General features: G+C 35.8%; 1 protein-coding gene across 1 annotated transcript; it reads right to left on the bottom strand.

The window, feature by feature from the left end:
• Positions 1-27,585: 27,585 nt before the first annotated feature.
• Positions 27,586-142,168, bottom strand: NDUFS4 (NADH:ubiquinone oxidoreductase subunit S4). Its single transcript, XM_061187780.1, has 5 exons — positions 142,066-142,168; positions 98,779-98,857; positions 64,824-64,996; positions 54,045-54,118; positions 27,586-27,800 (listed from the first exon to the last, which is right to left on the bottom strand). The coding sequence occupies exons 1-5, from the start codon at positions 142,161-142,163 to the stop codon at positions 27,697-27,699; spliced, it is 528 nt and encodes a 175-aa protein (XP_061043763.1). The 5' UTR covers positions 142,164-142,168; the 3' UTR covers positions 27,586-27,696.
• Positions 142,169-144,179: the final 2,011 nt, after the last annotated feature.

Below are 144,179 nucleotides of genomic sequence, written 5' to 3'. Positions count from 1 at the left end.
TTTCTTTTTTCATTTCTTTGGTTTCAAACTGCATGTATTTTTAAAGCTGAAGTGTGTCTTTTATAACATCATATAGTTGGAACCTGTTTTTTTATTCAGCCTGATAATCTCTGCCTTTTCTTTAGAGTGTTTAACTCATTCACATTTTTTTTAATTGGGATATAGTTGTTTTACTAACTTATTCACATTTAATGCTATTATTGACATAGTTGGATTTATGTATGCCATTTTGCTATTTGTTTTCTGTAGTTCTCATGTCTTTTTGTTTCTCTATCCCTCCTTTATTGCTTTCTTTTATATTATGTGGTTATTTTCTAGTGTACCATTTTAATTCATTTATTCATTTAAAAAACATATTCTGACTCGTTTTGTTAATGGTTGCTCTATGGCTCTGCCATATGTTTTACTTACAAAATACTTTACTTATTTATCATTCTGGTACTCCTCACTTCTTTCCATAGATTCAAGTTATTGACCAGTGTCAATTCCTTGCTCCAGTGTAACTTCATTCTCTGCCCCCTCCTTTGTTCTATTTTGTCATATATATTACATCTTTATACAATGCCAAAAATACAATTTTATAATTTTTGTCTTCATATTAAAAATCAGTTAAGATAAAAAGGGAGAAAAAAAATTATACTGCTTTTTGTAATTACTTTCAAAATTACCTTTACTGGTGCTCTTTGTTACTTTGTGTAGATTTGAACTACTATCTGGCGTCACTTCCTTTCAGCCTGGGGAACTGTCTTTAATATTTGTTTCTTTTTTTTGAGGCAAAAAATGTTTATTAACTTCAGAATTGAGTTTAGTTTTGTTTTCTGGTGTTTTTCCAGTTTTATGGAGATTTAATTGACATATGGCACTATATAACTGTAAGGCATATAGCATGATGATTTGACTTACACATATTGTGAAATGATCACCACAATAAGTTTAGTTAACATTCGTCATCTCATATAGATACCAAAAAAGGAGGAAAAAAGTATTTTTTCCTTGTGATGAGGACTCAGGATTAACTCTCTTACCAACTTACATGTGTATCACATAGGAGTGTTAACTATAGTCATAATGTTATATATTACATCCATAGTACTTATTTATCTTATAACTGGAAGTTTGTACCTTTTGACCACCTTCAGCAATTCCCTCTACACCGTGCCTCTGGTAACCAGAAAATCTGATCTTTCTTTCTATGAGTTTGGTTTGTCTGTCTGTCTTTCTTTTTTTAAGATTCCACATTTAAGTGAGATCATAAAGTATATGTCTTTCTCTGTCTGACTCATTTCACTTAGCATAATACCCTCAAGGTTAATCCTTGGCACAAATGGCAGGATTTCCCCCCTTTTTATGGCTGAATAATATTCCATTGTGTATATATCCCACCAGTTCTTTATCCATTCATCCATCTATGGACACTTAGGTTGCTTCCATGTCTTGGCTATTATACATAGTGCTGCTATGAACATTGGGGTGCATGTATCTTTTCAAATTAGAGTTTTCTCTGGATATATGCCCAGGAGTGGGATTGGAGGATCATATGGAAACTCTATTTTTAGTGTTTTGAGGAGCCTCCATACTATTCTCCATAGTGGATGCACCAATTACAATCCCACCAACAGTGCACAAGGGTTTGCTTTTCTCCACATCCTTGCCAGAATTTATCTCATGCATTTTTGATGCTAAGTATTCCAACAAGCATGAGTTGTTACCTCATTGTGGTTTTGATTTGCATTTCCCTCATGTCCAGTGATGTTGGGCATCCTTTTATGTACTCATTGTCCATTCATATATCTTTGGGAAAATGTCTATTCAGGGCCTTTGCCCATTTTTTAATTGGATTATTGAGGGGGGGTTGTTTGTTTTGTTGCTATTGAGTTGTATGAGTTCTTTATATATTTTGGATATTAACCCTTCAGACATATAGTTTACAAATATATTTTTTCCCCATTCCTTAGGTCGTCTTTTCATTTTTCTGATCATTTCTTCTGCTGTGCAGAAGCTTTTCAGTTTGATATAGTCCCACTTGTTTATTTTAGATTTTGTCACTTGTGCTTTAGGTATCATATCCAAAAATTTGTTGACAAGACCTATGTCAAGGAGCTTTTCCCCTATGTTTTCTTCTGGGAGTTTTATGGTTTATGGTTTTGTGAGTGGTGTAAGACAAGTGTATAGTTTTATTCTTTTATACGTGACTATCCAATTTTCCCAGCACCATTTATTGAATAGACTGTCTTTTCTCCACTGAATATTCTTGGATCCCTTGTCAAATATTGGTTGACCATATAGGCCTGGGTTTATTTCTGGTCTCTAAATTCTGTTCCATTGGTTTGTCTGTTTTTATGCCAGTATCATAGTGTTTTGATTACTCTAGCTTTATAATACAGCTAGAATGAAACCAGGAACTGTGATGCCGCCCTCTTTGTTTTCTTTCTCAGGATTGCTTTGACTATTAAGGGTCTTTTGTGATTCCATATACATTTTAGGATTGTTTTTCTACTTTTGTAAAAAATGCCATTGGAATCTTGATAGGGATTGTATTGAATCTATAGATGACTTTTGGTAGTATTAACATTTTAATAATATTAATTCTTCCAGTCCATGAACACAGGATACCTTTCCATTTATTTTCATCTACTTTAATTTATTTCATCAACATCTTGTAGTTTTCAGTGTACAGATCTTTCACCTCCTTGGTTAAATTTATTTCTAAGTATTTAATTTTTTTGATGCTATTGTAAAAGAGTTAATTTTACTTCTTTTTCAGATAATTTGTTGTTAGCATATAGAAATGCTACAATTTTTGCATGTTAATTTTGTATCCTGTAACTTTACTGAATTCATTTGTTAGACCTAAGAGTTTTCTGGTGGTGTCTTTGGGGTTTTATATATATATAATCATGTCCTCTGGAAATAGAGACAATATTACTATTTCCTTTACAATTCTGATATCTTTTATGTCTTTTTCTTGCTGATTGCTCTAGCTAAGACTTCCAGTACTATGTTAAATGTGATGAGAGAGGGCACCCTTTTCTTGTTCCTGATCTTAGAGGAAAATGCCTTCAACCTTTCACCATTGAGTATGATGTTAGCTGTGGGTTTGTCACATGTGGCCCTTATTTATGTTGAGTTATATTCCTTCCATTCCTAATTTGGTAAGAGGTTTTTGTTTTATCATGAACGAATGTTGAATTTTGTCAAATGCTTTTTCTGTGTCTATTGGTGTGACCATATAATTTTTTTCTTTCATTGTATTAATGTGATGTATCACATTGATTGATTTGTGTATGTTGAACCATCCTTGCATCCCAGGGATAAATTCCATTTGATCATGGTGAATGACCCTTTTAATCTGCTGCTGAATTTGGTTTGTTAGAATTTTATAGAGAATTTTTTCACCTATATTCATCAGGGATATTGGCCTGTAATTTTCTTTTCTGGTAGTATCCTTATCTGGCTTTTGGTATCAGGGTAATGCTGCCCTCATAAAATGAGTTTGGGAGTGTTCCCTCCTCTTTGATTTTTTGGAAGAGTTTGAGAAGGATTGGCATTAATTCTTCTCTAAACCTTTTGTAAAATTCACCAATGGAATGTTCTGATCCTGGGCTTTTTTCCCTTGGGAGATTTTTGATTACTGATTCAACCTCCTTACTAATAATTGGCCTGTCCAGATTTTCTATTTCTTCCTGATTTAGTTTTGGTAGCTTGTATGTTTCTAAGAATTTTTCCATTTCTTCCAGGTTGTCTAGTTTGTTGGTAAATATTTGTTCATAGTTGCCTCTTTTGTATAACTGTGGTATCAGTTGTAATGCCTCCTTCTTTATTTATAATTTTGTTGATTTGGGTCCTCTCTCTTTTTCCCTTGGTTAGCCTAGCTGAAAGTTTGTCAATTTTATCTTTTCAAAGAACCAACTCTTAGTCTTGTTAGTATTTTCTATTGTTTTCCTGTTCTCTATTTCATTTATTTCTGCCCTAAAATTTATTATTTCCTTTCTTCTATTAACCTTGGGTTCAGTTTGTTCTTATTCTTCTAGTTCCCAAGCCAGAGTTAGGTTGTTTATTTGAGATCTTTCTTGTTCCTTAATGGAGGCATTTATTGCTATGGACTTCCCTTTTAGAACTGCTTTTGCTGCATCCCCAAAGTTTTGGTATGTTGTGTTTCCATTTCCATTAGTCTCAAGATAGTTTTTTATTCCCCTTTAATTTTTAAAAAAAATTTGTTGTTTGTTCAGGAGAGTCTTGTTTATTTCCATGTATTCTTAAATGTTCCCATTTTCCTTTTATTATTGATTTCTTGTTTCATACCATTATGGTCTGAGAACATACTTGGTATGATTTCAATCTTCCTGAATTTACTAAGACTTGTTTTGTGGCTTGACATATGGTCTATCCTAGAAAATGTTCCTTGTGCAGTTGAGAAGAATGTGTATTCTGCTGTTGTTGGATGGAATATTCTGTATATATCCTTTAGGTGTGTATATATCCTTTAGGTCCATGTAATCTATAGTGTTCATATTTGTTTTTTCCTAATTGATTGCATATCTCTTTGGATGATCTATTCATTGTTGAGAGTGGGTTATTAAAGTCCCCAACTATTATTGTATTGCTGTTTATTTCTCCTTTTAGCTATGTTAGTTTTTGCTTTATACAGCTGACCCTTGAACAACATGGGTTTGAACTGCGAGGGTCTATTTACACGCAGATTTTTTTCAATAGTAAATACTACAGTACTACAGTATCTGCAGTTGGTTGAATACATGGATGTGGAACTGTCGATATGGAGGAATCATGGATACAGAGGAACTACTTATATGGAGGGCCATCTATAAATTGTACATGGATTTTCAACTGCATGGCGGGTCTAACCCCTATGTAGTTCAAGGACCAAATGTATATTTAAATGCTCCAAGTTGGACACATAAATATTTAAAACTGTCATATATTTTTGATAGATGACCCCTTTATCATTCTATAGTGACCTTCTTTGTTCCTTTTTGCCATTTTTAAAGTCTATTTTGTCTAAGTATAGCTACTCTTGCTTTTTTTAGGTTACTATTTCTTGAAATATTTTTCTATCCCTTCACTCCCAGTCTCAAAATACTGTATCTTTAAAGCTAAAGTAAGTCTCTTGTAGGCAGCATATCATAAGATCTTTCTGTTTAATCCATTCAGCCATTTTATGTCCTTTGATTGGAGAATTTAATCCATTTATATTTAATGTAATTATTGATAGGTAGGGACTTACTTTTGCCATTTCATAATTGTTTTCTGGCCATTTTATAGATTCATTATTCCTTGTTTCTTATCTTCCTATCTCTTTTTTGTGTTTTGATATATTTTGCTATCACTATGCTTGAATTCTTTATCATGTTCTTTTCTGTAATTACCACAGATTTTTCCTGTATGATTATCATGAGGTTTACATAAAATATTTTAAAATTATAGCACCCTATTTTAAACTGATAAGAATCTTTGACTTCAGTAAGATTCCTAAACTATACTAACTTCTCCCCCTCACATTTTAGGTTATTGATGTTAGAGTTTACATATTTTTTATATTGTGTAACTAATATCAGATTTTTGTATTTATGGTTATGTTTCTTTTTAACTTCTAAACTTTAGTTGTAAGTGAATTATGCACCACCATTACTATATTATAGAATCTAACTTTGACTATATATTTACCATTACCAGTGAGTTTTATGCTACCTTTTTATGTTTTTATGATGTTAATTAGTGTCCTTTTACTTCCACACAACACCCTTTAGCATTTTTTGTAAGGCAGGTCTAGTGGTGATGAACTCCCTCAGTTTTAGTTTTTTTGGAAAGTCTTTCTCTCCTTTATTTCCAAAGGACATCTTTGCTGAGAACAGAATTCTTGGTTGACATTTTTCCCCCCAATATTTTGAATATGTCATCCTGTTCTCTCATGGCCTGAAACATTTCTCTTGAGAAAGCTACCCATAGTCTTATGGGTGTCCTATTATACTAATTTTCTCTCTTTTGCTGCTTTCAAAATTCTTTCTTTGTCTTTTTACTTTTGATAATTTAATTATAATGTATCTCAATGTAGTCCTATTTGGGTTGAACTTATTTGGAATTCTTTGGTCCTCATGGATCTTGGTGTCCATTTCTCTTCCCAGGTTTGAGATATTTTCATCCATTTTTGCTTTAAGTATACTTTCTGTCCTGTTCTGTTTCTCTTCTCCTTCTGGAATTCCCATAATATGGATATTATTTCTTTTGATTGTGTCCTGTAAGTCCTACAGGCTTTCTTCACTCTTTTTCATTCTTTTTTCTGTGTTGTCCTCTGACTGGATAATTTCCAATGTCCTTTCTCTAGATCATTAATTCTTTCTTCTGCATGGCTGAGTCTGATTTTGAAGCACTTTATTGAATTCTTTGGTTCAGTCATCATCTTTTCCAGCTCTAAGATTTGTTTGTTTTTGCTTTAATGGTTTCTATTTCTTTTTGAACTCATTTTGTTCATGCATTGTTTTCCTAATTTTATTTTGTTGTCTGTGTGTTGTTGTAGTTCACTAAACTTCTTCAAGAGGATTATTCTCAGTTCCTTGTCTGACAGTTCATAGATTTCCATTTCTTTAGGGTCAGTTATTGAAGCTTTATTTGATTTCTTTGGTGGTGTGATGTTTACCAGATTTTTTCGTGATCCTTGATTCCTTACATTGTATTTCACATTTCAGTGAGGGGGGTCTCCTCTTCCAGACTTTATAGGTTTCCTTTGGCAGAGACAGTTCTTCACCAGTCAGTTCAGTTCGGGTTTCTGGATGTGTCTGCTGGTAAAGTCCTTGGCAGGAGGGGGCTTGCTATCAGGGTCTATTTTGGGGTGAGATCACTGCCCAAGCTCTGAGGTTAGGAAGGAGGTGCCACTGGCTGAGAACAGTTGGATAGGACTGCTGGTTTATTTCCTTGGCTAAGCAAGGCTGTAGGATGGTCTCTGCAGTTGCCTGGGTTCTTTGGTCAGGCTTGCTAGATGGTCAGGATTGGGTACTACTTTCAGCAGTAAAGTACTATGAATTAGCTCCTCTGTCCTGATGGGGTAGCAGGACAGGCCCCAGGGCCTATCCAGCCCATTGTTCGGAGACCCAAATTAGGCAAAACTGTGCACTGAGTTCTCTGGCTAAAGAGGACCACCAGTTTTGCTGTGCAGACAGGGAAATCCATGGGCTATGTTCTCTTGTTAAAGTTTCACTATAAGCAGGGCTATTAGATGGGCTACATAGCTTCCCAAGTACCCTGGTTAGGTTCCCTGCTTGAGCAAGCTGAAAACTATATTCAGAAATGTTTCCTAGCCAGGCACAGCAGGGGAAACAGCTCCAAGTCAGAAAGGTTTTTTGTTTGTGGCCTTGACTCAAGCTGACCAATGCCCCAGGTAATCTGGCCAAACGAGGGCACTGGTTTGGCTCTGCAGACTATCAGTTCTGCCTGCTGAACTCCCTGCTTGACCATTGCTGGGCTATACAGTTTTCCAGCTGTTCTGGACAGGCTTTCCGGTTGGCCAGGTCTAGGAGCTTCACTCAGCAGTGTGTAGGCCTATGAATTAGCTTCCCTGCCTGGGTGGATTAAGGGAACCCTCTAAGCCCAGCACTGGCTTTGCTCTGCGGGTAATCAGCTCTGCCTGCCAGACTCTCTGCTTGAGTGTTACTGGGCTATGTAGCTTCCAGGTGTTCTTGCCAGCCTTTCTAGTCAGATGGAGCCAGGAGCTACACTCAGCAGTTAGCGGGGTTATGACTTAGCTCCACTGGCTGGGTGGGAGCAGACCAAGCTCCAGGGCTAACAAATCTCTTCATTTGGGGACCCAAATCAGGCAGACCAGAACCCTGCTGAGTTCCCTGGTCAGACTGTGTCACTGACTTGGTTCTACAGATGAACAAAGCCACTAGCTGGGACCACTACCTGGGTGCTATAGGTAGAAACTTGATCTGCCAAGATCCAAGTGCTGCTTGTTACAAGCCCTTCCCCACTTCTCCATCACCATCAGATTCCCAGTGGTCAAGACCCACAGATTCCCCTGTAATCTTTATGAGACAGTACTGGAGTGAGGTCTCCCAAGAAGTGATTCACAGTGCTAGGGTAGCTGGATGTCAACCCTACACTCTCTTTTCCCACTGGAGGAACCATAGGTTGAGGGGAGACCTCTCAGCATGGTCCTGCACCAGCCTGGGAAAGGAGCAGTGTGGTCAGCATGTAACCCTCCTATTACCTTTCTAATGCTGTCCATCTTTTTCTCTGTGATGCAGGGGGTGCTTCAGCCTCACCACTGTGTTCTAGGATTTCTCAGTGGTGTCTTGTCCATGAATATTTGTTAGTTGTTTTTCCTGTGAAGCAGAGCAAAGTCAAGAATAACCTATGCTCCCATCATTTTGACATTACTTCCTCTAATATTTCTTTTAAAGCACATTTGATAGCAATGGATTCTGTGTCTTTGTTTATCTGGGAATATCTTTGTTTTCATATTTGAAAGATGGTTTTGCTGTATGTAGGATTTTTTTTTTCTCTCAGCACATTAAATATGTCATTCCACTGTATTATGGCCTCCATAAGTTGTTTTATTTTTTTTTAATAGGAAATCAGCTGTTAATCTTATTATGGTCTCTTTGTATCTGATGTATTGTCTCTTGCTCTTATGGTTTCTCTTTTTGTCTTTCAACAATGGCCTATGATGTGTCTAAGTTTGATTTTGTTTTGTTTTTTTCCTTTTCTATCCTACTTGGATTTTGTTGAGCTTCTTGTTGTTTAGATTGGTTTTTTTAATCAAATTTGAGAAATGATCAGCCATTATTATTTTGAATATTTTTCTCTGCTATTGTGGTAGGTAAAATAATGCACCCTCCAACCACTACCACCCCACAGACATCCATGTCATAATCTATGGAACCTATGAATATATTACCTCACATGGAAAAGGAGACTTTGCCGATGTGATCAAAATTAAAGACCTTGAGATGAGGAGATTATTTTAGATTATTCAGATGGGCCCAACCTAATAACAAGTGCTAAAAAGAACCCTTCCTGGCTGAGGTCAATGTTGGAATGAGATGTGACTACAAAAGATGATCAGAGAGATAAAATATTGCTGGCTTTCAAGAGGATGGGGGCCATCAGTTGAGAAATGTGGGCATCCGTAGAGGCTGGGAAAGGAAAGGAAACAGATTTTCCCCTAGAGTCTCCAGAAAGGAATGCAGCCCTGCCAACACCTTGATTAGCCCATTGAGACCCATGTTAGACTCTAACCTACAGAATTATAAAATAGTGAGTCAGTGAATGAGTGAGTGAATGAATGAATGAATAAAAGTCTGTGTTGTTTTAAGCCACTAAGTTTGTGGTAATTTGTTGTGGCACCAATAGTAAACCAATATTGCTCCTTTCTCTTCTTCTGGTACTTCCATTTTGTATATATTGATATGCTTACTGGTGTCTCACAGATCTCTGATTTTTTTTTCATTCTTTTTAATTTCTGCTCTTCAAATTGGATAATCTCTATTAATCTATCTTCAAGTTCCCTGATCTCTTCTGCCAGCTAAAATCTAGTTTTGAGCCCCTCTAGTGAGTTTTTCATTTTAGTTATTGTACTTTTTAATTCTAGTATTTCTGCTTGATTTTTTAAAAATAATTCTATCTCTATTAATATTCTCTATTTGGTGAGTCATTGTTATCATACTTTCATTTAATGGATTAAATATGGATTCCTTTTATTTTTGGAGCATATTTGTAGTAGTTGCTTTGAGGTGCACCCAAAAGTAATGTTTATTGACTGATTTTTTCCCCTGTGTGTGGGGCACACTTCCATGTTTCTTTTCATGTCTCATAATTTTTGTTGTTGTTTAACTGGATATTTCAGATAATATAGCAACTCTCAGTTCTTAATCTGTGTCCGCACTCCAGGCTTGTTGCCATTTTTTGTTTCTTTCTTTAGTGATTTGATTGAACAAACTTTGTGAAGTCTGTTTCCTCTGCAGTGTGCAGTCTCTGATGTATGTCACTACTCGTTTGTTTTCCTTCTTTATTTTTAGGCTTCCTAGGCATCACCCCTGAGTCAGCATAGCTCAGTGTTCAATGATTGATCAGAGGTTGTTTTAAGCCCCCTGAGCCTTTAATGCCTCCACTTTTTGTTGGTGGATCTGTGTATAGTGTTGGGAATGCTTTCAAAGTTCAGGAGTCAAAGTTACAAGTCTGCCCCATGTTCAGTCAGGAACTAGCAATCTCTCTTGTTATTTAGATGCAGTCTTGCTCATATATACAACTTTTCAAATGACCAGGGATGCCTGTGGTCTCAGCAAGGCCTTTTTTTTTGGCTATCTCTTTCCCTGGATCTCCCTCTTAGATTTCTGATACAGTAAGTCCCCTACATATGAACAAGTTCTGTTCCAATAGCACATTCATTTGTCCAATTTGTTCATAAGTCCAACAAAGTTAGCCTAGGTACCCAGCTAACACAATCAGCTATATAGTACTGTACTGTAATAGGTTTATAACACTTTTCACACAAATAATACATAGAAAACGAACACACACAAAAAAACATTGTTAATCTTACAGTACAGTACCATGAAAAGTACAGTAGTACAGTACGACAGCTGGCATACAGGGGCTGGCATCAAGTGAACAGGCAAGAAGAGTTATTGACGGGAGGAGGGAGAGGAGGTGGGAGATGGTAGGGCTGAAGGATTGTCAGCAATAGGAGATGGAGGGCAAGCTGCAATTTCACTCATGCCTGACGTTGATGGCATAGGTTCTGGTTCCTTGCTGGATTCAATTCTATCTACCCTCTTGAAAAAATGATCCAATGATGTCTGGGTAGTAGCTGTTTTTTTCTTGTCATAGATGACACGGTAGCACTGGATTGCATTCTGAATGGCTGCTGCAGTCCTTCGTGTACCGTTCTATGTTTGGGTCCTGTGCCTTGAAAACTAACAGTGCCTCCTCAAATGAAGAAAATTCCCTTGCCATTTCCTGTCTCGTGAATCTCTTCGGTTCGTCAGTTACTTCTTCTTCCTCTTGTCGCTCACTTTCCAATTATTTTCACTTTTGTTTCCATCATTATCGTTTGGCGCTTCTTAGCAGTACCAGCTACATCACCGCTACTTTTACACTTGCTTCCAGACATCCTGGGCTTGAAATAAAGATACTGTACTACTGTGCGGTAAAGTACACAAAAGCACAACCACTATGTAGAGGATGCACGCACGTGACAATGTACGCCAGACACGTGAACTAACTTATGTGATTAGACATGCAAACGCATGTTCGCATCTTTGAACGTTTGCAATTTGGAGGTTCGTATGTAGGGGACTTATGTAATGCCATTTTGTTTACCATTACCAGTAGTATAGAGACAGTAACCTTCCTTGATTGTTTGGCACTGATATCTACTGTTTTTGACAATGTTCCTGGATATGGCTTTTTCCATGTTCATCTCCAAGTAAAGTAAGCCTCTTCAGGCAGGGCCAAGCAGCTACCAGTCCTCATGACGTGCTATGCCCACTCTGAGCACAACCTCCACAACACAAGGCCAGAGCCCTGGGGGTGCGGATAGGAGCTACTGGTCCTCCCTAGCTACCGCATCCTTTCCTGAAGTGGAATCTATGTCCCAAATTGGGAGCTGGTGAGGGAGGATGGGAGCTATCAGTTCTCATGGGCTGCCCTACCTTCACAGTATAGAATTTCTAAAACATAGAGATGAAGAGAATGGGAGCATCCCCTGGCTGAAATGACATAGACTCCCACATTTCTTACAGAGATGCATAGATTTTCTTAAGCAAATTCTTCTCAATTGATTATATGCCCTTTGGTCAAATCCCAGAGACATTTAGAAAATATTAATTAATTTATGTATTTATCCAGTTTTATCACTGTTTCTCTGAGGAGAGAATCTATCAAGCTTTTCATGTAGACATTTCAGCAGTCCCACTGCCTAATCAAATCTTGACTATGATGGTTGCAAACTGCTGATCTTCCAACTCCAGCAGCATTCTCTTCAAATTTACCACTCAGCACTTGGCATTCTACTATAAGCAAGAGCCCTTCCTTCTCCTCCATTATTTATCTATATTTATTATCAGTATGGATTCATGAGTTACTATTCTTTTTCCTAATGGTTTATACTTTATTACTGTACTTAGTAATTTTTCTGCTCAGTTTGTCCAGTTTTGATCAGTGGGAGGTCCCTTCAAGCTGGATTCTGTATTTTGGGCATCATTTGGTTGTAATGTTTTCTCACTTTCTGGGATAGCAAGATGTTCTAGATTCATCTTGTACTTACCCTGTCCCAGTGCTGGACTCAGTCATTTTTCTGAGAAACCCTAGTATATTTCATTAAGAAATGTTATTACAGACCAAAATCTTGATGCTAAGTGTAAATATACACACATATATGTATACATACATATACATGCACAAACATACATATTTTAGAAATCATGTTTGCATCAGTATCTCCTATTCATCCCACAAAGTTATTTCTTGCCTTTCCTCATTCTATATTTGTATGTCCTTTCTTCTTCAATGAAAACAACATAAGTATATTTATTCATTTGCTCACTATTCTAATACATCCAAATTTGTTTCAAAATTTAATTGCCCATACCACTATGTAAAACAACCATATCAAAAAAAGATCTATTTGTTTGCAATTTGTTCCTACCATTCCACCCCACCCAAGAATGTGGGTATATCGTCAAATACTATGTTCAAAGTAACTTAGATAAGTTCTTTCTTTTTTTCCCTTTTAGTGTAGTTACGGTATTCATTTACCCCTTGTAGGTAAAGTACTTCATTGTTTTCCAGTTTTCTCTCCTTTTTATACAAAAGGATGTGTGTGTATGTGTATACATGTATATGGAAATATATATATACACATACATATATAGGTTATTAATCACAGCCTTAATTATAAAAGATATTATTTTGTACTTACTGTTTCAGTAAACAATATCTCCTAGAAATCACTCCATATCAGTTCATACAAATACTCCTCACTCTTCTTAACAGCTGTATTATACCCAATTGTGTGAATGTTCCATATGTCATTCATTCAATTTCCTATACCTAGATATTTATATAGTTTCTAATATTTTAAAATTACAAATAAGGCTGGGATTAATAACCTTGGGCGTATGTATTTTTATGTTTCTTGCAGCATATCTTCAAGATAAATTTTCAGAAATGTGATTACTGGGTCCATGAATACTTATATAGTTTGTTAGATATTGCTGAATTCCTCCCCATAGGGGTTGTACCATTTAACATTCCCTTCAGCAGTATAAGAGTGCCTGTTTCTCCACAGCCTCAACAAAGTAAATTAGCAAGCTTTGGCTTTTGCCTATCAGATGGGTGAAACAGACTATCACAGGGTGCTTTTAATTAGCATTTCCCCTTATTATGCTTGAACTTACATTTCTACATATGTTTCAGGGCCATTTTTGTCTCTGTGAATTGTCTGTTCATGACTTTTGCACATTTTTCTACAGGATTTTTAGTCCTTTCCCCCTTCAATTCTTAAAAGTCCTTAGTATAGTTGGGAGTAGCTGTTAACTGTGATATGTTTGCAAATATCTTCTCCCAATTTATTTGTCTTAAACACTGCTTATGGTTTCTTATCATCCCAAAGATTTGTATTTTTTACATAGTCAAACTTATCAAACATTTCTTGTACTGCATCTGGATTTTGAGTTATAATTAATAAGAATTGAATCATAGCTAAAAAACTTTTTTCTACTGAAGAGAGAAAAAAGAGAAATTCACCCATGTTTTCTTCTAGAACTATTTCCTCCCTCCCTCCCTCCCTCCCTCCCTTCCAGATCTCTGATCCATTTGGAGTTTATTCTTATGTATGGCATGAGGAATGGATAGTTTTCTTTTCAGTTGTCCCAATACCATTTATTAAAAACATCATCTTTGTCCCAACTGATGTGAGATATCACCTTTATCATATACTAAACTTCTATATGTAGTTGATCTATTTCTGGACTTTTTACTCTATCCCATTGTCATGTTGATTCATGTTCAGTACCAAATTGTTTTCATACAGACTTTCTCATATGTTTAAATATCTAGAAGGGGTAGACCCCACTCAGAGTTTTGTTGTATTTTATTTTCAGTGTTCCCCTAGCTATTCTTTTGTGTTTGTATTTACATACAAACATTAGGATGAAATTACCTAGATCCATATACAAATTTACTGGAATTTATACTGGGATTACATTAAATGCATAAATTAAGTAAAACGGACATCTTCATGATATTGAGATGTCCTATCATAGAACAAAGGATATCTTCTCATTTGTTTAAGTGTATTTTTCTGTCTTTCAGGAATGTTTTATAAATTGTAGAAAACAAACTTATGGTTACCAAAGGGGAATGGGGGGAGGGATAAATTGGGAGATTGGGACTGACATATACACACTACTATATGTAAAATAGATAACTAATAAGAACCTACTGTACATCACAGGAAACTCTACTCAATACTCTGTAATGACCTATATGGGAAAAAAATCTAAAAGAGTGGATATATGTATATGTATAACTGATTCACCTTGCTGCACAGCAGAAACTAACACAACATTGTAAATCAACTATACTCCAATAAAAATTAACTTTAAAAAATTGTTCATAGTAGTCTCTTATGACCCTTTGCATTTCTGTGGCATCAGTTGTAACATCTCCTTTTATTTCTAATTTTATTATTTGAGTCCCCTCTTTTTGTTGGTGAGTCTAGCTAAAGGTTTGTCAATTTTCTTTATCTTTTCAAAGACCAGCTGTTAGTTTTGTTGTTCTTTTCTATTGTGCTTTTGGTCTCTATTTCATTCATTTCCACTCTGATCTTTGTTATTTCTTTTCATTCTACTAACTATGGGATTCATTTTTTTTCTTCTTCTAGTTCCTTGAGGTATAAAGTTAGGTTGGCATTTTTGAGATTCCTTCTTGTTTCTTGATGTAGACATTTATCACTATGAACTTCCTTCTTAGAGCTGCTTTTGCTGCATCCCATAAGTTTTGGTATATTATATTTCCATTTTCACTTGTCTTAAGGTATTTTTTAATTTCTCACTTGATTTCATTTTGACCCATTTGTTTTTAGTAGAATGTTGTTTAATCTCCACGTATTTGTGAATTTTCTAGTTTTCTTCTTGTAATTAATTTCTCTTTTCATACCATTGTGTTCAGAAAAGGTATCTGATATCTTCTTAAATTTATTAAAACTTGTTTTATGGCCTAACATATGACCTATCCCAAAGAGCATTCCATGTGCACTTGAGATGAATATATATTCTGTTGCCTTTTCATGAAATGTTAAGTCCATCTGGTCTAATGTGTTGTTTAAGGCCAACGTGTTTTTTCATGGATTTTCTGTCTGGATGATCTATCCATTGATGTCAGTGGGGTATTAAAGTCCCCTACTATTATTGTGTTGCTGTCTATTTTTTCCTTTACATCTGTTAATATTTGCTTTATGTATTTAGGTGCTCCTATGTTGGGTGTGCAAATATTTACAAATGTTATATCCTGTTGTTGAATTGACCCCTTTATCATTATGAAATGCCCTTCTTTGTCTCTTATTACAGTGTTCATTTTAAAGTCTATTTTGTCTAATGTAAGTATAGCAATTTCAGCTTTCTTTTGGTTTCCGTTTGCATGGAGTATCTTTTTCTATCCCTTCATATTCAGTCCGTGTGTGTCCTTACATCTGAAGTGAGTCTCCAATAGGAAACATATATATGGGTCTTGTTCTTTTACTTTATTTTTTTTTTCCAAATACAAGCCCATTTATTTAAAGCTAGGTTAACTCTTGTTTGTTTTGGTTTTGGTTGTTTTTTTTTTTTTACATTCAACCACTGTCTTTTGATTGGAGAGTTTAGTCCATTCACATTGAAAGTAATTATTGATAGGTATGAACTTAATTGCCATTTTATTTATTTTCTTGATGTTTTGTATTTACTTTGTTCTTTTCTGTTGCCTCTTCCTTTATGGTTTAATTACTTTCTTAAGTGGCATGCTTAGATTCCTTTCTCTTTTTGTGCATCTCCTATGGGTTTTTGCTTTGTGGTTACCATAGGATCTATATATAATAACTTATAACAGTCTATTTTAAGTTGATAACAACTTTAAGTTTGATCACATTCTAAATCTGTACATTTTTACTCTTCCTCCCTCATTTTATATATTTTTGATGTCACATTTTACATCTTTTTATCTTTTGTAGTCCTTAACTAATTATTGTAGTTATAGTTATTTTTACTACTTTTGTCTTTTAACTTTCATACTAGCTTCATAAGTGATTAATCCACCTCCTTTTCTATACATTTACCTTTACCAGTGGGATTTAAACTTTTATATCTTTTCCTATTACTAATTAGCACCCTTTATTTCAGCTTAGAGAAGTCCTTTTATCATTTCTTTTAAGGCTGATTTAGTAGTGATAAACTCCCTTAGCTTTTTCTTGTCTGGAAAACTCTTTAACCATCTTTCAATTCTGAATGACAACTTTGTTGAGTAGAGTATTCTTGGTTTGAAATTTTTGTTTGTTTTCCTCTCAGCACTATGAACATATCATGCCACTCCCTTCTCACTTGCAAAGTTTCTGCTGAAAAACCTGCTTCTAATCTTATCGGGGTTCCCTTGTATGTAATGCATTGTTATTCTCTTGCTGCTTTCTCTCTTTGTCTTTAACTTTTTTTTTTTAATATCCTCTAATTTTTAAAATGCTTTTTATTGGTAATAACTTTTTTCATTTCCAATTTATTTGCATTCAAGTAGGAAATGTCTTTAACTTTTGACATTTTAATTTTAATGTGTCTTGGTGTGAGTCTCTCTGGGTTCATCTTATTTGTAACTCTCCAGGCTTCCTGGATCTGGATATCTGTTTTCTTCCCCACATTAGGGAAATTTTTAGCTATTATTTTTTCAAATAAGCTTTCTGCCTTTTTCTCTCAATTTTCTCCTTCTAGGACCCGTATAATGTGAATACTGTTTTGCTTGATGTTGTCCTATAAGTCCCTTAAGCTGTCTTCACTTTTTAAAATTCTTTTTCTCTTTTTGCTGCACTGACTGGGTGAATTCCTCTACCCTGGCTTGGAGGTCATTGATCCTTTCTTTCGTTTCATGTAGTCTGCTGTTGAACCCCTCTACTGTAATTTTCAGTTCAGTTATTGTATTTTCATATTGGTGACTTCTATGGGCACTTCTTAATATTATCTATTTCTTTGTAGAAGTTCTCACTGTGTTCATGTGTTCTTCTCCCAAGTTTGCTCTTTATCTTTATGGCCATTATTTTGAACTCTTTATCTGGTAAATCACTTATCTCTGTTTCATTAAGGACTTTTTCAAAGGTTTAATTTTGTTCTTTTGCTTGCAACATATCCTCTGTTTCTTCATTTTCTATGTTGGTTTCTTTGCATTAAATAAAATAGCCACCTCTCCTAGTCTTGAAGGAAGTGGCCTTGTGTAGGAGATTAATCTCATTGTTTAACCTTGCCTTAGCTCTTTGTTGTCTGTCAAACCTTTGTGGTTGTCCAAGTAGCCTATTTTATTTTGAATGGCTCCCAGTAGTTGACATGTGCCAAGACTTATTTTTTTATATGATTTACATTTTGGCATTTGGATATTGTTGTTTTCTTCTTTGGAATTCTCTCCATATATTTCTTTGAGTGGTATAACCTAAAGCAAAATGCAATGTGTATCTGATCCTTTGGAAATTTAACTGAAGCAATTCTTCACTTACCTCAATTTATCCTTTGTTTAATACACAGTGAAATTGCATTAGGTACTCCCCAGGGTCCTTCCACACTGTTACATACTTACTTAATTCCTATTCATCTTATGGTTCTCTATATCCTTCATCTCCTTCTCATTGTTAGCAATTTTCTTCTTTCTTATGTAAAGATCAATCATCCCCTGTCTTGCAAATTTATATTTCCCAAGTGTACTGCACTGTGTCCTCTTAGGTGAATTGCCATCTTTAAAAGACTTAAAGCATGCTTTAATTGTGGTATATATTACTTTAGACTCACATGGAAATCCCTTTGTAAAAATCATATGATTGTTACATGTCCAAAATATTTCCTCCATTTTAAGAATTGTAAATCTATATTGATCCCAAAAACTTGGCCTCTGTACACCGATGCCAAATTGAATCTCGGAGACAGAGTTTTGGGTGAAGTAGAAAAGAATAGCTTTATTGCTTTGCAAGGCAAAGGGGGACACCATGGGCTTGTGCATCAAAAACTGTGTGTTCCAACCCAAGAGGATTTGGTGAGGAGTTTTACAGCAGTGGTTCAAGGGCAGGGTTGCTGTTAAGGATCAAGGTGTGTGTATTCATAATGAAAAATGTCAGCAGATATTACATTGTAATCTACTATTGTTGGTGATTTTCTCTAGATATGGATATTCATTAAAGAGTAAATTTGAGTTAGATATTAACAACAAAATTAACTATGCTTTATCACTCTGTACTCACATACATTGTTTCCATTTCTTACCCATAAAACCATTAGTTCAAGTATTCACAAGTCTGCTAAGTCCTGTTTATTCTCCATTATAAGTACAACTTTAAAAGAAACTGTTCATTATTTTTTTTTAATTTATTAATTATTTTTGGCTGCATTGTGTCTTTGTTGCTGTGCACGGGCTTTCTCTAGCTGTGGCGAGTGGGGGCTACTCTTCGTTGTGGTGTGAGGGCTTCTCATTGCAGTGGCTTCTCTTGTTGCAGAGCACAGGCTCTAGGCATGTGGGCTTCAGTAGTTGTGGCATGCAGGCTCAGTAGTTGTGGCTCACGGGCTCCAGAGCGCAGGCTCAGTAGTTGTAGTACATGGGCTTAGTTGCTCTGCGGCCTGTGGGATCTTCCCGGACCAGGGATTGAACCCATGTCCCCTGCAATGGCAGGCAGATTCTTAACCACTGCGCCACCAGGAAAGTCCGTCTGTTCATTATTTTATCTAAGTTCTATTTATATCTGTAGGCATCCTGCTTTATCTTTCTCACATTATGATTAAAGTTTAAAAAATTACTTAAATAGAGATCCTAGCAGGCACACATAAATTTAGCCATATGCCTGGCCACAAATAATATTTAATGAATGATGTGAATTTTCATGAAGGAGAACAACATTTATCAAGTATATACTAAGTGCTTATTTATTCAATCACACTTGATAAGTACACTAAGGTATTAGAGAGGTCAAGTACAAGTGGCACATCTGACACTTGATCTAAGGGTTGTCGTACTAAAGAATACTGCGCTTTAGTTTCTCTTCCAAAGGGGATATTAAATCCAATAAGTTTAATTATTTATTTACTTTATTTACTTATTTTAAACTTTTCTTGGCTCAAGCAGGCCTAACTTCATCATAGGTCATAATGGGCATGTGATTGTTCTAGGGAACCATTCAAAAGGAGAGGAAGTTATGAAACCTCATTGTGATTAAAAGACTGATTTTTGTCAACTTGTATAAGTTACTCCCTCTTCCACAACTTTAAATTAAATCTACTATTATCTCTGAAGGCCCTTCTAAACTAATCTTTCTTGTAAATACCAATAACTATGTACTGCTAAACAAACTCGACAGATTGACAGTTTAAAGAGTGAGGTGGTTCTGGGATATTTTTCATGGCTTTATTATCCCATGTTTTGGATTATCTGGGTGAGTCCTAAATGTAATCACTAGTGTCCTTATAAGAGAAAGGCAGAGGGAAATTTGACCTGAGGGGAAGAAGGTAATACCTAATGCAAGATGTTACTGGCAGGACTTCCCTGGTGGTCCAGTGGTTAAGATGACGCACTTCCAATGCTGGGGGTGTGGGTTTGATTCCTGGTCGGGGAACCAAGATCTCACATGCTGCACGGAGCGACCAAAAAGAAAAAAAAATGTTACTGGTTTTGGAAATGAAGAAGGGGCTGCAAGTCAAGCAAGGCAAGGAATGTAGCTCTGGAATCTGGAAAAGGCAAGGAAATGGATTCTCTCCTAGATCCTCTGGAAGGAGTGCCCTGACCACACCTTAATTATGGCCCAGGGAAACTGATTTTGATCTTCTGATCTCAAAAATTGTAGAAATAATGTGTGTTGTTTTAAGCCACCAAATTTGTGATAATTTGTCACAGAAACTGTAAGAAACTAATACAAAGACTAAACAACCTTTTATTTACTACTAGAACCACACTTTCTTAATGAAATTGCATCTGATTTTATTCAATTTCCATTTCTGATATTCTAGTAATTTTAGTGCTAAGCACATAGCAACATCTAAGGAGGTATGTAGCTGTTGAGCTTAGAGACAATTCTTTTCATTTAAAAAATCCTTTATTGGCCTCCTCAATTCCTTATTTATCACCTCTTCCTTTTTGTTTACTGAAAATACTTTCCCTAGGGAATTGTCCTTGACCCTTCTCTCTGTTCTTCATAATCTTATACTCACTACTCTATTCATTGCCAGAGCTATCATTATTACAGTCCAGCCAATGCTCTTGGCCCATCTGCTAAGCTCCAGACCCGCATTTCCAATGGGCTGTGAATCTTTGATAGCTATCTTTGATAGCTCATTGGCATCCTGCATTCACTATAACTAAAACTGAATTCATCTTCCCACACATAGATTTATAAACAGAAAACCAAATAACACTAGAAATGAATGTTTCATCAAATAAGGCATGTTAAGAATTTTGTTTTGTTTTGTTTTACACAATAATGGAAAACTAGAGAAGTATCTAATTTTTTGGTTTTTGCAGATGTCAATTTTGAGTAATATTTCATCCAATATTTCTTCACTTTGCCTTGTTCCACATGGGCCATCCTAGTGATGGTGCAAATGCTGCAGGAATGGTAAATCTGACTTTTAGATTATTCTGTATATGAATTTTAACACATTGATCTTCTCAGTCATCAAAAACTTTATAGTTGTTTTCCTGTTTAACCATTATAAGCCATATCAAATGCTCATGGACCATGCACGTTGTAAATGCTGCTGACATCACACTGAGGTTTGTCTTTATGTTTAAGTCAATTTTTATTGAGGTATAATTTACATTCACTAAGATGTACCAAATTTAAGTATAGAACTGATATGTAGTACGTCCTAAGGTATACTAAGAAAAAAACACAGCAAGGTACAAGAGTAAATATAGTATGCTTCCTTTTGTGTAAGAAAGGAGAAATATGAATATGTACATTTGCTTAATTTCCAAAATGAAACATAGCTAAGATAAATCAGAAAGTAATAAAATTGGTTACCACAGAGGGTGGGTAAGAATGGGACTCCTTCAACTTTTTAGTACAATTTTGACTTTTGAACCAGGTTAAAATTTTACATGTTTAAAAAATAATAAGAAAGAAAAAATGCTATACATGAATACAAAGGAACAAATGAACCGAACTGTATATGAAAATAGATAATATAAAGAGCTAATTCAAGGAACTTGGGAAACAGTGCCCTGACTCTATCTCTTCTTTTTTCTGAAGACAAGAAGAATTGTGAAGAAATCTTGAACTTTACCTTGTAGTTTGTTACTGGTGGTATTAGTTATTTCAAAACCATTTTGTGTGTATTGTAGGATAGAGTAAAAGAGTAATACACTGATGTTAGGAACCAGGATTCTCATTGTGAGAGAAGGGTGATAAAATATTAAATGGGGGTGAGGGGGAGTAGAGGAGGGAGATGCAGAGAAAGAGCTCTGAGCTAGTGGACTGGAATTGGAGGTTATCAAGATATAAAATATGAGCATGTGTGTAAACTCTGCCCACTTACATGGATCTATATAGTACCCTAAATTTTTTTTTATTGAAGTATAATTTATAAATTTGTGTTAATTTTTGCTGTGCAGCAAAGTGACTCAGTTACAGGATATTGAATATAGTTCCCTGTGCTATTCAGTAGGACCTTGTTGTTTATCCATTCTATATATACTAGTTTTCATCTACTAATCCCAAACTCCCAATCCTTCCCTCCCCCACGGCAACCAAAAGTCGGTTCTCTAGTTCTGTGAGTCTCTTTGTTTCATAGATATGTTCATTTGTGTCATATTTTAGATTCCACATATAAGTGATATATGGTATTTGTCTTTCTTTCTGACTTAATTTGCTTAGTATGATAATCTCTAGGTCCATCCATGTTGCTACAAATGGCATTATTTCATTCTTTTGTTATGGCTGAGTAATATTCCATTGTATTTATATACCACATCTTCTTTATCCATTCATCTGTTGATGGACATTTAGGTTGTTTCATGTCTTGTCTATTGTAAATAGGGCTGCTATGAACATAGGGGTGATATCTTAACCTTGATTTCTAAATATTACTTTCTGCTAAAAGGAAACAGGGCTCCTTGGAGAAATGACTGATTCCAGGTCTGAGGGGGGAATGTACAAGGTAAACCTAAAATATATTGTTCCAGAAGTCAAGGAAGTGTTAAAAAGGGGGTAAAGATATGCCAAAAGGGACAGAGGAGCCAGCTTGAGGGAGCTCCCAAAGGTGAAATCTGGGACATTAAATATAATGAGAATAATGAATACTAAATTAAAAAGAATCCATAAATCAACAACAGTAATTAATAACAACAGCAAACCAGTGGGGCCAGCTAGTAAATGGAGAATTGACAGAACTAGAAAATTACCATTTGCAGTCTCTGGTGTAATACCTGATTCAGGTAAGGACAGTCCAAAAATGCTTACACAGTTTGGTAAAGTTTTCTTGGGAAACAGGATTTATGCAACCTCAAAGTATCAACCCATAGATTATGTACTAATTAAGAGATAAAAGTACTTTGTGATGGAGACTCTGGCATGTACCACCTTAACCAAGTGATTACACTAACATCACCAATAATTGGACAGTGATTTTATGTACCTCCAGGACTAATTTTTTGAGAAAAACAAAAAATTACTAATTATTGGTGATATTAAGTTTGATCACTTGGTTGAGGTGGTACATGCCAGATTTCTCCATCATAAAGTACTTTTATCTCTTTTAGTTAGTACATAATGTATGGGTTGACACTTTGAGATTGCATAAATCTGTTTCCCAACAAAATTTCACCATTGTTTTAACATTCTTTGGATTATTACCAGGAATGTTTAACTTTAATCTCATCATGAGGAAACAATGAGAGAAAGCTAAATTATGGAACATTTTTTGAGGACTAGCCTGAATTCTTTGAAAACACCCAATGTCATGGAAAAACAAAAAAGCAGGTGAACTGTTCAAGATCAAGGAGACTAAATTTAATATATAATTATTGATTGGATCCTGGACTGAAATAAATCAGTGTAAAGAACAATATTGGGGCAACCTGGCAAAGCGTGAATATGGACAATTGTTAAACTATCAACAGTCAAATTTTTTTAAATTGTGACAATATTGTGGTAATATAGAATAATGTCTTTTTTCTAAAGAGATATTTCCCTAAGTATTTAGAGATGATATGATGCCTGCACCTTACTTTTAAATGAAGATTGTGGGGAGGAAGGGAGGGAGAATACATGTGACAAAATATTAACTAGTAAATTTAAGTGAAGGGTATATGAGTGTTCATTTTTAACCTTTTTTTTCTTATAATAAAAATTTATGGAAAATCCCACTGAAAAGGAAAAAAAATTAAAAATATAATCAGTAATCTTTAGATTAGGAGAAAATCTATTACAGTATAACTTATTATTGTCACATACCATTGTTGGCAGGCTTTGGTCACAAAATCATCATCACGAGCTTCCTACAATAAATGACATCTCCTGGACTTATTCTTGTTAAATTGACAACTGGAGAGACACTGGAGCTTCTCATTAGGTTCCCAGAGTTGCCATATATTCCAGCATTCAGTTTCCTCAACCTAGATCTACCCCTAACCAGGATCCAAAGCACAGGTGTAATCATGTCTACATCTATGGGTAATCAATTAAATCACAATTCGAAAAATCTATTTTTTTCTAATTTTGTGATTTAATCTTCATTACCCATGTAGGTTTAATATTTATCTTCCAAAAAACCCACTTTAATTAACTTTTCCTCAGTTTTCGAGAATATATGGGAGATTATTTTAACAATATTTAAGATAAAACAAGATTGTTTTATAAAATTCTAAAAAAGTCTGAGTTCTAAAATTTAAAAAATCCATTTAAAATTAACTCGAGTGGTCAGTATAATTCTTAGATGAGTGTAAATAACATCAGCTTTTGAACAGCTATTGAATAGAGTCCCAGTAAATATCCACTAACAGTTTCAAAGACATATCAACTGAAAACTAGAAGAGAATGAGACAGACCAGGTTTGGTTTGTATTCAGAATCACTGAAACAGTCAAACTAACCATTGTCTATTGTGCTTTCCCACGAGTGAGACTTTGTAGAAGACATTGAGAAAGAAATTTCAATAGTTACAGTTTTAGTCATTTGCAGTCTGGCTCGGGAGGTAAGAGTTATATGTTTTTAAATATAAAAGCAAAAAACTGGGAAAATCAAAACATTGAAAAACAGAGGTTTAAATTGTGTATTACATGCCACAATATAAAAAATGTCTTGGGAAAACACGATATAGTCAGTGAAAAAAGGGTTTGATACCAATGCAATTTTGTTTTTCTAAAAAACGTATAATGTTATTGCAATTTTGTTTTATAAAAGCAACATATGTGTATGAAGAAAACAAATACCAGAAACACACACACCAATTGTATAACAATGGTTATCTTGGAGTGGTGGAATTTGTGATTATATTCTTTATGATTTCTATATCAAATATTTTTGCAACACTTTTATAACCAAAGCACAAATATTTTAAAGAAATAATTTAAAGACATCATTAAAAATACAAAGCAGTATAAACTTTAAGCACCAACCCTGAAAGTTAGTTCTACAACACCTTCATATGGCTGGAGTGCTCCAGGGTATCCTCCTAGCCCACACGATGTGTAACACAGTGCCCTGTGCATGACAGAGTAAGGGCTTAATAAAGTCACTCTGGTTATATTAATTTTCACCTACCCCATTAGGTGTAGCTACCCCCATTTTGGAGATGAGGAAACTGAGAAATTTAATTAACTTTATAAAGATCACCAAGCTAGTAAATGGCTGAACCAGAATTCAAGTCCAAGTAGTCTAACTCAATCTTTACTCATACTAAATAATTAGCAATTGCTGGCAGAATATAAACTTCCTCTGTAGGTCTATAACACAAGAGCAGGGCGACCTTGTCAGTCTTGTCACTATGGTTTAGAACCAATAACTGGATAACTTAAACCTGTGGTTCAGATTCAGTCAATAAAGGTAAAAACTTTATACCCACAATCAAAATGATGGTACTAAAATTTTTAAATTAAAATAGTGTAAAAGAGTAAGATAAATGATGTTAAAAGTCATTAAAACATGTTTGTTATTGACACTCTATTTCAGGACTATTGGCGAAGTACTTGGTTTTTGACTTAGAAAATCTACGTCACAGGATCCTTTAGCATCCTTTAGCATAAGACAGATACTATAAAAATGAGAGCTGTCTAGGTTATTTTCTTTCTTTTTGGATCTGTCATACTTACCCCAAAAGGCAAAACACTATTAAAAATAAAGGGGGTCTCCTTTATGCCAGTCTTATAGAAATAAATTAAGTTATAAATTATATGAAATATGAACATAAAAGTCACTGTATCAGCAGCTCCTATAGAATGATGAGAGATGGAAACAACCCAGAAACAGTTGGGCATTGACTTATTATATAAATAAGGACCAGATATTACAGAAGAAAAGAATACTGAATTTTCAACAGATGCATGAGGTGGCCCATGAAGTTAGTTCTACCAGAGTAACAACAGAAATAAAAAGTGTTATATTTTATGTTAAAAACCAAAGTAAGGTGGAATGCTAAATCATTTTTTGAAGCAAACTTGCTTGTATTGCCTTACTGTATGGGATGTAAGTAGGTTTTATTTTGTTTTAACTGAAACTTAAACTCATACTCACTGAAATATCTGTGGAACTTCTTAACAGCTATATTTTATCATTTTGTAGAGTTTACCATTTACTTAAAATTCTAAAATAGCAGTAATTAAAATATAATTTTTCAAGTAAAGCTGAAGACGGCAAGATATGAATTGTAGTGTAAAAAGATGTATTTATAATTATGTATATTTACTTATACAAATAATATATCTTTACAGTAATATATCCAAAAAGCATATTGAAAGTTAAATAAATGTGAAAGACCCAAGACTCCCTTCTCCCACAACCAGTGGTAACCAGTAAAATCATGTTAGTAGTTTCTCATATATTTTTCCCAAAATATTCTAGATGCATATATGTTAGCACCTGCTGCCCCACCTCACCCCAGATATTATCTACTACTGTTTTTTCACTTAGCACTATATCTTGAATATCATTTCAAACAGCTCATACAGATTATTTCTTGTTCTTTATAATAGCTGTATAACACTCCATTTAACTTCATTCCCCTTTTAATAGACATTTAGATTGTTTCTACTTATTAGCTATTAGAAACAATTCTGTAGTATCCTTGTACATTCACTTCTGTGTACATCCATAGGCTATTTGCCTAGAAGAGGATTTTTAAAATTAAGTGGAATGTGCAGTTAACATTTTGAAAAGAGACTACTAATATGCTCTCCAAAAACAATATCATACAGATTTTTACTCTGACGTGTTTTCTTTGTTGGGCTAGGTCAATGTGCTATTAGTGTTTTTATGAAATGTGATTGTGAGAGACTGTATATTTAGTATATAATTTTTGAAACACCGAAGAATGTATTAGCAATCCAAAGAAATCATCTGCCATTAATCAATCCTATTTCTCTGTAACTAAAGTAATTAACAGTATGGGCTTTGAAGACAGACAGACTTGTGTTCAAGTGCCAGCTTTCACTTGTGTGATTTTTGAGCATGTTATTTAGTCACTTTAAGCCTTGATTTATGTCTTTGCAAAATGGGGAAAATAGTGAATTATTATGAAGATTAGTATACAGTGTTTATTGAGGTACCCGACAAGAGTGTGTGCTTGGTAACTCATACTGTATGACCTAAATGATTGGCACATAACAAAAGCATATATCTATATTTTCTAAAAACAGTGAATACTAATCATCTCTAACAAACAAAGAACTGGTTTTTATTTTCTGAGTCTTTTAATTCACAAGAATATAAAATCTTTACCTGAACCTCACAATCATGAAGTGTTGATTTGTGGGCAGCATTTAGTATGGAACACAGTTCATTCAGGCTCAAAGAAACTTAGAGAATATTTCTAATTAAAGAAGAGAATTTCAATAATAAGGAGATTTGGGTTTAGGTTTATCAGATTGCAGTGTAATCATGAATTTCTTTACCTATGACAAAAGGAAAATTTCTAAGACAGCATTTTGATAATGATGGCTGGTAGTTTATAAACACTATTAACTTGAGAATGGTCATAAAAAGCAAGTATAAAACTTCAATACTGCAGATTTCAAGTATTCCTTTTAATAGATTTTTAAGTGCCGAAATTTCCTAGAGGTGTGATCACCTGAAAACGTCTCTCTATAAAGGAAATTACAACAAGTTTAATTTGAGACATCAAAAAACATTTAAAATGACACCACAAAATGTATCTGTAGTTTAAAGGTCAAATTTATTAGCAGAGTTAGGTGTAATATACATGGACTATAAATACTGAACAGCTGACTTTATTCACAGTCAAGCAGAGATATAATCCGTGCCAACCTATTTTGTGGATACTCTTGTTCTTTTGTTCCAAGAAAAGTTTGCGCCGTAAGACTTGGACTTTGGTTTCGGAACCCTTCTCTCTTCAACATCATAGCTCCATCCTAGAAAACAAAAACAAAAATAAACACACAAGAACAGAATTAAAGAGGATACCTGAAGAACACAGCGAGCAGAGGCTAACTTTCATAAATTTAATGTTCATTTATCAGGAGTATGTGTCAACACATTTGAAATATAAATACTTAGTAATGCGTTCCCTTGTAATCCTGTGTGACGAGAGGGTCTAAAGTATTGCCTGAAGATGATTTACCATATCTTAAAGGTGTAAGCCATGATTTAATTTCTCCTTGCTGAATATTACTTGTTCAAATATCCATTAGTTATGTATTATGTAAAAATTTCCATTCCTCTTTGTGGTTTAATATGTGATTTCTTTAGCTGTAATGAGCAACACTGAACAATATAACCCATCCCACTGCTTTCTAAGAGCTGGTGCCTTTACAACAGTTTGGAGCTCACTTGAAGTGATACAGAGAAACATGTACAGAACTATCTATATAAATCAGAGTTAGAGGAGACCATAAGACATTACTTGGTTGAGTTCCCTGGAGTTTGACAGGCTGATTAAACTCAAAAAGTTTTTCAACAATTGTTTCAAGGGCTGTCTACGTTAGAATCCCACTGAAGTATCTGATAACAGTGCAAATTCTTAGGCCTGACCAGAGATCCATTGGATCAGAATCTCTTGTGGGGACCTGGGAATCTGTACTTAATTATGCATAGAAATTTGAGTGCCACTGGTCTAAGCTGTCTGTTCCCTTCTGAGAGTTTATACCTTCTCTCCAAAGCCCTTCTCAGTGTTTTACAGTTTTCTTTCTTTTTTTTTTTTTTAATTTTATTTATTTATTTTTGGCTGCCTTGGGTCTTCGTTGCTGTGCACGGGCTTTCTCTAGTTGCAGCGAGCGGGGGCTATTCTTCATTGAGGCGCACGGGCTTCTCATTGCGGTGGCTTCTCTTGTTGTGGAGTACAGGCTCTAGGCACGCGGGCTTCAGTAGTTGTGGCACGTGGGCTCAGTAGTTGTGGTGCACAGGCTTAGTTGCTCCGTGGCATGTGGCATCTTCCCGGACCAGGGCTCGAACCCATGTCCCCTGCATTGGCAGGCGGATTCTTAACCACTGTGCCACCAGGGAAGTCCCCTGTTTTACAGTTTTGAAAGCTGGACTTATCTCTGTCGGCACCTTCTGCTTTAAGTACAGCTCTCCAGCTCTTCTAAGACGTGGAGACACACCGAATGAACGCACTCCTCCTTGGAAGAATAATTAAGTCAGTCATACTTTTATTCCCTAGTCCAAGCAACCTGTCTGTATAACTCACTTTTCCTCATTAGATCCATTTTCCATCTCTGTAATTTGTCATTCTTCTCTTCTGGAACTTTCTTCAAATAACTCATCTTGAAACATTTGATTCATGGCTGAATCATGCAGTCATATATAAAATGTCCAAACTGAATACTGTAGTCTAATTAAGTAAGCTTCTTGATCTTGTGAGTTGTTATGAATTCTAGTGCCTCTAGGTGAGTATAGTATTTGCTACCACAAAGCTTACGTTTCAACAAGCCTTTTAGAATTCTATTTTGCCATAAGAGTGAAGCCTATGAAACTCAAATCATCAAAGTATACTGCTAGTATGCCTATTTCAGTGCCCAAAAAGGGGAAATAATTAATAACTCCACTGCTAGAACACTATCTTCAAAGAAAGCCCATTTGCTATAAGGAAATGGAGGAGGAATGCAAATGAAACAAATGGTTTAAAATACATCTTACTTTCACAGAACCCAAAATACTGGCATATTAACAAGTGGTTATTTGAATTTCAAAAAATTTCCTAAAGAGCATAAGAATAGTACCTACTTTATAGGTTGTCATGAGGATTAAGCAAGCTAATTCATGTAAAGTCCTGGCATTTATTAAGTTCTATGAGAAAGGTATTTTTCTAAAACCTTTATATGAATTAATATTAGTTCTTTTATATAACTGAGGAAACTGAGGCACAGAATGGTTAGGTAACTAGCACAAGGTCACTCAGCTAGGAAAGGGCAGAAGCAGGATTTGAATACAGTCTGATTCTGGAGCCTGTGCCTTGACTATACTCTATTGTTTCTTGTGGTTTATAGTAAGCACTTGATAAACGTTAAGCTATTATTTCTCCCTCAAGTTTGATTTGCAACTTCCTAGCAACTTATCTTCTATATGAAGTATTAATGTGAATAAAATTTGTCATATTGGAACCCATTAATTTTGAATTTATGATGCTTTGAATCTAGTTAGGCATAATTTGGCCTAGTTATTAACTATAGAAAGGGGTTTTGGTAAGCAAATTAATACTGTGAAGTAAGCATAATTTTAACATTATAAACTTCTCAAGCATTTCCTACATTAATCAGCAAGTGGTGCTGATAATTATAAAATACTCAATTCAGTAAAGCAGGTATAACAATAATATTTACTGAGCATTTGTTATACATTTAACAAATATTATCAATTGCCTTCTCTGTGTCAGGAACTGTTTAGACACCAAAGGTAAAGCAGTAAACAAAAAATTCCCAAACTTCTTCAAGTCAGTAGGGGAGGAGAAGTTAATAAGTAAATGCATAGTATATTACGTGCTAATATAGTAAAACGTACAATTAAAAATATATATTATATACTAATGAGTACTAAAGAGAAAACATTTTAGAGAGGGCAGATAGGGGCACCTTCCGTCCCTGAGAAGATCACATTTGAGCAAAGACATAAAGGACATCAGAGAGTTTAGTCATGTGGATGTCTGGAAAGAGAGCTTGAAGGCAAAAGGAACACAAGTACAAAGACCTCCATTCAGGAATGCGCCTGGTATTCTGTGTTCTAGGTCCTGCACTGAGTTTTAAAATTGAGTTCATAGGTTGCCTGGCTTATGAGGTAGGCATTATAAATACCCTGATTTTATATCTAATTATGAGGAAAAATAGAGAATAGAGACAAGCAGCCTAAAGCCACATGGCTAATAAGTGGCAAAGCCTGGATTTTAATTCAGGTTAAGTCTATGTACCTAACCACCTCATAATAAAATGGCATTTCCCTGTAACTGCAATTTTTATCTATTTCACCCATCTCCTTTCAATCTGTGTGATTTCCTAACTTTTTTTTCTGTTTATTTTTGTAAATGAGTTGAAAAGACCGTTTTAAGAATCCCTGGAAAGTAAGGCTACGTCCTCCATATGTCCCCCCATAGTTGTGAAGAAAGGAAATCATTTCTAGTGTGGATTCTATGTCTGGTTATTGTAATGATTACTGGTAAGTTACCCAAGACTCTGTGATCTTTTCTTGCCAAATGATGGGTGAGAGGACTTACGTTCCCTCCCCCTCTGCCTCCCTACACACACTCTCCAGCCCAATAAAGACACTAAGAGGAACTGAAGAAGAAATGAGAAAGCACTTAGAAATATTTAGGAATTGGTATTATACACACACACACACATACTTGATAATCACTCTCATTTACACAGTTAATCCTTCAACCACGAGGGAGAAAAAGAATTTTTTTTTACTGCATCAGAATGCAGACATAGCTCTATTATCTGTTCTGTCCATGGAGTCTGAAAACGCTGTCAGGGTCACTGCAATGTGAGAAGACTGGGGTTTTGTACACATAAAAGAACAACTGGTTTGGGTTTTCTCCTGGTAACTAAGGAGTGAGCTGACTCTTGGGAATTGTGAGCCAGATTATAGTTGCTGTTGATAGTGATAACAACAATAAATAGAAGTATCATTATAGGGATTGGAATGTGGATGGGCAAAGCACCCTGTGAAACAAACAGAAACACCCATGGAAGAAACCTGCGTTTGCTAACGGCATCCGTCTCTATGCTATTACTTTCTACTTTATCACGGCCACCAGTGATTTTTCTGCGGAAAACTCTGTTCCCAAAGCGACACAAGCGACTGTGTTTCTCTGATTAAGTAAAAGCAAAGAAGGGTATGAGGAAGTCTAATGACAATTCACAATAGAGACTGAAACTCAAGTCAGAGTCTATGTAAATCTCCCTTTGGATTTTTCAGCAGTTTTCTACTATGTAGGACTGACGTTACAATGAAAATTTGCCCTTTTCTGGAACCCTGTTAAGAACCTGACCACATTTCCAAGCATCCCTCTACAAAGTGTTTACCTTACAGTGCCTGGATGAACAAATTTACTGGTCCCACTAAACACTTCATACCACAATCTTTCCCAAATTATTTTTTGTAATATTGTAGCAATATAAAGGCTACTGGGACAAGCTGTAGCTTTAACTAAAAAGACAAGATACCTACAAGGGTAAAAGCACTTGAAAGGACATTGAACATTTGTACTTAACGAGTATGTTACATGAATTGTACTCATCTTTTCTACTTCCTATTTGAAACTTGTTCTTAGAAGGATAGAAGATAATATAACCTGCGGGAAATAAAACATAGACCTTTAAGAATGGAATCTTATTTGTGAAATGTTTAAATTTCCACAGGAATTTCTTTTTCAACCTGAAAATTTTTTTTTTAAAGAAATAACTCAAACTTGAGTTTTTGAATGAGATTATGAAAGTGAGAACGCTTGCACTCTCTGAAGAATGCTTGTATAAAATCAAGGTGTAGTCTATGACAATGGTTTCATGTGTTGTTGTTCTGTTGTTCTGGTTGTTCTGAAAACCAGCCCTTGCTCCTCCCAGCTGTGCAACAGAAGAAGATCAAAGCAACTGAGTCTAAGGCAGCTGCCCAGGGATGGGGTAAAGCTCCTAGGGCTGCCGTCACTTCCCACTGAGGAGAGCAGCCATATGGCATGGATTAACCACAAATCCAACCAACGGCACCCAAATGATGAGAAGCTGACTCCCTTTGCTGTTTCACACACTGGAATGCTTTCACAAAGATATTTTGAACTTTAAGTCCTAGTATCAGAGAAATACCTCTGGCAAATGCTCCAATAAACTTAAAATGTGATCTGTGATATCCCATGCTCAATTTCTTTTTCAGAAATATGCCCATTTATTTTGTTGACCTCCAGATTGTGGCTGGGATATTCTACTTCCTATGATATGAATGTTTGGTGTAACCTTTTAAAATACTACCAAAAAACAAAAAACAGAAAAGCCTCTGAACAAAACGAGACCCCAATAATTTATGAATTCCATGTATGAGACAAAAGAAAATCCCATTCATTTAAATTTACAGAACCATTTTATTTATGGTTCAGTAATGCAGAAATACAGAGAAACATTCATCAGTGTTTTTACTGCTTGTGAAATGTTACCTCTAGTAACCTTGGTTCAAGTCCTGTTAAAGGTCTTTCTCCTCCAATAACCTACTCGCAAACTCTGATAATATTTGGAAGTGAAGGGTTTAATGATTTTTCCTACTGTCCATTTGTGTACAAAGTAAGAACGATCACATAATTTGGCACAAACTGACATACCTGGCAGTCACTGCTAACAGAGGCATGGGATCAGAATAGCAAAGACTTTGAGAGGTATGCTGATACTTAGAAAGTTTCAAGATTCCCCACCAGGCCATGGACCCATACTATGCGCCTAGGTAAAAGCAAAGCATAAACTTAAAATATAATTTAAGGAAGGAAGGGGAGGAGGAAGAAAAGTAGCTTTACAGGCACTCATTTTAAAAGTACCTCGGGACTTCCCTGGTGGTCCAGTGGTTAAGCCTCTGCGCTTCCACTGCAGGTAAGCGCCGGTTTGATCCCTGGTCGGGGAAATAAATAAGATCCTGCATGCCGCGTGATGTGGCCAAAAAAAAAAAAGTAACTCTATTTGAAATTCTCACGTATCTAATATTTTGGGGGAGAGGAAGAGGTTCAGAATAATTTAAAAATATCTTAGATCTTCTTTTAGAAAATATTATAGAGGAGAAATGTATTTTGGATACACTGGCAAAGCAATTCTTTCCATGAAAATTATATAAGATGGATTAGCAACACCCTACACCTGCAACAGCTGCAAGACCAAAAAAAAAAAAAAAAAACCTTTGATATGATAGTTAATGCCCCCTTATATTTTATCTGTTCAAATAATATAGTTGCTATACAGTATTATTATTTTGGAGCCACATTATTCAGAATTTGCCACAAAACAAACTCGTTTGTGTTCCAAAAGTACATTTGAAAATCAGTCATTAGAAATTTACAACACATTTTTCTAGAGAACGAAACTATACAACAAAGGTAGATGTTCAAAAATCACTCAGATTTTGACATAATTGATCTGGGTGTGGTCTGTGTGTAGGGATCTCCAGAATCCTGTAGATTTCCAGAATCCTGTATAACCCAAAATATACTAGAACCTCACTAAGCGAACATGTATAACACTATCTCTATGAGAAAAATTATTTCAGACTTCCAACAGGGAATCTAAGAAATTCACGTCTGTCTGTCTTTCTGTCTTTCTCCTTAGCAGCCAAACTGAACATTTCCCTAGCCACAAGACAGTCAGTACTGGGACTGGGGATTGGGAAGAAAGAATTCTGTAGAAAAAAAATTTGGTGCTTCAGTAGAGACTATGCAGTGTTTATAGAACAACAGATCATAGCTCTGTTTATCTTCTTTGAGTTACTTTGCAATTCCAAACGTTGTATGTACAAATAATCTTCATTATTCGCAGATTCTGTATTTTCAAATTCGCCTACTCACTAAAATTCATTTGTAAACCCAAAATGAATACTTGGGATGCTTCCATGGTCATTCATGACATGCACAGAGCAATGAAAATTTTGAGTCACCCAACACACATGCTCCAGCTGAGATCAAACAAGGTAATGCTCTGCCTTCTTGTTTCGGCTCTCACACTGTAAACAAGTATCCTTTTTGTAGTCTATTCACAGCCACGTTTTTTGCATTTTTGTGCTTCTTGTTGGTAATTTCACTGTTTAAAATGACCCCAAGGGTAGTGGTTTAGTGCTGTTTAGTGTTTCTAAGTGCAAGAAGGCTGTGATGTGCCAACTTGTGTTAGATAAGCGTCATTCAGGTGTAAGGTATAATGCTGTTGGCCATGAGTTCAATGTTCATGAATCAACAAAATACATTAAACAAGGTACTTTTAAACAGAAACACACATAAAAACAAGATGGTGTATTAACTGGCTGACAAAATTTTGTGATCAGAGTCTCACAGGAATCATTTTCCCTAGGAGCAATATTTCAGTATTCACTAATTTAGTGTTTGTGGTGATTTTATAAAACATAACTACCATGAATAATGAGAATCAACTGTACTTGATGGATATATAAATTCTGTCCTGCCTGGTGACTCCCTAGGCCTTGGAAAAACCAGTTTTGTCTCTATTTGCAATTCATCTCATTCTTTCACTCTACATAAATTTGTGTTGTACTGACTTTTCCTTTGAACTGGTTATAATGCCTGCCTGGCTCCCTTATTTCGTGAGTAAAATAAATTCTTCAACACATGTTCACTTATATCTATATTAAATCATAATCTCATCTTTTTCAGGATATTCTTTTAACAATTTTGGAGGTCCTACTGAGATGCGCAATAGGTTCACCAACCAAAACCAAGTAAACTTCTTCACCAGAAGTTGTGTACCTTATTTTAAGCTCAGGCATATCTTTTCTTGGCTTCTGAAAGTAAGAGAGAGAACTTTGCTGATTCTCATTTTTCAAGTTTCAATGTTGTTCTCTACTAATTTGGGGAACTGATTTTAAGGTCTGATCATTTAATGATTCCTTTAAAATGGATTAGTGGGGACTTCCCTGGTGGCTCAGTGGTTAAGAATCTGCCTGCCAATGTAGGGGACACGGGTTTGATCCCTGGTCTGGGAAGATCCCACATGCCATGGAGCAACTAAGCCCGTGCACCGCAACTACTGAGCCCTTGTGCTGCAACTACTGAAGCCCACGTGCCTAGAGCCCACGCTCTGCAACAAGAGAAGCCACCACAATGAGAAGCCCACGCACCACAATGAAGAGTAGCCCCCGCTCACCGCAACTAGAGAAAGCCCGCACACAGCAACAAAGACCCAACGCAGCCAAAAATAAATAAAAAATAATAATAATAAAAAAATTTTTTAATTAATTAAAAAAAAATAAAATGGATTAATAGCTTTAGAAATCCATTCTCAGATGAGAAAAGACAGAAAATCTGGTTTGTTAGTCCTTTCTATTTGAGGTCAAATAAATGAAGAAGTTGTAATCACTGAGTAGAGAACAGCTCTTTAGTGTGGACCAGTGAATATTAAAATTCTATGTGTACTATTAACCCATGGCTGAAATTTCAGAATTGAAATTATAAGTTCTTTGTGTGACTATGTGTCTGTCTACATAACCTATTAATTCAGAAATGCCTTTACTTCTCATTATGTGTGTGGCTAATGTTTTTCTACCTCCAGATGGAATTAATGAATTAGATTATAAAATATCTTTAAGGGGCTCTGTTCTGACTGGGTATAGAGAAAATACGTGCTTGTATAAGTGGAATATTCCTAAAATGAGGAAACTGAATTTCTAATACCTTTTTTTTAAATTAATTAATTTATTTATTTTTGGGTGTGTTGGGTCTTCATTTCTGTGCGAGGGCTTTCTCTAGTTGTGGCAAGCGGGGTCCACTCTTCATCGCGGTGCGCGGGCCTCTCACTATCGCGGCCTCTCTTGTTGCGGAGCACAGGCTCCAGACGCGCAGGCTCAGTAGTTGTGGCTCACGGGCTTAGTTGCTCCGCGGCATGTGGGATCTTCCCAGACCAAGGCTCGAACCCGTGTCCCCTGCATTGGCAGGCAGATTCTCAACCACTGCGCCACAAGGGAAGCCCTCTAATACCATGAATGTGCTAGGTTTAAAAAGTATTCTTATAGGACCTAACAAACATTTAAGAATTCAAATTCAGGTAATATAGGTAAATTTTGGCAAATGGCAAATTTAATTTTTGTTTAATAAAAACAGCTATGTTTTCTCTAATATATCAGTGTTAAATATAACACAAGCATAGATTTTTATTCTACCTGAATACGTTCTTTCTAAACTTATACAAGTTTTCTGATCAAATAAGCTACCATTACTTCTGTTCAATGTTTTACAATCCTGCAAAATGTAAATTTGTGTTTATCTACAATGATTAGTTATTCTAACAATTTTATTTCAACACTAATTACATTTTGCAATATGTCACCTTTAAAATTAATTTCCAGGATCTTTAGGTAACCTAAAACCTTAAATGATATTAATGAATATTTATTAGATACCTAGATAATTTCTACAATAAAATACTGAACAGTTGATTACTAAGCAAAAACTTAAATTTATGTACTTTTGCTTCTTTTATACACTACAGGGAGGCTGTATCTTTGGTTTGTTAATGGACACGTTCATTTTTGCCACTTGGATAAGTTGGACTATAAGGAATGCACACGGAAGATGGCTTACTAGGAGGACGCGGAATTTGCGTCTCCTCACAACTAGGGCACCTACCAGGCACCGGTGGGGAACCAGGGTCACCTAAGGGGACGGGAGGAACCCCCAGCGACCAGGTACGACGTGGGGAGTGAAGGGGGAGGAGAAGTGGAGGGGGGATGGGACTGGCACCCCTGAGGGGTGGCTGGGGGAGGGGAAGGGATCCCATGCCTGAAGGGGGAAATTGGTGAACCATTAGGAGGGCAGAGGATCAAAAGGGAGCGTGGCCAGGTTTCCCCTGCCCACCTGGATCCCCAGGAACCTGTTGAGATCCTGGGCCAAATTCTCTGCCCACCTAGGCCCCCTCCAGCTGCCTGGGTCCTGAGGGAATGGGAGGGAGGGAAGGGGGTGCAAAAGTAAAGGCCGGACCGATGGGACCGGCACCCCTGAGGGGTGGCTGGGGGAGAGGAGTTCCTACACCCAGTGGGACCCACCCACAATTAGAGGTCCAGTGGTGACAGGGGAGACCCTGGGGGAGATGGTGGGGGAGGAGTGTGAAGGAATGGAAGGGAACACAGCCAGGGCTTTCCCTGGCCACTTAGGCACCAGGAAGCCTGTTGGGCTCCTGGGCCTAATCCTCTGCCCTCAGAGCCTCCCTCCTGCTGCACAGAGCCCAAGCCCACCCCTACACCCCCACCCAGGGCCCTACCTCTACACTCGGAGAACCCCTCCAATGCGCTGGGCCTAAACCCCACCCACACACCCTCACCCAGGGCCTTTCCTCCAAACCCCGGAACGTCACACTCAAGAGGCCCTTCCTTTCCACTTGCTGCCTCTCCCCTTCCCAGCAGGTCCTAAGCAGAGGCCCTGCCCCATGCTTAAACATCGCCCCACCTAGGCCACACCCCCAGGGCCTTTCCCAGCTATGTGGGTACTGAGCCTAGGACCTGCCCCACCCTAAACCCTGCCCCTGCCTAAGTTCCACCCCCTGCCTAAGCTCCGCCCTCATAGCCAAGGATTTTTTCTTTTCTTTATTCCTCTTTTAGATTGGAGGTCTGTTTTACGTTGTTGATTCATTGTTGTTCATTCTTTCATATCTTTATTTTTCCTAATCTTTTATTTTTCTAATTTTATTTTATTCTTTATACTTTGTTAATGATCTCTCCTTTTGGCTTGTTCCCCATGCCCCCCCTTTTTTGTTGTTTTTTTTCTGCTGTGGTTTTATTTTACCTTGTTGCAGTTGTTTCAATTATAGTTTTATTTTTCCTAATATATTTTTTATCTTTCTAATTTTATTTTCTTTTTTATTCTTTGACATTGTACTTCTCCTTGTTTCCTTCCCTCCCTCCCTCCTTCCTTCCTTTCTTTTTTTTTTATTGTGCCATAAAGCTTGCGGGATCTTGGTTCCCAGGCCGGAGGTCAGGCTTGAGCTCCTTTGGTGGGAGCTCCGAGTCAAAACCACTGGACTAACAGAGAACCTCAGACCCCAGGGAATATCAGTCGGAGTGAGGCCTCCTGGAGGTCCTCATCTCAGCACTAAGAACCAGCTCTATCTAACTAACTACCTGCAAACTCCAGTGCTGGATGTCTCAGGCCAAACAACCAGTAAGAGAAGAATACAGCACCACCAATCAAAACAAACAAAAAAAACGAAACGACAAAAAAATATGTTACAGACAAATGAGCAAGGTAAAAACCTCCAAGACCAAATAAATGAAGAAGAAATAGGCAACCTACTTGAAAAAGAATTCAGAGTAATGACAGTAAAGATGATCCAAAATCTCAGAAACAGAATGGAGAAAATACAAGAAACATTTAACAAGGGCCTAGAAGAACTAAAGAGCAAACAAACAGTGATGAACAACACAATTACTGAAATTAAGAATACTCTAGAAGGAATCAATAACAGAATAACTGAGGCAGGCAGAAGAATGAATAAGTGAGCAGGAAGATAAAATGGTGGAAATAACTGCCAGGGAGCAGAATAAAGAAAAAAGAATGAAAAGAATTGAACACAATCTCAGAGACCTCTGGGACAGCAGTAAATGCACCAACATTTGAATTATAGGGTTCCCAGAAGAAGAAGAGAAAAAGAAAGGGACTGAGAAAATATTTGAAGAGATTACAGTTGAAAACTTCCCTAATATGGGAAAGGAAATAGCCAATCAAGTCCAGGAAGCGCAGAGAGTCCCATACAGGATAAATCCAAGGAGAAACACTCCAAGACACATATTAATCAAACTATCAAAAATTAAATACAAAGAAAAAATATTAAAAACAGCAAGGGAAGAACAACAAATGACATACAGGGAATCCCCATAAGGTTAACAACTGATTTTTCAGCAGAGACTCTGCAAGCCAGAAGGGAGTGGCAGGACGTATTTAAAGTGATGAAAGGGAAAAACCTACGACCAAGATTACTCTACCCAGAAAAGGTCTCATTCAGATTCGATGGAGAAATTAAAACCTTTACAGATAAGCAAAAGTTAAGAGAATTCAGCACCACCAAACCAGCTTTACAACAAATGCTAAAGGAACTTCTCTAGGCAGGAAACACAAGAGAAAGAAAAGACCTACAATAAAAAACCCAAAACATTTAAGAAAATGGTAATAGGAACATACATATGGATAAGTACCTTAAATGTAAATGGTTAAATGCTCCAACCAAAAGACACAGACTGGCTGAATGGATACAAACACAAGACCCGTATATATGCTGTCTACAAGAGACCCACTTCAGACCTAGGAAAACATACAGACTGAAAGTGAGGGGATGGAAAAAGATATTCCATGCAAATGGAAATCAAAAGAAAGCTGGAGTAGCAATTCTCATATCAGACAAAATAGACTTTAAAATAAAGACTATTACAAGAGGCTAAGAAGGACACTACATAATGATCAAGGGATCAATCCCAAAAGAAGATATAACAAATGTAAATATTTATGCACCCAACATAGGAGCACCTCAATACATAAGGCAAATGCTAACAGTCATAAAAGGGGAAATAGACAGTAACACAATAGTAGGGGACTTTAACACCCCGCTTTCACCAATGGACAGATAATCCAAAATGAAAATAAATAAGGAAACACAAGCTTTAAATGACACATTAAACAAGATGGACTTAACTGATATTAATAGGACATTCCATCCCAAAACAACAGAATACACTTTCTTCTCAAGTGCTCATGGAACATTCTCCAGGATAGATCATAGCTTGGGTCACAAATCAAGCCTTGGTAAATTTAAGAAACTTGAAATCAAGTATCTTTTCTGACTACAACACTATGAGACTTGATATCAATTACAGGAAAAAAACTGTAAAAAATACAAACACATGGAGGCTAAACAACACACTACTAAATAACCAAGAGATCACTGAAGAAATCAAAGAGGAAATCAAAAAAATACCTAGAAACAAATGACAATGAAAACACGATAACCCAAAACCTATGGGATGCAGCAAAAGCAGTTCTAAGAGGGAAGTTAATAGCAATACAATCCTACCTCAAGAAACAAGAAACATCTCAAATAAACAACCTAACCTTACACCTAAAGCAATTAGAGAAAGAAGAACAAAAAAACCCCAAAGTTAGCAGAAGGAAAGAAATCATAAAGATCAGATCAGAAATAAATGAAAAAGAAATGAAGGAAACAATAGCAAAGATCAGTAAAACTAAAAGCTGGTCCTTTGAGAAGATAAACAAAATTGATAAACCATTAGCCAGACTCATCAAGGAAAAAAGGAAGAAGACTCAAATCAACAGAATTAGAAATGAAAAAGAAGTAACAACTGACACTGCAGAAATACAAAGGATCATTAGAGATTACAATAAGCAACTATATGCCAAGAAAATGGACAATCTGGAAGAAATGGACAAATTCTTAGAAAAGCACAACCTTCCGAGACTGATTCAGGAAGAAATAGAAAATATAAACAGACCAATCACAAGCACTGAAATTGAAACTGTGATTAAAAATCTTCCAACAGGGCTTCCCAGATGGTGCAGTGGTTGAGAATCTGCCTGCCAATGCAGGGGACACGGGTTCGAGCCCTGGTCTGGGAAGATCCCACATGCTGCAGAGCAACTAGGCCCGTGAGCCACAACTACTGAGCCTGCACGTCTGGAGCCTGTGCTCCGCAACAAGAGAGGCCGCGACAGTGACAGGCCAGCGCACCACGATGAAGAGTGGCCCCCGCTTGCCGCAACTAGAGAAAGCCCTCGCACAGAAACAAAGACCCAACACAGCCAAAAATTAAAAAAAAAAAAAAAAGCAATATTAAAAAAAAGAAATCTTCCAACAAACAAAAGCCCAGGACCAGATGGCTTCACAGGTGAATTCTATCAAACATTTAGAGAAGAGCTAACACCTATCCTTCTCAAACTCTTCCAAAATATAGCAGAGGGAGGAACACTTCCAAACTCATTCTATGAGGCCACCATCACCCTGATACCAAAACCAGACAAAGATGTCACAAAGAGAGAAAACTACAGGCCAATATCACTGATGAACATAGATGCAAAAATCCTCAACAAAATACTAGCAGACAGAATCCAACAGCACATTAAAAGGATCATACACCATGATCAAGTGGGGTGTATCCCAGCAATGCAAGGATTCTTCAATACATGCAAATCAATGTGCTATACCATATTAACAAATTGAGTATAAAAACCATATGATCATCTCAACAGATGGAGAAAAAGCTTTTGACAAAATACAACACCCATTTATGATAAAAAACTCTCTAGAAAGTAGGCATACAGGGAACCTACCTTGACATAATAAAGGCCATATATGATAAACCTACAGCCAACATCATTCTCAATGGTGAAAAACTGAAACCATTTCCACTAAGATCAGGAAAAAGACAAGGTTGCCCACTCTCACCGCTATTATTCAACATAGTTTTGGAAGTTTTAGCCACAGCAGTCAGAGAAGAAAAAGAATCCAAGTCAGAAAAGAAGAAGTAAAACTGTCACTGTTTGCAGATGACATGATACTATACATAAAGAATCCTAAAGGTGCTACCAGAAAACTACTAGAGCTAATCAGTGAATGTGGTAAAGTAGCAGGATACAAAATTAATGCACAGAAATCTCTTGCATTCCTATACACTAATGATGAAAAATCTGAAAGAGAAATTAAGGAAACACTGCCATTTACCATTACAACAAAAAGAATAAAATACCTAGGAATAAACCTACCTAAGGAGACAAAAGACCTGTATGCAGAAAACTATACAGTACTGATGAAAGCAATTAAAGGTGATACAAACAGATGGAGAGGTATACTATATTCTTGGATTGGAAGAATCAATATTGTGAAAATGACTATACTACCTAAAGCAATCTACAGATTCAATGCAATCCCTATCAAACTACCAATGGCATTTTTCACAGAACTAGAACTAAAAATTTCACAATTTGTATGGAAACACAAAAGACCCCGAATAGCCAAAGCAATCTTGGGAAAGAAAAATGGAGCTGGAAGAATCAGGCTCCCGGACTTCAGACTAAACTACAAAGCTACAGTAATCAAGACAGTATGGTACTGGCACAAAAACAGAAATACAGATCAATGGAACAGGATAGAAAGCCCAGAGACAAACCCACGCACATATGGTCACCTTATCTTTGATCAAGGAGTCAAGAATATACAATGGAGAAAAGACAGCCTCTTCAATAAGTGGTGCTGGGAAAACTGGACAGCTACATGTAAAAGAATGAAATTAGAACACTTCTATCACCATACACAAAAATAAACTCAAAATGGATTAAAGACCTAAATGTAAGGCCAGACACTCTAAAACTCTTAGAGGAAAAAACAGGCAGAACACTCCATGACATAAATCACAGCAAGATCCTTTTTCACCCACCTTCTAGAGAAATGGAAATAAAAACAAAAATAAACAACTGGGACCTAATGAAACTTAAAAGCTTTTGCACAGCAAAGGAAACCATAAAGAAGATGAAAGGACCACCCTCAGATTGGGAGAAAACATTTCAAATGAAGCACCTGACAAAGGATTGATCTCCAAAATATACAAGCAGCTCATGCAGCTCAGTATCAACAAAACAAACAACCCAATCCAAAAATGGGCAGAAGACCTAAATAGACATTTTCCCACAGATATACAGCTTGCAACAAACACATGAAAAGATGCTCAACATCACTAATCATTAGAGAAATGCAAATCAAAACTACAATGAGGTATCACCCCACACCAGTCAGAATGGCCATGAAAAAATTTACAAACAATAAATGCTGGAGAGGGTGTGGAGAAAAGGGAACCCTCTTGCACTGTTGGAGGAATGTAAATTGATACAGCCACTATGGAGAACAGTATGGAAGTTCCTTAAAAAACTAAAAATAGAACTACCATATGACCCAGCAGTCCCACTACTGGGCATATACCCTGAGAAAACCATAATTCAAAAAGAGTCATGTACCACAGTTTTCACTGCAGCACTATTTACAATAGCCAGGATATGGAAGCAACCTAAGTGTCCATCGACAGATGCCTGGATAAAGAAGATGTGGCACATATATACAATGGAATATTACTCAGCCATAAAAAGAAATGAAATTGAGTTATTTGTAGTGAGGTGGATGGACCTAGAGTCTGTCATACAGAGTGAAGTAAGTCAGAAAGAGAAAAACAAATACTGTATGCTAACACATATATGTGGAGTCTTAAAAAAAAAAAAGGTTCTGATGAACCTAGGGGCAGGACAGGAATAAAGACTCAGACGTAGAGAATGGACTTGAGGACACGGGGAGGGGGAAGGGTAAGCTGGGATGAAGTGAGAGAGTGGCATGGACATATATACACTACCAAACGTAAAATAGCTAGCTAGTGGGAAGCAGCCACGTAGCACAGGGAGATCAGCTTGGTTCTTTGTGACCACCTAGAGGGGTGGGATAGGGAGGGTGGGAGAGAGATGCAAGAGGGAGGGGATATGGGGATATATGTATGCATATAGCTGATTCACTTTGTTATACAGCAGAAACTAACACAACACTGTAAAGCAATTATACTCCAATAAAGATGTTAAAAAGAAAAAAGAATGCACACAGTTGTAGAAAGTTGTGTTATGTGTATTAATGACCGTTGCTTGTCTACTAAAATGCTGGTGTGCAAGAGTTTTCAACTTATGTCTGTTTTCTCTATGAAATCAAAGTAACTTTCGTCAAAAGATAGAATTAATATACACAAATGAAACTCCACTGGGAGTGATGGTGGCAAAGGGTATAACTTTGTATGCAAGGTTATGAGATGTGTTTTTGTTTACCAAGGGGAAAAGAGAATAGTTAGGTCCTAAAGTAAAATGGCTGTTCCAGAATAAGAAAGAGAATCATGAAGGACAAAACCTGAATGGGTACAGAAAGTTATGTAAGATTTGGAAAAAGTAAATTTTATTTGCCTTAGATTACAGTATGTTTGGAAAATAAGTCTGAAAAGCTATGATATGTGTTAAAATCCTTGCAAAGTCTGCTCCATTTTGATGGGCTTGCTTCATTAGTTTACTGTTTATTGCCTTCACCTACAAAATGAAGGGTTATTCTTTTTGTCTAATCTGCCAGATTGCAAAGATTCTGTGGCTTAAGAGAATAACTTTATATGCTTTATGTTGACTTTAAGTACTTGATGACTTATGTAAGAGCTCAGGTTCTTCACAGTTATGCTAATTTCTATGTTTATAAGTTTGTCACTTTGACATAAGCAGTCAAATACTGTTTCTCAGGCACCTATGATTCTATTTCCTAAATGTTCAAATCTATTGAAAATGTTTTATTTTTGCCTCCCACAAATCAAATCCTAAATGTAAAATAAAATATTCAGCGTATCTTTGCACCTAAAACTATCTTTGTGATTTTCCACAGGCCCTCTGGGGAATCTCAGATATGTGTGCTTTCAACTTTGTAAAAAGAGAAGTGCTAGAAACAATTAGATTTATTTGATATGTTACTATTGATGAGCTACATTGGAAGAGCTGTCAAGTCAGAAGAGACGCCTAACCATCCTGAGGTTAAATCTGTATGGCTAAAATGTTATTAATATAAGTATTTCACAAATTGTATGCTATATGCTAAGTATAGAGATTTGTCAATACCCTCACTGTCTATGATAGGTTTTATTTATCTGATCTCTGGTGCTGCTTTGCCTGATACCAGAAAACGGCATAGGTTATCAGTCACAATTTCAGTTAATTTTAAAAACATTAACTTGGTTGCATCCTTACTTCTTTAGTTCAGATCTTTTATCTTTAGGCCACTATATGTCAACTAGGAATCCATACCGCATATCTATGGAGTTTTATTAATATATAGATGTTTAGGACCTACCCTAGACTTATTGGATTTTTTTACTTGATATATTTTTTGACATATTCTTACTATATGTTTGGTATAGTCATGGTATATTATGTCTCAGGATTACTTTGTCTTAAGATTTTTTTCTCTGTAAAGAGTATGTTCATCTATTTTCATAACTTAGATGAACAGTCACTGTCTTCTTTGAAAATAGGCTTACCTAATTGTGTACAGATATTTTGTCTGTAACATTTTTTGGAATGCCTTTAAATTGCATTATTCTTGTTATTAACTCCTATCATATATTTCACTTTTGAAATTTATCTGTAATGTTAACTACATCCATTTTAAGTCTTTAATCATTTATGAAAAGATTGTTAAATTTTACTCTACTGCTTCCCTAAGAGTTCTTACAAACAGCTGCAGGCAGAGAGCTTTATCTTCAACAATGAAAGACTGTCTCAAAGCCCTGTGAAGAATATGTATAGGCTTCTGATGGCATCACTTAAACAATTATAAGACCGTATCAGTGGACTCAGTCAAAATTTCCAGAACTCTAGTTAAGAAGCAGATACATTTATGATCCAGTGAAACAAGAATTAGTTATACAGGACTGAAAAAATTGATGAGAGATAATTCTATGGTTTGGGGGAGAATATTTTTGATATTGTTTTAACGTTCTATTTTCTAGACATATCAGGAAGTTCTTTCCCTCTCCTCTTGAGGTATCTATAACTCATTACAATTTAACAGAAACAATGGTTATGCAACCAAGGCCTTACCTGGAATGACATATTATTTGAGAATGATGCTCATTTACTCAGGTATGACCAGACATTTGTAAGGAACTAAAGTTGACTTTATGGAGCCAATGCTTCCAAAGTCCTTCCATGGCACTAGGGCTTACGAAGTTCCCTAAGGTATTAAGGAACCTTAGGATATTTTTGGGACCTTGAGAAGGGAGGAATTTGCCCAATTTAATAGGTACTGCAGGAGAAATCTGGTGGCAAGTTATTGGCTTGGCTTCCTAGTCTTAAAAGGGTTTGAAAAATCCAATTTGAGATTCCTTATGAAATTTTCAGCAAAGCAAATGTAAGAAAGCTTATGTGGTAAAGAGGAGTAGAATATGCCATTCCAAAATATGCCTCTTTGGCAATAAGGATTATCTTGAGCTGGTTATTTTTAAGAAACAGTAAACACAGGAAATCTCTGAAAACAGAGAAGTTGCCCTTTTCTGAGGGACATTTACATTTATAAGGGAAATTTCCATTTGTAAGGTGTCTCCTTCTCTGTAGCAGGAGGAGAAAGGATGACTAAAACTCTAGAAACTTATTAATGGAGAAGGCTTGAACTTAAATCTGCATAACAACCATACCCTTGTTTATGATACTTTGCCTGATAACCTCCCATAACTCACTCCCCACCCACAATATCTCTTGTCTTTAACTGAAGACAGTATTTAAGGACTAAGAATTAAATTGACATGAGATAGATGAACAGGGGAAAATCAAACATAAGTTTCATAACATATATACATAGGAGAGACCCAGCAGAAGTAATTAAAAACTGCCAAGGCCCTCACCTTAAATACCATCCTCAGCTAAAGACAAAAGAGAACACTGAGGATAAGGAAAGTCAATTCTGTGAGATCACCAGGAAAAAAACAGTAAACCAGGGTGAGATTGTTATGCAGATTTAAGTCATTGCCTTCTCCACTGATAAAGAGTTTCCAGGAGATAAGGTCATCCCCCTCTTTCAGGTACATCCAGGGAGATACACTTACAAATCGAGATTTCCCTTATAAATGTAAATGCTTATTACAAAAGGGTAACTCCTACTTTCCTCCAAGTATGCAGTTTCTTAGAAAATAATCAGCTTAAAATAATTAATATGCCAAAGAAACATATTTTGGGGTGGCAAATTCTGCTCCCCTACAGAGTAAAATAAATCCTTTAACAAGCATTTATATGAGAGTCATAATTCTTACTTTTGTTTTGAAAGTTGTCTTTTCTTGTTCGTTTTATTTTTTTGAAAGTTGTTTTTTTAATAATAGATATATGGATGTGAGGTTGAGACCCTCATTACAAGGTTTAAATTAGGCGGAAATCCAGACCTTGCTGATGGTGTCCACTTCTGGGGTAATTCTACATTCTGGGCTGCAACTCCAATTATCTCTTTATTTTCCTGAATCCAGGGCCTAACCTGTCTGCTTCCTTAGTTGCTTCCACCTTCTATTACTTCAGAGGTGGGTTTTCCTCCCCAAGAGACCACTACAGCAGTTTCAGTGCTTATTCTCTGTTGTCCTATTCCTGAAGGAAACCCTCCTCTATTTTGAGAATTTCAAAGAGTTTTTACAGCTAACAGCAATGAGAAAAACACAGGGGGTAAAATGACATACCAGAGGAAACTCACAAAGTTTCAAATCAGATCAAATGGGGGTGGGGGTGAGGGAAGCCATTCTGGTTCCATTAGCATGTAAATGGTAGTAGATCCTAGCTTGCTATGGAAATTTTCCACAGCTTCTACCTCCTCTCTCAAGGATGCAGCTTCCTTCTCCTCCCCCACCCTTTGACTCCAACATGAAACAAGAAAAGACAAAAGCCACACGGGTGAGAAAGGTGGGTCTTTTCTGTACACAAAGAACTAAAATAAGGTTCATCTACATTTCAGAGGAAACCTCAGATAACCTTTCTTTGTAAAAAGAAAAAGCATCTTTGAAGAGTTCCTCTGGAATATATGCTGCATTCAAAGGGGGACCTTTAGGATGAGGAAGATGAGGCTCTGGAGTTAAAACCCAAAGACAGGGGTATTTGTAATTTACTTTGTGTATGTTGGGGGAGGGAGAAGTAAGAGGTGGGAAGCAGGGGGAAAAAGAAGCCATGGGAAAGTATTCAGCCTTTTCTTCTATCCCACTCCCCAGTTCACAGAACCAGCCTTCCACAGGAAGTGAGGTATGGTGAGAAGGGAGACCTAGGCAAAAAAGAGGAGCAGAGAGGTAGTTGCACGGAATTATCAATAGCAGGAAGAAGAAAACTTTTAGTCTTAGAGATGAGGGCATTCTAAGGTAAAAAGATGGACTTACACAATGCCTTATTTGATTAAGAAATTGAAAATAGGTGATTAACATGGGTTTTATGATGTAATATAGGTCTCTTTTAGCTATTTTATTTCACTATTATATGTAATGTAAGAGTTTACACTTATCCTTGATTGATATTGGGTAAGAGTGTCTGAAGAACAGAACTGTATTTCTTTTTTTTTAATTTTTAAAAAAATTTTACTTTATTTTTTGGTCAAGCAGTGCAACTTGTGGGATCTTAGTTCCCCAACCAGGGATTGAACCCAGGCCCTCGGCAGTGAAAGTGCTGAGTCCTAACCACTGGACTACCAGGGAATTCCCTCCATTTCTTAAGTAATAAAATGTGAACTTTTCAAAATTGGGTAAGTTTTCCTGTTTTTTTTTTATATTCACCATAGAATATATATTAATGAAATACTTAGAATATGTGTATAATGAATGTCTTGTATAGCTTGAAGTATTCTAGATTAGTGCTGTCCAATAGAAACATAATGTGAACCATACATATGATTTTAAATTATCTAGGAGCAACATTTTAAAAAATGACTAAAAAGAAACAGGTAAGCCTTTAATCATTTTTTTCCCTAGCCCAATACATATCTGAAATATTATCATTTTAATATGTAATCAATATAAAAATTAGATATTTAATGTCTTTTTATACTAAGTTGCTGAAATCCAATGTATATTTTACACTTAACAGCACACCTCAATTCCAACTAAACACATTTCAAGTGCTACACAGCCACGTGTGCCTACCATACTGGACAGTGCACATCTAGATGACTGACTTTTTAAGATCTACCAGCAGCATAGAATCATAGAAGAAACACTGGACTTGGAACCTAGAAACTTGGGCCCTATCAGCTGGGAGCTTTGTGATGGATACTGATCTTGTTTTATTAACTTCTCTAGGTCTCAGTATCCTTTAAAAAGAAAAGTTTAGAACAAATAGCATACAGCTTGGAAATAACTCTAAAGTTATGAAATAATCATCTTAAGTACACTGGAATATATACTTTAGGGTACTAACTCTTAAACTAAGGATAAGCTTCAAATTAACTTCACAGAAAAACGTTTATTGGTTGCATTTTACAAACACACTAAAATATAAGAAATTGCTAATCATTCTACTATAATTTTGTTTCTTCAGGTTTCTACTTAGAGGGAATTAACAGTTCTTCTAAAAGATAGAACAAGTAGCCAAATTAATTTAAAGTGATTTAAGGAAAAGTTTAAAACATGATCTGGAGAATAATTTATAACATCACTAAATATACTGTTGAATTTACCAATTTTTATCGAGTACATCAAAAGATGAAGATGAATGAGACTGGGTGTTTTCCCTGGTAGGTGCTTATAATTCAGTAAGCAGGGTAAAGTATTACAGTTTGAGTAAGAGGACTATGCCTTATTAACTAATGATCCCCAGAACCTAGCCACCACTGCTGGCATATGACAGGGTACTTAACATATGTATGACTGAATGCAATACAAAAGAAGTAAAATACAATACCATACTAGAAGAGCTGTAAGAAAGGAACAAATCATTGTGGAAGTTAAAAGGAAGAGAGAGCACATCTATTTGGAGGTGGGAGATGGAGGTGGGAAAGGGAAATAAGAAAAGGGATCAGGAAGGAGATAACATTTAAAATGTATTTTGAAGACTAGGTTGGAGCTCACAGGCAGGAAAAAAGAAGAGAAAGAGAACAGAATGAGGAAGAGGTTATAGAAGGAAGAAACTAAAGCAGGCTTGGGGATAAGGGCAGGAAGAAGAGCTGAGGCATAGTAAGATAAAGTTAGGTTAGTACTTGAGTGATAATTCAAGTTCTTCACAATATAAGCACTAACTTATCAGTTGAGAAGTGTATCTATTAAGCACAGGCCTTTTGAAGTGTCTGAATAAAGAGTATTTTGGATTTATAAAAATGTCAGGGAAGAAAGGGTCTCAGTATTGAGGGAATACATATAATTGTTTAGACGAGGGGTCAGGAAATATTTTCTGTAAGTGGCCAAGTAGAAAATATTTTTAGACTTTGGGGGCCATAAGGTCTCTATTACAACTCTTTAATTCTACTATTATAGCTGAAAAGAGGTCATAGACACTACATGAATGAACATACCTGTGTTCAAATAAAACTTACTCACCCCCTTATAAGTATGTGGCCTTGTTAATGTTATAATATCTCAAACCTCAGCTTCCTTGAACTGTAAAATGGGAATAACAACTGTTCTTGCTTCATAGAGTTGTAGTGAGAATTTAAATTAGAATGAAAAGCACTTAGCATAGTGACTAGCTCATGACTTGGTGTTTATGTTAGCTTTTGTTATGATGATACCCATTAACTGAGTCTGATATATAGGCATTAAAAATGTTTTCTAGAAAGCAACTGAATCTGTAAATCTTGTTCTTCATTGTACTGATTCTCTACAGTACAATCTTTTGTGTCAAGGGAAATGATGGTCATGACTTTTTTAGAAAACCATTTAAAAGTAAGGGAAATTAGAAAACTAAGGAGGAGATGAAAGGTAGATTGTTTATTTTCAAAACAGTTCCCTTAGTGTACAAATTATCTTTTTTGTGTGTGGTAGTTTTACCTTAACCTCCTATTTCTAGACACTATTGAAAGGCAAACTAATGCTCACAACTGGATTGCCAGATTTTACTATCAACACAGAATTATCTATATCAACAAAAACAAATGTTTCCTTCTAGAGCATATGATGAATAAGGCACTGGGTTAGACAGTAAAGAAATAAAGATATATATGAGCTGGTTCATGGGCTTATCCTTAAGTCTATAGTTTTTGATCATTAATCAGTCCAACTTATTTTAAAGATGAAGAAACATGTTTATCAATGGCTATAGTGAAACATGACTTGCTCAAGCTCTCCTGTGGGGCAGACAATTACAATTACAGAATGAGAATCCTAGTTTCTAGCCTCTTAATCCAATAGTCTTTCATGTTAGTGCTTCTGAACCATTTCTTTTTATTGCCTTACCCTACCAGAACACTGGTTCACATAACCTTCAATAGCACTAGCTTACAACAAAATGATGTTTGGTGTGGAGGGAGAGTGGGCATCCGTTTGTATGCCCCCCACTGCTATGCACCTACCCAAGAGAGCAAAATCAAGATAGAGGGCATGCTGGGCAATTTGGAAAAGATCCTCCACCCCATGATTCTGTACCATTTCAATGGTGTTTGTTTAGACTTGCTGCCACAATAGCTGTAGAAACAGGACTTATCTATTTAAAGACATATAATGCTAAATGTTAAATAAATGAGGAATGAGGAATAATCACTGAGGACTTCCCCAGGAGATGAAAGTGGCTTCAAATTCTTGAGTAGAGGAAAATATTTTAGAAAGTCAATAATTTCACCACATAGCAAGTGTCCATTATATAGGTTTTGTGTTATGTTGCTTTGTTTCCAGTATGTACCTAACTCTTGCTACATTGTAGGTTAGAATTTCTGATCCACTGTTTTTCTGTTTTTGTTTTTTTTATTTTATCTTGGCCGTGCCACATGGCTTGCAGGATCTCAGTTCCCCAACCAGAGACTGAACCCGAGCCACAGCAGTGGAAGTGCCAAATCCTAACCACTCAACCTCCAGGGAACTCACCTGATCCACTGGTAGCTTACAGTTTTATAAGGTAATATCCTCTAAACTTTTTGAAGTTTTACTGTCTATTGACTTTGATAATGTTCCTCAATTTTCATTCTGGTGTTGGGGGTAGAAATCAGAATGGAAAGGCACTTGATTTTAACAACAGCAGTGGTTAGTTCACACCTGCAAATTACATGGCAACTATAGTCAGGCAGTCCTTGTGCCCACTCAGAGACTAGTCAGCAATAAGAGTTTAATTAGATTTCCTGTCATTAAACTCACAGTACAGACATTTTTGAAGTGTCAGACATGAAATACGGTAGGCTGCAAAGATGAAAACCATTAATAGAACTGTTGCTGATAAGCTATATTACAGTTTAATTTAAAAAAGAGCAATGTAAATGTTAAATCATAATAATATTTTAAAGACTATAACCACTTTGGGAACAAATATGTAATTCAGAAATTTGGAACTTGCCAAGAAAGTACTAATAAGGAATTATGCTTAAGAAATCTTTTTTTTTAATTTCAAAAGTCTACTACTAATAAAATAAACTGATATACTATTACATACTTACTTAACTATGTTCTAAGCACTTTAATTAACCCATTCAATCCTCACAACAATTTCCATTGTACTTCCATTTCCTCCTGTACAGAGTCAAACAGTGATCCGACATGGATTCAAACCCAGGCAGTTTGGCTTTAGACTCTTAATCATAAGGTATATAATATGAACGTAGGATGAAAAGCAGATATTTCAGATAATAATAATCTTTACAGTGCTTTCACGTTTATATCAAATGTTAGATAATGTTAATAATCTTTTACACTTATGTATTGCCTTATAGTAATAACATACTTAAATGGACAGTACGTCATTCAAATAGATAGCTAAATTAGATTCAAATTCAATTTGACCAACTAGAACAATAGAATGCATTAGATACAAATGCACAGTACTGCATTAAAATCCGAGAGAAACAGCAGAAATAACAGATGGAGAGGGAGGTAAGGAACAGGACTAATAGTTACCAAACGTCTATTATGTATCAAGTACTGGACTAAGTACACCTTAAGATAAGTACCATTATTTCAACAACGAAGAATCATTAAGTCCATGATGAAATTAATCCAAAATCATGTAGCTTCAAGTGGCATAATAAGGATTAGAATTCAGAATGGTCTGCCTCCAAAGCCTCCTTTCACTACTGTGTTGCATGGCTTAACAGCAGAAAATGAGAAAAAAAGATATTCTGTATTTTTGTTGAAAGCAAGACCAACATAGGCCAATAGTTTTAGGTGGCTAGAGTAGTTTTGAGGTATAATATACTCTGAGGCTGTATTAATATAATTGTAGACATGAGATTATGCTTGGTACTAGGCCCAACATATCAATAAAAGTGGCAAATGTAGACATTTAGGCTTACATGAAATTTTACAGGACATATGATAATGATAACTATTTTCAAATAATTGAAAAGCTATTAGGTAAAGTAACAGACATGAGATTTTTGGCTCAAAGTAAGAAAATAATAATCAGATGTCAAAACTGGAATAGGTTGCCTTATGAGATGTTTAATTGGAGTTTAAAAACCTAATGTTAATGATTTTGCAGAGGAATTCATAAGCAAGATAGGAATTAGACAAGTAGTTTTATTCCCTGTCTCTACTTCAAATTTAGAGCAGTTTGACTTATATGTTACATGTGCATTTACTTTTAGATTTTTTTTTTGGAGGGGTATGGTCTCAGGTTGTAAAAAAAAAAAAAAAAATCTAAAAACCACTGGATTAGATACATTGAGAGATTTCATTCAACTTAATGCCAGTTAGGGATATAGAATCTGATTAAGGTTAGGAACATAAAATAATATCTTGATTTTATTTGTCAAAGCAAAACAAAAACAAACCAAACTTACCATTTTTTTCTGCAAAGGCAATTGCGTCGTCTTTAGTACTGAAAGTTAGAACCATGTTGGACAACGGATCAGCCCTGTAAGAACAATTTTTTTCCAGGATTTAACATTAACCTCTGGCTGAAAATTACTTATTTTGAATCATTTCTTTAAAACTGTTAAATGTTTGAATATGTTTTTCTGTGTTAAATTTGATTTTTCTAACATGTATTGTCAAATTAAAAAATTTAAAATTGCAGAGATATTCAGCAATCTTTAATCTCAAATAAAATCATGAGAATGAGAATCTTCTTAGGTTTTTCTTTAAACCTTACAATTTCATCAAAATGAGAAGGAACATTCTTCTATAACTAAAGATATAAAGAAGGAACCACAATGAGACAGGTGGGAGAGGGAGACCCCTAACCATGGTGGGCTACCCACAAACAGAAGGATAATTACAATTGTAGCAGTTCTGCCCAAGGAGCAATGGGTCTAAGCCCCACATCGGGCTCCCAAGCCCAGGGATCCTGCACTGGGAAGACGAGCCCCCAGAACGTTTGGCTTTAGCCAATGGGCCTTACTTTCAGGAGACCCAGAGGGCTGTGGGAAATAGAGACTAACTCTTAAAAGGTTCACACAAAATCTCACATACTTTGGGACCCAGGGCAGGAAGAGTAATTTGAAGGCAGCTTGGGTCAGACTCACCTGCTTATCTTTGAGAGTCTCCAGAAAAGGCAGGAGGCAACTGTAGCCTGGGGATGTAGAAAACTGGCAACAGCCATTTTGGGGAGCTCATTCTACCACGAGGACAGTGGCAAGTGCCATTTTGGAACCCTCCCAATAGCTTATTACCACTGGAACCCACAAGGCTGTAGGCACCAATCGTGAGGTACCTCAGGCCAAGCAATTAACAGGGTGGGAACACAGCTCTACCCACCAGCAGGCAGGCTGCCTTAAGAACTTCTGAGCCCATAGTCGCCCCGGGACACAGCCCTCTCCACCAGAGGGCCCTGCAGCCAGAGACCCCAGGACCACAGCAGACCCTCAACCTGCCATAGAGGACCCAGCCTACCCACCAACAGGCAGTACTAGCCCTGGGACCCCATAGGCCCTGGCTCTGTGGGCCATCAGGACAACACCAGCTCTGAGACACCGTGGATCGTGGATCCCTCACCTCCCTCAGCTGTCCTGGTACCACCCAGCAGTGGACAACAGCAGTTCAGCAGGAACCCCCAGGATTCTGTAGCCAGAGATCCCAGGACCCAGCTCTGCCTACCAGTGAGCCAGGACTAGCCCCAGAACCCCTTGGCCTTGGCCCCACTCACTCACCATTCGTTCGACACCAGCTCTAGGACCCCTGGGCCCTGCAGCAAGAGACCACAGGACTTAGCTTCATGCAACAGTGGGAGGACATTAGCCCCAGAACCAGACCCTGCCCACCAGCAGGTGGTCCCAATCCCAGGACCACTGCAGCCCCACAGCCTGCTTTATCCAGGATCCAGCCAACACACCAGGAGGTTGACACCAGAACTGAGACATCTTGGACTACTAAACCAGCTGACCTGGAGTCCAGCCCCACTCACCATGAGGCCAGCACTAGTGTTGGGACACCACAGAACCCACAGCCAGCCATGTCAGGAAATGACCCCACTGACCAGTAGGCTGACACTAGATCCAGGAACCCAGCTTTGCCAACTAGTGAGCCAGCACTAGCCCTGTGACACCCTGGGTTTCCGCAGCCAGCCTCCTCCACACGAGGGAAGGCCTAGCAAACAACTGGACCAGGGGCCAGCCACATCTATCTGACTGCCCACAGTAGTCAACCTGCCACAACAGAAGGACCCATGCAGCCCACACAAGCGGCACCCCTAGCGCATATAGCTTTGGTGACAAGAGGGGAGTGTGCTGCTAGGCCACATAGGACATCTACAAAAGGCCACTTCTTGAATGTTGGGAAACAAAACTAACCTGCCAGATACATAGAAATAAAAAGAGCAAATCAGGCAAAATGAGGCAAGAGAATCAGTTCCAAATGAGGGAACAAAATAAAACACCAGAAGAACTAAGTGAAGTGTAGATACCTGATAAAGTATTAAAAGTAATGATTGTAAAAATCAAAAAAATCAGGATAAAAATGGATGACACAGTGAAAAGTTTAACAAAAAGAAGATATAAAGAAGAACCAAACAGAGTTGAAGAATACAGTAACTGAAATAAAAAGTATACTAGAAGGAATCAACAGATGATGTAGAGGAATGAATCAGTTAGCTGGAAGTCGTAGTAGTGGAAGTCACTGAAGCTAAAAAACAAAGAAAAAAAAAAAGAAAAGAAGAAGAAGAAATGAGGACAGATTAAGAGACCTCTGGGACAACATCAAGCATACTAACATTTGCATTATAGGAATCCCAGAAGAAGAAAGGAGAAAAAAAGGGGTAGAGAACATATTTGAAAATATAATAGTTGAAATCTCTAACCTGGGAAAAAGAAACAGACATCCAGGTCCAGGAAGCACAGCGAGTCCCAAATAAGATCACCCCAAAGAGGACCAGAGCAAGACACATTGTAATTAAAATGGCAAAAATTAAAGATAGAGAATATTAAAAATTAAGAGGGAAAGCAACAGGTTACTTACAAGGTAACTCCCCATAAGGCTATCAGCTGACTTTTCAGTGGTAACTCTGCAGGCCAGAAGGGAATGGCATAATGTATTTTAAATAATACAAGTAAAAAAACCTACAAACAAAAATACTCTACCCAGCAAGGCTTTCATTCAGATTTGGTGGAGAAATCAAAAGTTTTACAGACAAGCAAAAGCTAAGAGATTAGCACCACCAAATCAGCTTTACAGGAAATGTTAAAGGTAGTAAATCAACCATGTAGAAAGCTACTAGGAAGATTAAAAGACAAAAGTAGTAAAATCATATATGTCCTCATAAGCAGTTAAAAGATACACATAACAAAGATGTAAAATATGATGTCAAAAACTGTATTCTTAAGGGGAGGGAAGTAAAAATGCAGGGTTGTTAAAATGAGTTTGAAATTAAGAAAGCAACTTAAAATAATCACACACACACATATAAATTGCTATATATAAACCTCATGGGGCTTCCCTGGTGGCGCAGTGGTTGAGAATCTGCCTGCCAATGCAGGGGACACGGGTTCGAGCCCTGGTCTGGGAAGATCCCACATGCCGTGGAACAACTAGGCCCGTGAGCCACAACTACTGAGCCTGCGTGTCTGGAGCCTGTGCTCCGCAACAAGAGAGGCCACGATACTGAGAGGCCCGCACACCGCGATGAAGAGTGGCCCCCGCTCGCCACAACTAGAGAAAGCCCTCGCACAGAAATGAAGACCCAACACAGCAAAAATAAATAAATAAATAAATTTATAAACCTCATGGTAACCACAAACCAAAAATCTATAATAATACACAAAAAAGAGAAAGTAATCCAAATATAAGATAGTCATCAAATCCCAAGGGAAGAGAACAAAATAAAAAGAAAGGAACAAAAACTGTAAAACAATCCAAAACAATTAACAAAATGGCAATAAGTATATACCTATCAATAATTACTTTAAATGTAAATGCTCCAATCAAAAGACACAGAGCAGCTGAATGGATATAAAAACAAGACTCATATATATGCTGCCTACAGGAGACTCACTTTGGACCTAAAGACACACTGAAAGTAAGGTGATGGAAAAAGGTATTCTTTGAAAATGGAAATGAAAAGAAAGCTGGGGTAGCAATACTTATATTAAAACAACAACAACAAACCAGACTTTAAAACTGCAACAGACTTTAAAAGACTGCAACAAGAGACAGAGAAGGACATTACATAATGATCAAGGCATCAATCCAAGAAGGAAGTATAACAATTGTAAATATATATGCACCCAACATAAGAGCACCTAAATACATAAGCAAAATTAACAGACATAAAAAAAGAAATTGACAGTAACACAATAATAGAAGGGGATTTTAACACTCCTTCTATCAATGAACAGATCATCCAGACAGAAAATCAGTAAGGAAACACTGGCCTTAAATGACAAAACAAATGGCCTTAAAAGTTATACATTTGTATAAAACTATATATATATATATATCCAACAACATTCCAAACACAAGCAACAGAATACAAATTCTCAAGTGCACATGGAACATTCTCCAGAATAGATCACATGCTAGACCACAAAACAAGTCTCAGTAAACTTCAGAAAATTGAAATCATATCAGTCATCTTTTCCAACCAAAACACTATGAGACTAGAAATTAACTACAAGAAAAAAGCTGCAAAAAAAACAAACACATGGAGGTTCAACAATATGCTACTAAACAACAATGATCCAAAATCTATAGGATGCAGCAAAAGCCACTCCAGGAGATAAGTTTAAGGTGATACAAGCCAAACTCAGGAAACAAGAAAAATCTCAACAACCTCACCTTATACCTAAAGGAACTAGAAAAAGAACAAATAAAACCCAACATTAGTAGAAGGAAAGAAATCATAAAGATGATAGCAGAAATAAATGACAGAAACTAAAAAAACAATACAGAAGATCAACGAAACTAAGAGCTGGTTCTTTGAAAAGATAAACAGAACTGATAAACCTTTAGCCAGACTCAGCAAGAAACAAAGAGGGCCCAAATCAACAAAATTAGAAATGAAAAAGGAGAAGTTACAGGCTGCACCAGAGAAACACAAGGAATCATAAGAGGTCACTATGAACAACTATATGCCAATAAAATGGACAATCTAGAAGAAACGGACAAATTCTTAGAAATGTACACTCCCCTAAGACTGAACCAGAAAGATATAGAAAATATAAACAGACCAATTACCAGTGATGAAATTGAATCAGTAATTTAAAAACTCCCAACAAAAGGAAGCCCAGGACCAGATGGCTTCACAGTTTAATTCTACCAAACATTTAGAGAAGTTAACACTTACCCTTGTCAAACTATTTCAAAAAATTGCAGAGGGAAGAGCACTTCTGAACTCATTCTACAAGGTCAGCATCTTCCTGATACCAAAACTAGACAAAGATATCACACAAAAAAGGAAACTACAGGCCAATATCACTGATGAACATAGATGTAAAAATCTTCAACAAAATACTGGCAAACCAAATTCAACAACACATTAAAAGGTTCATCTACCATGATCAAATGGGATTTTTCCCAGTGATGCAAGGATGATTTTATATCTGCAAATCAATCAATGTGATACACCACATTAACAAACTGAAGAATAAGAACCATATGATCATCTCAATAGATGCAGAAAAAGCTTCTGATAAAATCCAACATCCATTTATGTTAAAAACTCTCCACAAAGTGGGTTCAGAGGGAACATACCTCAACACAGTAAAGGCCACATATGATAAACCCAGAGCTAACATTACAGTCAATGGTGAAAAGCTGAAAGTATTCCCTCTAAGATCAGCAACAAGTCAAGGATGCCCCCTCTCACCACCTGTATTCAACATAGTACTGAAACTCCTAGCTAGAGCAATCAGACAAGAAGGAATAAAAGGAATTCAACTTGAAAAAAGAAGAAGTAAAACTTTCACTGTTTTGCGGATGACATGATACCATATACAGAAAATCCTAAAGACACCACCAAAAAACTACAAGAGCTCATCAATGAATTTGGTAAAGTTGCAGGATACAAAATTAATATACAGAAATCTGTTGCATTTCTATACACTAATTATCACAAAGGGAAATTAAGAAAAAATCCCATTTACCATTGCATCAAAAAGAATAAAATACCTAGGAATAAATCTAACAAAAGAGGTAAAAAACCTGGACTTGAAAAACTGTAAGACTCCGATGAAAGAAACTGAAGACAACACAAACAGATGGAAAGATATACCATGTTTATGGATTGGAAGAATTAATATTGTTAAAATGATCATATTACTCAAGGCAATCTACAGACTCAATGTAATCGCTATTAAAATACCAATGGCATTTTCACAAAACTAGAACAGATAATTCTAAAATCTGTATGGAAATACAAAAGATCCTAAATAGCCAAAGCAATCTTGAGAAAGAACAGAGCTGGAAGTATCATGCTCTCTGACTTCAGATTTTTCTACAAAGCTACAGTAATCAAAACAGTATGGTACTGACATAAAAACAGACATATAGATCAATGGAACAGACTACAGAACCCTGAAATAAACCCCATGCACTAATGGCCAATCAATCTATGACAAATGAGGTAAGAGTATACAATGGAGAAAAAACAGTCTTTTCAACAAATGGCGCCAGAAAAACTGGACAGCTACATGTAAAAGAATGGGATTAGAACATTTCCTCACACCATATACAAAAATAAACTCAAAATAGATTAAAGACCTGAATGTAAGACGAGGAACCATAAAACTCCTAGAAGAAAACATAGGCAGAACACTCTTTGACATAATTCATAGCAATATTCTTTTAGATCTGTCTCCTAGGGCAAAGGAAACGAAAGCAAAAGTAAACCAATGGTACCTAATCAGATTAAAAGCTTTTGCATAGCAAAAAAAAAAAAAAAACACTGACAAAATGAAAAGATAACCTACTGAATAGAAGAAAATATTTGCAAATGATATGACTGATATATCTAAAATATATAAACAGCTCATACAACTCAATATCAAAAAAAAAACAACCTATCAAAAATATACAGAACACCTGAATAGATATTTTTCCAAAGACATACATACAGATGGCCAATAGCCACATGAAAAGATGTTAAATATCCCTAATTATTATAGAAATGTAAATCAACACCACAGTGCAATATCACCTCATACCTGTCAGAATGGCTGTCATCAAAAGGCCACAATAACAAACGTTAGCAGGGATGTGGAGAAAAGGGAACCCTTGTGCACTGATGGTGGGATTGTAAATTGGTGCAGTCACTATTGAAAACAGTATGGAGGTTCCTCAAAAAAACTAAAAACAGAACTACCATATGACCCAGCAATTCCACTCCTGGGCATATATCCAGAAAAAAATGAAAACACTAATTTGAAAAGATACATGCACCCCAAAGTCCACAGCAGCATTATTTACAGATGCCAAGATATGGAAGCAACCCAAATGTCCATCAACAGACGAATTGATAAAGATGATGTGGTATTCATATACAATGGAATACTACTCAGCCACAAAAAAAGAATGAAATTTTGCCATTTACAACAACATGGATAGACCCAGAGGGTATTATGCTTAGTGAAATAAATCAGACAGAGAAAGACAAATACATATATATGTTATCCCTTATATGTGGAATCTAAAAAAATAAAACAAATGAATAAATATAACAAAACAGAAACAGACTCATAGACAACAAACTAGTGGTTCCCAGTGCAGAGAGGGAAGAGGGGGTAAGATAGAGGCAGAGGATTAAGAGGTACAAGCTACTATGTACTAAATATATAAGCTGCAAGGATATATTGTAGGGACTTCCCTGGTGGTCCAGTGGTTAAGAATCCACCTGCCAATGCAGGGGACACGGGTTGGATCCCTGGTCCAGGAAGATCCCACAGGCCACGGAGCAACTAAGCCTGTGCGCCACAACTACTGAGCCTGTGCTCTAGAGCCCACGAGCTGCAACTACTGAGCCCATGTGCCACAACTACTGAAGCCCACAAGCTCTAGAGCCCAAGTGCTGCAACTACTGAGCCTGCATGCTGCAACTACTGAAGCCCACGTGCCTAGAGTCCATGCTCTGCAGCAAGAGAAGCCACTGCAAGGAAGAATAGCCCCCACTCACCACAACTAGAGAAAGCACCCGCACAGGTACGAAGACCTAGCGCAGCCATAAATAAATACATACATACATACATACATACATAAATAAATAAATAATTTTTAAAAAGGATATATTGTAGAGCAGAGGAAATATAGCCAATATTTTATAATAACTTTAAATGGAGTATAAGCTGTAAAATTTTGAATCACTATGCTGTACACCTGAAACTAATATAATATTGTACATCAACTATACCTCAATTTAAAAAATTTAGTATCAAGAAAATTGCTGAGTACAACAGTTACTACTACTACCATTACTGCCTCCCTGCCCCAAATAGATGGCAACAACACCTACTCTTCTTAATGAACCTTCATCATTATGGAGAATACTCTTTAGAATACATCATACTGACAATACTCTTTTCAGCTTCCGGCCACTTTAAAAAAATAATGCTCTAAGATCTGACATCTAATTGAGTTCTTCAAACTAGGATAGTGGTAATGTTTACAAATCTACATAGACTCTTTACAAAATAACCATATAATTTCAGAAATGTCACTTTTATTAGCATGTTTATTAAAAGGCTGTTTTGCTACAAATATTTATTTTGAATCTCTAAGCGAAGTATAGCATTCTGTGAAACATCGTTTAGATACATGGAATAAAAAATACAGAAAAGAAGGTTCAGGAAGTAATTTGGATAGTGTAAAGATATGAGATATACACAGAAGAGAATACATGGGAAATAGCACTCACTGAAGTGAAGATTCACAAGTTGTACAAAATGGTTACTATTCTGGGACTCCCGTAAGATCCCTGTATGCCAGATCAGTCTTCCTAAGTTCAACTCCCAAATTCACTGTCCAACTCAAAAACTTTGAAAAAATGGAACCACAGTGGATTTGATCCAAGTTTATACAATTTTTCCCCTGAAGGTGCTCTCTAGTTCAGACAGCGAGGAGCATCAAGCACTCAAGCAGAAAGCCATAGTCTTGTAAGCACAAGAAGTCTGGAGATGGAATTTAGTATTCCCAGAGAAGCTGGAAATTTAGGAGCAAAAACAGTAAAAAGGAGGAATCCCCAGAACAGAGAACTTTTGAATTGCACATGAATGGACAAGGCTTTAAAACAATAGCTGAGAAGGCTGAGAGAACCCAACAGAGATTTCAGCAACTGTCCACTTGCTACAGTGGAGACTGAGTTTGGAGTTCCACAGAGTTAGGAGTTAGTAAACACCTTGTGCTTTCCATCAAAACCTCAGAAAGGCCATGCCTTTTTATTTTTCCAGATTATGTTCCAGGATTAAGAAGAGGGGTAAAACTGCAACAGACCTACCCTAATAAAGCATAAAATATATCTTCCACAAGTTCAAGGTTTTCTATCAGTAATTTAACTGTCATTAACTATATAAGCATAAGGGATAGAGAATTAATAGATTGTTGATATTTCTTAATATAAATTGGTTTATTAACTGATAATGTTTCAGGGGTTAATTAGCATATTATTAGTATGAAGTCATACATTCACCAAAAGATATGTACAAGAATTTTCATTTTAGTATTATGCATAATAACCCCAAATGAAAAATACCCGATGCCATCAATAGACAGTGCAATGGATGAACCTTGTGTATAGATGAACCATTAAAAGATCATGTGACTTAAAAAATGAGTAATCTTAACATTTCAACCACTGGGTATAGACAAAGTTATTCCTTATAAATTTCTTTAGTCTCTATGAGTGTGTGATTTACAACAACACTCCATATATTACATGAAACATAAAATCTAAAGATACCAAAACACCTGAAAAACCGTGCCTATGTATCATTCTGCCAAATAAAATATAATTCTATTTAAACTGCAACATGGCAGATTATTTTAAACAAAAATTCTCCCAGGTACATCACCAGGAAAAGATGTTAAGTGTCATACTTTTCTAAAATGAGACATAATTTAAACTGATAACTACCTTCAACTGGAGACTGAACACATATAATGTTCCAGTAGTCTCAGTAAGAAAGATAATATTCTTGAATATCTAGCTATTTTCTCTAGTAGCAGCTTCTTTCATTCAACTAGAGGCAGTCCTGCTCTTTAACATTTGGGCCTTATCCACCATCGAGATTCAGGTCACTGATTTCATTAGTGCCACAGAATTTATGACTACTTTATTCCAATGCCTGTAAATTTATTAATCACAAGATCTCAGGAACTTACAAGTTTCCCTCAAAATAGCCAATTTCTAAACTTATCTAATCTCTTCTTATAAATAACAAAAAAATACTTTATAAGTAAGTTTTATTTTATAAACAAGTAAAAGTGTCACTAAATTATTAACACTATTCATACAGTGTATCTTAAACTAATATATATAGCTTGGGGACCTTGCTAAGAGTGCTCACAATGTCAGCCATTTTTATCCAATAAATAGTACTCTGAAAAAGACTGTTTTTATGGTTTATTTTGCTGGGCCACACTTATATGAACATTATATATATGTTATATATATGTAATATATACATCTATATCATCAAACATAGTGGTATCTACACAAATTATCTCAAAAGGTATTGTCATAAAGCATTCTGGGGACTTCCCTGGTGGCACAGTGGTTAAGAATCTGCCTGCCAATGCAGGGGACACGGGTTCAAGCCCTAGTCCGGGAAGATTCCACATGCCGCGGAGCAACTAAGCCCGTGCACCACAACTACTGAGCCTGTGCTCTAAAGCCCATGAGCCACAACTACTGAGCCCACGTGCTGCAACTACTGAAGCCCATGCACCTAGAGCCCGTGCTCCACAGCAAGAGAAGCCACCCCAATAAGAAGCATGCGCACCGCAACGAAGCGTAGCCCCCGCTCGCCGCAACTAGAGAAAACCTGCGTGCAGCAACAAGGACCCAACACAGCCAAAAATAAATAAATTTTAAAAAAAAACTTTCTGTACACAGAAGAGTCTGAAAATCAGTGTACTTAAAAGGAAAATCTACACAGAAAAAGAGAGCTGAAAATAATATTTAAATAAACCAAAGTACTCACGTTGATGCCCAACCCATCAAAGGATTTTCCCATCTCTCTCTGGTATCAAACTCCATCTTCCATTTCTTCGTGTTGTTTACTCCAGACTGCATGTTATTGCGAGCAGGAACAAAGATCCTGACTTTTCTAGTTTTGATATGCTCTTCTGGAACACCAGTTAAAGTAGTAATATCCTACAGAAAAACAAGCAAACATGTTTCTAACAGCCCACATACACCCTAATGCGTTTTTGTTGCTTTTTGTATCTTGCAATTCTATTCATACTTATTTATAAATTTTTTTAAGTTTCTGACTTAATTCACTACTTTGTTATTTTACCATGTAAACTGCTATTTTGATATTTGGAAAAGATATATTGGGGGAGTGTTAGGGTACAGTGGGGAAGGGTTCATAAAAAAAAATTAGGTCCCTTCTATACAACAAAGCACTGGTAATTTCTGAAGATTTTGCTGGTAGAAAAAGCCTGTATACAATAGACTGTTATTTCATAAGCAAGTAACTAATTACCTGCTAATTAGTTAGCAGAGAAAGAATGTAAAGGGATATTAAAAATAATAATATAAAAAGTGACTAAATTTTAAATAGAAAAAAAATCTATTACCAATGGTTTCTATGTCAAACTGCTTACAACAAGGCATTTCCTTCAGAGGAAGGCCTGACCCTGTTTGTAAACAATTAAAATCAATTAACAACTGTAACTAGCATTTTGATTTATCTCCCTTTGGTGAAACCTATTGAAGAGAAAATGCTATCAGACAGATGTCAAATCTATTCTGCAAAGCAGAGCCAAAAAATTTGCACAATTTTTGCAGAAACGTGAGATGAAAACAATGGTAACTTTCTTGACTCTTTTTCTATATTTCTATCCAGTAACAAATGCTCAACTGATGAATGCATACAATTTTGATGCCCTAGATTAGATATATTTATCAATTTATAATAGCAATCAGGACGCAAAATAACAAAGTAATTCAGAATTTAAGTCTCCATTTAGTAATGGTAAAATACTTCATCAACGTAAGAACATAGTAGGGTCAACTATATTATTCTTATAAATGAAGCATTTTAAAATCATGGTTCACTTACTAAGGTAAATTTTAACTGGTTAAGAACAACAGGTTTAACCTGGAAATGAGTATACCAAACTTGTGAAAACTAGAAAATATAGCCCATTTTGTCAATTTTAATTTCACTGTAATATGTCTTCTAATGAAGGCTAACGTTTATTTGTGGTTCCACTCTAATCAATGCTTTGGACCAAAGAATTAGTATAAGTACTTAGTTGCAATAAGTACTGGGAAAAAACTAAATGTATTTCTGACTCGACTAGCCTTTCTACCCACAGGTTAAAAAACCAATTCTTTAAAGTTATTTTAGCTGGCAACTATACCTTTCCACCTGTACCAATAATTAGGTGTGGTTACTTTGTCACAGCTTGTCTGTTTGGAGAAACTACTGAAATGATCCATACAAATATTTACACAAAAATGTACTTCTAGTATATGCCTACATTTTTAAAAAGTTTCTTTGCTTATAGGATAAAATAAAAACAAAAGTACAATTGGTACATAATTTTTAAAGACATGAATATAAGTTTTAATTAGTAACTTCTAATTGTCAAGTTAAACCTCAAAGAAAAGTAATTTCAGGTATTATTATATTTAATGACTTTCTAAAGCATATTCTTCTACTCAAGAGCTTGAAAGAGACTCAGCTCCTGGGAAATCCTTAATATTTATTTCCCCCTTTGAATTCACTACAGTATTTGTAATCTTTCATATTAACTTATTATTTAATACTATATATCTTCATATTAATATGTCCTATTTCTTCAGTTACAGTCGAAGCAAAGTATAAACAAACAATATAAGTGTATTACAAAATTATGGGGTGAGGCATCCTTGTCAAACTCCATAGCAACCCCTCCATTCTAAGCTGAGATCATAAAAACCGGAGCTGTAAGTTAGCTATTCTTTTAATTAAGACTTATAGAAAAGGAAATATATTAATCTCCTAATACCAGTTACCTCAGAAAGATGACATCATAGGAAACAGACTTACTTTTTCTTAATAAATGTCTATATTGTGTGCATATGCCACAGTAATTTGAAAACCAATAAAGCTTTAATAAAATGGAAAGAGTATCTCTTGATTTGTACTATCAAAGCAGAAAGGGATAGAATGATTTTTTAACGATGGAAAACCTCTTTAAAATCAGTGGCTACAAAATATTGCTAAGCTCCTAGCTGCCAGTGCTTCCATGCCCCCTCAAATTACGGCAATTATTTACTGATATCTTCCCCCAATAAAGCTGGCATTCGAACAAATAAGTTTCCAAATTTTGAAGCCCAAGTTGTTCTGACATAGAATCCCTGTCTTTGCCTGCAGAAGACATGTAAGGTACTGCAGCCGAATTGAACTGCTGCCAAAGACAGAATAAAAAGGCTTGGCATCTCTCACATACTTGACACCTAAAGGGCACCGAAGCTCTAAAATTCCTAGTCCCTCTAGGCACACTCTCAGTCTAGACAAACTGATTTCTCACACTTTTTAAATGCATCACAACACTCTATTGTTATCATTTCATCCACACAGCTTCAGCTAGTGACAGAAGAACATGTCCTTTAAGCGACATTTCAATGGGCTAAAGCTCCCATTCCAAGATTCCATTAAAACAATGTAATACTTGAAAAGAACTATGAGGCACTATGTTGAACTTTTTACTTGTGTCTTCAATGCTTTGCTTTCCTCGAAGTTGTCACTCACCTACCTGTGACTCAACTTTTGAAAATAAATAAATAAATAATCTGCAAACTACTTAAACTATATTGAACTAATGATAGTCTCTCTAGATTTCTACTTCTCTATTGCAATATGGATCATCTGTGATTATTTAAAAAACCCATTTACAAAAGATAGAAATGCTCTGAAGATGCCAATGTTGCCTTTTACAGATTTCTCATTTGATTGGTAAAATAGGCAATTTATAAATAATAATTCATAAATTTTCTATGACTACAAGAAAGTTAAATCACATAAGATACGAGAAGCCTTCAAGTTGGCACCTGAAGAACCTCAAGACTCACCAGTTAATAATTATCTATAAATTCTAATAAAACAAGTAACCCTATAGATAATATATAGACTTACTGAATTTTAAAACTTAAACAGTTGGGTCAAGCCTGAAACCTATATTTATATTATTAAAAAATGTCGCTATCTTAATAAAGTTTTGGAAACACAATCTTATGTACAATATGCTATTTTAAGAAACAGTAACTATTTAGCTCATCATGATTCATAGATTAAAGGGCATTCAAATTTAAAAATTTGCTACTGAAAAGAAGCATATCATAGTTCCAAAGTTCTACTCTTTCAGTACCATCTCTTCCACAATTTAAATTCTAGAAGAGCTGATAGCTGACCTTCCATTTCACAAGTCTAGTATAGTTAAATGGAAGAGGAATTTAAAAAATCATTAAGAAAGTATATGCCAGTATATGTAAATGAACTTTATTTTTTCAAACACCAATTTCCATTATAAAATATTAGTTTTCCATACAAAAACTGTATGACTCGGTTATCAACTGTCCCCATTTATCTTGTGTGAATTCAACTTTTTTTTTTTTTTAAACAAAGGAAGCAGGGAACAAGCAATGGGAAGTTGGTGTCAAAATGCAGAAAAACCTCCCAGCAAGCTTCTTGCAACCACCCAGGATTTAGAGTCTTGCTGGCCGCTCTCTTTTCAATACCAGAATTTCACACATTTCAATGACTATTATGACTTCAAAGAATCAAATTTTCATCATTGTCCGTCATCTGCCAGTTGATTTGTATAAAGGAGTTCTTCTGCATGCACTCCAAACAAAAGCCTCCTTACTTTTGTGGCTATATATCAAGTTTAAAAGTTTTGTTTGTGACAGTTGTGTCTTTGGTAAATTAGGGTAACACTGAAGGAGTGCAGCTGCTCTGCAGGAACCTCCTTTTTGGCACCATTTCACTTAAATAAAAACTGAATAATTAGCTTCTGCCTTTATTAAACCACAAAAATGCCACTGGCCTTAGTAATTACTTCCGGTTGCCCCACCCACTTAACCTTAATACTTTACACTTGTCATAAAGAGAAATTAATGAAAAAGGTTTTCACCACTTTGGATGAATTTTTGATAGATCTCTCAGTACACCCAGAACAGCCAAAATTTTTACCAGGCTTTTTGGTAATAAGTTGACTAAACTGCATGTTATTATGGATCAATGTTGAAAAGTTTTAATAGAGTACATATTGGAACATTAAGTACAAATATTGCTCATAGAAACTTGTTCTATTGCAGGCTATTAGTTACCAATTATGTGTTTAAATTTATTTTAGGGCTAAAGCTGATCTAAATTTGATGATTGTGTTTATATTCTACTTCAACCATGAAAGATGTTAAAAGGAAAACAATCCTGGATCTGTAATAAAAACTTCCTTTCAAGTGCCCTACAGAAACTTAACACAAGAAACTCATTAAGTGGTCTCATAAGTAATGAAGGACATTTTACAAAATAAATTTTACAGTTTGAAAATTAACAAAGAGTTGGCAGATAGCATAACCATATGTATTTACTTACCATGGAAGAACTTTAAACATTTCTAAAAAGTTAGTGGCCACAGCGATTCAAGATACAATCAAAACTGTAAAAATACATTAGAAGTGTGCCAGCAGAACCAATTTTTGTTTGTTTGTTAAAGCAACATATTGATGTAGGAGTCTAACCAGGTAATGAAACAAGTGTTGAAATATGATATCCATTATATCTTGCATATTGGGCAAAGTTACCATGAAACCAAAAGTTAAGTTTTAAATGGAATGTTGTTAAGATATTAACAACGGATCAAGCAAATGATGCAGCTAATCATATAAAGAGCAAAAAAAACTAAGAATTAGAGACATGTGTCTCAATCTCAAACTATTTTCATTACTCCTAGATCCTTCTGAGCAGGATAGGGTAGAGCAATGGCTAAAAGCAAAGGGCTGTTGGATTGGAAGAATAAACATTGTGAAAATGACTCTGCTACCCAAAGCATCTACAGATTCAATGCAATCCCTATCAAACTACCACTGGCATTTTTCACAGAACTAGAACAAAAAATTTCACAATTTGTATGGAAACACAAAAGACCCCGAATAGCCAAAGCAATCTTGAGAACGAAAAATGGAGCTGGAGGAATCAGGCTCCCTGACTTCAGACTATATTACAAAGCTACAGTAATCAAGACAGTTTGGTACTGGCACAAAAACAGAAATATAGATCAATGGAACAGGATAGAAAGCCCAGAGATAAGCCCACGCACATATGGTCACCTTATCTTTGATAAAGGAGGCAAGCATATACAGTGGAGAAAAGACAGCCTCTTCAATAAGTGGTGCTGGGAAAATTGGACAGGTACATGTAAAAGTATGAAATTAGAACACTCCCTAACACCATACACAAAAATAAACTCAAAATGGATTAAAGACCTAAGTGTAAGGCCAGACACTATCAAACTCTTAGAGGAAAACATAGGCAGAACACTGTATGACATAAGTCACAGCAAGATCCTTTTTGACCCACCTCCTAGAGAAATGGAAATAAAAACACAAATAAACAAATGGGACCTAATGAAACTTAAAAGCTTTTGCACAGCAAAGGAAACCATAAACAAGACCAAAAGACAACCCTCAGAATGGGAGAAAATATTTGCAAATGAAGCAACGGACAAAGGATTAATCTCCAAGATTTACAAGCAGCTCATGCAGCTCAATAACAAAAAAACAAACAACCCAATCCAAAAATGGGCAGAAGACCTAAATAGACATTTCTCCAAAGAAGAGATACAGACTGCCAACAGACACATGAAAGAATGCTCAACATCATTAATCATTAGAGAAATGCAAATCAAAACTACAATGAGGTATCATCTCACACCGGTCAGAATGGCCATCATCAAAAAATCTAGAAACAATAAATGCTGGAGAGGGTGTGGAGAAAAGGGAACACTCTTGCACTGTTGGTGGGAATGTAAATTGATACAGCCACTATGGAGAACAGTATGGAGGTTCCTTAAAAAACTAAAAATAGAACTACCATATGACCCAGCAATCCCACTACTGGGCATATACCCTGAGAAAACCATAATTCAGAAAGAGTCATGTACCAAAATATTCATTGCAGCTCTGTTTACAATAGCCAGGACATGGAAGCAACCTAGGTGTCCATCATCGGATGAATGGATAAAGAAGATGTGGCACATATATACAATGGAATATTACTCAGCCATAAAAAGAAATGAAATGGAGGTGTTTGTAATGAGGTGGATGGAGTTAGAGTCTGTCATACAGAGTGAAGTAAGTCAGAAAGAGAAAAACAAATACAGTATGCTAACACATATATATGGAATCTAAGGGAAAAAAAAAAAAAGAGGTCATGAAGAACCTAGTGGCAAGATGGGAATAAAGACACAGACCTACTAGAGAATGGACTTGAGGATATGGGGAGGGGGAGGGGTGAGATGTGACAGGGTGAGAGAGTGTCATGGACATATATACACTACCAAATGTAAAATAGATAACTAGTGGGAAGCAGCCGCATAGCACAGGGAGATCAGCTCGGTGCTTTGTGACCACCTAGAGGGGTGGGATAGGGAGGGTGGGAGGGAGGGAGATGCAAGAGGGAAGAGATATGGCAACATATGTATATGTGTAACTGATTCACTTTGTTGTAAAGCAGAAGCTAGCACACCATTGTAAAGCAATTATACTTCAATAAAGATGTTTAAAAAAAAAAAAAAAGCAAAGGGCTGAGTCAAAACTGGGTTAGAATCGCAACTTATGTTGGGTAAATTAATAGACTTCTCCTAAATCATCATCTATAAGGATCAATTAAACAAAGTAAAATGAGGACTAAATAATGTATGTAAAGTGCTTGGGCAATAAAGAGATGTCCCATGTATATTTAATGTCCACTACGTATTAGACAATGGACACAATGCTCAATAGTATAGACATGATCTCCATTCTCATGAAAAGTACTATTTGACTTTTCAAAAAGGACAGAGTGAACAAGTAACGGGAGGCTGTTGTTAAGATGAAAAAAACTCCCATCTTCTTTGAAGAATATGAGTTAGTAAATAAAATACAACAAAAGGAACAAGGTACAATTTACCTTTGTTTGTTTCAATTCAAATTGACAGATCCTACTATGCCAAGTTATCTATGCCAGGGACTGAAGAGAATATAAAAATAAGACTTTAGTCCTGAATTTTAAAAGTTTATAATCTGTGTACCCATAAGGAGGGGGGGATAACTAAATAATCATTACTGTAAAATACAGTATTAGTTAAGATTCAGATAAATCTTGAAGAACCCAAGCTCCACCATTTGCAACCTATGTGGTATTGACAAGTTGCTTAAACTCTGTCAGTTTCCTCCTTTAAAAAAATGCACTACACGGAATTCCCTGGCAGTCCAGTGTTTAGGACTCCCGCTTTCACTGCCGAGGGCGCAGGTTCAATCCCTGGTGGAGAAACTAAGACCCCGCAAGCCCTGCAGCTCGGCCAAAAAAAAAAAAAAAAGCACTACAAAACCTACCTCATAGCAATGTTTGGAAGGATTAAGTCAGGATATGAAGTAAAATGTGATAAATGCCATGGGGGTCAAATAAAAGAAAGATTGCATTTGGTTTTAAAGGTGCAAAAGTATCAGAAAATACTTTTTCTGACTAAAGAGGGAGACAGAAGATGATTCTTTCAGGATACTTATGATTTTAAGAAGATACAATTAAAACATTATAAAAAAATTAAAGAAAAATTTAAAAAATATATCCGTATGTTTAAAACCCTAGCAACTGCTTTTCTTATGTATATTACCTACCAGTAATTATCCATATACATATCCACTGTATATAGTTATAATAATAATAAAGTTATTTTGCATTATTGTTAAGTATCACATCACTTACTTTTTTCTCCATGTAGTTACCCAGTTTTCATATTTCTTGTTTTAATGGCCTCATTGATTATCTATGAAGTTGATATGCCACAATTTCTTAGCCAATTCCTTATTATTGAAAAATCAAATTGTTTTGTTATTATTTCTTTTAAAGTACAGTTTACTGCAATGAAAATCTCAGTAGCCTAATTCTTTAAGGTTAGTCACTGAGGGTAATGCTAACTGGATCAAAGGTTATAATAATTTCCATGGTTCCTGATGTTATCAAATTGCTTTCCAAAGGGGTGGTAAATTTTTTATACTGTCAACCACATGTGGGCCAATTTCCATTTATGCTCTAAAGGCACAGAGAAACAGGTATATATTAATTGGATTGAATTTATTTATTGTGTATTCTTCCATACAAAACTATAAAGGAGATGAGTTTGATTTTTGACTTGTAGAAACATTATCCTCAAAATTGACCCTAATGATATTACTTTATAGGAGCTGATACCAGTAGAAACAGGTGGGAAAAGGTAACACCTAAAATCTAATTAACTGTTCAAAATATAACTCTGGAACATCATAGAGATGTATAATCTTTTTGTAATGGTGTAAGGATGGTGAATATTTTCATATTCTGAAATACTGTACATAGTTATAGTACATGATTTGACATATGGCGTAGCCAAATCAAGTCTACTAAACAACTATTTTAAGACAGAATGCTACAATTTTTTTTTTTTTTTTTTTTTGGCTGTGCCACGTGGCTTGCAGGATCTCAGTCCCCAACTAGGGATTGAACCCGGCCACGGCAGTGAAAGCCTGGAATCCTAACCGCTAGGCAACCAGGGAACTCCCCTGGAATTCTATAATTTAAAAAAGATTATACAGAAATAAACTTTTCCCCCCAAATCAGGAAAAGTCTTCCATTGGAAGACTTCCTTCATTTTTATAAGGAAACACTTGAAACAATCTTCATTTTCTACTAACTTTGAAACAACTGAAAGTTACTTAAAAAAAAAAATGCTTAATAAATAAATGAACAGTCAATACTGCCTCATTGAAAACCAGTATGCTTCACCGAAGCATTCTGAAAGTTATTAAGCTAATAATTTTTTAAACTTAAGAGAAAGATATAACATATTAATAATGATCAACTTTTTAATACATAAACCCCTCTCCCCTTTCGCTTTTTAATCCAATGTTCCAGAATTTTTTTGATTTTTAAATCACTAACTCATGTAGCTATATTAGGTCACATAATAGCTTTTTCAGAAGCTGAAATAAAGGGAAAAAAATTTTGGACACAAAACACTTGGAACTTATATAGCATATTACATTTTTAAAAGATCCAATCTGTTATTTCTTAATCAAATAGTCTTCCTCATACCCTGGTAATAAATTAAAAAGTTGACATACACACAACATAAATTAAGAATTATGAGAACAAAAGCCACAACACCAGAGAACTAAATACGAAATAACTGTCAAATAAACATCAGGGCAAAGGAAAAGAAGGTAAATAAACATCCGGAAATCAAGTGATGGTTTAAACAATAAATGAAATTAGTTAAATCTGGAAAGGAAGCTGAAAATAATGAATCTAAAGCTGAATGTTTCTAGCTTAATAAAGCAATACTCGAGGCAATGCTGTGAAAGTCAAACTAGATTTCAAGGAGACACAAAATGTATAAGACAATCCCTCGTTAATTTAGCATAAGAATAGAAGTTAAGCTATGCAATAGAAGTCTCCTTTCTGACTTAGGAACTGATAGTTGTTCAGTTAACTGAAAATATTAGTGAAAATAGAGGATCATTAATACACACATGCACGCATACACAGCCACACTTTAAACACTGTATTATAACTTAAAAAGCACACATGTACATTCTTTCAATAATCTTCTGATATAGGGCCAGTACCTTTCCTTTGAGTGTAAGTCCAGTGGTAAGAATTCCAAGTGTCATTTCTTCCATAAACTACCAAGAAACTGCATATCTACAATTTATAGTTTTGGTTTTTTAAATGGGAAGTGAGAATACAAAGACACTTGTGAAACGTGAGTCCAAAATCTGTCTAGATTTGCTTTTACATCACAACCTTTTATATAATTGTTTCACCTCCACCTAATTTGACAAAGATCGTGTTAGAAATTCACCTTTGTCTTTTCAAAGTATTCAAAAGAACTGTCATATAAAGAACTCTTTGTCCCCCATATAGCAACATTCAGACTGTAGTATCCAATTAAATTATGTAATTACAATGGCAAGTAAAACTGGCATAGAAAGGTGTGGAAACAAGCACAGCTGAGTCTTGGTAAACATGACTCATTACTGAGAGCTGAAGTCTGGTAGTATACTAAAATGAAACCTAAATTAAGCCATAGTATGTAGTGTGTTGGTAAGGATGTTTTATAGAAAGAACTGAGAGCATCAATAACAGAGCAAATTGTTAAAGGTTGGTTTAAACAATTAAAGATTCATTAAAGCCATTATTGTAAAAGATTGTCACAATGTAGTATATGGATTTTCATTGGGATCCATGATGGAGTAACACATATCAGACTACCACTGTTGCCATGTAAAACTATAAAACTGGGAAAGTTAAGCAACTTTTTTCAGATATTAGACAACTGGATAAGAGGCAGCATCATACTGTCATCCCTGAAAGAAGGAAAATTCATGTTGTAGTCCTACAAATGTCCCAGCTTTATGCCTGGAGGCACATTCCAGACCATGATGGAGCCCAAGCAGAACACTGGAGTCTCACTGAGCTGAGAAGGTAGGGATTAGAGTTCAGGGCTACTAACATTTGTGAGGCAGAGTTCTGAAGAGGAACAATTAGGCAAGAAAAATAAATTTAAGGCATCCAAATTGGAAAGAAAGAAGTAAAATTATCTTTGTTCACAGATTTGTAGGATTCTACACACAATCACAAAACCTGCTAGAGCTAATGAACAAGTCAGCAAAGTGACAGGATAAAAAAAAAAATCAACACACAACAAATATCAGTTGTGTTTCTATACACTAATAATGAACAATATGAAAATGAAATAAAGAAAATAATTCCAATTTAGAAGATATATACACCCCTATGTTCATTGCAGCATTATTTACAATAGCCAAGATATAAAAACAACCTAAGCATCTACTGATAGATGAATGGATAAAGAAGATGTATGTATAAATACAATGGGATATTACTCGGCCCTAAAAAAGAATGAAATCTTGCCATTTGCAACAACATGGATGGACCTAGAGGGTATTATGCTAAGTGAAATAAGTCAGACAGAGACAGACAAATATTATATGATTTCATTTATATGTAGAATCTAAAAAACAAAACAGAAACAGATTCATAGATACAGGAAATAAACTGGTGGTTACCAGAGGGAGGAGTAGTTGGAAGGTGGACAAAATAGGTGAAGGGGATTAAGAGGTACAAACTTCCAGATATAAAATAAATAAGTCAGGGAGATGTAATGTTCACCATACGGAATATAGTCAATAATACTACTATAACTGTACGGTAACAGATAGTAACTGGATTTATCATAGTAAAAAAAAAGGGGGGGGGGGAATGTGCCAAGACCATTTCAATGGGGAAAGCACCAACAAATGGTGCTGGAAAAACTGCATACCCAAATGCCAAAGAATAAAATTGGATCCTTTACTTTATACCATATACAAAAGTTAGCTCAAAATGGACCAAAGACCTAAATGTAAAAGCTTAAAACTATAGAACTCTTAAGTTTTGTGCACCAAAGGACATATATCTGATAAAGGATTAATATCCAGACTATATAAAGAACTCCTACAACTCAACAAGAAAATGTGCAAAGTACTTGAAAAGACATTTCTCCAAAGAAGATATGCAAATAGCCAATGAATGCATGAAAAAATGCTCAATATCACTAGTCATTAAGAAAATGCAAATCAAAACCACAATGAGATACCATTTCATACCCATTAGGATGGCTATTATCTAAAACATGGAAAGTAAGTACTGGTGGGGATGTAGAGAAATTGGAACCCTTGTGTATTGCTGGTGGGAATGTGAAAATGGTACAGTCACTGTGGAAAACAGTATGGTAGTTCTTCAAAATGTTAAACACAGAATTACCATATAATCCAAACAATTACACTTCCATGTATATACCCAAAAGAACTGAAAGCAGGGACTACAACAGATATTTGTATATCCATGTATATAGCAGCATTATTCACAACACGCAAAGGTGGAAACAACCCAAATGTCCATCAATGGATGGATGGATAAACAAAATATGGCACATATATACAACATAACCTTAACAAGGAATGAAATTCTGACACATGCTACAACATGGATGAACCTTGAAAACATTATGCTAAATGAAATAAGCCAGTCACAAAAGGACAAATATTGTATGATTCTGCTTATATCATACATTATTTGGCAAATTCATAGAGACAGAAGATATAATAAAGGTTACCAGGGACTAGGAGGAGGAGGTAATGGGGAGTTATTGTTTAATGGGTTCGGAGTTTCTGTTTGGGGTCATGAAAATGTTCTGGAAATGGATAATGGTGATGGTTGCACAATACTGTGAATGTGCTTAATGCCACTGAATTGTACACTTAAAAGTGGTTAAAATGGTGAATTTTGTGTTAGGTATATTTACTACAATTTTTTTTTTTTAAGAAAATGGAATGACATCTTTAAAGTGCTAAAATAAAAACCGTCAATCTAGAATTCTATATCCAATGAAAAGGTTGTTATGGACTGAATGTCCATAACATTCAGCGTCCCCCTGCCCTTCAATTCATACACTGAACCCTTAACCCCCAATATCATGGTATTTGGAGACAAGGCCTTCGGGAGGTAATTAGGGTTAGATGGGTCATGATGTGGGGTCCTTATGATGGGATTAGTGCCTTTATAAGAAGAGACACCAGGGTGAATCCTCTTTCTCTCTCTTCCCTGCCATGTGAAGATTCAGTGAGAAGGCAGCCATCTACAAGCCAGGGAGACAGTCCTAACCAGAAACTAACCATGCAGGCACCTGGATCTGGACATCTAGCCTCCAGAACTATGAGAAAATTAATTTCTGCTGTTTAATCCACTCAGTCTATGGCATTTTGTTATGGTAGCCTGAGCTAAGACAAAGTATTTCAAAAGCAGAGGCAAAATAAAGGCATTTCCAGATAAACAAAAGCTAAGAGTTTTTGTCCCAATAGATCTGCACTACAAACAATGTTAAATGAAGTTCTTCGGGCTGAAGGAAAGAGACACCAGATGGAAATCTGTATCTATAAAGAGGAATGAAGAATACCAGAAATGGTAAATTTTTAAGTAAATATATTTTTCTTCTTGTTTCTTTAATTTCTTTAAAAGATAACTGATTATCTAAAGCAATATTAATAATTTACTATGAGGTTTATAAAATATGTGGAAGTGAAATCTATGTCAACATTAACACAAAGGACTAGAGAGACAGATGGAAGCACTGATTCAAGATTCTTATGTTACATGTAAAGTGATATATTATTAGTTCATGGGAGACTGTACAAAGTTAAGAATGCATGTTGTATTCCCTAAAGCAACCACTAAAAAAAAAAAAAAGAGATACAGCTAAAACATAAACAGAGAATATAAAATGGGTTTCCAAAAATGTACTCAATCCAAAATGAAGATGAGAAAGGTAGGCAGGAGGAGAGGAGAAAAGAAATCAAATGGGAATTAAAAGGCAGAGACTGTCAAACTAGATGAAATAAAAGCAAGAGCTTTTTTTTTTTACACTGGCAAAAAAGAATAACCATTTATTAAAGTAGATACAGAACACTTGTTTCCTCAGATTTTAATACTGCTTTACATATTGTGTTTGTGAAACAGTCCCTATTATAATATGTTTATAAACCCAAATTTCAACTGAATACAGATTTATTTTTCACTTGTCAAACACATAGTTGATAATCTTGAGAGGAAAATACATCAAAGGAATTTATACAATTATAGAAGTTCTTTTTATACATGTCTCATGGAAGATACATTTATTTATTACTTTTTAGATTCAAACTGGTTGATAAACTTCTTGTGGTTGAGGTCCTTCATTTTATTTTTTGTGATAAGAAAATCCAAAATTATTAATGTTGAATTTTTCATTGTACATTCATCTAAAAACACAGTAAAAAAAACTTGTAAAGATTGTAGATTGGTTAATTTAGGTGTTTTCTAGTGGCTTATTATCTAATTAACTGACTGCTGGGGATATCTGCTGGAGAAGGAAAAAAAACAATCTGGAGAAAATTCTCCCATTTATTTATATCTGATAAACAAATAAAATGAAAACACAAAGAACAAAGAGCTGCAAAGCCACATGATGCTATTTCTGGCCTAGTCCATTAGGTCCTGATGAACATTTAAAGTGTTTTCTTTTTTATAAAGGTAAAAATCTGAAAAGAAAGACACATTGTAGGGACTTCCCTGGTGGCGCAGTGGTTACGAATCTGCCTGCCAATGCAGGGGACACGGGGTTGAGCCCTGGTCCGGGAAGATCCCACATGCCGCGGAGCAACTAAGCCCGTGCGAAGCCACAGCTGCTGAGCTTGCGCTCTAGAGCCCGCGAGCCACAACTACTGAGCCCACGTGCCACAACTACTGAAGCCCGTGTACCTAGAGCCTGTACTCCGCAACAAAGAGAAGCCACCACAATGAGAAGCCCACACACCACAACAAAGAGTAGCCCCCGCTCACCGCAACAAGAGATAGCCTGCGCACAGCAACAAAGACCCAATGCAGCCAAAACATAAATAAATTAATTTTTAAAAACAAGAAAGAGAAAGACACATTGTATATGTTTTTTCCCAAAAGAGATTTTACAAAAATACATACACATAATATATAGAAGCTGAAATTATTCAAAACCAATAAACAAAACACCACAGAAGAGTAAGTGGGTGCAGCATAGAGATTATAAAATGTCCCCATAGCAGTTTGGGGGCTTCCCCCTCCTTTACCCGTTTCATGATTTTACAATCACACCTAAGTATCATCAAGCCTGAAATAAAGGCACTACTGACATCAGGTAGTGCAAAGAGCTCAGATATTTCTTTAAGTATAAAATACTTTAAATGAGTAGACGAAAATGCAAAATGGCACATTTTTTCAACTCATAAATATGTGCAAGATGCAAACTTTAACTTCACCTTGGATTAAAGACCTAAATGTAAGGCCAGACACTATAAAACTCTTAGAGGAAAACATAGGCAGAACACTCTTTGACATAAATCACAGCAAGATCCTTTTTGACCCACCTTGTAGAGAAATGGAAATAAAAACAAAAATAAACAAATGGGACCTAATGAAACAAAAGCTTTTGCACAGCAAAGGAAAACATAAACAAGACGAAAAGACAACCCTCAGAATGGGAGAAAATATTTGCAAATGAAACAACTGACAAAGGATTAATCTCCAAAATTTACAAGCAACTCATGCAGCTCAATATCAAAAAACAAACAACCCAATCCAAAAATGGGCAGAAGACCTAAATAGACATTTCTCCAAAGAAGATATACAGATTACCAACAAACACATGAAAGAATGCTCAACATCACTAATCATTAAAGAAATGCAAATCAAAACTACAATGAGGTATCACCTCACACCAGTCAGAATGGCCATCATCAAAAAATCTACAAACAAGAAATGCTGGAGAGGGTGTGGAAAAAAGGGAACCCTCTTGCACTGTTGGTGGGAATGTAAATTGATACAACCACTAGGGAGAACAGTATGGAGGTTCCTTAAGAAACTAAAAATAGAACTACCATATGACCCAGCAATCCCACTACTGGGCATATACCCTGAGAAAACTATAATTCAAAAAGAGTCATGTACCACAATGTTCACTGCAGCTCTATTTACAATAGCCAGGACATGGAAGCAACCTAAGTGTCCATCGACAGATGAATGGATAAAGAAGATGTGGCACATATATACAAAGGAATATTACTCAGCCATAAAAAGAAATGAAATTGAGTTATATGTAGTGAGGTGGATGGACCTAGAGTCTGTCTGTCATACAGAGTGAAGTAAGTCAGAAAGAGAAAAACAAATACCGTATGCTAACACATATATATGGAATCTGAAAAAAAAAGGTTCTGAAGAACCTAGGGGCAGGACAGGAATAAAGACGCAGATGTAGAGAACGGACTCGAGGACACGGGACGTGGGAAGGGTAAGCTGGGACGAAGTGAGAGAGTGGCATGGACATATATACACTACCAAATGTAAAATAGCTAGTGGGAAGCAGCCACATGGCACAGGGAGATCAGCTCGGTGCTTTGTGTCCACCTAGAGGGGTGGGATAGGGAGGATAGGAGGGAGACGCAAGAGGGAGGAGATACGGGGATATATATATATATGTTATTTTTTTTTTTATTAAAAAAAGAAAAAATAAATTTAAAAAAACCAAACTTTAAATATAAGCTCACATGGGCTTCCTTGGTGGCGCAGTGGTTGAGAATCTGCCTGCCAATGCAGGGACACGGGTTCGAGCCCTGGTCTGGGAAGATCCCACATGCCGCGGAGCAACTAGGCCCGTGAGCCACAACTACTGAGCCTGCGCGTCTGGAGCCTGTGCTCCGCAACAAGAGAGGCCGCGACAGTGAGAGGCCCGCGCACCGCGATGAAGAGTGGCCCCCACTTGCCGCAACTAGAGAAAGCCCTCGCACAGAAACGAAGACCCAACACAGCCAAAAAAATAAATAAATAAATAAAAACATGTCAATTCATTAAAAAAAAAAGTATATATATATATAAGCTCACAAATAGGTTAAAAGTAAAAAGGTGGAATAAGATGCACCATGCAAAACTAAGAATAAGAAAATGGAAGCAGCTGTATTAATGTCATCAGAGTAGACTTCAGAACAAGGATTAGCACCAGGATAAAGAGGGATGTTACATAAGGATAAAAACATCATTTCATCAAGAACACATAACAATCTTCAATGTTTATGTACCTAAAAGGAGAGCTTCAAAATCATTAAAGCAAAAAAGTGATCCAACTAACAGAAAAAACAAATTATATTTTGAGATGTTAACACTTCTGTCTCAGTAACTGACAGAAGACAAAGACAAAAGTATCAGTAAGAATAAAGAAAACTTGAACAATGCTATTAACCATCCTAAAACTTAACTGAAATTTATAGATCACCAAACCGTAAAACTAAAAAAATACACATTCTTTCCAAATGTACATGAAACATTAATCAAAAAAGACCATATTCTGAGCCATAAAAATAAAAAGTCAAAAAAAATTTCAAAATTGAAATCGTAAAGAGTGTGTTATTGACTACAATAAAATTAAATTAGAAATCAAAAATAATGTAGTTCACCAAATAAATGATGAAGATAATACTGTAGATATATTAGTGGATGATCACCTTGCATTGTTCTGGAAGGCTTTGTAATAAGAAAGAATATAGACTGACACATAAGATCTGGAGAATATTTCTCAGATACATTCTTTATATAACAAACCCTGTTACAATGCATTATAAAAAATAGTAATAGCAGTAATACTAATTGCTATGCAGTGGCCTAATATTTTACATTTATTTATGATATAAATTTATCAACCTGCACACCCACAAACTGACAGTACAGTGATAGCTAAGTTCATAATGCTGATCCTCAGGATGTATTAAGCTTTGAAGTACTTTCTAATTCAATGGTACATCATTTAAGTACTATGCGTTTTTACTGCTTTCTAGTTCTTAGATGTATAGTCTTTATCTATTGTACAGAACTTGTTAAACCCCATGTGTCAGAGTTTGAAAGGCATCTATAGAACTGGATAATGTATACTAGAAAAAAATACAGCCCATGAAGAGCCATATCTCTAAAATTATATATAGTTAATTAGTAAAAAGCTCTCAAGAAGGTTATTAATTATCTTTAGGTATCAAAAATATTTAAAATATTAATACTAAATAAGCCCTTTGATTTAGTAATCCCACTTCAAAGAATCAATCCTAAAATAAAGATGTTATCAAAGATTAGACTTAGGAATAGAGATATTCATTCTAACATTGTGTATAATTGCAAAAAATTGTAAACAACCTGCAGTATAACAAGAGAAGTTATTAGGTATAGCCATATAATGGGAGATTATATATCCATTTACAATCATTCTTTTGAATAATTTTAAAGACAAAGATATTCACAACATAATGCAAATAAAGTGAAAAAAACAGGACATCAAACTATAAAGCATAATCTGTGTTTTATATAAGTATGTTGGCTGTTGCTGTGTTTAAATATTCATATAAAAAAGAAGTAAATTCACCAAGACTATGACATTAAAGGTGATTTTAATTTTTTTATGTTAATATTTCCAAGTTAATGTTTCTACAATGTACATGTTTATTAAAATCAGTAAAAAAATTTTTAATTACATACAGTTTAATGACCAAATATAAAGTTTAATAGCATGAATAATGCCTTCAAAAACTTCTTTGGAGTAATACAGTTTAAAATTCACACCATTAAAAATAGGTTATAAATGACTAAAGAAATTTCTCATGGGAATGATAATCATACAGTAATACATCTACACAACTGATCGGCAGAAACTATGTAAAGAAAAATAGTAATATCACAGATGATTTAGTAAAATGCCATAGGCTGTAAGAAAATGCAAGTTACATGACAAAAATCATTAAATACCAACTCGACATACATTGACATACACAAATGAACACACTTCACTAATGTAAGACCATTGTAATTGAGACCAATATTTTGCTCCAAGATCCCCAAGAACTCAATACCTGAATAGCAAATTGACTTAGAACAGCAGTCTTCTCAATTAATTCAGATTCAATTAAGGATAAGAGTTATAATTTCAGTTTGCTTTTCTTTTCAGACTAATAACTCCAAACAGGAAAAAAAAAAAATGGGGGGGGGACTTTTACTGAATGATGAAATAAACAAGATGTTGTGTTCTCCTATTGTTTAATGTAGGTATTCTCAATTAACTTTCAAAACAACTCTAAGGACTTCCCTGGTGGTGCGGTGGTTAAGAATCTGCTTGCCAATGCAGGGGACACGGGTTTGAGCCCTGGTCTGGGAAGACACCACATGCCACGCAGCAGCTAAGCCCATGCGCTGCAGCAGCTAAGCCCATGCGCCACAACTACTAAGCCTGCGCTCTAGAGCCTGTGAGCCACAACTACTGAAGCCCGTGTGCCTAGAGCCCATGCTCCACAAGAGAAGTCACCGCAATGAGAAGCCTGTGCACCGCAACGAAGAGAAACCCCCTCTCACCACAACTAGAGAAAGCCCATGCGCAGCAACGAAGACCCAAGGCAGCCAAAAATAAATAAATTAATTAATTAATTAAAACAAAAAAAAAAACTCTAAAAGTGTTTTCACTTTATGAGGACACTCAGAGGTTAAATAACATGCTCAAGGTCACACGGCTAAAAGAAGGGATTTAAAGATCTAATGGTATATCTATAAATAAGTCCATGGTCTTTCTAGTATCCCAAGTTTCTCACTAGATTGAAAATTTCAAGTAATATAATGTACAAGTCATGGTATTTCTTCTTACAGTTAGTAAATGTCTTCACAAGTCCTGTATATTCCCAAAGGGGGAAATAAGACAATGAAAGAAAAATGCAGTTAGAGGGTAGAGTCATCTCTGTCTCTCCTCTCTATATCTGATGTAGCTCTTCCATCATTTTGGAAGGAGAGGAAAAAAGAAACAAAGAAAGAAGAAAAAGGGCAAAAGGCACATAAGTGTGGAGAAAGAAGAGCAAGAGAGGAAGAACAACAAGGGGAACAGAAGAGACACATAAGAGTGAAAAAAAGAAAAGAATAATGATAGCCAAAGAATTGGCCAGAGAGTCACAGCCAGACAGAGACAGAGGTGGAAAGTGCAGAGGAGGAGAAAGAAATAGCCACTGAAAGGGGGGGACAGTACGGGGGTAGGAGGAAACACAAGCAGCCAGAAAGAGAAAGAGAGACAGATGACTATCAGCTACATAGTCAGCAAAAGAGGAACAGACAGTCACAGAGACAGAGGGAAAAAGCCATACAAACAGTGGGTAATACAAACATATCTGGGGTTTTGTCAGCACCTAATCTGGTGGACAGCAGCTCAGACAATTTCTTATCTTTCTTCACCCTGATGACAAATCTCCACTATTTCCCCGCCCCTTTTGGGGAGGTGGGGGGTGGAGGGGAGTCAGTGTAGGAGGGCCATGGAGAGTGGAAAATTAGAGGAAGAAGATGAATTTATTACTCCAGGTCACAATACGACCTTTATAAAAAAGCGATTTCAAATTCAGAAGATTCCTTAATAGACAAATCAGTGAATTGTTATACCATATGTAAAATCTAAAATGCACAGACAAAAACTGTGGTCCTTTTTAAAAAGTAGTTGTTAAAAATTCAATTGCTTGTAGAAAACTGTGAAAACTATAAAAATTTCATGAATGTCCAAAAAAGGCATATGAGTAAATAAAAATAGCAACAAACAAATCACTTCCTTTAAGCTTCTTTGAAGTGACCTTTAACCGTAATAGCTAAGTAATTCTCAAGCTTTTTTGAGCAGTAAATCAGATCAAATCACTTTCCTACTTAAAACCCTATAATGGCTTCCCATTAAAATTAGGATAAAATTCACACTTGTTACCATGGACCTAAAATCTTACCTAATCCAGCTCCTTCCTACCTCTCTGACCTCACTGCCTATCACTCTCCCCCTTTCTCACTATGTCACATAGCTTTCCTTCTCTTCTTTGACTACTACCACCAGCTAGTTAACACTTTAAGGCATTACCCTTTTCCTCTACCTGGTATGCTCTTACGCTGGCTTCTCACATAGCTGGCTCCTTCTCATCATTCAAATCTTAGTTCATATTTCATATCTTCTCAAAGTGTCTTTCCTTGATTGCCCTATAAATAACCCTTATTCTACCCAAACCCCCAGGTATTCTCTATCCTATCACCTTTTTTTTTTCTATAACATTCATCAATCTATGCAAGTATTTTAATCATTTAGAAATAAAGTTGGCATATGCTTACACATGAAAATATTGACATAAGCTCTAAGGGCAATGATGCTGTTCCTTATTTACTGTTCTATCCCCAGGGCCTAGAATATGGTACATAGCAGGTGCTCAAATAATTGAATGAACAAATGAAAAAGTACAATATGATTTTATATTATAAATAAAGGATGAGTAAAAAAAAATCCCTTGAAGGATCTTCACAAACAGCTACAGATTGTCATAGTTGAAAACTCCCAGCCCTAGAGGAATTTTAGTCTCCAAACACTCTAGGCACATGCCACACCAGGCATGGTATGTATGTTTTATACATTATAAAGCTTACTAAAACAGGAACCTTATTTTAATTTTTTGGATGTCAAATTTCTAACTACTGAATTAGCCTTAAAAATCTTTTTAATTGATAGATTTTAATTATAACACAATACATATTCAGTAGTCATTGTAATAGATGCAAATCAGTATACTAATCAGATCTTCAATTCTTGAATTTAAATTAGCATTCTCAGCCCAACATTTTGTATATTTGCATCCTATATGTTGCTTAGAGAAAGCCAAGATCATTTTTTATACCTATTTTATTGGAAGCATTAAAATTAAAAAAGACCCTCATTAACTAACATGCAATAAACTCAAAGTTGAAACAAATAAAATATTAAACAGGAACTGAACAAAATGCCTATTCACACATATCCTGAAAAGTATGCCTAATAAAGAGAAAGTTTTGTGGACACATAGTACACTGCAAGCAGTAAAGCTTCCATATCACTACCCCACATTTTAAGCCTCCTCATCTTGTAAAACATGAATGATATTTGCAAGCTTTCAAGTGGCATCCTAAAGAGTAAAATCAGAGCACAGATTAAGTCATATAAGATTAGAAAGCCTGAACACAGAAACAGATTCGATGTTTGCTAGTCTCAAATTCCAAGGTCTGCATTATCCTTTCCTTTGCTCCAATTCTATTCCCAGAGATACATGATATAAAGAGAAAAAATAATTGTCACTAAAAGATGTTACTCCTATTTTCTTCATTTCCTCTCATTCCTGCCTTCATTAAGAACTTACTATAAGATGATGGACATGAGGCTTTTAACAAGTTTAATGTGGGTATTTGGAATTAATTTTTGAAATTATCTGGCAAGCTGGCCAATGAAAAAAGCTATAACTCTAAAAACAAAATATTCTCTTTGTACTACCAAAGAAACAAACAACAACAACAAAATCCCACCTACACTCAAACACAGTATAAAATAAAGCATCATATATCTACATACTCTGATATAAACTTTGATGATTAGTTTATATTCAGTTAAATAAATAAATTAGACAACCAATTTTCAAGAGGATAATATACAGCTTATGACTTTGAATTCATTTTTTAAAAAAGGTAATGTATTTTCACATATAAATTGTATAATCTCTAAAATATGGCCAAAAAAATCTTAATGTAAAATCCAAACAAGTAAAATATTATCAATTCTACTTTATTGAGGGCCAAAGCTCCTACATAATAACATGCAAGAATTTTAAATTCTTGAAAGCAAGTGTCAAGTACTATACACAATTTCCATACACAGCAGGTAGCAAAGCAAGAAAAGAACTGACACAGTTACTCTCCTTAAAAGAGACATACAATAGAGAACTGTTATACAGCGCTAGCATACTACAGATCTATGCATTAAAGATGTTGTGGCTATTAACAGTTTAAACCTTTACTGTATTTTACTAATTGGTACATAGAACTTTAAAGCTTTTGAAAGATAAAACATTCCAGTCAGTTCAATTCCCCAGCATTGTTCAAGTATTCCAAGTAGGAACAAAGAGGAAAATAAATCTGCTTTAATTGCTGAAGAATCACAGATAATAGAGATGGTTGAATACTTCAGAGGAAAGATCTTTTGTTCCTTAAACAATTTTAATAAAGAAAGATCATTCTCTATTTAAGTTTAAATGGTTCCTGTCTGCATATTAAAACTATTATAACATTCATTTCCTCTGTATTTAGTTAGTACAAGTTTTATATGGCTTGACAGTATGTGAAAATAACTTATTTTAATTGGGAGTATATTTTAGAACACAAAGTTCTGTATTTATCAATATAATTTTATTTAAAATAACTGTATATAATAATTGATCTGACTTGTTTTAATCAGTGTTAAATGTAAGAGTTAACCGAAGTTGTTTTAAAACTAATGACATGTCATTAATAAGAGTAGAAATATTTCTATTTAAATGATCGATTAATTCTATTAATTTAATAGAATTCAGTAATTTAAGAGCATGTTTTACCCATAAACATAAAACAAGCTATTTTACTATAAGTTCAAATGTTGAGGTATATTATGTCATGTAACAGGAATATTATACACAATTTAATAATCTTCTAAACACGTAAGCAATCACTTACTATGGGGATTAATGCTACTGGTACATAATACATTTACTGATTAACCTATACCAAAAGTGCAGAAGGAAACACACTTATTTCTAGCTATACTAAGTCTTAACATTTTTCATTACTTGAATTTTTTATATTTTCCAAAATCAATGCCCTCCCACCCTCCACACACACACACACACACACCAGTACTTGAAAAAAGGCCAATTAAAGAATGGCCATTTCACTATAAAATTTACACTACCAAAATCATTAGTCATTACTTCTTCCTTAGAATTTTAAGCAACAGTATTGCTACAATCTTAAAAGCTATTCACCAATTTTCTTCAGTAGTTCGTGGGTAACGTAAAACCAACAGAGAGCAGTACACTGTAAAAAACGACTGCTGTTTTTAAAACCTAAAACTATATTGCAAACTAACATTTATATTTAGTCAACACTTTTCTCTTTTTAATAGTCTCATCTAAATACAAGAGTATAAATAAGCATCTGCAAAGTAAAAAACATGAAAAAACATTATTCCATATTTAGTGAAAGTCTTAAAGAAAAAAAACTTTCATGCTAAACTGCCACCATGGAAGGTTCTCAAAGGCTGCTATTCTTTGATGTAAAATGAAATACTACTTAGTGAATAAAACATAAAAAACTCCTGTCTACCCTTCAAAGAGACATATCCTTTGACCCGGTACTCCAGACTAAAGCCTTGAAATTTTTGCACAAGAATGCTGCGTGAGGAAAGTCCAGACAAAACAGACACTTGAGATGCTAGAAGGCTGTATAACCCCAATCGCAGACACTACTCCTTCCAATAATCTAGCAGAGATAGCGCTGCCATACACCAAAAGAAAGTAATCTCACCAAAAGAAAACTGACCCCTTAAAAAAAAAAAAAAAAAGCAAGCAGTCAAAGCAAATATAAGCCTTTAACTTAGGTTTATCTTTTTGTGCAGGTCACCTCTTAATGACCGATTTTTAATTCAGGTTTCCAGACTTACAAAAAGTTTTCATCGATAAACTTTTAGTATTGTAGGAGGCAAAAATAACATAAAACAAATACTGGTGCTGCAAATATGGTTTTATTTTGAAAGACTTGCAAAAATCATTCATTTTTAAAATTTCTTACAGTAATACAAGCAATGAAAAAATTTAAAACCTCTTAAAGTGACAATAAATTTATATTAAATAACTTGCTGCTAGCAGACATTCTAAAACAGCAATATTTGTTGGCTGAATGTGTTAATAATATGTGCTTAATCAAGTAGCAATTACTTATTGCAAGTATCAACAAGTAACAAACCTTTAACTGCTGTGTTATTGCTATTTGGAAGTAACTGTCAAACAGCGAAACAAAAAATTGGCAACATTCAAAACACTGACTCTATTTATTTTACATGCACACCTAATTTTTAAATAAAGATATTAATACAGACTACTTAAAATATCCAAAATATTAGGATTTTACATTAATAGTGTGTACTATCATGTAATTTTTCAAAAAAAAAAAAAAAAGTTTAGAAATCGTAGCCATCCTTCACACCCCACGCCACAGATTTGAGATTTACAGATAGCTAAAAAAAAGTTTCCTTTCTCACATGCATGTATGTTGAGACTGCATGTATAACTAAGTGTAAGACCTTTATAAGATTTAAAACAGGTGGTGCTTAATATTTTTTAGATAAAATAACCAAGTACCTAAATGAAAACAAACCACTGAACGTATCAATATAAACACTGAAGGACAGTGCCTGGCACACTTAAGTGCTCAGTAAGTATTTACTGAATAAATAAATGAAGAATGAAGGAAAGATGGCATATAACATAATTTTATGGAAGTAATAGACTAATGTCAAACTATTAAGGCTTATTTCACATTATTTTTATTAATAAACTGAAATAATTCTTATTTTATCAGGGTAGTTTTTTATTTTTGTGTGTTAAAAGATTAACTATAGCAGTTGATAGCTAATATAAGGTAATTGTGAAAAACAGGAATTAGTATTTTTAAAATACTTAATACAAATGATTAAAAAGCAAATCAAAAATGTACCTATGCAGGTCTAAGTTATGCTTTAGTTGCTTTGTGGGGGAGCCTTTACTCAAACTCTTCAAAGAGTACTGAAAATTTAACTTCTCTCTTTTGTATAATACAAGTGAATATAAAAAGACAATGTGTTCATTGGACTTGCGTATTCATCAAATGTACTGAAAGGAGACTGGGGTGGGGTGGCATAAAGAAAAAAAAGTTACTCTCTTAATAAGCACAAAGGCAAAGACATTCTTCACCCAACCTCCATGGCACAGCAGCTCCTGCCACAAAAAACAAGGGCCTAGCAAACAACCATTTGTTAGCTTTCCTTGTTATCTGTAGGAAGAAGTATCACATATTTGAAAATAATAATGGTGCAACCCACAAAAGTTGCATCACGCAAAAGTTTTGTTTTTAAACACTGTGCTTCTACATAAATCAACAAGATTATTTTAAGACACTGTCATCACCTCTTTTGATATTTAACATTTTATTAGTTGCAAGAATAAATGAAAAGGATAGTTAGCAATTTATATACAACAAACAAGAGAGAAGATATTAAGAATGACTGATTAAAAATTTACCATGTGCTCTGATATAAAATTCATTATTAGCAGTAATCCAGGAATTACTACAATTTTATTCTCTGAAGATTTGTTTTCTAACAATGTGAACACTATGTATAGTTCTAAAATGACAGAATAGAATTCTTTACACTAGAAAATGCTAAGCAGACTTTACCCCTCTACATTCTATTCCTAAAAAAACGATAGGATACAAGTTGTCAATATACAACTGATGCACAGAATAAAACGTTTTTTTCTTTGTATGGTATCGACATCCACAAAACATTATAAAAATTCCTTTAATTTGTTATGTTATATATATTAAATTCTGCCTGTCAGATATAACAGTAAAAAAAGAAAGAAAGAAAATTAAAGTTTACTTGGTGACATGCCCCTAGAGCTAATCTAATAACAGTTTAAAATAATAAGCATTATAGGGAGTTCCCTGGTGGTCCAGTGGTTGAGAATCCACCTTTCAACGCAGGGGACACGGATTTGATCCCTGGTTGGGGAACTAAGATCCCACACGCCGCAGGGCAAATAAGCCCGCATGCCGCAACTACTGAGCCCGCGCGCCACAATGAAAGATCCTGTGTGCCACAACTAAGACCTGATGCAGCCAAAAATAAATAAATATTTTAAAAAATAATAATAATAAGCAGCATATACTTAAGATGAAAGAAATGAAACATGACAGGACAAATAAAAAAGGGTCTGAGGTTCTAGCTCTCCATGAAATCCACATAAGGAAGAAGTATGAGGACCTAAGTTTTAAGTTGCCTTACTAGACTGTTAAGATTAAAAAGAACAGAGGTAATAATCCCCACCATATCCTGCACCATACATCTAGAGTATCATGAGAAATCCTGGCAACAACATTTTAAAAGGGATTCAGTCAAACTGGAAGGTAATCAAGATGATGAATTAACTGAAACTCATGTAAAATGCACCAAAGCCCTGGGGATGTTTAAGCCAGAAAAGAGAAGACTTAGGAGAATGATTCTCAAACATTTTGGTCTCAAGACTCCTTTACACTCTTAAATATTATTGGGACCCCAATGAGATTTTGCTTATATGAGATATACCTATAGATATTTATCATATAAGAAATTAAAATGGAGAAAAATTTAAACATAAACTTAGTTTAAAATAATAATAAACTGATTATATACTAATATAAATAACATTATAAAAATATATTTCAAAAACTAAAAATTTGAGAAGAGTAGCACTTTTGAAATCTCTAATGTCTAGCTTAATAGAAGACAACTGAATTCTAACTTCTGTTCTTACATTCAAACTGTTGGCTAAGTTGTCTTGCTTACTATATATGAAGAGAACTCATCCTTGCACAGATATGTAATTAGAGAAGGGAGCAATATTTTAATAACCTTAATATTTTCATTCTCTCATTAAATCCATGGTTGGTTCTTACACTTTAATTGAAAATTTTACCAGGACTTCCCTGGTGGCGCAGTGGTTAAGAATCCGTCTGCCAATGCAGGGGACATGGGTTCGATCCTGGCCCGGGAAGATCCCACATGCCACAGAGCGACTAAGCCCGTGCGCCACAACTACTGAGCTAGCGTTCTAGAGCCTGCGAGCCACAGCTACTGAAGCCCGTGTGCCACAACTACTGAAGCCTGCGTGCCTAGAGCCCGTGCTCCACAACGAGAAGCCACCGCAATGAGAAGCCCACACACTGCAACAAAGAGTAGCCCCCGCTTGCCATAACTAGAGAAAGCCCGTGCGCAGCAACGAAGACCCTACGCAGCCAAAATAAATAAATAAATTTATTTTTAAAAAAAAGAAGAAAAAGAACGTTTTACCCATTCATGATTTTATAACCATCATATGTTAGTTACGGAAAATACTGGTTCACGGAAGTATGCAGATCTTCCAAATGTTAACATATTTCATTACACAGTATTTTAAAAGTCACATTCATTAATATCACTACCAATCCCATTAGAACAGTCTTTAAGTACTGGGAAGTTGTCGTGCTCATTCAGATCAGTGGCAGAATCAAGTTCTACAAAAATTCTAATTTTCACTCGAAAGCTTGAAGTTTATCATGGGCAACACTTCCTGGAAGTGACAGGTTTATTTCTGAAAAGACGTCTGCCACGTACTGAATACTGAATAACCATAATGTGTCTGTCATCTGTTATTGTTTTTTTCACCTAAAAGGTGTTCCATGAAGAAAAGGACTAGGTTCAGTTTGCAACAGCAACTCAACCATACAAGTGTTTTTCCTTGATACAACTGAACTTCGGTATGCCGAAGAGTTTTATGCATACTTCTGTTTTGCTACATGGAACATAAAAAAGATGTACATGCAGAATTGAGATTTTTAAAAATTAATCTTTTTCACTGCTTCATCAAAGACATTAAGTGAAACTAGCTTCTTTTTTAAGAAACCTCAAATGCAGGGAAGTGAAGGATACAATGACAGGTCGCACAGTTAGGGCCACTGCCTTGATTTACACTAAGGTGCTAACAGTTTTGCCACAGTTGCTTTTGTAACATACGTGTCAAAGTCAACACAGTGAAAAGGGCAAATAAAGTCTTTGTATAATTATGAAAATAGTTTGACTCTGTGGACCTTCTACAAGGGTCTTGCTCCCTCAGCCCCCCACCACTCTTTGAGAACCACTGATTTAGGACCAAAGAGCTGTTTTCAAATATACAGAAAGCTATCATGTAGAAAATGGCATGCCCCATGTATTATTAGGGCAGATCTTTTTAATTTATTTTAATAAATTTATTTATTTTATTTATTTTATTTTTGGCTGCACTGGGTCTTCGTTGCTGCGTGCGGGCTTTTCTCTGGTTGTGGTGAGCGGGGACTACTCTTCGTTGTGGTGCACAAGCTTCTCACTGCAGTGGCTTCTCCTGTTGCAGAGCACGGGCTCTAGGCGCGTGGGCTCAGTAGTTGTGGCATGCAGGCTCAGTAGTTGTGGCTCTCGGGCTCTAGAGCGCAGGCTCAGTAGTTGTGGAGCACGGACTTCGTTGCTCCGCGGCATGTGGGATCTTCCCAGGCCAGGGATCGAATCCGTGTCCCCCGCATTGACAGGCAGATTCTTAACCACTGTGCCACCAGAGAAGCCCAAGGGCAGATCTTGAACCAACGGACATTATTTATAAAGAAACAGCTTAGCACCAAATTAAGAAACAACCTTTTCCCTTTAAAAAACTTGATGGGGACTTCCCTGGTGGCGCAGTGGTTAAGACCCTGTGCTCCCAATGCCGGGGCCCAGGGTTCGGTCCCTGGTCGGGGAACTGGATCCCACATGCATGCCGCAACTAAGGAGCCGGCGAGCCGCAACTAAGGAGCGTGCCTGCCGCAACCAAGACCCAGCACAACCAAATAAATAAAATTAAAAAAAAAAATTGATGAACAGTAAAATCCATCCTTTATAGTGTACAGTTCTGTTTTTTTCTAACAAATGCATCACAAAAAATATCGGTTTTGACAAAAAAATCAACACCACAATCAAGGTATCGAACAGTTCCATCACCCGCTAAAATTTTCTAATGCCCTTTATAGTTAATTCCTCCTCCCACATCCAATCCTGAAAACCACTCATCAGTTTTTTGTCCCTAGAGTTTTGCCTGTTCTAAAATGTCAAATGAATGAAATCACACAGTATGTACGTAGCCTTGGAGTCTGGCTTCTTATTAGCATAAAGCATGCTAATAAGCATGCTAATAAGAAGCATGTTTGTTCCTAATCAGTGTGCAGAAATCCACTGACAGTCAGAGTGTTTCCAGTTACTGGAATTATTAATAAAGCTATTAAAAACATTTACATGCAGGATTTTGTGTAAACATAGATTTCATTTCACTTAGGTAAATATTCAGAAGTGAGACTACTGGATTATATGGTAAGCGTATGTTTATAAAAAACTTCCACACTATTTTCCAAAATAGTTGTACCATTTTGCATTCCTATGAGAGTTCTAGTAGCTCTGCATCCTTGCTAGCATTTGGTATGGTCAGTTTTTTTAAGCCATTCAAATAAGTGTGTAGTGGGAGCTCATTGTAGTTTTAATATGCAATTTCATAATCACTAATGATGTTAAGCATCTTTTCATGTGTTTATTTCCCATCTGAGCATCTTCTGGGTAAAGTGTCTGCTCATTTTTATTTGAGTTAATATCTTATTATTTAGTTATAAGTGGTGTTTATTTTCGGATACAATTCCTTTATCAGATATATGTTTTGCAAATATTTTCTGCCAATCTATGGCTTGTCTTTTCATTCTTTTAACAATGTCTTTCAAAGCAATTTGAAAGAAAATTTTATTTGTGAGGAAGTCCAACTTCATAATTTTTTAAAAAATAAATTATGCTTTGGTGTTATAGCTGAAAAATATTTATCCAAACCAAAGTTACAAAGATTTTCTCCTACATTTTCTTCTAGAAGTTTTACAATTTTCAGTTTTATATTTCGGACTATGAGTTTACATCTAGGGCTTTGAGTTAATTCTTAAGTATGGTGCAAGGTATGAATGAAGTTTTTTGTTGTTTTTTGGTTTTTTGCATTTGGATATACAATTATTCCATCTTCATTTGTTTTAAAGACTATTTTTTTCTCCATAAGAAACACCCTTCTAATAATTATGACTGATCAGTAACATAAAGAGCAGCCTCAAAAGAAATGAGAATCAGCTGGAAGTTTTTAAAACAGAAGTTTAAGAACCAGTTGTTCAGTCCAATAAAAAAAGGGCAGAACATTAAATTATCCTTCCAACTCTCACTCTATGAAGTCCCCAGAGGGGGATGTTCTTAGGGAAGACTTACAGGTCTTCTTCCCTCATGTTCTCAACCCTCACCCTCCAGCAGTTCAGCTTTTATTTAGTTTATTAGTAACTGAATTCCCACATAAGATTTCTCTTGAATAAAAGGTTAAACAATTTTTTAGATGAAAAACAACCTGATGCAGTAATATAACTAGGAAACATCTAAAGTTATCCTTTGGTTTTAAATTCCTAAGATCCATTTTCTAAAACTAGAATAAACACTGAACTTGGTCCCCAACTAAGTTTAGTCCATATGCTTAATCACTGGGCTTTAATAGGCATACCTCTATTAATTTTTAAAATATATAACAGTGTTCAATAGAAATCTTAATAGCTAGTTCCCTTACCTTCCAATTAAGATTCAAGCTTCTATCCAATTTCAGATACAAATATAACAGTAGTCTATAACAGCAGTGTTGAGTAATTAATAAAAATGGTATACTAAGTTAACAAATGGGTTTACCTTATATAATAGTGACATTAAAATGCTGTTTCCACATCTCCTTTTATTTTATTTTTTTTTAATTTATTTATTTTTGGCTGTGTTGGGTCTTCGTTTCTGTGCGAGGGCTTTCTCTAGTTGCGGTGAGCGGGGGCCACTCTTCATCGCAGTGCACGGGCCTCTCACTGTGGCGGCCTCTCTTGTTGCGGAGCACAAGCTCCAGACGCGCAGGCTCTGTGGTTGTGGCTCACGGGTCCAGTTGCCCCGCGGCATGTGGGATCTTCCCAGACCAGGGCTCGAACCCGTGTCCCCTGCATTGGCAGGCAGATTCTCAACCACTGCACCACCCGGGAAGCCCCACATCTCCTTTTAAAACACTCATGAGGATTTACTTCACATTTTGAAATATTTTTATCGTTAATGTTGATATATACATTTTTAGAATCATTTTTTGTTCAAAATGCAAGCATAATCAACTCCAATTGCTCAATATTTCTGGAAGTACCCTTCAGCCCCTGGTCTTGTCATTATGCTACTTATTAAACTCTCCATCCAACAGTGTGTAGGAACAAGAAGACATGAAACCCCTACTGGCATTATGTTACCTATCTGATTATTTAATACTTTAATTTTAATATAAAACTAAATGAATGGCAAAAACTTAGGTTTGAAAATTACCTATGGGTTTCAGTTATCCATATTAAGTATCACTTCAAGAACTATGAATAATTATACATAAGACTTCAACTGATTTCAACTGGAATATCACACTGACATTTTGACTACTATACTTCAAGAAAGACATAACAAAGCTAGGGAAAATCTAAAAAGGGCAACAAAATTCATTAAAACTATACAACTGATTTTAGGGGATATCATTAAAAACACAAAATTCAAAGTAGTCTGTATTCCTCTCTGGTATGCTTCATAGCACCTTTTTAGAGCAATAGATTGCTGTCTGACTTATTCATTTTGCAAACTGAATAGTAAGAAAAGAACTTAGAAGTGCTACTAACAAACTCTCTAAAATTTGAAACTTTATTATAGAGCGTAAACCTCATAATACTGGAACAAGAAAGTAATCTCTTGGGGCTTAAAAGAGATGGTCATTGGAAAAGGTAAAATAATAGTACCCTCATTAATTAATGAACATGTGGCATGTGTAAATCCTCCTACTCTCACACACACACCTGTCTCATTTCTCTTATACTTGACTAAGCAAGTGACATTTGGTTTTTTTGTTTGGTTTTTTGGCTGAGCCACGTGGCATGCAAGATCTTAGGTCCCCAACCAGGGACAGAACCTGGGCCCTCTGCAGTGGAAGCATGGAGTCCTAACCACTGGACCATCAGGGAATTCCCAGCAAGTGACATTTGATTAACACTTGATGAACAGGTAGATGGTACCTTGATGAACAGGTAGATAGAGCTAGGGAATTGGTAAAAAGCAGCTGGGCATAATTAACTGAAATCTGAATGCCCTGAAGCAGGAAAGAAGAACAGCAAGTTCCAGGCGTGGTGGGGCTGAAGCACAGAGTGTAAAAGACAGAGGCACAAGATAAACTTAGAAAGGTAGGAGTTAAATCACACAAGACCTCAAAGGCCATGATAGGATTTTAATGTTTACTCTCAGGTCAGTAAAAAACACCAAAGGATTTTACACAAAAGGATGACACAACCAGCATTTTAAAAAGACTATTCTAGTTATCTGTGGAAAATGAATTAGAGGAAGATTAAAGTATCTATGGAGATTAAGAAACACTGCAGCAATCTAGGTGAAAAATGATGGTAGCCTTGACTAGGATGATGGCAAGGTCAGGAGGCAGATCTAAGAGATAATTTTGAAGACAAAACCAACCAGTCTTAGGCATAACCAGCCTTCCAAACTGTCTGTACTTATCTATTTATTTATCTGTTTATATCTTTAATGGTGCAAACAGAAACTTAAGTGTGACCCATTATTTAAATTATGTTTACAGGTTCAAAATTAAGTGACAAAAGAATGTACAATTAGAAAGGGAGTAGTTAAGAAACATACCCATATATCTGATAATTGTAAACCAGATATAAAATGAAAAGCATGTTTATATGATTACACATTTTTACTAGAAGTCTTAGAAACTTTACAAAATTTATGCCATTGTACAATACAAGCATAAATAACAAGTTGCATCTAAAGTAACACCACACACTGAAAAATTCTGTAAGTGACGATTACCAAAATTCTATCTGCTGCTGATTAACAGAAGAACTTTATTCATTTATTGGTAGTTGTAATCTCTCATGCATAATGCAGAAATAGCATGTGTGTGTGTACACACACATATATACACACAGTAACAATTACAATAATTGGTTCCAGAAAAACCCAATATACTTAATTTTAGATAGTACTGGTAAGTTCTTACAACTTAAATAGGAGTGTAACTGAGAAAATTAAAAATAATATATTCATTACAAAAATAAAAATATTGATTTCTACTTATAAATGCCACAAAAATGGAAGCCTTTTGTAATTTTAATGTTTGTATATGATTTAATATTTGTGTAAAATGCTTAACACAAATTATCTTTTTGTAATGATTATTTCTTCTTAAAATTTATATACACTTTTCCTAGAAGAACCCAGAACACCATCTGAAAAATCTGTTGTACAAAAATAACCCTGAAGGCAGAATCCTAGCAGTGTATAGTAGAGAATTCTTACCAATTTTTCATCAACCGTTATGAGTTGCGTGTCTCGAGTTTGGTCCTGTGCCAACCTCCATGTGGAAGTGCTCAGCAACCTGCAGTGAAAGACTTTAAGTTAAAAAGTGATCCATGCAATGAGAAAAGAGAGGCAGACAAATCTTACAGAAACCAGCTACTTTAACAGTATCTGTCTTATAAAACAAAAAGAATAGAAAGAAATAGAAGAGGGCACAAAAATCCTTTTTCTCCCCAATTAGTTCTGTCTGCTGAGTTTTTGGCAGACTCTCACTTGACAGTTCACAACAGGCTGTACTTTATGGCAGTCTATAGGCTCTCTGTCATAGAAGGGCCGCCAGTGACAAGAACTGTTCTGCTCTCTATGAATGCACACTGGCTAGTTTGTCATCACAAGGAAGAAAAATGCAAAGCTATATCAACACTTCTGGAATGCTGATTCCTAAATGATGGCATCAAAAAGAAAAAGAAAAATCTCCATCATATTCTTAATGGACTAAAGTAAAAGTTGTAGAATTTAATTACATAATGTTAACAAAAAGTTCCTTCACTCTAATTTCAAAACAAAAGTTTAAATAGGAATGATTTGCATGATCATTTAAACCAATGTTATTGGTTTAATCCTGTGACCCATTCACAGAATTGAATAAAGTCTGAATAGCTGAAATAGAAATATTAAGTCAGAAATAAAATCAGCACAGAATCTAACTCCTTTGTATTAGCATGGTCCCCCTCTCACCCCAAGGAAATTATGAAAAGCTAACAGATATTTTTTATTTCATGTACACACTGTAGTTTATACTAATGAATGCAATAGCCATCGATGATTGTGACAATTTAGCATTTTAGAATTTTCCAAAATATTAAACCATCCTATGTAGATTTCTCTTTAGAAAGTAAGTTAGTATACACAATTGACTTGAGTTTCCAAACCAACTGAATATAGAGTATTCAATTCTTTTATTTAATGCAATATAATCACCAATAATTCATGCAAAACTTCATGCCAAATGTTCAACTTTCAATAGCTACACTGTACACAGCTTTATAGAAAATCTACCTACTAATAACATAAAGATAACTCATAATACAAAAGGCTTTGTTTCGTGAACATATATTGTTTAAAAATATCAATTATTTCCCCTAATTAATACAATTCATTATCACTATAAATACCTTGCTCAGAAATATATCCACACAAAATACATCTACATGGATATTATTTTAAATTATTTATACAAACAGTTAAAATATATGTTCTAGTTGTTATAATACTAAAGAAGTATAATTAAGTACCTTTTAAAATCTATTTACGCTGGAAATTACTAAGAGCAATAATATGACAATAAGAACATTTTGAGTACTTATAACTAAATCCATATATTGCAAGAAAAAAGTGAGGCAATGATAAGGGAACTCAGGAAAACTTGAAATATTAGAAGTATTAGAAAATGTAGGGACTTCCCTCATGGTCCAGTGGGTAAGAATCTGCCTTCCAATGCAGGGGACGTGGCTTCAATCCCTGGTCGGGGAACTAAGATCCCACATACCGCAGGGCAACTAAGCCCACACGCCACAACTACTGAGCCCGCACGCTCTAGAGCCAGTGGGCCACAACTAGAGAGCCCACGCACCACAACCAGAGAGCCCACGCACCACAACTACTGAGCCCACGTGCTCTAGAGCCCCCACGCCGCACACAGAGCCCACGCACTGCAACGAAAGCTCCCTCATGCCACAACTAAGACCCGACACAGCCAAATAAATTAAATAAATAAATATTTTAAAAGGAAAAGAAAATATAGCTATATTTCAAGAAAATGGAACTACTTAATTCCTTTAACGAATAGAAGTGTTAGATCAAAATAGTGGAAATTAGATTAAAACTCTGTAATCCACGAAATGTATAATTTAAAATTATACAGTAGGTTTGATTGATTTAAACAATTTTCTTTTAAATTGTATGTTAAAATCTTATTGTACATTAGTTGTAACCCAAAGTAAATTTTTTAAAATGTTAAAGTATATATACTTTAATGATAGATATATTTTAATAATTTTAGATTGATCTCCAACTAATCATAAGAATGAAGCTGTATGTCGTCTTCTGTAAACAGATAACTATTATAAACAAATACACAGATGAAAAATTATGCTTATATTTTTATCAGCCTGTATGTAAAAGGCAACACAATAAAGACAAAAGATGTTAAGTAAAATAATATTACCAGAAAGAGTTAAAAATAAAAATAAAAATTTTTTGTAAGAAAAAGATAGGCTAGAATGCAAAGAAATTATAAGTAGAAATTCTTATTTATTATTTGAAACAATATATTCACATATAATTTATTTCAGAAAAATTTGCCTAAGTAAAAAACACACAATGTATACATGTATATGTATATATATATGTGCATATGGGTTATATATATTAAGTCATGTGCTAAGTAGCTACTCCTGAAACACAGAGACAGCAAGTCTTAAAAAACAAACCTCAGATGTGGAGAAAAGTTTTCCTCCAATTCTAGATAGTTAAGGTAGCAACAGAGATCTAGAGTCAATTACGAACACAGCATTTAATTAATTATACCTACAAAATATAATCTACAGTTAATTTTAGATTAAATGTGAACTATATAGCAAGTATCTTTTTGTTTATTAGCCTGTAAAGAACACCACAACAGTGAAGTGGAAGAAGTAAAATATTTTTAGTCATATTAGAGTATAAAAACGTTACTAAACAAAATATAAAACCTAGAAAGCATAAAGTAAAAAATAACAGAAGCTACTACATAAAAACTTCTAAACCAAAATACGATAAATTAAGAATAAGACAGGTAACAAACAAGAAATCTTTACAACACAAAACAGTAAAGGATCAGTATCCAAAATAGGTAGGGAATTCCCTGGCGGTCCAGTGGTTAGGATTCAGTGCTTTCACGGCTGGGGTCCCAGGTTTGATCCCACAAGCTGCGCAACAGGGCCAAAAAACAAAAAAGGTAAAAGAGCTCCTACAAATTGGTACATAGGAATAATGAGTTTCAAAGGAGGGAGTCAAACAAGAAAAAAACAAACAACCCAATTACAAATGGGAAAAGAATTTGAAGCCACATTTATCTGAAGATCTACAAATAACCAATAAGCACATGAAAAGATGCTCAACATTACTAATCACTAGGGAAATGCAAGTCAAACCCACAAGGAGATATCACTTCATGCCCATTAGGATGGTTACGAAAAAATAAGCATTGGTGGAATATGTAGAAACTGGAACCCTTCTGCATCGCTGGTGGGAATGTAAAATGCAGTTGCTGTGGAAAACCGTATGGCAATTCCTAAAAAAACTAAACAGAATTAACATGTGATCCAGCAATTCCACTTATGGGTATATACCCAAAATAACTGAAAGGAGGGACTCAAACAGATATTTGTAATATTCATAGCAGCATTATTAGCAACAGCCCAAAGCAAAAATGGTCAAATATTAATAACCATATTTTATTGGGCCATGTATCATAATACTAGAAGTTAAGTATACATACAGAAATGACTAATACGTAATGATTAGTAAATAAATGGTAATTTTATTTTGCTATTTAGTACCCTTTTTTTTTTGGCTGCGTTGGGTCTTAGTTGTAGCACACGGGATCTTCATTGAGGCGTGCGGGATCTTTCGTCTCCACACACGGGCTCTTCGTTATGGCGCACAGGCTTCTCTCTAGCGTGGCGTGCTGGTTTTCTCTTTCCTAGTTGCAGTGTGCAGGCTCCAGGGCGCATGGGCTCTGTAGTTTGCAGCACGTGGGCTCTCTCATTGAGGCGCATGAGCTCAGTAGTTGTGGCGCGCGCGAGCTTAGTTGCCCTGCGGCATGTGGGATCTTAATTCCCAGACCAGGGATCAAACCCACGTCCCCTGCATTGGAAGGTGGATTCTTTACCACTGGACCACCAAAGAAGTCCCTAGTACCCATTTTTGAGAAACTTAGAAATTTTGTTTGCTTCATAAACTTGCCTTGCTATCCACCCATTTGTTTTAACTGGTCTGTTCAGATTTCCAAGTTTCTTAAGTGTCAATCTTAATTCTGAGCCCAAAGGATAAACTATGAGGGCTGTGACTGTTACTAATCAATTATTATTAGAGTATACAAACAATTTACTCTATTTAGTTTTTTTGTATAAGTTTCCTGTAAGACAATGAGGTATCCTGGAAATGGATATTAAGAGATCTTATTTCTAACTCTGAATTTTACTACTTACTGTTGTGTCTATGAGCAAATCACTTAACGTCTCTGCATCTCAATTTCATTTTTGTAAATGTGTAAAATGAGGACTTGTTCCTCTCTTTTTTTTCTACTGAAGAGTCTATGTGATTCTAATAAGTGGAACTGATTATAGTTCTAGTTTGTTTTAATAATCCCCTATGAAAATGCTATGTAATAACTACTCAACTCATAATCTGATTTTCTTTAAAAATCTAAGGAGTTACAACTTTCAAAAGCATATACACATTTGTTTATCCATTCATTTCATGATGAACATTTGGGTTGTTTCTGCTAAAGATATTCACGTGCAGTTTTTGTGAGGACATAAGTTTGCAACTCTTTGGGTAAATACCTAGGAACACAACTCATGGCTTATATGTTAAGACTATGCTTAGCTTTGTAAAAAACTGCCACACTGTCTCCCAAAGTGGGTGTTCCATTTTGCATTCCCACCAGCAATAAATGAGTCTTCCTGTTCTCTTCATTCTCACAAGTGTTTGGTGTTGTCAGTTTCTTGGATTTTACCTATTTTAATAGGTGTGTAGTGGCATCTCATTGTTGTTTTAATTTTCAATTCCCTAATGACATATGATGTTGAGGCACCTTTTCATATGCTTATTTTCCATTTACATATCTTCTTTGGTGAGGTATCTGTTCAGATCTTTTGCCTATTTTTAAATTGAATTTTATTTCCTTATTGTTGAATTTTGAATTCTTTGTATATTGTAGATAAAAATTATTTATCAGATGTGTTTTGCAAATATTGTCTCCAACTCTGTGCTTTTCTTTCTCTTAAAGTGTCTTTCAAAGAGCAGCTTTTAATTTTAATGAAGTCCAACTCATCTATATTTTTCTTTCATGGATGGTGTTTTTGATGTTGTATCTAAAAACTCAGCACCAAACCAAGGTACCTAGATTTTCTCTTATGTTATGTTCTAGAAGTTTAATAGTTTTGCTTCTTACATTTAGATCCATGATCCATTTTGAGTTAATTTTTGTGAAAGGTGTAAGGTCAATGTGTAGATTCTTTTTTTTTTTTTGGCATGTGGTTATGTACCAGTTCCACTTATTAAAAAGATTATCTTTTCTCCACTGGATTGCCTTGCTCCTTCCTCCAAGATCAGTTACCTGTATTTGACTAGTCTATTTCTGGACTATCAATTCTATCCATTGATTTATTTGCTGATCACTGTCTTGATTATTGCAGCTGTATACTAAATCTTGAAGTCAGTTAGTGTCAGTCCTCTTTGTTATTCTTCTTCACTATTATATTGAATATTCTGGGTCTTTTGCCTTCCAGTATAGAATCAGTTTCTTGACATCTGCAAAGTAGCTTGCTGAGGTTTTGATTGGAACTGTGTTGAATCTATACATCAAGTTGGGAGGAAATGACATTTTAACAATATTGAATCTTCCTATCCATGTATATTTATTAGGATCTTCTTTGATTTTTTTTCATCAAAGTTTTGTGGTTTTCCACATAGACGTCTTGCAAATACTGTTTTTAATACTTCAAAATATACTCTTCGAAAAGTCTTAATGGTGAAAAGATAAAAAGAAATCATTTGCACTAGAAAATAGTATCTGAATAAGAATCATATGGCTGACTCCAAGTACTAACACTATTCTCCTCTTGAAGCAAATTAACTTTATCAACTAAGAATAGTAAAACTCCCATATTATTGTAGCAGTTTGAAAACATGGCTCCAAATTCCTTTGACACTCCTCCTTCCCATGAGGGGCTGGAGGTCTATGTTCCCTATTCCTAGAATCTAGTCCTGTGACACCTTGATCAATATAATACGGAAGTGAGGCCATGCGTGTTTCCAGGCTCATACCTTAAAAAACTAACAGTTTCCACTTCTTGTCTCTTAGAACATTGTTTCTTGGTATATTCTCTCTTGGAACCCAGCCACCATGTTGTGAGGAAGTCCAGCCTGCCCCACAAAGACCCATGTGAAGAGGAATCAATAGCCAATACCACTTTGCTAGCCAAGTGGGTGAGCTATTAGACATGAATCCTCTAGCCCAAGTTGAGCCATCCCAGCAGACACCACCTGCAGCAAAGATAAGCTTCCCTGCCAAGCCCTGCCCAAATTTCAGATTTTTGAGTAAAACAAATGACTGTTGCTGTTTCAAGCAACTGAATATTGGGGTAGTTTGTGTTCAACTATAGATAACAAAAACATCCCTACAAATAACTGAATATGGTTTTATAAACATTAAAATTAAACCAGTAACTTCTAGGGACCAGAAATGATCTGCTGGACTTATAGACAAAGTAAAATTCCTAATCCTATAAAAATTATTAATGAATCAATGAATCCTCAGCCTTTTGACTAAAACCAATTATGCTTGTTGTCCATTTACTGCAAACTGAATTAACCCAAATTCACATTAAATCAGAAAGTGTTCAGTTCCATACTAAAACATAAGGCAATATTACTAAAAGTTCTAGCAGAAATAATAAGATAATAATATATCCATATACTTTGTGCCACAATAACTATCTCAGGCTTAAAATATGTTGATATTTGGGTCAGTCAACTTCAAGTTGATGATCTTAAAGCTCTTCAAAATCTTAAATCTACAGAGAAAATTTAAACTGTCTTCATCATACTGTACTCACTAGACAGAAGCAAGGAAGAACTAATTGTTAACAGAAAAAATAAAGATGGGAGGTCAAGGGCTTCCCTGGTGGTGCAGTGGTTAAGAATCCACCTGCCAATGCAGGGGACAGGAGTTCGAGCCCTGGTCCGGAAAGATCCCACATGCCGCGGAGCAGCTAAGGCCATGCGCCACAACTACTGAGCCCATGTGCCACAACTACAAGCCCACGCACCTAGAGCCCGTGCTCCACAAAAGAAGCTACTGTAATGAGAAGCCCTCACACCGCAACAAAGAGTAGCCCCCGCTTGCCGCAACTAGAGAAAGCCCGCGCGCAGCAATGAAGACCCAATGCAGCCTAAATAAATAAATAAATAAATAAAATTTTTTTTTAAAAGAAAAAAGATGGGAGGTCAGGAGACCATCTTAATATTCTGGGAAAATATGTAGAGTAAAAGGAAAGGCAAAGATCCTATAAATTTGGTTAATGCAGTGGAAATAACAGTGATGACAGTTTATAATCTATTCACAAATTAGTTATTTAATTCTAAATCAGATTTATTGCAATAATTTCTAATCTTTACCTAAGTACTTAATATTATCTTAAAATGTTCAACTGGTCAAGTCAGTAAAAATTATAATATCCTGCTCATAGATATTTTCCCTTTCTTCTGAGCCAGGTAGCACTTGTAGCAGGATCTAATAGCTGTTGTGTCTCTGGACACAGCTCAAGCCAAAACCTTAAAGTAATCCTTTGAGAGTCATCCAACAGACTAAGGAGATTTGTGCAAGAGGGATAAGGGTAATTATGCTCACATACCAGACTTTGGAATGGAACTGAAGAGTAATAAGGAGGAGAATGTGGGCAAGGTTTCGCAGGGTGGTAACAAAGAAACTGGAGGGCATGAGGGAAAATGTAAAGGAGAAAGAAATATACCCAAGTTTATACCAACAGGATATCAGAATAAATATACATGAGCTTAAAACAAAGAGAATAAGAGATATAGATGTCATGGTGATGATAATTATATTACAAAACAAAACAAATATATGAAAAGTTCATATTTAGGAAGGTCAAATCATTGAGCTACACTGGCCATTAAAGAATAACTTTACTGGTTTGGAACGCCTTAAAGGAAGGAATTGAGTTGCTGTACTTTGTCATGTCTTGTAAATAAATGGAAGCTAATTTACCATAAAGATGTCAGTTATTAATCTACAAATTAAATATAATAATAATAAACATCCTAGCAGAATTTTTATAAAATTAGATGATCCTCATCAGGAAGAAAAAATTCACAAAAATACCAAGAAAATTTTGAAAAACAACTACAGGCATACCTCAGAGATATTACAGGTTCAGTTCCAGACTACTGCAATAAAGCAAATATAGCAATAAAGCAAGTCACAAATGTTTTGGTTTCCCAGAGCACATAATAGTTATATTTATACTACACTGTGATCTATTAAGTGTGCAATAGCATTGTATCTTTTTTTAAAAAAGTACATACCTTTATTTTAAAATAACTTTATTGCTAAAAAATGCAACCATCATCTGAGCCTTCAGCAAATCATAATCTTTTTGCAATAGTAAATCAAAGATCACTGATCACCATAAAAAATGTAATAATAATGAAAGAGTTTGAAATATTGTGAGAATTACCAAAAGTGACACAGAGACACAAAATGAGCAAATGCTGTTGGAAAAATGGTGCTGACAGACTCAATACAGGGTTCCCACAAACCTTCAATTTGTAAAAAATGCAGTACCTGCAAAGCACAATAAAGTGAAGCACAATAAAACAAGGTATGCCTGTATAAGGCAGGATTTGCTTTGCCAATTAATATGCTACAGTAATTAAAATATCATGGTATTAGCACAGGCACAGACACATAGATCAAATAAATAGTTCAGATCAGAGTACAAAACCAAATTACGTAGATCTGTAAATTTACTATATAAGTGCAATTTCACTTATCAGTGGTGAAAAGCTAGAATATTCAATAAATGAAACTGAGACAACTGGCTATCCTTTCACGGAAGAAAAATGTTTCAATACTCTTATAAAATAGTTACAGCATACACCAAGGAATTTCAGATGGATTAATACATACACACACACTGTGTTGTGTGTGTAATTACTGGGATAAAACATAAGAGTTTTTTAATCAAGACACAATATCCACAAACTGTGAAAGAAAAATAACTTCTGAACAACAGAAGGCACTATACACTAAATTAAAATAAAGGAAATATCAGAGATAATAAGTACAATACACAGAGTAAATAAAAGACTAATATCTAGAATATATAAAGGATTCTTAGGAATCAAGACAAAAATCACCCCAAAAAACGGAGGAGTAAAGCACAGGATATGAATATAGTAGACATTAATACCAACTATGTTGCTAATCACCTTTAATGAGAATGGTCTAAACACACCAACTAAAAGAGAAAATATGTCACAGTGATGAAAAAAACCCAGGACCGAACTATATGCTTCCTGAAAGAAACCCATTTTAAATATAAAGACACAGACAGATTAAACATAAAGAGATGGAAGAAGATATACTGATACCATACTAACAGCAATCAAATCTTATTGCAGTAGCTATATTAATCTCAAAGCAAATTTCAGAACAAGGAAAATTATCAGAAATAAAGAAGGGTATTACATCATCATAAAGGGGTCAATTCTCCAAGAAAACATTAACAATCCTAAAGGTGTATATGCCATAGAAGAGCATGTCAAAATATGTGAGGCAAACCTGAAAGAACTGCAAGGAGAAACAAAGAAATCCATTAGTATAGTTGGGGACTTCAATACTCTTTTAATAGTAATTGACAAAGCCAGTAGGCAGAATATCAGTAAGGATATAGTTGAACTGAACAGCCCCATCAATCAACTGGATTTAACTGACATTTATGGAACACTTCATCCAACAACAGCAGAATACACATTCTTAAGTTCACATGGAACATTCACCAAGATAGACCATGTTCTGGGCCATAATACATACCTTAACAAAGTTTAAAAAAACAGAAATCACACTATGTATGCTCTCAGTCAACAATGGAATTAAATTAGAAATCAGTAACAAAATTAGAAAATCCCTAATTACAGGTGACCCTTGAACAACATGGGTTTGAATTGCACAGGTCCACTTACACATGGATTTTTTCAATAAATACATACATGTACTATAAATGTATTTTCTCTTCCTTATGATTTCCTTAATAACATTTTCATTTCTTTAGCTTACTGTATTGTAAGAATACAGTCTAATATATATACAATATACAAAATACCCATTAATAAACTGTTTATATTATTGGTAAGGTTTCCGGGCAATAGGCTATTTGCAGGCTACTAAGTTTAGGGGGAGTCAAAGTTACACATGAATTTTCAGATTTGGGTGGGGTGGCACCACTAACCCCTCTGTTGTTCAAGGATAAATTGTATTTGAAGATTAAACACCACACTTCTGAATAACTTATGGGTCAAAGAGGAATTCTCAAGACAAATTTTAAAATATTTTGAACTAAATGGAAATACAACATTTCAAATTTTGTGGGATACAGTAAATGCAGTGTTTAGAAATTTATAGCACTGAATGCATATATTATAAAAAAGGGAAAGTGAAATTCAATAATCTAAGTTTCCACCATAGGAAACTGCAGAAAAGAGCAATATAAACATAAGGCGAGCAAAAGAAAAAAAATAATAAAAATTAAGCGGAAAGCAATGAAATTGGAAATGGGCAATTGGAAAAGAAAAATCAACAACACTAAAAACTGTTGTTTGAAAAAAAATCAGTAGAATTTATAAATCTCTAGCCAGGCTAAACAAGAAAAAAGAGAGAAGGGAATTCCCTGGCGCTCCAGTGGTTAGGACTCCATGCTATCAATACCGAGGGCATGGGTTCAATCCCTGGTTGAGGAACTAAGATTCTGCAAGCCGCATGGCCAAAAAAATAAAAAAGAGAAAAGACACAAATTACCAATCTCAAAAACAAAAGAGGTATCATCACTACTGATTCCATGGACATTAAAAAGATAATAAAGAAATATTATGAACAACTCTATGCCCACAAATATGATAACTTAGATGAAATGGACTACTTATTTGACAAACACAAACTACCAAAACTCACATGAGGAGAAATAATCTGAATAAGCCTACAGCTAGTAAAGAAACTGAATCAAATCAAGAAGAAATGATACTAATTCTCTACAACCTCTTGCAGAAAACAAAAGCAAGGGAGCATGTCTGTCCTAACTTATTCTACGAGACTAGCATTACCTTAATGCTCAAACCAGATAAAGACATTTAAAAAAAGGAAAACTACAGACCAATATCTCTTATAAACATAGATGCAAAAATCCTCAACAAAATATTAGCATATCAAATCCAACAATGTATAAAAAGATTTATACACCATGACCAAATGGGATTTATTCCACATATGCAAGGCTGATTCAGTATTTGAAAGTCAATTAATGTAATCCAGTACATCAATAAGCTATAAAAGAAAAATCACATGACCAAATTAATTGTCACATAAAAGGCATCTGAAAAAAATCCAAGACCCATTCATGCTAAAAACTCTTAGCAATCTAGGAATAAAAGGTAACTTCCACAATCGGATAAAAAACATATACATAAAATCTACAACCAACATACTTAATGGTGAGTAACTAGACACTTTCCCTAAGACTGGAAAAAAGGCAAGGCTATCCCCTCTTGCTACTTCTATTCAACATTGTATAGAAGTTCTAGCTAAAGCAACAGAACAAGAAAATGAAATGAAAAGTATGCCTATTAGGAAGAAACGCATTAAACTGTCCTAGTTTGCAGATGACATCATTGTCTATATAGAAAAATCCAAAAGAATGGACAAAAAAACACCTGGAACTAAAAAGTAATTGTAATAGCAATTTGCAGGATACAATGTTAACATACAAAAGTCAACTGCTTTCCTATATAACCAGCAAAAAACACAGTATCATTTACATTAGCACCGAAAAATAAATAATATTTAGGGGTAAGTCTAACAAAACATCTATATGAAGAATATTAAAAAACTCTGAGGAAAGAAATCACAAAACATCTAATAAATGAAGGGCTATTCCATGTTTATGGATAGGAAGACTCAATATTGTTAAGATGTCAGTCCTCCCCAAGTTGATCTACAGACCAGCACATCCAAATCAAGAATCCAAAATGTTATTTTGAGGATATCACAAAGCTGATTCTAAATTCATATAGAAGGACAAAAGACCCAAAATAGCATGATACTGTAAAAGAATAACAAAGTCAGAGGACTGACACTGACCTCAGATTCACTACACATATCAGTAATCAAAACAATGTAGTACTGGCAAAAGAACAGACAAATAGATCAATGAAACACAACTGACAGCACAGAAATAGACTACTCAAATACAGTCAACTGATCTTTGGGAAAGAAGCAAAGGCAATCCAATGGAAAAAAGACAATCTTTTTAATAAGTGGAACTGGAACATTGCCACATGCAAAAAAAATGAATCTACACACCGACCTTACACCTTTTACAAAAATTAACTCAAAAACAGATCATAGATCTAAATGTAAGAAACAAAATTATCAAACTTCTAGAACATAAGAGAAAAGTCTAGGTGACCTTGGTTTGGTGCTGAGTTTTTATATACAATACCAAAAGCACAATCCATGAAAGAAAAAATAGATGACTTATACTTCATTAAAATTAAAAGCTTCTGCTTTGCGAAAGACACTTTTTTTAAAAAATAAATTTACTTATTTTATTTATTTATTTTTGGCTGCATTGAGTCTTCGTTGCTACACGCAGGCTTTCTCTAGTTGCAGTAAGTGGGGGCCACTCTTCGTTGCGGTGCGCAGGCTTCTCATTGCAGTGGCTTCTCTTGTTGCAGAGCACGGGCTCTAGGCATGCGGGCTTCAGTAGCTGCAGCATGTGGGCTCAGTAGTTGTGGCTCACTGGCTCTAGAGCGCAGGCTCAGTAGTTGTGGCGCACTGGCTTAGTTGCTCCGCGGCATGTGGGATCTTACCTGACCAGGGCTCGAACCCATATCCCCTGCATTGGCAGGCGGATTCTTAACCACTGCGCCACCAGGGAAGCCGTGAAAGATACTTTAAGGAATGAAAAGACAAGCACAGGGTGGGAGAAAACATTTGCAAAACACATATCTGATAAGTAACTTTTATTTACAATATATAAAGAACTCTTAAAATTCCAATAATAAGAAAACCCAATCAAAAGGGAGCAAAAGATCTGAACAGACACCTCACCAAAGAAGATATATAGATGGCAAAGAAGCATATGAAAGTGCCTCAACATCATATGTCATCAGGGAATTGAAAATTAAGACAAAAATGAGATGCCACTACATAGTAATCAGAATAACTAAAATCCAAAAAACTGACACCAAATACTGATAAGCACGTGGAGCAAGAAGACATCTCATTCACGCTGGTAGGAATGCAAAATGGTATGTAGAGCCACTTTAGAAGACAGTTTGGCAGCTTCGTACCAAGCTAAACAGTCTCAACATACAATCCAGCAACTGTGTTACTAGGGTTTACCCAATTGAACTGAAATCATATGTCCACACAAAATCTGCACAAGAATGTTTATCACAGCTTTATTCATAATTGCCAAAAACTGGAAACCACCAAGATGTCATCTTCAATAGGTAAACTGGTGAACTGTGGTAGAACCATACAATGGAATGTAATTTAGTAAGGAAAAGAAATGGGCTGGAGAAAATATTTGCAAATCACTTATGTGACAAGGTATATGTAGAATATATAGAGAACTAGTTAAACTCAACAACAAAACAACAACCAACTCAATTCAAAAATGAACAAAGGACTTAAATAGACATCTCTCCAAAGGAGGTATACAAATGACCAATAAGCGCATGAAAAGATCTTCAACATCGCTAATTATGAAGGAAATGTAAATCAAAACCAAGAGATACTACATCTTACTCATTAGGATGGCAAAAGGGGCGAGGGAGGGAGAGAGGAAGAAAGGAGCAAGTGTTGGCAAGGATATGCAGAAACTAAAACCACCAGTTAGAATGTAAAATGGTGTAGGTGTTATGGAAAACAGTATGACAATTCCTCAAAAAATTAAAAATAGAATTACCATATCATCAGGCAATTCTACTTTGGCTATTTATCCAAAATAATTGAAAGCAGGGACTCAACTAGGTATTTGTTCACCAAATGTTAATAGCAGTATAATTGACAGTAGCCAAAAAGTGAAAAAAATCAAGTGTCCACTGGTGGATAAATGGATTAAAAACAATGTGGTATATATGTACAATGAAATTTTACTCAGCCTTGAAAAGCAAGAAAACTCTGACATATGCTACAACAGGGATGAAACTTGAAGAAATGCTAAGTGAAATAAGCCAGTCAGAGAAGGACAAACAGTGCATGATTTCTACTCACATGAAGTACCGAAAGTAGTCAAATTCATAGACAGAAAGTAGAATGGTGGGTGCCAGGGGCTAGTGGCAGAGGATAATGGCGAGTTATTGTTTAACTGGTACAGAGTTTCAGTTTTGGAAGATGACAAAAAGTTCCAGAGCTATATGGTGGTGACGGTTTCACAATAATATGAATGTACTTAATGTCACTGAACTACACTTTAAAATGGTTCAAATGGTAAATTTTGTGTTATGTATATTTTACAATTAAAAAAAAGACTATGCCTTGTGAAGAAACTGCTAAACCCTGGTTTACACTACCAATAAAGAGAAACATACAAACAAAAGTTTGTCAAAGCCAAAGATTTATAGCTTTGCCCAGAGAAAGCCTCTCCATGTATGTATGCAGAAGTACTCTCTATATATTAATCACTCATGTCTCTACAAATTTTTAGAAGACTAAATTGAAGCTGTTAAACTTCAATATGATTATTCATTTGTATTGCCTCATGTAGCATATTTTTTTAAATTATTCACTTTTTATAAACTTCTAGTGTGTGTCTACGGAATAAAAATTAAGTAATACTTTGCTACCATACTTACTACCGATTACCACCTTTGTGATTTTTCAGACCATTGCATTGTCACCACTGTTTTGCATAAAAATAGTTGATAATTTTGAATTATTTCACTAAGATTTATGTTACAAATAAGCAAATAACAGTAAATATTTTAAAATATATTTATAAAAATTTAATGGACAAATAAAAGGAAAAGCTAGCCCAGATGAAATACTTGACTCCTCCAGTAAAATAAGTAACTACTGAACATTCTCAGTTATTTAACTAGTTCACCTTTTAGCATCTAGATCCTTAATTTAATCACAATAGTATTACTTCAAAGGTACTTAGCATCCTTTTGGGGAAAAAAAAAAGATTCTACGAATCAACCATGCATAATTCTCTATGTTACTCATAATGCCTGTTTGTTAGTTATCACGGCAGTGCACCAATATTCCAGTTCTCCTTCCAAACTTATGGTGAGTGTACACTTCACTGCCATCTCTGAAGTTGGTGTGGGCATGTGACTTACTTTAGCCAATGAGGTGTAAGTTACAGTATCCAGCAGAAGCTTTAAAAATCAGTGTGTAATTACCTATCTCTTTTCCTCTGTCAGAATGATGGTTAGTCTGGGTACCCAAGAGAGGACAAACAGAGGAGTAGAGCTCCCAGCTTTCCCACAGGGACATGCAGCATGAACAAGAAATGAATCTTTGTCATTTTAAGCCACAGAAGTTTTGGGGTTTAGTATCCTGGCAGCTTGATAAAAAATTCTCTATTCAAGTAATTTTCTAAGGAATGCCATATGCGAACGTAAGTTATATGGTATCTGTTTTACATTGCTTGTTTGAGGTTAGAAGTGTTATAGATGGAGAGTTACTATTTTCAAGTGAAGCAAGATGTCACTTTAAAAAACTACATTTTTGGTCTTTAAGGGCAACATGATTTATTTTCTTGTGCCTCCAAAGCTCAGAAGGGGTCAAAAAGTCGTTATATGATTTGCTTCACACCACCTTAAATGCTACTGCTTCACCATAGACAGCTCATCTAACTTTTTTTTAAAAAGGCTATGTATTTTATCTTCATTTATCTTCACTTTGAACTATTCGAACTTGTTGCTTATTTGCTTCAATTTAAGAATCTTTACTTTAAAACTTTTAACTGCTATAAAACGATCGGGGATTGGTTTGAATCGTATGTAGAAATTATAACACATGATAGTTGAACAGCATAGCATTCATCATCTAGCAATGTTACACCAAAGAGAAAGCTAGTTGGTAGGTATTGCTTACTCTTCAATTCAAAGATGGAGTGTATGTCCATCAGGAAATCTGGTACACTTGGGCACACTATTTCTTAAAGGCTGATGATTACATGATTAAGAATAATTACAAATACATTGAGAAGAAAAAAATCACTAACATTCATATTCGTTTCATTTTTTTAAGTGGAAAATGGTCACACAGTGACTTCAGAGTTGGTCAGAGCCATGTTAAAATTCCGTATCTGCCACTTAAGGACAAAACAATCCTGAACAAATTACTTCACAACTCTGCACTTCAATTTCCTCATCTGCAAAAATAAGGATAATAATACCTCACAGGATGACTGTCAGAATTAAATAACATGTTAAATAATTGACATGGAGGGCCTGGTGTAGAAAGAAATAAATGTTCTTTCCTTTCCCTCCAATAACAAATAAAACCAGTTCGTTTAGTGGCAAGAGAGGAAAGGGAACCCTACAAAGGATTAACAAACACATATTTCCCAGATTTTCTCTAAGAAATGTAAACAACTAACTTCTTTTTCTGTCTAATTAACCACAAAATACTACAAAATCCATTACTCTATTTCTGTCCTTATTCCCTCTCACCTGGACTAATACATCCAACACTTAACTGGCCTCCCTGCTTCTAGTCTTATATTCCTTAAAGGCGTCTTCCACATCATCAGTGAATTACATCCTATCATGCCACTCCTTTGCTTAAAATCCTTCATTGACTGGTAGTAGTTTACTTTTAAAAATGGAAGTATTTAGTGATGGAGTACCACGATATTTATAATTTACTTTCAAATAGATTAGATAATAAAGACTACATGTATGTGCATTTTACTCATATACATATACATGCATATATAATCATACATGTATTTTGCTTATCTATATACATATAATAAATAAATGCAAAATGAGCAAAAAAACAGCAAAATATTTACAATGTTAGATTTAAGTGGTGGGTTTATGGATTCATTATACTCTCTCTTGCATGTGTGAAGATTTTTATAAAAAGTTGTAAAATTGAAAACAAAATGGAAAATATTATAATATTATAATTAGCATTCTTCATCTATGGAAAAATCGAAAAGAAATAAGAATGTATTTGCTTGAATACGCATAGACAAATTCCAAGCATAAGAAACTGATAACAATGATTTCTTGGGGGTGGGGGTGGGGAGAGCAGTGGTAAATGGGGAACGGAGATGAGAGGAAGACCCTTACATGCTATTTATTTTATATACACAGAACTCTGACTGCATTATCAATTCAAAATATTACATTTGAAAATAGTGTTGACCACATTTTTACTCAATGCATATGGTTACTGTGAGGATTAAATGAGACAACATATATAAAGCCTTAGTAAGTGCTTGACACTTGGTCAAGGATCAATAAATGTTTTAGCTAAGTCTAGCTGTTGAAGTAAGAAAAAAAAATCTTGGCAATTCCCTGGCGGTCCAGTGGTTAGGACCCTGTACTCTCATTGCCAACGGCCCAGGTTCAATTCCTGCTTGGGGAACTAAAATCCTGTAAGCCATGTGGCACAGCCAAAAAAAAAAAAAAGAAAACTTCAGTATTAATAATACCATCTAATGTATACAACTTAATTTTAATCTACACCCTAGGGATGGTTAGTTATACACTCCAGAAGTGGCTACTTACAGACATGAATTTCAAAAATGATTACCAAAATTTATAACAAAGGAATTTTTTTGACTGGCATAAATCAAGACTGAAATTATTTTTCCTTGATGAAATGGTGGTACTTGAAATTTATGACTGTCTACAAAAACTGCGTTTGCACCACTGAACAAGGTTTCAAATTTAGCAAGCTCAGTAGCCTAGACTTTTAGAACAACACTCAAGGTCTAAGGCTCCATTTGCGCCTAGGATCTCCCACTGTTGCCTGACTTGACCAGTCTTGCCATCAGACTACTGCTATTGTTTATCTTTAGTGAACCAAGATTCTCATCATAAGGCCTGTGAACTACCTCTTCATAGTGAACCCTACTACCTAACCTGACTGGACAGCAGACCATTCCTACCCTAAGAATTTGTTATCGTCTACCTTTAGTCAACCAAGGTATAACCTCATAGAAATATTGAGAAGATTAAATGAGATATAAATGATAAATGCTTAGCACAGCTAATTCTAAGATATAAATTCAACTACCAAAAAAAGTTCAGATTTAAAATTAACTAAACAACAATTCATTATCCTAAACTGCTATGGTATATGTTTGCTACCCATGACCTGTTTCAGAACAATCATTTTTTGAAATCAGGCACAAACCAAGGAAAAATTTAGTAATAAATTACTGTAACAAGAGGTGAGTTGTTAATAAAAGAAAAACTGAAAATATCTTGTACTAGTTAGCAATGCCATACTAGTTTAAAATACAGTACATTTTTAAAATAATGCATGTCTGTAAATTTAACAGATGTATTAACTTGTTTAAATAAATTCAAATAGAATTTTTTAAAGTAATATGAAATACAATCTAGACTTTATCACCTCATAAACATTAACAAAACAAAATATATATGCATAAAAGCACAAAAGGCCACACAGAAATGAAGATACACACACAGACACACACTAAACTTCATAGTGGTTAGCTTAATGAAAATAAATAACCTGTTTGTTACTCAGTTAAGAGTTTTACAGGTCTTCATACCATTTAAGAAAAACTCAGGGACTTCCCTGGTGGTGCAGTGGTTAAGAATCTGCTTGCCAATGCAGGGGGAACGGGTTCGAGCTCTGGTCTGGAAAGATGCCACATGCCACACAGCAACTATGGCCATGCGCCACAACTACTGAGCCTGCGCTCTAGAGCCGTGAGCTACAACTACTGAGCCTGCATGCTGCAACTACTGAAGCCTGTGTGCCTAGAGCCCTGCTCTGCAACAAGAGAAGCCACCGCAATGAGAAGCCCGCGCACCGCAACAAAGAGTAGCCCCTGCTTGCCGCAACTAGAGAAAGCCTGCGTGCAGCAATGAAGACCCAATGCAGCTAAAACTAAGTAAATTAATTAATTAATTAATTTTTTTTAAAAAAGAAAGAAAAACAAATACTGTATTCTAACACATATATATGGAATCTAAAAAAGAAAAAAAAAGGTACTGATGAACCTAGTTGCAGGGCAGGAATAAAGATGTAGACATAGAGAACAGACTTGATGACACAGGGTGGGAAAGGAAAGCTGGGGTGAAGTGAGAGTAGCATCAACATATATACACTACCGAATGTAAAATAGTTAGCTAGTGGGAAGCAGCAGCATAGCACAGGGAGATCAGCTCAGTGCTTTGCAATGACCTAGAGGGGTAGGATAGGCAGGATGGGAGGGAAGCTCAAGAGGGAGGGGATATGGGGACATATATATGCATATGGCTGATTAACTTTAGTGTACAACGGAAACTAACACAGTATTGTGAACCAATTATACTCCAATAAAGATTTAAAAAAAAAAATGAGACATGAACGAAATTTCCATAGACTTATCATAATAACATTCTATCTTTTAAAAATATTCACCTAAAGATTTTTAAAATTGAACAGTGTATTAGTTCCAGATGTACAACATAATGATTTGATATTTGCATATACTGTGAAATGATCAGCAGAAATAAGTCGAGTTAACACCATCACCATAGTTACAAATCCTTTTTCTTACGATAAGAACTTTTAAGTTTTACTCTCTTAGCAACTTTCAACTATGCAATATAGTGTTAACAACAGTCACAATGCCATACCTGGCCCAAGACTTGCAGGATCTTAGTTCGCCGACCAGGGATCAAACCTGGGCCCCCAGCAGTGAAAGCACTGAGTCCTAACCATGGGACAGCCAGGGAATTCCCAAAGAGGTTTTAACTTCAAAATATTTTTGGTTATGCTGACATATATCCAGACAATAAAATACTCTGAAGAGGGCTTCCCTGGTGGCGCAGTGGTTGAGAATCTGCCTGCCAATGCAGGGGACACGGGTTCGAGCCCTGGTCTGGGAAGATCCCACATGCCGCGGAGCAACTGGGCCCGTGAGCCACAACTACTGAGCCTGCGCGTCTGGAGCCTGTGCTCCGCAACAAGAGAGGCCGCGATAGTGAGAGGCCCGCGCACCGCGATGAAGAGTGGCCCCCACTCGCCGCAACTAGAGAAAGCCCTCGCACAGAAACGAAGACCCAACACAGCCAAAAACAAATAAATAAATTTATTAAAAAAAAAAAAAATACTCTGAAGAGAAGTTTGAAACATCACACAAGAGATAGTACTTATCAACTACAAAACAGTGTATCTGTATTCAAAAAGCCCAGCTGAACTCTATTGACCATATATACTTAAGAATGTATACCAAGATTCTAATTCCTATTCTCAATTCATCAAACATCTACGGAAACGTCTACTAGATCTTCTGCACAATGCTAGACCCAGTAGCTAGTTTTAAAGATTTTACTGGTAGGAAGGCAAACATATAAACAGTAATTTCAATGTCACTGCTTTGAATGCTAGTGGTAATTACTATGATAAAGGTATATCAAGGTGCTTTTCTACGAATAAAGGAAAAACTGTCCATTGGGGAGTGGGAGATGTAGTGGGATATGGCAGGGTTGTCAGGAAAAACTTTCTTAACAATGTTTCCCATGCTGTCCAGATACTTTTGTTTTCATTGAGCATCCAATGTTACAGGCTTGAGAAGGGAATTACAAAAGGTTTAGCATATTACTTTGATTCCTTCACACATTTAGTGCCTATTGTGTGTGGTACAGTCTTGGCAAATATGTTCATAGTTTATTTCTAAATTAGGTATAGTCCCACAAAGCCAGTAGTTTAAATAGTGGCTGAAAAATCACCTATACTTTATTTTCCCAAAAATGCTTATTTTTCCACCAGTGCTTCTTATTTTACCTCCTCCCAACTCCTTTCCAGTAAATTAAATGAAATGGTAACATTTAATCATATCTACAGTATTCGAAAATCCTTTAAACCGGGGGTCCCCAACCCCCTGGGCCACAGACCAATACCGGTCTGCGGCCTGTTAGGAACCGGGCCACACAGCAGGAGGTGAGCGGCAGGCAAGTGAGAGAAGCTTCATCTGCCGCTCCCCACAGCTCGCATTAGCACCTGAACTATCGCTCGTGTTACCACCTGAACCATCCCTCCTTCCCCATCTGTGGAAAAACTGTCCTCCATAAAACCAGTCCCTGGTGCCAAAAAGGTTGGGGACCGCTGCTTTAAACACTAATAGATTCCATACTTGCTTTTATTTCTAAAATAAATAGAACTGAACAAATTTAACTAAGTAAAATCATGTGGTTTGCTTAATGTGGACTGTAACAGAAGAAAGTTATTCTCAGTCTCAAGTCAGGATTTATTCTGTATATTGTGTACTGTGCCACTCCAAAATCTACAGTATAATAGTTACAGAGCTATTTATACAGAAAAAAATTACTACTGGCAATTATTTAAATTTGCAGTACATTTCCATCTTTTCCATTCTGTCTTTGATGGAAAACTTCGGAGTCATAGTGAAGACCCAATTCACCAAAAAGCTGTCTTTCTGACAGAATTCCACTTATACGTTTTAGTAAATATTTCCATAAGATAAAGTTTGAAACAAGGATATCACAAAAAAATAAAATTACAGGTCAATATCACTGATGAACATAGATGCAAAAATCCTCAACAAAATACTAGCAAACTGAATCCAACAATACATTAAAAGGATCATACACCATGATGAAATGGGATTCATCCCAGAGATGCAAGGATTTTTCAATATCCACAAATCAATCAGTGTGATATACCACATCAGCAAACTGAAGAATAAAACTATATGGTCATCTCAATAGTTGCAGAAAAAGCTTTTGATAAAATTCAACATCCACTTACAATAAAAACTCTCCAGACATAGAGAGAACCTACCTCAATATAATAAAGGCCATATATGACAAACCCACGGCTAACATCATACTCAACGGTGAAAAGCTGAAAGCATTTCCTCTAAGATCAGGAACAAGACAACGATGTCCACTCTTGCCACTTTTATTCAACATAGCTTTGGAAGTCCTAGCTACAGCAATCAGAGAAGAGAAACAAACAAAAGGAATCCAAATTGGAAAGAAAAAAGTAAAACTGCCACTGTTTGCAGATGACATGATACTACACACAGAAAATCCTAAAGACGCCACCAGAAAACTACTAGAACTCATCAGTGAAGTCAGTAAAATTGCAGAACACAAAATTAAAATACATAAATCTTTTGCATTTGTATACAGTAACCAACAAAATATCAGAAAGAGAAATTAAGGAAACAATCCCATCTACCATCGCATCAGAAAAAATAAAATACCTAGGAATAAACCTACCCAAGGAGGCAAAAGCCTTGTACTCCAAAAACTGTAAGATGCTGCTGAAAGAAACTGAGGATGACACAAACAGATGGGAAGATATACCTGTGTTCTTGGATTGGAAGACTCAATATTATTAAAATGAGCATTCTACCCAAGGCAGTCTACAGATTCAATGCAATCCTATCAGTTTACCAATGGCATTTTTCACAGAACTGAAAGAAAAAATTTTTTTAATTTGTATGGAAACACAAAAGACCCTGAATAGCCAAAACAATCTTGAGAAAGAAGAATGGAGCTGAAGGGATCATGCTTCCTGACTTCAGACTATACTACAAAGCTACAGTAATCAGAACAGTATGGTACTGGCACAAAAACAGACACATAGACCAATGGAACAACGCAGAAAGCCCAGAAATAAACCCACACACTTATGGTCAATTAATCCATGACAAAGGAGGCAAGAATATACAAAGGAGAAAAGACAATCTTTCAATAAGTGGTGCTGGGAAAACTGGACAGCTATTTGCAAAAGAATGAAATTAGAACATTCTCTAACACCAAATACAAAAATAAAACTCAAAATGGATTAAAAACCTACATGTAAGACTGGATACTATAAAACCCGTAGTGGAAAACATAGGCAGAACTCTCTTTGACATAAACCACAGCAATATTTTTTTTGGATCTGTCTCCTACGGTAATGGAAACAAAAGCAAAAATAAACAAATGAAACCTAATTGAACTTAAACGCTTTTGCACAGCAAAGAAAATCATAATCAAAACAAAAAGACAGCCTACAGAATGGGAGAAAATATTTGCAAACAATGCACCAAAAACGGATTAATTTCCAAAATATATAAACAGCTCATGCAGCTCAATATCAAAAAAACAAACAACCCAATCAAAAAATGGGCAGAAGACCTAAATAGACATTTCTCCAAAGAAGACATACAGATGGCCATCAGGCACAGAAAATGATGCTCAACATTACTAATTTTTAGAGAAATGCAAATCAAAACTACAATGAGGTATCATCTCACACCAGTCAGAATGGCCATCATTAAAAAGTCTACAAATAATAAATGCTGGAGAGGGTGTGGAGAAAAGGGAACCCTCCTACACTGTTGGTGGGAATGTAAATTGATGCAGCCACTATGGAAAACAATATGGAGGTTGCTTAAAAAACTGAAAATAGAGTTACCATATGATCCAGCAAGCCCACTCCTGGGCATATATCTGAAGAAAACGCTAATTCAAAAAGATACATGCACCCCAATGTTCGTAACAGCATTATTTACCATAGCCAAGACACAGAATCAACCTAAATGTCCACTGACGAATGGATAAAGAAGATTTGGTGTGCGTGCGCACACACACACACACACATATATATACACAATGGAATATTACTCAGCCATAAAAAAGAATGAAATAATGTCATTTGCAGCAACGTGGATGGACCAAGAGATTATCATACTGAGTAACTCAGACAGAGAAAGACAAATACCATATGACATCACTTATATGTGGAGCCTAAGAAAATGATACAAATGAGCTTATTTACAAAACAGAAATAAACTCACAGACATAGAAAACAAACTTATGGTTACCAAAGGGGAAAGGGAGGGAGGGATAAATTAGGAATTTGGGATCAACAGATACACACTACTATATATAAAACAGATAAACAACAAGGACCTACTGTATAGCACAGGGAACTATATTCACTACCTTGTAATAACATATAATGAAAAAGAATCAATATATATGTATAACTGAATCACTCTGCTGTACATCTGAAACACTGTAAATAACTATACTTCAATTTTTAAAAAAGAATTAAAAAAAGATAAAGTCTGCAATATGCAATATTATTGTTCAATATAAGGAAGAAGCAGGACACATCATAAAATGAAAACAAAGTCATCATTTTCCAGTCATCTATAACAACATTGCCCATGATGCTTACATTTAAAACCCAAATAGTTATTTCATAAGGAAAACAAAAATCTAAAATGCTACCCTGCTTAAGGAGATGCTGCTAGGAAATATCTTAAATTTTCTATACTATTGCATAATCAAATGAGCTCACAGATGTTTAGTGAGTATCTAAGTTCTGTGTTACACTGTGAAAGGAAAAAGGTGAAGAAAATAGTTCCTTCTCTCAAAGAACTTAAGACTATTGGGAAACACAGACAAGGAAATAGGCAATCATAATGAAGCATAACTATTACTAGAAAGAGGTAAGACATAAGAACAAGGCACTCTAAGACCACACAAAATTGGTATTTAACCTAAGCTTGTGAATTCAAATAATGCTCCTTAGAGAAAGTGATGGTTAAAGTGCCACCTGAAGGATAAATAGACCTTAAATAGGCAAAGGGTGTTGAGGTGGGGTTAAGGGAAGGGAAGGACAGAGGGGAAAGCAGAAGAAACAGTCTAGGCAGACAGAACCATAATCACATAGGAGAGAGTAAGAGAGCATACAAATGCCAGGAGTCAGGGATAGCAAGTAGTTCAGAAACACCAAAATATAATTTGCATATGGCTGGAGATTGGGCCAGAAGGGAACTGAGGAGAGGATGAATGCCAAAAAATGAACAGAAGATGTGAGCAGGGAATATGAAGGCCTCTGTGGCATGTTGAGAAGTTTGGACTTTATCCTCCAGGCAACATGGAGAACAAATTAATACCAATGGCAAGCAGACCAGTTAGGAGGCTGGATGATAGTAACTGCAGTTGCAGTAAGGATGGAATTGAATGAGAGTTAGGAAAATGAATACTAGGATTGAATGACATTGATAGGAGGCCTAAGAGAAGGAGGAGACAAGAATGATACATAGGTTTCTGGCTCAGATAACTGGCTGGGTGTTGGTGACAGTAACTAAGAGGGAGAATGAATGAAGTGGTGGAAGAGATGATCATTATCAAATTGTTTCAGATATGCTGTGGTTAAGATGCCTGTGGAAAATCCAAGTGGTTAGTTCTAAGGGTCTAGAATTCAAGAAATAGATGCAGAGTCGTATCTCTAGATGGAAAGTAGGTCCTAAAGTCAGTGTGTTACGCAAAAACTGCAAACAGTAAAAATCTTTGGAAATTAGTTAGGAAGCCCTATCACCCCACAGTGGAGACCCACATACCATCTCTTAATAAGCCAGTCCTCTAGCACTGGGACAAACTGCTGTTTCTTTGGTTGAGTACTAAATGATCACTAAGTAGAACATGAAAGATCCAACTTGAATTTTTAAATGCTTTTAAAACATTTTCTACTCTTACTTGCCATGTATATGGGTTGACTTTCTTCTGTGAAGAGTGTATATGATGCAAATGAACGATATACGTTTAAGCTTTCATATAAATAGATGGTAACTGAAGTCACAGTAGATAATGAGATACAGGAAGAGTGTACTAGTTTCCTATTGCTGCTGTAACAAATTACCACAAAGTTGGTGGGTTAAAACAACACAAATTTACTCTCTTACAGTTTTGGAGGTCAGAAGTCCAAAATGAATCTCACAGGGCTAATATCAATGTGTCAGCAAGGCTGGTTCCTTCCGAAGGTGCCAGGGGAGAATCTGTTCCTTGTCTTTTCCAGCTCTTACAGGCTGCCTTACCATGTGGTCTAATCACTCTGGTCTCTGCCTCCATGGTGATATTTCCTTCTCCTCTGACTCCTCCTGTGTCTTTCTTATGTGAAACATTTTGATTACATCAGGCCCAATAGGATAACTTCCCATCTCAAGAGCCTCAATTTAATCATACCTAGAAAGTCACTTTTGCATCCAAGGTAATAGTAATATTCACATGTTCTGGGGATTAAGACGTGGACATTTTGGGGACTTCCCTGGTGGTGCAATGGTTAAGACTCCACGCTCCCAATGCAGGGGGCCTGGATTCGATACCTTGTCAGGGAACTAGATCCCACATGCATGCCACAACTAAGAGTTCGCATGCCACAACTAAGGAGCCCACCCGCCACAACTAAGGAGCCAGCAAGCTGCAACTAAGAAGGCCACGTGCTGCAACTAAGGACCCAGCGAGCTGCAACTAAGACCCAGCGCAACCTAAATAAATAAATATTAAAAAAAAAAAAAAAAGACATGGAGATTTTAGGCCGAATGGGTATCATTCAGCCTATCACAGACAGTATGCAAAGAATAAAGGTATTGGTAATTCTTAAATTGAATGGTGAGTCCACATCAATTCATTTTGCCATTATGCTTCCTAACATACATATGTTACATACATTCATGTGTATATAAAATATTATATAATGTAAAACACTTTTAAAAGAGTAAAGAACTATAAATCAAACTCTGAGAAACACTAGCAGTTCAAGGAATGGGCAAAAGATGATGGGCATTCAAAGGGAACTGAGGAGGAAAGCCAAAATAGAAGTGAAAGGAAGAATCTTTCCAGAATGAGAAAGTCATCCTTTTGGATTGCAACGGTCATGTAAGATAAGGACTGAGAAGAGTCTATTCATTTAGCAACAGGTTCACTGTCGACCTTGATGAAAGCTATTTCAGTGGAATGGTGGATACAAAAATAGATTACACTGAGCTGAGGAGTGCATGGGAGGTCACGATCTGGAAAGAGCCAGGTGCAGATAAATCTTTTACATACTAGTGAATAAAATACTGTAAATAAACAGACAAAATCTAAGATGCTCTAATAATCCAGGAAGAGGAACTAGAATATAGGTAAGACTTATGAAAGGAGGGGGGAAAAGAGGTGGGAAAAAAAGAAAGGAATAAGAACTAAAAGAAAGAAGCCACAAAAGAAAGATAATAATGATGATGTTAATGACAATGATAATTTTGTTGTTACAATTTATTAGGCTTTAGCATATGCTGCACACTGCCCCAAGCACTTTATATAATTTATGAAACAGATTATTATGTCCAATTTACAGAACAGAAAACAGGCACAAAGTAGACACAGAGCAAGAAATGTCAGAGGTGGCACTCAAATGTCAGTAAAGTTGACTCTAAAACATGTGCTCCTAACTACTGTATTAACTGATGTGATGGCTCCAGTAGAGTATTTCAAGTACGAAAAAGCTAAGAATGGCAGAATTAGCCAGAAGCTAATTAGCTAAGAAACTAAGAATTAGCCTGGCAGCATGGCTAATATCGGGAGTTAACAGAAAATCTCTGGAAAGCAGTTCTTCTCAAAGCTAGAGTCAAGGACACTAAGTAAAGAGGTTTTAAGGGAGTTGGCCACATCAACAGTTTGAACTCAAAACCAAAAGATTAAATTGGGGACCAAAATAAAAACTTGAGCCCTAAAGAGGGGCCATTTACAAGCAGTAACTAAGATGTACTTAAATCATTAACTTCATCAGCAGCATAATACCAATGTTTTAAGTCTCAACTGAAGGAAAAGAAAACTGAAATTTGTGAAATAACCCCAGATGCACATTGTATCCATACCACTACTAACTATGCACTAACATGGTATGCTGAAACACGTTAATAAGATGGACAACAAGGCTACCACCAAGGTAATCAGAGAAGACAGTGGGACAGGAGCAAGAGCCTAAAAGATAGCAGTAGAAAAAAGTTCTCATAACTACCATTAAATCATTTAGACAGTGTCAGTGAAAGGAAAATATATGCTCACCCAGAAAATGAGATCAACTAGGTTACTGGCCACTAGTACCTGTTACATTCTCAAATTCAAAGAAAACTCTGTAGGTTGTTGACCTTTGTCTGCTGGGATGTTACAGTCACTGGTCAACTGGTACACAATACGGGAGTATTATGCCATCTTGAATTCTTTAAACATGGAATTGTTCTCTTCCCTAGAGAATTTCTATTATTATTTACAGTTAAATGTGTGGTAAGACCTCAGTGTCCTGATCCTTTGTCATGTCCTTCAGAATATTGGTGAATAAAGCAAATTCTAATAAATATGAGTTATTTATAATCCTAGGAATAGATTAAACTATAATATAATTATCAATAGACCACCTAAAATGAGATCATTCACTTTCATGAAATGAAATAACATACATAAAGCAATTACCACAGTGCCTAAGTGTTCAATAAATTATAGATATTAGAATTCTTGGGACTTCCCTGGTGGTCCAGAGGTTAAGACTCCGCACTCCCAATGCAGGGGGCCCAGGTTCGATCTCTGGTCAGGGAACTAAAATCCCACATACTACAACTAAGCCTACACACCGCAACTACTGAGCCCACAAGCCACAACCAGAGAAGCCCACGCACCGCAACGAAGACCCAGTATAGCCAAAAATAAATAAATAAATTAAAATGTTAAAAAAACTTTAAAAAAATAAATAAAAAGAATTCTTATTAGCAACTCCCCTCCCCCCAAAAAAGGTTGCAGAGACTCTTGAGTTATAAGGAAGCCTATAACCGATACCGTTGGTGCTCACATTACATTCCTTTGGCCCATTTTTCTTTTCAGTCACAGCTATAGAAGCTCAGACTCGGGTCATCATCCAGTATCCCACCTGAAGTGAACCCATTATGCCTGAGGGTCTTCAGGAGCACTAGTATAGCTCAGAGTACAGAAAAGCTAACACCTTCAACCAAAGGGAAATGAGAACCAGTAGATAAATGTTCAAGTCTTCCAGCTTTCAAATGGATAATACTGAAAGGCATTCTGTATGCTTAGGAGATTCCAGTGGAACCGAGCCTCTTAACTGCTTACTCACTGCAGCAATCTCAATTATCACCCTTTTCCTTCCTTCCCTGTCTCACTCCAGAGCTCCTCACTTCTAGTTCCTATGTCAACTCTCAAATAAACCACCTATACCCATGTCTTGGTCTCATACTCTTCTTTGGGAAATGCCAATCTAAGACAAAGCCCATGCACAAGATCCTAAGAAATGATCACCTATCCTTGGATTGAACACTTTTACCCTAACACATTCATCCTCAGAGCAGATGTTCCAAGGGCATACATCCTATTAAAGTGTAGAACTGCAGTCTTGGAGACTAGAAAAGAACTACAAGTATTTATTGAATGAGTGAGCAAACTTAGCAAGCAAAACCCCAGAGTTCTTTAAGAAAAAGGTAAGAGATCAGTCTATACAATATATACAAACATTATTTGTTCCCTAAAGATACTGCAATATAAAATATTTCTGGTTCTTGGGACTTCCCTGGTAGCGCAGTGGTTAAGAATCCGCCTGCCAATGCAGGGGACACGGGTTCGATCCCTGGTCCAGGAAGATCCCACATGTCGCAGAGCAACTAAGCCCGCGCGCCACAACTACTAAGCCTGCGCTCTAGAGCCCGCGCACCACAACTACTGAAGCCCGCGTGCCTAGAGCTTGTGCTCTGCAACAAGAGAAGCCACCGCAATGGGAAGCCCTTGCACAGCAACGAAGAGTAGCCCCCTCTCGCAGCAATTACAGAAAGCCCGCGCACAGCAATGAAGACCCAACGCAACCAAAAAATAAAAAATAAATGAATAAATAAAATATTCCTGGTTCTTAATTTTTGTTCAAGGGGCCCAGCTTTCATTACAACCGACTTCCAGAGTTTCTATAACCTATATGCATATGATACAACAGCATAAGTACAATTACAAACAATGACTATATCATAGTAAACCCTTAGTCTGTTTAATCTGACTCAATTGAGTATTCCCCCAAGATTTTTTTTTATAAATTTATTTATTTTTTATTTATTTTTGGCTGCATTGGGTCTTCGTTGCTGCGCGCAGACTTTCTCTAGTTGCGGCGAGCGGGGGGCTACTCTTCGTTGTGGTGCACGGGCTTCTCATTGTGGTGGCTTCTCTTGTTGCAGAGCACACGGGCTCCAGGTGTGTGGGCTTCAGTGGTTGTGGCATGCGGGGTCAGTAGTTGTGGCTCACGGGCTCTAGAGCGCAGGCTTAGTAGTTGTGGCATACGGGCTTAGTTGCTCCACAGCATGTGGGATCCTCCCGGACCAGGGCTTGAACCTGTGTCCCCTGCATTGGCAGGTGGGCTCTTAACCACTGTGTCACCAGGGAAGCCCTCCCCCAAGATTTTTAAAACTTGGTACCAAAGAAAGGGATTTTCAGTCCCTCCCTCATGATAAAGCTATGAGATATAAGCCTGAAAAAAACTTCAGTTTTTCAGTGTTAAATAGCTGAACACTATTGTGTTCCATCAGCTGTGATATCTGCCACATCAAAAAAAACAAGCTGAAGTAGTAGCTGACAAATGGCAGAGACAAATGAGAGAAAGCCTAGTAGCTTTCTAGCTCTGACCCCTGGGACCAGTTAGCAGTACCCTTGCCCTTTTCATTGCTTGATAATACCAACATAAACCAATTCCATCTTCTTGTCTATGCTAGTCGTTTGAGTTTCTAGGTTTCTGTCACTTGCAACTGAGAACGGTCTACACAAGAGCTAGTATAAACTAAACGTCGTATAAGATCTAATGCTCTCTATGGAAGGGCTACAAAGCCTGGGATCCATGAATCCCCTGGAAATGTAACTCTTGATTTTATATATTTGAGTGTATACATCTCTAGAAGGAAGTCACCAACACTTCCATCAGTTACTCAAAATAAATCTGACTCCTACACCCTCTCAAAGAAATTAAGATTTATTGGTTGGTGGTCTAAAACAGTGACTCAATGTATTTTTCTGCCCATTTACATGGGCAACAAATTTCCATCTTTTATTAAATGTCATAATTTTCAACCCAGGGCACATGTATTTTCTTTGAAACCCTTCCTCTGGCCCATTTCTAAGATTCTTCCTCCTACCACAGTTGAGAATCAACGGTTTAGAATCTGATTCTATGAAGAACTTTTTGGGGGTCACCTTTTAGATCTTTTAAATCTATTCAGATGTGATAAAATGCAAGAAATACTAGAATTTAGCTTTTAAATAATTCATCCTAGGCTGGCTGGCCCTGGTAAGATGTAGTAAGCACACTCTATCCTGTCTCTCCCACTGAATACAACCATAAATTCTGGACACAATGCTTGGAAAAGCTATTTGAACACTGAAAAGTAAATAGCAAGCAGATCAGGGAAGATTACCAGAATTCAAAGTATCACTCAACCAGAGACGAGTTTACCATATTTTTTCCCTCCAGTAGCCCTTGCCTGAACTTAATGCAACTGTAAACCTAGAAACGAGCACTTCTGGAGGAGAAGCATTCTGTCCCAAGAAGCTAGAAAGGGAACTAACAGAAATGTTTGAGTGGGAAATCACCCATTTTTTTCTCTTTTCTTTGTTTTCTCATGCACCAAGTGATAGGCAATCCTACGGCTTCCACACATGGAAACCTGCAAGAGCCAAGAACTAGAGGGAAGGAAACCTTCTTCTCCATTCATTGAAGTTGTGATTTTAAGAAGGTAGGACCAACACCTACTGCTTTTTTGGTTTTTTTCTCTCTCTGTCCTCCCATCCCTTAGCCCCTGATGCAAATGTAACTGTAGGACTGCACTACAGAACAAGGTAGCAAGAGCCACAAGTTTCTAGATGGAAACTAAAAAGGGAAACCCCATGGAATCGGGTCTTCAGAACATAATGGAATTAAACTAGAAATCAGAAACAGAAAGATGAGAGGAAAAATCTCCAAATTCTTGGAAATTAAAACATTTCTAAATAATCCATGCATCAAAAAGGAAGTCTGGAGGGAAATAAGATATTTTGAACCAAAAGATAATAAAATACAACATATCAAAATTTGTGGGATGGAACTAAAGCAATTCAAAAGAAAACAGAAGATGAAGAAGTCCTTCCTAGCTCATTTTATGAGTCCAGTATTATACCCTGATATCAAAACAAAAATAGAACAAAAAAAGAAAACTACAACCAATATCCTTCATAAATATAGATGTAAAAATCCTCAACAAAGTATTAGCAAATCAAACACAGAAGTATATAAAAAGAATTAACTAACACAACCAAGTGGGATTTATCCTGAGAATGCAAGGCTGCTTCAGTATTTGAAAAATCAACATAATTCAACATATTGACAGGCTAAAGAAGAAAAACCATAATAATATAACAATTGATACAGAGAAGGCATTAGATAAAATATAACATCCATTCATGATTAAAAACTATTAGCGGGGGCTTCCCTGGTGGCGCAGTGGCTGAGAATCTGCCTGCCAATGCAGGGGACACGGGTTCGAGCCCTGGTCTGGGAAGATCCCACATGCCGTGGAGCAACTAGGCCCGTGAGCCACAACTACTGAGCCTGCGCGTCTGGAGCCTGTGCTCCGCAACAAGAGAGGCCGCGATAGTGAGAGGCCGGCGCGTCGCGATGAAGAGTGGCCCCCGCTTGCCCCAACTAGAGAAAGCCCTCGCACAGAAATGAAGACACAGCCAAAATTAATTAATTAATTAATTAACAAAAAAAAAACTATTAGCAATCTAGGAGTAGAAACTTCCTCAATCTGCTAAAAGGCATTTTTACCAAAAAAATCTTTAGCTAACATTATATTTAACGGTGAAAAACTGAAAGCTTTCCCTTAAGATCAGTAAATGGCAAGAATGTCTACTGTCACCACCCTTGTTTAACACTTCTGGAAACCAAAAAGAAACAAAGGTATAGAGATTGGACAGAATAAATAAACTGTCCTTATTCACATACTACATGATTACCTACTTTAAAAATCCCCAAGAATCTACAAAATACATAAAAAACTAACAAATGAATATAGCAAGGTTGCCTGCAAAGTCAAACACACAAAAATCAGTCCTATTTCTATATATGGCAATGTACAATTACAAACTGAAATTTTAAAAACAAGGCTATTTACCATAGCTCCCCCAAATTGAGATATGTAGGCATAAATCTAACAGAACATACAGGATCTGCAGATTCAAAACTACGAAACACTGATGAAAGAAATCAATAAATAAATGAAGAGGCATCCACATATATGGACTGGAAGGCTCAGCACCGTAAAAATGACAACTCTCCTCAAATTAGTCTATAGATCTAAAACAACACCAACCAAAACCTCAGGTGGATTTACCAGAGACATGGATAAAAATGATTCTAAAATTTAGACAAAATGGCCAAGGAACTAGAATAGCTAAACAATTTTTGAAAAACAAGAATGAAATTGGAAGAATCACAACTCCTCAATTACAATACATTAACTATAAAGCTATAGTAATCAAGACTATGTGGTATTGGCAAACGGATTTAGATCAATGGAACAGACCCAGACAAATATAGTCAACTGATTACTGACAAAGGTCCCAAAGCAATTCAGTGGTAAAAGAATAGTCTTTACAATAAATGGTGTTGGAACAAATATACGTCCATATGCAAAAAAAAATTAAGCTCAACTTAAATCTCATACTTTATATAAAAATTCACTCAATATGGATCATAGATCTGAATAAAAAGATTTCAAAACTTCAAGAAGAAAACAGGAAAAAATCTTCATGTCCTGGGGTTAGGCAAAGAGTTCTTTGATATGACAACAAAAGTACAATCCATAAGAGAAAAAAACTGGTGAACTTTACCAATATTAAAAACTTTTACTCTCTGAAAGATACCATTAAAAGAATGAAAAGAAAAGCTACAGATGGGGAGAAAATATTTGCAAACTACATATCTAACAAAGGTCTTATATCCAGAATATTTTAAGAACTCTCAAAGCTCAACAATAAGAAAATAAACAACCCAACTTAAAAATTGGCAAAAGACATAACAGACACTTCACCTCAATATTATTAGCCATTAGGGAAATACATATTAAAACCATATGAGTTATCCATGATGGAAATGCAAATCAAAACCACCAGATACCACTTCATACTCACTAGGATGGTTATAATAAAGATGGTAATAACAAGTGTTGGCAAGATTGTGAAGCCAATGGAACCCTCATTCACTGCTGGTGGGAATGTAAAGTGGTGCAGACACTTTGGAAAGAGTCTGGCAGTTACTCAGAGGGCTAAACACAGAGTTATCATATTGTCCAGCAATTCAACTCCTCCATATATACCCAAAAGAATGAAAACCTGTGTCACGCAAAAACTTGTACACAAATGTTCACAGAACGTTATTCATACTAGCCAAAAAGTGAAAACAGCCCCACTATCCATCAACTTGTGGATAAAGTGTGATATGTCCATTCAATAGAACATTATTCATCAATAAAAAGGAATCAAGTATTGATACATGCTACAACTTGGTTAAACCTTGAAAACATTAAGAGAAGCCAGTCACAAAAGATCACATATGATTCTCTTTGTATGAAATGTCCAGAGTAGGCAAACCTAAAAGACAGAAAGCAGATTGGTGGTTGCCTAGGGCTAGGGGAAGGGAGAAACAGGGAGTGATAGCTAATGAGCACAGGATTTTTTTCTTGGAGTGATAGAAATGTTCTAAAATTGACTGTGAATGGTTGCAAAACTCTGTGAATATACTAAAAAACATCAAATCATACATTTTATATGAATGAATTATATGGTAATTATATCTCAATAAAGTTGTTATAAAAAACACAATGGGGGCTTCCCTGGTGGCGCAGTGGTTGAGAATCAGCCTGCTAATGCAGGGGACACGGGTTCGAGCCCTGGTCTGGGAAGATCTCACATGCCGCGGAGCAACTAGGCCCGTGAGCCACAACTACTGAGCCTGCGCGTCTGGAGCCTGTGCTCCGCAACAAGAGAGGCCGCGATAGTGAGAGGCCCGCGCACCGTGATGAAGAGTGGCCCCCGCTTGCCACAACTGGAGAAAGCCCTCGCACAGAAACGAAGACCCAACACAGCCAAAAAAATAATAATAATAAATAAATAAATAAAAACTGACGTTAGAAAGAATAAAGCTTGATTGTTAAAAAAAAAAAACACACATTATCGTTAGACACCAATTAAAATGGCTAAATTTAAAAATACTGACAATACCAATGTTAATAAGGATGCAGAGCAACTAAATTTCCATACATTGCTGCTGGAATAGCAAAATGGTATGATTACTCTGAAAAATAGTTTTGCAGTACCTTATAAAGTTGAAGTATATTACCTATGGCCCAGAAATCTCCCTCCTGGGTATCTACTCTAGAGAAATGAAATCATGTTTACATAAAATCCTGTACACAGGTGTTTAAAGTGGCTCTATTTACCACTGTCAAAAACTGGAAAAAATTGAAATGTTCTTCAACGGGTAAATGGATAAATAAACTATGGTATATCCAAACAATGGAATATGATTTAGCAATAAAGAGAATGAACTATTGATACACACAACTTAGAAGAATCTCAAAGGCATTATGTTAAGTGAAAGAAACCAATCGTCACAAGGTTGTATACCATATGGTTCCATTTATATTACAGTCTCAAAATTACAAAACTATGGAGATGAAGAAAAGATTATTTGTTGCCAGAGATTACAGGGGTAGGGAGGGACTCTTTTGGGGTGGAGTCTTTTGGGGTGAAGTCCTTTGGTATTCTGTACCCTGATTATTGAGATGGTTACACAAATCTATACGTTTGTTAAAATTCTAAAAACTGTTCACCAAAAGGAAAATAGTGGATTTTTCTTTATAATTTTAAAAATTAAAAAATGTTAAATCCAATTGAGAGTCAATGCTTTTCTTTAATTTGGTTTAAATTCACTAGACTACCACTTCTGATCATCTCATTTAGTTTAAAATACAGTATATAGTTCAAAGAAAGATACTGAAAAAATGAAATTCATCCTAAGGAGTACCAAGAGGTAATAAATCTGGTCATTAATTAGGGGTAAACAAACTAGACATGCTAAGCCTGGAGCGCAGACTCAGAAGGAGAATGACCAATGACAAATGTCTTCAATTATCTGAAGAGCTGACATGTGCACGAGAGTTAGAATTTTTCCATATAATATTAAAGAGAAACTTCATTTACCAGTGAGCCTAAAAATATAGAGGGTTTTCTAGGGCTACCAGTAATTCACCATATATTCCTCAACTGCTAGATAATCAAGAAGCAGGAAGTTCTGGAGATCCTTGCATTAAACAAAGGGTCAGACAGGATGATCCAAGAGTTTTCTTCCACCTCAAACATTACATGAATCTATGAATTATAACTTCTACAGTTAACCTACCAAAGTAGAAGACACCGAACATCTAAAAAGGTATCCCTTCCTGCCAAAATATCACCTTTCATTGCATAAAAATATTAAATAGCACTCTAAGTTCCAAATTTTTAAAAAGACCAAATAAATTCAAAATCTTAACAAAAGCCTTATTAAGACCCATTTTATTTCTCCAAATCTCATTTGTACTAAGGATATTAAAATTAAATTCAAATTACTAATGTCTAATTAAATCTAATTTCATTAGACTTAAAAGACAAAAGTTATAAATATAAATTTCATGCAAACTTCTATAAGTATATTGAAGAAATTTCTTGAAAAAGAAGTACTCTTTCCACACAAAGGATGGTAGTCCTCAAAAGAGCCAAAACATCTGTATTCACTTTAAAGCTCATCAAGACAGACTGACATTTTTAGGAGAAGCATATGGCTTGCTGAACAGTCATCTAGAACAGGATCTTTTGTCTAGTAAACCCTATTCAAGGACCATTTACTTATGTATGGAGTGGCTGAACAAAGAAAAGAACATATTTTTAAGTCCTAGAAAACACAAAGAAATAAACTCTTCATCTAGCTTTGTTAAGGATACAGCAAAACACATTAGAAAAGCAGCCAGATCTTTACTCTCAGAGACAGTGCTCTCAACATATGAAATAATTCTAAGAAATCACTGAAACAAAAGAACTCTAGAAAAGCTTTCTTAGAGAACTATATCCAGCCAAAGACCACCTCCCTAAAAAAGGTATTTCCATTTTAAAGGATAAAACACTTTCTTCTTAAAACTCTGAAGGGCAGAGTTCAACAGCTGCGCTATATTAAACCTGAGCCCTTCCAAAAGGAAGAACAAGAGTCTCTGGAGAGCGAGTAACATGGCCTGCTTTCTCCAAAATTATCAAAATGCCTGCTTTGCCTCAAAGGAAAGTTTCTCCAAGAAAAAGCCTCTATACTATACATGGGTGAAAAACAAAACTTAGATTAGGAAAACATGCAAAAATAGAAGCATTTGTTTCTGGAAATCTCCTCCACCTAAGGCAAAATGCATTTTGAAGTCCTTCAAGACATAGCATGGAAACTATTAAACAAAAAAAACCAAAAACAGTAGTTTTCAGCCCTAGCTTCCCTTCAGAATCACTATAGAGCTAGGTCTCAACGTAAATTTACTGAACCAATATATACTGGGACCAAGGCATCTGAATTATTTATGCACACAGCAAGTGATTTTGATGCACAGCAAGGGTTAAAAACAACTGAACTGGAGCATGATCCCATAGAGGAAAAATTAAGTCTAGTGAGTAAAGACAAGAAGGAAAGGTCACATTTGAGCAACTAACTAGTTCTAAAGAACCTAAGGTTGTATACACCTACTAAAATACTCAGTAACAAACAGAGAATTTGAAACAGAAATTCTGAATTGTTCTCATGCCATTACTTAAAGGACAAAAGTCTTAGAATAGTTTGCTAAAATATCCAAATATTTAGATGAAAGTTGTTATGAAGAATGTGATCACTGCAAAGGTTCCATCAGGGTCTCTGGATACTGCAAACTGAAAAAAAGAAAAGTTATAATAAGAGCTCATGTATTATATGTATTATCTGTCAACCTTTAAAAAGTTCAAGGCTTTAATCACAACAAAGTAAATTTCAGCCATTATCAAAGCTTTATTAAGCCTACTTCATTTTACACAAAATTCTACCAGGTTTTACTTGCTTGGTATTCAAATCCATGATAAACGAAAAGTGGCAGTGAAACTGCTAAAGGGGAGCAGACCAGTCAAGGAAGGATACAAAAACACTATTAAAAAGTAGACACAAGAACTCAGAAAGCACAGCAGACACTTGATAGTTTTTAAAGGCAGCAGAATACAGTAACTCTATTTCCTAATGATCACTAGAGTAAAGAAAAAGAAAAATATGTTCAGTATACCTTGTTTAATACATACCTTACATGTATTTTGTTTAAGAGGGTAAGAAAGTATAATAATCAAGTTACCTATACAAAGTCTCTCATCAAAAATAATTACAAAATTGAGGGGAAAAAATCCTTACCACAAAAATAACCACAAAAAACCCTAATTCCTCAATTGGAGACTCTAGCTGTACAAAAGGAACAATGGAATTAAAGTAAAGAGCATCAGATAGTCTTTTAAATAAAGAATATACCTTGAGGGGAGGGACAGACTGGGAGTTTGGGACTGACATGTACACACTGCTATATTTAAAATAGATAACCAACAAGGACCTACTGTATAGCACAGGGAACTCTGCCCAATATTCTGTAATAACCTAAATGGGAAAAGAATTTGAAAAAGAATAGATATATGTATAACTGAATCACTTTGCTATACACCTGAAACTAATAGAACATTGTTAAACAACTATACTCCAACATAAAATAAAATATATATATATATATACCTTGCTAAAAGGAAAACAGAGAAGACACTGAGGTTTTAATTTACTATTATCAGACATAATATTTCTCTCTGCAAAAGTCAACATATTCCTTTAAATTGCTAAGTCAGACTATTTCCTAGTAATGTAAACTTAAAATCTGTTTCTTTGTCTAAAAAATGAGAATAAAAACATGTGAGTTGTAGGATTACTGTGAGAAATGGGATAACAAAGGTAACGTCCTTGGCACAGTGGCTAATACACAGTGAGAAATAAATGTTAGCTGCCATTATTAATTTGTACTCAGAATAAACATCATAAAAATGATTCTCAATGTTCACCAAAGGATATATTTTAGAAGCTTTTCCATTTGAAATGGTCTTATTCTGCATTCACCCCACACCCAGAGACCTCTCTAAAATGTATTATACAGGAATCAAGTTGCCCCATCTTTCTTCATTAAGTCCCATGTATTATCAACTTTTAAAAACTTCATGTAAAGTAGCTTGCACACAGCAAGTCTAATAATCACATTTAGTTACTATTATTCCTAAAGAGCTCTCATGTTCTGTGAGTACCCTTTCTCAAATTAAATTCATTTCTACCTCTGTTTTAAATTTGAAAACAAAAGAGGAATCAGGACACTTGTCAAAGAAGTGCTTGAGTACAAAACAAAATCTATTTAGGGACTTCCCTGGTGGCGCAGTGGTTAAGAATCCGCCTGCCAATGCAGGGGGCACAGGTTCAATACCTGGTCCAGGAAGATCCCACATGCCGCAGAGCAACTAAGCCCATGCGCCACAACTACTGAGCCTGTGCTCTAGAGCCCATGAGCCACAACTACTGAGCCCACATGCCACAACTAGAGAGCCCACACGCTACAACTACAGAGCCCATGCCCTCTGGAGCCCGTGCGCCACAACTAGAGAGAAGCCCATGCACCACAACTAGAGAGAAGCCCATGCACCACAACTAGAGAGAAGCCCGTGCACCACAACTAGAGAGGAGCAAGCCCACGTGCCGCAATGAAAGATCCCCCGTGCCACAACTAAGACCCGATGCAGCCAAAAATAAATAAATAAATAATTCAAAAAAAAAAAAAGGCGGGGAGAGGAGATGGTCCCCTTGAAAAAAAAAAAAATTCATTGGTCAAAACAAGTCACTTGGCCAATGGGGTGGTGATGTATAATCCTGTCACAGGGAATGGAAATTAATATTATAAATAATAATACCATCTACCACGATATCCACCATCGAGACTAAAGAAAAGAAAAATATTCAGGCTATTCAAACCAATAATAAAATCAGCATTTATTTAGGTAAGGTTTACTATGTGCCAAGACATTATTCTAATATTTACTAGTGTTAAAATATTTAAATCAACAAAGATGTCTGCTACTGATGAAAACAGACCAACTAATTATGGGTATTTTTTAATGAGGAAAATAAGCAAAACAATGAAACCTATTAGAAAACACATTAGAAACACTGAAAGCTCACAGAATGTGGCTTTGATATGTTCCAGACAGCAAAAAGTAGCTGCCCTTCAGAGGAATTTGTTTATCCAACTTATCTGAAGCAGAAGCCAACCTACTGATTTTAAATGTCCTAAATGTTTTTCAAATTAGGGCTGAGACAGTTTCTTAGCAAGGTGTAATACACACAGAACTCTTATCAAACTTAGTGCCTCTTACTCATTGAAGGTTCCTGCAGACTCATATTCATACTGGCTTATCTAACGCTGAAAAAGGAAACATAGCAACAAAATACAGCCAGAGACTGGAGCACAATATAGGCCTCACAAAAAGGTCCCATACACTCAGTCCCCACCAGTATTAATTAACACCCTCTGAAGACCCTAAGGAGCTATATTTGAGGTAAACCCAAGACAGTCCAATTGAGAAGTGATAGAACAGGGCTAGGTGAGACAAGTATGCATGAATAGGTTAAAGAAAACAAAAACAAAAACACTGTATCAAATATCCTGAGTCCCAAGTATTGCTATTTTGAAATAGAGTGCCATTTTATCTGATTTTAGATTAATATCCTAAATAGTTAAACTTACCCTGGACAATCCCTTAGGAAAGTCAGGGAAAGTAAGAATAAATGTAGGCTATATATCCGGGGTTGTCCCCGCTCTCCTTCAGCCCAGGGAAGTAAGAAGCTCGTGGAAACAGACTCACTCTAAAGCAGGATCTCAGCAACTAGATCAGCTGAATCAACTACACTGTTTAAACAATTTTTCCTCTTTCTTGTGTGTACACATTGTTGGGTTTTTTGGTTTGCTCTTTGGTTTTTTACTGATATACTAAAGTTAAATTCATATAAGTTAATGTAGCAGTTAACTGCTTCTTTCCTTCTGCCGATAGTTCCTTTTCTTCAATATTTATATTTGTTCACTACTCCCTTCCTTATCAAGGGCCTTACTGATTCTATCCCCCTTCATTTCACTCAAGTGATCTGAAATGTCACATCATTTGCAAATATTTCCTAAGCAATACAATAAAATGAATTTTAGATGCAGATGTCCCCATTAATTGGTTCTCTTTCCACGCTCTACCTTTTCAGATCCTCATTACTCTCAAAACATAATGTGAAGAGAGTGCTTAAGGACGAAAAGCAAATAATATCTAAGAGAGAAGTGCCATAAATTTCTCTCAAGGTGAAGTGAACAACCTAAGCTCTTTGGGTAAAAAAGGTGGTAAAGAAAGCAAATAAATGTATCGTTTCACTTGAGCTTAAAATTTGTTTTCCTTGGCTTTTAAAGTCTGAAACAAAGGTCATCTTACATGATTTAAAATTTTATTTTCAAATCTCTTTTAACACATTTGCAAGCAGAAACTCTTTAAATGTGGATAAGTAGTACTAATTACCGAAGTTTCCAAAATCTAGTATTTTAACTTCGACAACTATAAATTGCTAACAAAATGGCTGTGACTTAGACATACATCCATGTTTTGATTAGCCATGGACCCTTCAAATTTGTTCTCAGTTCTAGGAATACCATGAACTTCTCGGGAATGCAAAATTAATGCCCATAGTATCTAGGAGAATAAGAACTAACCTTGGTCACCTCTATTCTAGACCTAAGTCAACCAGTGGAGTATCTTACCTTAGAGAAATACTCATGTGTAGAACAGTTAACTGTTGTACAGACTTACCTTTCCCCAATCTTAGCATTCTTATTTTTCAATGACACTATATTATGTATACATCGCTCTATTATTGCCTTCAAGACTTTTCATAAACCACTGACATCATCTTTCCCATCCATCATCCACTATTTAAAACCTTAATAAAACCTACCTCCAAAAATCCTTTCTAATTAACTCTAGTTCTAACTCTCTGTATTCCCTTTATGTTTAATATAACACTAAACTAATTAGCGTTTCACTAAACCCTCTCTTCAATTTTTAACCACTCCCATTCCTCCCACCCCTTCACATCTGTCCATCCAGTCCTTCCATCGCTGTTCTAAGCACTCATGTAGAAGATACTGAACATAAGCCCTGGTTAGTATTTATACTAACAAGCTGTGAAGATAGCAATGAAACAAAATAATTCTTCGCAGACAAAAATGCTAGAATGTGTGTGTGCGCGCGCGTGCGCGCTCATGCTGTTGTGTTAGTACTATAATGAAGTCAGGAAAATTCAGAAAAATAGGGAAATGGAGGGTTAAGTAACGCAGTCGAAAAAGAAATCACCATCACAAAAATGCTTCAAGGCAAAACAATGAACGACAACAATCTCTGAATTACTGTATTACTGTGAGGCTTTAATAAAATTCTGGATGGGAAAACTCCCGGCATTACCACCAGTCTTTTAAGAATTACTTTCCAGTACTACTAGTAGTGATATTTTTACTAACGTTGAATTCCAACCAAGTTTTCCTCCCAAGCAGCCTGATAAATAAAACATTCAGTGCAGAAACCCAATCAATATCACCTAAAGCCGTGGAAGGGGAGGGAGTGATTTAACCCTCCAGTAAAGACTGGAGTGATGGGCAAACAGGTAAAAAATGGAGGGGTGCGGAAAGTGGGGAGAAAAATGAGTGAGACTCCGCCCCCTCTCTCTGAGGGCTCGGCTCGTAGCTCAGGAGACAGCCCCACTCCACATACCCCTCACAGCAGCAGTCCAAGTTTCCAAGAAACCAGAGGTACTCCTCCCCCCTCCCCGCATTCACGCCCCCGCTGGCCTGGCCAAGCTTCCCCAGGTCGCAGCTAGTCCCAAATCCGCCCGCCCTCTCCCGAGGAAAGGGTCAGCAGAGGACGTTTTCCCGAGGCCTTCTCCGGGACCCAGCAGCAGAGACCTCCGCAAAAGTGGAGAGACCCGAGAAGCTTGAAGAAGCCTCACAATGCTGTTACCTGGTCGGAACCTTGGAAACGGAAACGGCAGCTACAGCCGCTGCCCTTCTCCCCCGCAACGCTTGCCTCAGCACCACTGACATTGAGACCGCCGCCATCTTGCTGCAGGCAAACAGTAGGACGGATCACCGCAAGGGACAAACTTCCTTCGTTTTCAAGCCAATGGAACCGCAATGCAACGGAGTAGGGTTTTTTGGGTTAATTTTATCCTTGTTTGGTGTTTTGTTAAATAATGGAGTTTAGAAAAGAGGTGAAACGTTTGGTTGAAAGAGATAAGAAGGAAAGTGGACGGAAGAAAAATGCAGAAGTGCATTAAGTGTAAAGATCATCCTCATAAAGTAAAATCCTTTTTTGTTGTTAAGGACTGGTTACTTAGCAGTTAATGAAGAGACCAAAAGAAAACACTTGAAAGTTTAAACACCTGCAACTCATAATTTTTTCAAAGGACTCAATATTTAGGGCTGAGCCCACTGGAAGAGCCAGAGGGCTCGTTGGGTTCTTGAGAACCTTAAGTAGTACTTTTCCAAAGTGTTGCCAGATTAAGTTTGCAAGACCTCAGGAAAGGGCTGTATTCAGTTTGGTGTTCTGTAGTTGATAGTTATAATGATCATATTTTCCAAATGAAAAATCTAGACACATGGCCTGGCAAAGGATTATATTTTTGATGTGTGTATTTATATGAAAAACTAACGGAACATAATATTTTATATCACTCTTTTCCCAGTAAATCCTGAATGTGTGATCATAATCCATAGATACCAGACATATAAAACAAAAATTATGTTCTGAGGCGATTGTTGGAAACATGTTTGTATTGTGGGCTACTGACCTTAAGAACAATGATTAACTGTGGATTATAAAATGAAAAGCAGACTACTTTGTGGGGTTTGTTATTTAAAAGATTTTTTTTTTTAGAGTTAGAACGTTGCTGCTTTTAAAATTAAGCAAGTTAAAACGTAACCTTTATTAAAAGAATAGGATTAACAGGAGGATGGGGAATGCCTTGGTTTTGCATTAAGGCCAATTAAAAGAAAACTCAATACATAGGGAAAACGGGAAAAGAAAGAGATTGAGCACCATAGCACCTAGCACCAAAGAGAGAGAAAGCCATGTCCAGGAAAAGAGGAAATGCACAGAAAGATGAAAGAAGAGATGTCTCAGAGGGAATTTTCTTTTAAACTTTTAATTTTGAAATAGATTTCACAGGAAGTTGCAAAAACAGTACAGAGAGATCTTGTGTACCCTTCACCCAGTTTCCCCCATTGATTACATCTTATATAATTGCTGTACAGTATCTAAGCTAGGAAACCGACATTGATATAAAGTGTTTATATGGTCCTATGTCATTCTATCACATGTGTCAATTCATGAAACCACGAACACAATCGAGATACAGACCTATTCCATCACCACAAAAATTTCCCCTGGTGCTACTCTGTCACAGTAGTACCCACCTCCCAACCCCTGGCCACCACTACTGTTTCCATTTTTATAATTTTGTATTTCAAGAATGTTATATAATGGAATCTTGCAGTATATGACTTTTTGAAATTGGCTTCTTTCACTCAGCATAATGCCATTGAGATCCATCCAAGTTATTGCATTTAACAATAGTTCATCCCTTTTTATTGCTGAGTACTGTTCCATGGTGTATTAGTCCAGATGCTGCCAAAAAACAAAACTAATAGTATATATATCTGGACTACCACAATTTGATTAACCATTCACCTGTTGCAGAATATTTTGGTTGTTTCCCATTTGGGGCTATTACAAATAAAACTGCTATGAGCAATCATGTACAGGTTTGTGTGTGGACATAAATTTTCATTTCTCTGGGATAAATGCTCAAAAGTGCAATGTATGTTTAGTTTTTTAAGAAAACTGCTAAACTATTTTCCAGAAAAGCTGTACCATTTTTCATCCCCACCAGCAATGTATGAGATCCAGTTTCTCCGTATCCCTGCCAGCATTTGGTATTGTCACTATTTTTAATTTCAGTTCACCTAACATAAATAAATAGGTCTGTAGTGATATGTCATCAGGGTCTTAATTTGTATTCCTCTAATGGCTAATGATGTTGAATATCTTTTCATGTGCTTATTTGCCTTTATTAA

Source organism: Eubalaena glacialis, chromosome 4 (genome assembly GCF_028564815.1).
Source record: "Eubalaena glacialis isolate mEubGla1 chromosome 4, mEubGla1.1.hap2.+ XY, whole genome shotgun sequence".
NCBI classification, from domain to species: Eukaryota; Metazoa; Chordata; class Mammalia; order Artiodactyla; family Balaenidae; genus Eubalaena; species Eubalaena glacialis.
This window is presented reverse-complemented; position numbering and strand designations above follow the sequence as displayed.

Excerpts from the sequence above, each read along its gene's own strand:
- NDUFS4 (XM_061187780.1), bottom strand. The coding sequence starts at position 142,163 with ATGGCGGCGGTCTCAATGTCAGTGGTGCTGAGGCAAGCGTTGCGGGGG. Across the intron at positions 98,858-142,065 it reads GTTTCCAAGGTTCCGACCAG|GTTGCTGAGCACTTCCACAT; the intron begins GTAACAGCATTG and ends CTTTCACTGCAG. Across the intron at positions 64,997-98,778 it reads TAACGGTTGATGAAAAATTG|GATATTACTACTTTAACTGG; the intron begins GTAAGAATTCTC and ends GTTTTTCTGTAG.